Genomic DNA, 144,179 nt, shown 5'->3' with positions numbered 1-144,179 from the left:
CCATGGAGGGAGTGCAGCGAAGATTCACCAGACTGATACCTGGGATGGCAGGAATGACGTATGGAGAGAGATTGGGTCGATTGGGCTTGTATTCACTAGAGTTTAGAAGAATGAGAGGGGATCTCATTGAAACTTACAAAATTCTAACAGAACTAGACAGACTAGATGCAGGATGGTTGTTCCCGATGGCAGGGGAGTCTAGAACCAGGGGTCACAGTCTAAAGATAAGGGGTAAGCCATTTAGGACAGAGATGAGGAGGAATTTCTTCACCCAGAGAGTGGTGAACCTGTGGAATTCTCTACCACAGAAGGCAGTTGAGGCCAATTCATTAAATATATTCAAGAAGGAGTTAGATATATTTCTTAAGGCTAAAGGAATCAAGGGATATGGGGAGAATGCAGGGACAGGGTACTGAATTTGGATGATCAGCCATGATCTCATTAAATGGCAGAACAGGCTTGAGGGGCCGAATGGCCTACTCCTGCTCCTATCTTCTATGTTTCTATGAAGAGAATTCCAGATGGTACAGGTGTAATGGCAGAAAGTTCACCCTCCAATGATGGAGTGTTGGCTGGGGGTGGGGAGCAGGATACAGGTAACAGGCAACAATTCAGAACCAGAGGAACGAGGGTGTGGATTGAGAAGGATGGTTGGAGAAGATTTTCTAAATAGAATTAGAAAATCAGGAGATCATCTACAAATTTATTCAGCAGTGTAGTGAGCCAGTAGAGCTGGAAGATAACTTAGAGGATACATGGAGCTGATGGGGGCACAGGAGAGGTATTTTGGGAATGCAAGAAGAGGACTCAAGCCACAAAGTGAGTTCTGGATTGGCATGCGAAGACTAGAAAAGCCAGCAATTGAAAAATTAACCCTCAAGGTAATGAAGGCATGGGTAAAGATTTGGGGTGAGGTAGAAACATATGCAGAAAATATTTGAGAAATTAATGTCGCAGTAGAGGAGGTGGAGTAGAGACATTGGATAGGATAAAAAGATAGAAAGCAGCTGCTAAATAGGTCAGCATCACTCAAAGTTAATAAGTTTAGCTTGTCCAGATGGGATGCATCCTAGGCTGCTGAGGGAAGCAAGGGTGCATACAGCACAAGCTCGGACCACAATCTTTCAATCCTCCTTGGATGTGGGAGTGCTGCCACAGGACTGGAGGATTGCAACTGTTACACCCCTGTTCAAAAAAGGGGAGGGGGATAAACCTGGTAACTACAGGCCATGGCAGAGATGGGGAAACTACTGGAGAGCATGGTCAAGGACAAAATTAATTCTCACATGGAGAAGCATGGGTTAACAAAGGACAGCCAGCATGGAGTTGTTAAAGGCAAATCGTGTCTGACTAACTGGATTCAGTTCTTTGATGAAGTAACAGAGGTTTGATGAAGGTAGTGCAGTAGATGTTGCATATATGGACTATCAAAAGGCATTTGATAAAGTACCACATAACGGACTTACTCAGAAAATAGAAGCACGTGATATTAAAGGGACGGTGATAACTTGGTTATGTAATTGTCTAAGGGATAGGAGGGCAGAGAGTAGTGAACGGATGTTTTCTGACTTGAGAGAAGTATGCAGTGGGGTCCCCCAGAGGTCGGTATTAGGACCATTGCTTTTCTTGTTATATATAAACAGCCTGGACTTGGGTATAAGGAGTACAATGTCACAGTTTGTGGATGATATCCAACTTGGCAACATAATAAATAGTGAGGAGAATAATAGCAGACATCAGGAGGACATAGACTGGTGAAATGGGCAGATACATGGTAGATGCAATTTAATGCAGGTAAGTATGGAGAGGAACAACATGGAGAGGCAGTATAATCTAAATGGTATTATTTTGAGGGGGCTGCAAGAGCAGGGGGACCCGAGGATGCATGTTCACAAATCCTTGAAGGTGGCAGGGCAAGTTGATAAGGCAGTTAAGAAAGCATATTGGATAATTGGCTTCATAAATAGTGGCATTGAATACAAAACAAGGAAGTCATGCTAAACCTTTACCAATCACTAGTTAGGCCTCAGCTGGAGTATTGTGTACAATTCTGGGCTCCACACTTAAGAAGGATGTCAAGGCCTTGGAGAGGGTAGAGGAGGTTTACCAGATTGATAACAGGGATGAAGATCTACAGTTATGTGGAGAGATTGGAGAAACTGGGATTGTTCTCCTTAGAGCAGAGAAGGTTGAGGGGAGACCTAATAGAAGTATTCAAAATTATGAGGAGTTTTGATAGAGAAAGTAGGGAGAAACGGTTTCTTCTGGCAAGTGGGTTGGTAACCAGGATTTCAAATAATTGGCTAAAGAACTAGAGGGGAAATTAAGAGAATTTTTTCCCCCACACAGAGTTGTTAAGATCTGAAAGGGTGATGGAATCAGATTCCGTAGGAACTTTCAAAAGACAATTGGGCATGTATTTGAAGAGAGCTAATTTTCAGGATTATAGGGAAAAAGCTGGGGTGTAGGACTAAATTGGGCAAGCCAGCACAGGCACGACAGGACGAATGGCCCCCTTCTGTGCTGTAAGATCCTATGAAATGCAAGAGAATAATTTTATTGCCAGTCAGATATGGTCTTGATATCAGTTCAGTGCTGAAGAGTGCCAAGGGTGCACTTCATGGGGTTCAATGTGAGCATACATCCAAGGCAATTGGTAGAGTTGGAGACATAGGTAATTAAAGCTGCTGAGAGCCAAACAGAATGGCTTTGTTTTTGTTGAAATTACAGTAAATTTTGATTCATCCTGGACGATGCCAGTTAATAATGGTAAAAACATTTAAAGGCTCTTTATCTGAATGCACAAAGCATTCATAACAAGATAGATGAACTAGTGTCACAACTAGAGATAAATGAGTTTGATCTAATAGCAGAGACGTGGTTACAAGGTGACCAAGGTTGGGAACTAAATGTCCCAGGGTACTTGACGTTTCGAAAAGACAGGCAGAATGGAAAAGGAGGTGGGATAGCCCTGATAATAAGGATGACATAAGGGCAGTAGAGAGAAAGGATCTCGGCTCAGAAGATCAGGAAGTAGAATCAGTATGGGTGGAGATTATGAATAACAAGGGGCAGAAAACACTGGTAGGAGTAGTATATAGGCCCTCTAACAGTAGCTATACCATTGGACAGAATATTAATCAAGAAATAGTAGGAGCTTGTAACAAAGGTAATGCAATAATCGTGGGGGACTCAGACTGGACAAATCAAATTGGCAAAGGTAATCTGGAGGACGAGTTCATGGAATGCATTTGGGACAGTTTCCTTGAACAATACGCCATGGAACCAACCAGGGAACAAACTATTTTAGATCTTGTATTGTGTAATGAAACAGGGTTAATTAGCAATCTCATAGTAAAGAATCCTTAGGGGCAGAGTGATCATAATATGATAGGCATGTCACTCTCAAACTTAATGTGAAATTCTAAGTCCGAAACTAGAGTCTTAAACTTAAATAAAGCCAATTACATAGGTATAAGGGGCAAGTTGGCTAAGGTAGATGGAAAAATAGATTGAAAGGTATGGTGGTAGATAAGCAGTGGCTAGTATTTAATGAAATATTTCATAATTGTCAACAAAAATACATTCCATTGAGAAACAAGAACTGCACAGGAAAAGTGATCCATCCGTGGCTAACCAAAGGAGTTAAGAATAGCATTAGATTGAAAGAAGCTTATAATGTTGTTAAGAATAGTTGTAAGCCTGAGGATTGGGAGAATTTGAGAAACCAGCAAAGGATGACCAAAAAATTGATAAAAAGGGAAAAAATAGAATGAGAGAAAACTAGCAAGAAATATAAAAACAGATTGTAAGAGCTTCTACAAGTATGTAAAAAGGAAGAGAGTAGCAAAAGTAAATGTTGGTCTCAGAGGCGGAGACAGGAGAAATTGCAGAAACGTTAAACAAATATTTTGTAATGTCTTCACAGTAGAAGACACAAAAAGCATACCAAAAATGATGGGTAACCAAGGGTCCAATGAGGGTGAGAAACGTAACATAATTAATATAAGCAGAGAAAAAGTACTGGAGAAACTAATGGGACTAAAAGCCACAAATCCCCTGGCCCGGACAGCCTACATCCTAGGGTTCTAAAAGAGGTGGCTGCAGAGATAGTGGATGCATTGGTTTTGATCTTCCAAAATTCCCTAGATTTTAGAACGGTCCCAGCAGATTGGAAGGTAGCAAATATAACCCTGGTATTCAAGAAAGGAGGGGGAGAGAAAACAGGGAATTACCGGCCAGTTAACCTGACATGTCGTTGGAAAAATGCTGGAATCCATTGTTAAGGAAGTGGTATCAGGGCACTTGAGAAAATCATAACATGATTAGGCAGAGTCAACCTGGTTTTATGAAAGGGAAATAGTGTTTGACAAATTTATTAGAGTTTTTGAGGATGTAACTAGCAGGGTAGATAAAGGAGATCCAGTGGATGTAGTATATTTGGATTTCAAAAAGGCATTCGATAAGGTGCCACATAAAAGGTTATTACACAAGATAAGGGCTCATGGGGTTGGGGGTAATTTAATAGCACACGGACTGCAGCGGTTCAAGGCGGCGGCTCACCACCACCTTCTCAATGGCAATTAGGGATGGGCAATAAATGCTGGCCTTACCAGCAATGCCCACATCCCATAAAAACAAATTAAACATTTTTTTTAAAAATAGCATGGAAAGAGGATTGGTTAACGGACAGAAAAGAGAGTAGGGATAAACGGGTCTTTTTCAGGTTGGCAAGCTGTATCTAGTGGGGTACCACAAGGATCAGCTATTTACAATCTATATTAATGACCTAGATGAAGGGACCGAGTGTAATGTATCCAAGTTTGCTGACGATACAAAGCTAGGTGGGACAGTAAACTGTGAGGAGAACACAAGAGTCTGCAAAGGGATATAGATAGACTAAGTGAGTGGGCAGTAAGGTGGCAGATGGAGTATAATGTGAGGAAATGTGAGGTTATTCACTTTGGTAGGAAGAATAGAAACACAGAATATTTTTTAACTGGTGAGAAACTTTTAAATGTTGGGCTTCAGAGAGATTTGAATGTCCTCGTGCAAGAAACACAGAAAGCTAGCATGCAGGTAAAGCAAGCAATAAGGAAGGCAAATGGCGTGTTGGCCTTTATTGCAAGGGGGTTGGAGTATAAGAGTAAGGAAGTCTTGTTACAATTGTACAGGGCCTTGGTGAGGTCACACCTGGAGTACTGTGCACAGTTTTGGTCTCCTTATCTAAGGAAGGATATACTTGCCTTGGAGGTGGTGCAACGAAGGTTCACTAGATTGATTCTTGGCATGAGATGGCTGTCCAATGATGAGAGATTGTGTAGAATGGGCCTATACTCTCTGGCGTTTAGAAGAATGAGAGGTGATCTCATTGAAACATACAAGATTATGAAAGCAATTGACAGGGTAGATGCTAGGAGATTGTTTCCCCTGGCTGGAGTGTCTAGAACTAGGGGGCATAGTCTCAGGATAAGGGGTAGGCCATTTAAGGCCAAGATGAGGAGGAATTTCTTCACTCAGAGGGTTGTGAATCTTTGGAATTCTCTGCCCCAGATGGCTGTGGATGCTGAGTCATTGAGTATATTCAAGGCAGAGATAGATAGAATTTTGAACACTAGGGGAAATCAAGAGATATGGAGATCAGGTGGGAAAGTGGAGCTGAGGTCGATGATCAGCTGTGATCTTATTGAATTGCGGAGCAGGCTCGAGGGGCTACATGGCCTACTCCTGCTCCTATTTCTTATGTTCTTATGTAGATCACTGAGGCGCAGCACGTAAAAAATAAATAACAGGGCACCAAAAAGGTTCCCTGAGGAACAACAATAACTGTATGTAATACCATTAACACTACAGAGGACATGCACTGTTCCTCCATCATTCCTGGGTCAATTTTCCAGAATTCCCTACCTACCACCATTGTGGGAGCATCATCACCACAAGGACTGCAATGATGCAAAAAAATCCACCACCACCTTCCAGAGGCAATTAGCGATGGACAATAAATGCAGCCCATATTCTGAGAACAAATAATTTTAAAAAAAAGATACTATGCATGGTGGTAAAATAGTTAAGGGAAGTGATTGAAGCTTTTGAGGAAGGAAAGATATACAGAGACTATTCTAGAGCATGGGATCAAGTTGGTTAAAGGCTCTGCCATTGAATATGGAAGAGAGAGAGGGAGAATGTCAATGAGGCCAGAGTTGGACAACCAGAGAGCACATAGGGCTGAAGGGGGATGCAGAGGTAGGGAGGAGTGAAGCCACACAGAGATTGGTAAATAAGGACAAAGATTTTGAATTCAATAAATTGGGAGGCAATGGAGTTTGGCTAGGACAGGGATGATAGGGAAAATGGATGTTACCATAGTCATTAGCAACAATCTTCAGTTTTTTTTACATTTCATACATTACTTTGGAAAAACATCTGGTGGATATTAACAAATTGCATATAGAAAAAAATGACTAATGGGAAAAAAGACAAATAATCTGTTCACAAAATTGCAAGTTCAGTTCAGTCAAAATACTCATTTACACAATAGAAAAGCGCAGATCAAACTCAGTCTAAATTAATTGACTCCACTTCCATTTCTGCCTGTCCTGCAGCAGACAACTCATTTGAAAGTGTGTGTTTGTCAGGACATGGTATTTGCTTTTATGTTGCGCATATCACCGATGTAGGGAATCTTAGCTATATACAAGGTGTATTATGGGATGCCAATTCCTATGATCCAGATGGAGCGGAGAACTATCTGCAAGTATTTTAGATACAGATTCCTGTGTCTTTATTTATGAAGTTTGTGATTTTAAAAAAAATGCATAACTGTTAGTGCAAGTTCATGTACCATCAAATAAGGTGTAGGGAAACCGAACATTTCTAGCAGTAAAACTGAACAAGTACGTAGTATGTATTGTCCCAGAAATGACAGTTGTAATGATGGCGAAACGGTCAGCTTCACCTTCATTACTGTGAATCTAACTGCAACTTCTGGCGTACACACACGCGCAGTTAAAAACGGAATTCCCGAAGTTGCTGTCAGCCAATCCCTGCTCCTCCCCGAATCAATTGAAATCACTGAACGAACGAAAACTTCCCTTTTTTACGCTGAAATATCGCTGTTATAAACCCCCGAAAAAGTTAAGCCTTGTTGAATAAAGTGTAACTGGGTTTTTAAATGGCGTACTGAGTCATAATTGCTGAACAACCGTTCTGGCCCTGAAAAACTAATTTTGTATTTGTGGAATGCCAAAGAATGTAATAATTTTTTTTCAAAGTTTGTGCTATTTCAGCTTCTACCTTAATCCCATGTGTATGTCTCAATCTTTATTTTGCTCTCGGTAAAATGATTAAAAAGTGGACGAAAATCAGTGCACTTTACTTCCTGGTTTGCTGTCTGTGAGAATTCTTCAATCTGATGGATCACTGTTGCTGGACGCTGGAGATCCCCCTAGACTTGGCATCAGATTCACATGTCGGGAGAGGTGAAATCAATGCTAGAGATCACTAGATCTTTGTGGGCAGCTTTCTTTGAGGTCAGCGGCAAGCACTGTCACTTCACTGCTGACTGCAAAATCCAGGCCTTTAAATAATAGGTGGCAATGGAATTATATGGCATAAAATATAATCAAGGTGTGCAGAAGCTAACCTAACCTTGGAATAATTACAAGGTGATTGGCAAAAGAACCAAAGACGACATGAGGAAAAACTTTTTATTTTTTTACGCAGTGCGCGGTTAGGATCTGGAATGCACTGCCTGAAAGGGTGATGGAGGCAGACTCAATCGTGGCTTTCAAAAGGGAATTAGATAAGTACCTGAAGGAAAAAAAATTGCAGGGCTACGGGGAAAGGGCGGGGGAGTGAGACTAGCTGAAGTGCTTTTGCAGAGAGCCGGCACGGGCTTAATGAGCCGAATGGCCTCCTTCTGTGCTGTAACCATTCTATGATAAATATAATCTAGAGATTCCACTGCCTTTAAAGAGGCACAGCGTCTTGCTGGGAAGATGGGAGCTGAAGTGATTAGAGTAACAGCTTCGTTATGAAGGACCAATCTATATATTAAAAATCTTACATAGGGCACACACTTCTTGTCCACAAACTTTACTTCCAGTTGTCTCAATTTTTAGTTATACTTTTGTGTCAACATTTATTGTTGTAAATTTTATATCAACATTTTCTACTCAATTTTGTTGTCAACTATCATAATTTAGTTGTAGGAGGTTCTGTGGAGTAATAGAGTCAGAGTTATACAGCACAGAAAGAGGCCCTTCGGCCCATCGTGTCCGCGCCGGCCATCAAGCCCCGTCTATTCTAATCCCATTTTCCAGCACTTGGCCCGTAGCCTTGTATGCTATGGCATTTCAAGTGCTCATCTAAATGCTTCTTGAATGTTGTGAGGGTTCCCGCCTCTACCACCCTTTCAGGCAGTGAGTTCCAGATTTCAACCACCCTCTGGGTGAAAAAGTTTTTCCTCAAATCCTCGCTTAATCTGCCAATTTAGTCACCACCTTGCATATAAAATCTGGTATTCATCATTGAGCACAGGCAATTTACTACCATTTATTCAAAAATCAGCATTGTTGAAAAGATTACTGCAGATTAGCAACCACCCACATGGATACTGAGTACTTTTTGTTTTGCAGTTTTATGGAATCTGTAAATTTTTGCTAGTTTAGCAGTATTAGAAGTGCTGTAGATCTTCATGGAATGTTACCAGTCAAAGCTCTTGTGACATTGCCACATGCATACAGATCATGTGATTGATTGAAAAGTATTACATTACAGTGACAATCAGTTCACAGGCTTACCTTACATAAGACAAGTGATTTGTTCAACAAGTGATTTATCGTGCAGATCCACTCAGAAACCGACATTTTCACCGCCTCTGCATTTTTCAAACAAAATTGTGGGACACTGGCAGCAAGTTGCAGTATACGTGGCAAGTGCTCAAATATGCGGGATTCTGTGCAGGATATTGCGCTGTACCAAGATCATTTGCCCTGCTTTAACACATTACACTATTAACCACACCATTTTCACCCTGTGAAAAAGCCAGCTGAGAATATGTCTACAGAAAGTTGATGGACCAAATTACCTTTTCTCATTCTACACCAAAAACCCCAAAATACAAGTCTAATGGGGGGGATGTAAATATAATTTGTGATGCACTGCTTCATTTGAAGAGTTATGATGAAGTGGCAGGAATCTACCTTCTTTCTTTATTGATCATGCTGCATGTACCATTTGGACCTCTCCCATGAGTAATTTTTGAGAATGAGCTAGGGTATAATTGCTCCAAGAATGTTCCTTTTAAAAGAAACTTCTAAGCAAAGGCGTCAACAAAAAATGACAACTTTGCTGAGGGTTCTGATAAAGCAGAGTTCACAACCCGAGCCTGATGCTAGAGGGAGTGATTGAGAAATTTGACACGGTCCTATATAAAAAAAAGTTTCACATCTCGCATGAAGATGATGGCTTTCTTCAATAGCAGGGCCTGCAACAGTCTGCAACTTTGCTGCCTATTCTGAAGACATTTAGTTGATCCTGGATGCCTAGAAACCTGTCCTCCGACAGGAGAATCCTAGTCAGCATCATTTGCAATCTAATCCTGTAGAAATGATGCCCTGAAGGGCTGGAATTGCTAAATTTGATCTGCACTAGAGCAGCTAACTGAAAACTCAGCACCATCTAAATAATGGCTTCCAGTTCGAGACGGAGCCTAAATTAGGTACTCAAAGTAGGGATACATGTGTAACCTTGAAGTGTAGGTGTGCAGCTGGAAGCATAAGTATTATCTATAGCATACCATGATTGCAATGTAACAGCACTCATTCTCAAGGTCAGTGGCTTGGAGGCAAACTGCTTGGCAGTGCTCAGGATGTTCAGCGCCATAGGTAAGAAACAAAACACTCTAATACACGAAGGACATAAATAATTAATGTATTGAGTCTGACAAGCAGAAGTCATGTATTGATGAGTTTGCGTTGGTTGAATAGACTACAGAAAAGATGATAACAGGTTGAATGGGTTGGGCAGATTTGGTTTTTGCTGGCTCGAATACAAATTTGTATTTTCATATTTTTAATTAAAAAAACAAAAAATGGAGTTGTACCTCATTGGATTCTATCCATACAAAAGAAAAGGCTGCATTTACATAGCACCTTTCACGTCCTTAGGACATCCCAAAGCACATTACAGCCAATTAAGTACTTTTGAAGTGTAGTCGCTGTTGTAATACAGGAAACATGGCAGCCAATTTGCACACAGCAAGGTCTCAAACAGCAATGTAATACCACTGAGCCATATGTCCTGAAATTGACATGGGTCAACGGAACAGTAAGAGTTTTGCACCTCAAGGCTACAAATTACTGGCATAAGACATAAAGATGATCGCATACAGCGACTATTTAACATGGGTCACTATTGATTCATGTTAAGTAGCCCGTTTGTGATCTTTTTCATGTTTATGCCAGATAATTTATAGCCTTAAGGTGTAAAGGTATTACTGTCACATTGACCCACATGTCAATTTGTGAACAGTTCCATGAATTTAGACTCAACCATCCAGGTAGCTCAGTCATGTAGTAGGTAAAACACTTGCTTTATATCATTGTGATTACAGGTTGAAATCCTCAAACTACTTGATAACTTAAACCACTTCTGCAACAGATTTCACCTACTCTTAGTCAAACTACTAAGTTGACCATCTGACAGAGCTGCAACGTTTCGCATCACAGGAACATGCCATCTTAGATTTAATAATGAGTAATGCGCCTGAATTAGTCAACAATCTAACAATAAGGGAACACCGAGCTAACTGACCATAATATGATAGAATTCGATGTTAGGTTTGAAAGAAGTGTGAGTCACGAACCAAGGTTTTAAATTTAAGTGAGGCTGACTTTGGAGGGATGAGGCAGAAATTGATGACAATACACTGGGCAGAACCACAAACTGATAAAACTACGGATGAACAGTGGGAAGTGTTCAAAAAAAGTATTTAGTAGAATACAAGACCGAAAAGGGCAAGAGCTGTACTTGTGTAATTAAACAACCTTGGTCAACAAGGAAAGGGAGAGAGATTGTATAAAACTAAAAGAAAGGGCTTTTACGCAGGCAAAGAACAGCAGAGATCCCGTGGACTGGGAGAGATATAAAGAACAGCAAAGGAAGTGTTAAGTGCTGGAAAAAGGACAAATGAAAAAAGTTTGCATGTGATATCAAGGCCAACACTGAAGGTTTTTACAAATATATTGAGAGAGGGTGGCCAAGAGTGATGTGGGCCCTTAATGACAGACGCTGGTGATTACATAGGATATAGGGCACCGAAACAGGCCATTCGGCCCAACCAGTCCATGCCGATGTTTATGCTCCACTCGAGCCTCCTCCAGTCTTTCCTCATCTAAATCTATCAGCATAACCCTCTATTCCCTTCTCCCTCAATGCTTGTCTAGCCTCCCCTTAAATGCATCTTTGCTTTTCGCTTCAACCACTCCCTGTGGTAGCGAGTTCCACATTCTCACCACTCTTTGGGTAAAGAAGTTTCTTCTGAATTCCCTATTGGATTTCTTGGTGACAATCTTATATTGATGGCCTCTAGTTATGCTCTTCCCCACAAGTGGAAACATTCTGCATCCACTCTATCAAAACCTTTCATAATTTGAAAGACCTTTATTAGGTCACCCCTCAGCCTTCTTTTTTCCAAGAGATGAGACCCAGCCTGTTCATCCTTTCCTGATATGTATACCCTTGTTGAGATACCGTGGCAAATGTGGGAGTCGAGACCAGAGTTGATGGAACACAACTGCTTTAAATTTACATCATGGCAAAACAAGTGAAGTTAAAAAGCCCGCGCAACCACTTAAATACTCCCCAGACAGGAAGTGCTCCCGGCAGCCTGTCCCTGCGGGAAACAAGTTGCCGGAGGAAAGGGCCCACGGCTGGGGGCGGCTGCTGCCGGCAGTGCGCCTGCGTAAACTATCCGTGCCGCCGTGAGCGGATTATGTCCAATGGTGGCGTGTCGCCACAGAGCTCCCCCCAGAATCCGCTTAGGAGGAGTGGACGAGTCGTGACGGTGGTCTAATGGTTCTGCCGGAGCGGCTCTGAGTGGCCACCGGTCTAGTTGGTGGGGCCGGGCGGTTCACCGCCGGCTGTGCTGGCGGGACGGCCTCTAGTTGGAGGTCAGGCCACGGGGACCTGTTCCCCTGGTTCTGTGTGTGCTGGTTTGAGTCGGTCGATGGAGACCATTTCGACCCTGTCGCCGAGTCGCAGCTTGAAGACCTTGTCCCCGGTTTGTAGTACCGCGTACGGTCCGTCGTACGGGGGTCGCAGGGGTCCGCGGTGTGCGTCGTGTCACACGAAGACGAAGCGTGCCTGCTGTAAGTTTGGCGGGACGTGAGGTGCGTGTTCGCCGTGTCAGTTAACCGGAAGTGGGGCGAACTGTTGAGCGGAAGAGAAAGAGTTGAGTCGCTGCTGTTCGGCCGACCAAGGCGTGGTAGCCTCCGGGAGGAATTCGCCTGGTACGCGCAGCGGTTGTCCGTAGACTAACTCCGCTGCTGAGGACTGGAGGTCTTCCTTGACCGCGGTGCGTAGGCCTAGTAGCACCAATGGTAGGCGGTCAGTCCAGGTACTGTCCTGCAGGCTGGCGCGGAGTGAGGCCTTGAGTGACCTGTGGAAGCGTTCACACAGCCCATTGGCCTGCGGGTGGTACGCCGTGGTTCGGTGGAGCGTCACCCCGAGGTTGCGTGCTGTGGCCATCCAGAGTTCGGAGGTGAACTGGGCGCCTCTGTCGGAGGTTATGTCGGCCGGTACACCGAACCTCGCGACCCAGGTGTTAACGAACGCCCTGGCGATGTCGGCTGTGGTGGTGGAGGTCAGCGGCACTGCCTCAGGCCAGCGTGTGTAGCGGTCGACCATCGTGAGGAGATAAGTTTGGCCTTGCGATGGCGGCAGAGGACCGACGATGTCGACATGTACATGGTCGAAGCGGCGGCTGGGTACCTCGAAGTCTCCCAGGGGTGCTTTTGTGTGCCGCTGCACCTTAGCCCATTGGCAGGCGAGGCAGGAGTTGGCCCAAGTCCGAACATCTTTGCTGAGGCCGCGCCAGACGAAGCGCTGGGAGCGGAGTTTGACGGATGCGCGGGAACCCGGATGGAAGAGCCCGTGGAGCGCGTCGAAGATGCGGCGGTGCCAGGTTGCAGGGACAACCGGCCTGGGTTGGCCGAGTGAGACGTCGCAAGTGACTGCCGTGGCTTCGGGCCCGTGCGCGACCTTGGCTAGGCGTAGCCCTAGCAGGCTGGTAGCCGCCGAGAGGAGGTCTGGGTCCGTGAGCTGGGCCGCTGCTAGTTGCGCGTAGTCGACCGCTAGGTGATTCGCGCAGATGCCGGGACGGGAAAGGCAGTCGGCGACAACGTTGTCTCTACCGGAGACGTGCTGGATGTCCGTAGTAAACTCAGACACGGCCGCGAGCTGGCGTTGCTGCCTAGCGGACCAGGGGTCGGTGTTCTTGGCCATCGCGTATGTGAGCGGCTTGTGGTCCACGTACGCGGTAAAGGGGCGGCCCTCCAGGAGGAACCTGAAATGGCGGACCGACAGGTGGAGCGCGAGGAGCTCGCGGTCGAAAGTAGAGTATTTGACCTCCGGGGGGGTGCAGTTGGCGGTTGTAGAAGGCAAGTGGCTGCCACGCGCCATTGACCCACCGCTCGAACACGGCTCCGACCGCATGGTCGGAGGCGTCGGTGGTGAGCGCGACCCGGGCATCGGCCCTCGGGTGCGCGAGCAGGGTGGCGTCGGCGAGCGCGTTTCTGGTGGCGTCGAAGGCGGCTGACGTGTCAGCGGTCCAGGCTACGGCCATCTTGCCGGATTTACCTCGGAGGGAGTCGTATAGGGGCTTCATGAGGGCTGCAGCTCTGGGGATGAACCTGTTGTAGAAGTTCACCATCCTGAGGAACTCCTGGAGGCCCTTGATGGTTTTAGGGCGGGGGAATTGCTGGACAGCCTGCACCTTGTTGGGCAGGGGGACGGCCCCAGCAGGGGTGGTGTGGTGGCCGAGAAAGTCGATCTCGGCTAGGCCGAATTGGCACTTCGCCGGGCTGAGGATGAGCCCGTGTTGGGCTCGGCACCCGAACAGGATGCGAAGGTGTTCGAGGTGTTCCTGTTTGGAGGAGCTGGCCACGAGAATGTCGTCTAAATAGACGAATAGGAAGTTCAGGTCCCGGAGGACTGAGTCCATAAAGCGCTGGAAAGCCTGGGCTGCATTCTTGAGGCCGAAAGGCAAGCTCAGGAACTCGAACAGGCCGAATGGGGTGATGACGGCCGTTTTGGGGATGTCCGCGGGGTGTACGGGGACTTGGTGGTAACCGCGCACCAGGTCGACCTTGGAGAAGACGGTTCGTCCGGCCAGTCGGGCCGAGAAGTCCTGGATGTGCGGCACCGGGTATCGGTCGGGGGTGGTGGCATCGTCGTTGAGGCGGCGGTAGTCCCCGCAGGGGCGCCAGCCTCCGCCGGGCTTGGGGGCGATGTAGAGGGGCGAGGCCCAAGGGCTGCTGGAGCGGCGGATGATGCCGAGTTGCTCCATGGTGGTGAACTCGGCCCGCGCGATTTCCAGCTTGGCCGGGTCGAGTCTGCGGGTGTGGGCAGAGACCGGGGGGCCGGTGGTGAGGATATAGTGCTCCACACCGTGTTTGGCGGCTTTGGCCGAAACGGTCGGGTTAGTGAGGGCGGGAAACTTGGCTAGTAGTGCCGAGTAGTCGTCCGTGGCTCTGGTGAGGCAGTAGGTCGTCAGGCCGGCCGAATGGGCCGGGGTGAATGCGCCAGGGATGGGGGCCATAGTGTTGATGTCGACGAGGCGGTGCCTCGGAATGTCGACAAGGAGGCCGTGGGCGCGTAGGAAGTCGGCGCCGATGAGTGGGCAGAGGACCTTGGCTGTGAGGAACTCCCAGCGGTAGCGGCGGCCTGCGAGGTCGAGCGTGACCATGCGGGTGCCGTATGTGCGGATGTCAGAGCCATTGGCTGTGGCCAGTGTGATACCCCATGCGCCGCGTTGGATTTCGAGGGCGGAAGCGGGGGTGATGCTGTGCTGGGCTCCTGTGTCGCACAGAAATCGGCGGTTGGTGCTGTCGTCGGTGACGTACAGTAGGGGCCCCTTTTGCCCCGCGGCCATCATGGGGGCCGGTGCCGGGGGGGGGGGGGTTTGAAAGTGCACGGCGGCGTGCAGCGTTGGGCCCTAGTGCCAAAACGGGTGTGGTAGTAGCAGTGACCCGGAGTGGAAGGGTGGTCGGGCCTAGTGGGCCGGGGGGACCGCGTGGTCGTTGCCGTGAGGTCGGGTGCGACGTCGCGGGCGGTCTGTGCGGAGAGCAGCCGGTCGGCCTTTTCGGTTATCTCGTTCAGGTCCATGGAGCCAGACTCCACAATGAGCGGGCGGATGCTGGCGGGGAGCTGCCGAATGAAAAGCGTGCAAAAGAGGGCGCCGGGTTTTTTGTCGTCCGAGAGGGACAGCATGTGGGAAAGCAGGTCTGATGGTGATGCGTCAGCAAGGCCTGGGAGGTCGAGGAGTTGGCAGTTGCGCTGGTAGGACGCCTGAAATTTTTTAAGGAGTGCGGCCTTCAGATGTTCGTACTTGCCTTCCTCTGGTGGATCCTGCAGCGCTGCCCAAACCTTGGGGACTGTGGCGCAGGTGAGAGAGGCGACGAGGTAGTCGTACTTCGTGGCGTCGACTGTAATGCTTCTCAGCCGGAATCTGGACTCGGCTTGAACGAACCAGGCCTCGGCCAGGTTCTCCCAAAAGTCCGGTAGTTTAACCGTGACTGCGTTTGTATCCGCCATGCTAGCTTAGGATTCGTCCTGAGCGTCGGGGTCACCAGTGTTGAGATACTGCGGCAAACGTGGGAGTCGAGACCAGAGTTGATGGAACACAACTGCTTTAATTTACATCATGGCAAAACAAGTGAAGTTAAAAAGCCCGCGCAACCACTTAAATACTCCCCAGACAGGAAGTGCTCCCGGCAGCCTGTCCCTGCGGGAAACAAGTTGCCGGAGGAAAGGGCCCACGGCTGGGGGCGGCTGCTGCCGGCAGTGCGCCTGCGTAAACTGTCCGTGCCGCCGTGAGCGGATTATGTCCAATGGTGGCGTGTCGCCACACCCTCACATTTCTGGTATCATCCTTGTAAATCTTCTCTGCACCCTCTCCAGTTCCCCTATATCCTTTTTATAATATGGCGACCAGAACTGTGCACAGTACTCGAAGTGTGGTCTAACTAAAGTTCGATACAAGTTTAGTATAACTTCCCAACTTTTCAATTCTATACCTCTAGAAATAAACCCTAGTGCTTGGTTTGCTTTTTTATGGCCTTGTTAACCTGTGTCGCAGCTTTATGATTTGTGTATTTGTACTCCAAGATCCCTTTGTTCCTCTACCCCACCTAGACTCACACCCTCCAAGAAATAAGTGACCTCCCTATTCTTCCTACCAAAATGTAATACTTCACATTTATCTGTGTTGAACTTCATTTGCCAATTATATGCCCATTCTGCTAGTTTATTAATGTCCTCTTATAATTTGTTGCAGTCCTCCTCAGTATTGACTATCCCCAATTTGGTGTCATCCGCAAATTTAGAAATTTGAGGTAAAAATTGGTAGCGCCCCGAAAAAGTTAGCGCCCCCACGGCTGATTTTCCCAGGTAGTGCCCCGAGAGGGAGGAGGGGCGCTACTTTAAGCGCCCCACATCCCACTTGGGGCACTGCGAGCCAATATTGCGGCGCTACGTGCCACGGTACTGCAGGCCTTTCTCCCCTTATTAAAGGGGAGGGGCCTGGCGCAGCGCTTCCCGGCACCCAGCTCGGCCACCAGGGATCGGGAGTGCCGGCAAACGAGCCCGGCACTCAAGAGGAATGCCGGGTTCACGGAGAGCAGCCGGCACCCCGCGGGGCTTCACGGGGACCAAGGACAGCAAATGGCCGCCCGCCACCTCCCCTTTAACTAGCACTGCCCCGGCCGCAGGTAGGCCCCCCCTGACCCCGGCGGACATAGCGTCCAGCGGCAAGTCGGAGGGCGCCACCCAATATTACAGCCGGGGCACGAGCAGGGCGCTGCACATGGCGATGACGTCATCGCGGTACTAACGGTTAGCACCGCCACTAATCTCCCGCTGAATTTCGCGGGAGAATTTCTTAGGGTGCTAACGGGAGGCACAAATCAACCAAATTTATCCCCGTGTTTTTGATTCCAAAGTCTAAATCGTTAATGTAAATTGTGAACAACACTGGTCCCAGCACTGACCCTTGTGGAGTACCACTACCCACCTTCTGCCACAGTGAATAGCTACCTTTTTCCCCCTACTCTCTGCATTCTGTCTTGAATGCCAGCTAGCTATCCATTCTGCAACTTGTCCCGACTCCACATTCACTTGTTCAGCAGTCTATTATGGGGTACCTTATCGAAGGCCTTTTGAAAATCTAGATAAATTACATCTACTGCATTATCATTGTCTACTCTCTGTTACCTCTTCAGAAAATTCAGTAAGGTTGGTCAAGCAAGACTTTCCCTTTTGAAATCCATGCTGACTATTCATTACTATGTTTTTGGTTTCTAGATGTTCTTCTATTTTCTCCTTTAGTAGGGATTCCATTATTTTTCCTACCACCGATGTTAAGCTGACTGGTCTATAATTCCCTGGACATGTTCTATCCCCCTTCTTAAATATAGGTATTATACATTAGCTATCCACCAGTCCTCTGGCACAATACCTTTTTCTAATGAATTATTAAATATGTGTAGTAATGCCTCTGCTATCTCTTTTTTAGATTCTTTTAAAATGCGGGGATGTAATCCATCCAGACCAGGGGTTTTATCCTCTTTGAGTTTGATTAGTTTAATATATCCCCTCTTTTTATTTTAAATGCACTTATCTCATTACTAATCTCATCATCCAATGTCATGTCCACCTGTTCTATCTCCCTGGTAAATACTGAAGCAAATAATTATTTAATATTTCTGCCATCTCTCTATCGCTGCCTGTGGTATTATCCTATCTATCCCTTAATGGCCCTATTCCCATCCCAACCTTCCTTTTTTTATTGATGTGCCTGTAAAATATTTTACTATTTTGTTTTATGTTCCTTGATAATTTAGTTTCATAGTTCCTCTTTGCCTTCCTAATTTTTTTTACGTTTCGCCTAATCTCTTTGTATTCTCCCTTATCATGCACTCCCTTGCTGTCTATGTACTTAATGTATGCCTCTTGCCTTACCCTCAATTGTTTCCTTATGGTTTTATTCATCCATGGCGTTTCATTCGTGTTTAGTTTGTTCTTTCCTTTTAGCGGAATATATTGTTCCTGCTCTCTGTTGAACACCGTTTTAAATGTTTCCCGTTGCTGTTCTACGTCGTTGTTTGCCAATATTGTTGCCCATTTTATTTTCCCCAAGTTATATTCTCAGCCCCTCAAAATCAGCTTTTCTCCAATCTGTTACCCTGGTTTTCATCATAGTTATGTCCTTCTCAATTATCATCTTAAAAGCGTATATTATGGTCACTATCGCCTAGATGGTCCCCTACTTTTACTTCTCTTATCTGCTTTGGTTCATTCTCCATTACTAGATCCAATAATGAATCCTCCCTTGTTGGGCTTAGAAAGGAGTCCTGTACACATTGTAGGAACTCCATTCCCTTATCCCCTTTACCTACCTCTTCTGTCCAATTAATATCAGGGTAGTTGAAATCCCCCATGATTATTTTCTATGTTTTTACTCATTTCCCTAATTTGTCTGCATATTTCTTCCTCCACCTCCCTTCCACTATTAGGTGGTCTGTAGACTACACCTACTAGTGTGATGAATCTTTTATTATCTTTACCATATGGATTCTATTTTTGTCTTGCTGATAGCTGCGTCACTTTTTTCTACTGCCCTTATGTTATCCCTAATAATTACGATTACTCTACCGCCCCTTTTTCCCTCTCTATCTTTTCTAAATATGTTATACCCTGCAATGTTTAATTCCTAGTCCTGATTTTTCTGTAGCCATGTCTCAGTAATCCCTATGTCTGGTTCCTTGGAAAGCACTATTGCCTCCAGCTCCCCTGTTTTATTACGGACACTGTGTGCATTGCTGTACAGACAGTTTAACTCATTTTTAATAGGATTTCCTCTCACTTTATGTTTAACCATCTTTTTAGACTCCTGTTCTATAACTCTATTTATTCCCTTGCCATCAATGTCCTCCCTTACTTTATTCTTTACAATGCTCTTTTCCTGTTTTGTTTATAATTAGGCTGGTTACGTTTCTTGTAGATCCTTCCCCCATCTTACTAGTTTAAAGCCTTTGCCACCTCCCTATTTATCCTTTCCGCTAGAACATGGGTCCCATCCCGGTTCAGGTGGAGCCCGTCCCATTGGTAAAGCTCTTTCCTGTCCCAGAACTGGTGCCAGTGTCCCATGAAAAGGAACCCCTCTTTCCCACACCTGCCCTTTAGCCACGTGTTAATTCTCCTGATTTGTCTGCTTCTATGCCAATTTGCACATGGCTCAGGCAATAATCCAGAGATTATTACCCTCGAGGTCCTGCTTTTTAATTTAGAGTCGAACTCCTGATACTCTCTCAGCGGGACCTCCTCACTGTTCCTACCTATGTCATTTGTTCCAACATTGACCACGACAACTGGATTTACCCCCTCCCTTTCCAAGTTTTTCTCCGGCCGCCGTGAGATATCCCTTACCCTGGCAACACACCCTTTGGGATTCTCGTTCTTGGCTGCAGAGGTCGCTATCTATCCCCCTAATTATAGAGTCCCCTATCACTACCACATTTCTATTCTGCTCTTTCCTCTCCTCCCTCCGCCCCCCCTCCCCTTGGACAGCCTTCTGAGCCACGGTGCCTTTGGCTGCATTGTGGCTGTCCTCCCTGCAGTCTTTCTCCTTGTCCTCACAGGTAGCGAGTACTTTGTACCTGTTGGACAGGACTAGTGTCTGCGGGACCTCCTTCTCAACCTCTCCTAAATCCCCGCTACCTGGCTCCCTAACAGTCACACAGAGTAATGTGGGCCCCTTAATGACAGACGCTGGTGATACGGTAATTGGAAATCAGGAAAAGGCAGACTTACAAAATAGCTACTTTGTATCGGTCTTCATGGATAAAATACCGGAGATACAAGGAAAACTAAAAACGAATCAAGGGGAGCAACTAATTCGATTAAATATAAGAAAAAACATGGTGATGGAGAAAGTAATGTTATTAAAGATATGAAAAAACTCCAGGACCCAATGGTTTCCACCCCAGGGTATTAAAAGAAGTAGGTGAGGAAATTGTTGATGCGTTAGTCATGATCTTCCAAAATTCTCTCGATTCAGGAATTTTCTCCTTGGATTGGAAAACTGCCAATGTCACTCCACTATGTAAGAAAGTTAGAAGAGATAAACTAGGAAATTATAGGCCTATTAGGACAAATATGAACTGATCAGAGAGAGCCAGCATGGATTTGTAAAGGGCAAGTCATGTCCAATGAACCTAGTTAAATTTTTGGAGGAAGTAACTAACGTGGTAGATAAGGGAATGTCTATGGATGTTATTTATATGGACTTTCAGAAGGCATTTGACAAGGTTCCACATAAGAGTGCGTGGAATTGGAGGCGAATCTATTGGGTTCGATAAGGAATTGGTTAGGAGGTAGGAGACAAAAGAGTAGGGATAATGGGTACCAATGTTCCCTTTAAGTTGCGCAGCTCTCTGGACCTTCTGCACAGTCAGCTTTGGTAAAAACCACGCATGCACGGTAATTTAAATGGGCTACGCACGCCCAAGAAAAATTAACGGGAACATTGATGGGTATGTACTCAAATTGGCAGGGTGTGACTAGTGGTGTCCCCAGTGGCACAGTAAATAGTGTAGATGGGAGAAGAATATTGCAATGGGACATTCATAGATTAAGTAAGTGGGGAAAAACTGCAGCAGATGGAGTTCAATGTGGGAAATTGCGAGGTCAACCATTTTGGACCCAAGAAAGATAGATCAGAGTATTTTCTAAATGGTGAGAAGCTAGGAACTGTGGGCAAGCAGAGAGATTTAGGGATCCAAGTACAAAAATCACTGAAAGCTAGTGGACAGGTACAAAAAATTATTTAAAAAGCTAATGAAATGTTGGCCTTTATCTCAAGAGGGCTGGAATACAAAGGGGTGGAAGTTATGTTACAGCTATACAGAGCTCTGATGAGACACCATCTGGAGTATTGCATTCAGTTCCGGGCACTGCATTCAGTTCCGGGCACCGCATTCCGTTCCGGGCACCGCATTCCGTTCCGGGCACCGCACCTCAGGAAGGATATACTGGCCTTGCAGAGTGTGCAGTACAGATTCACCAAAAAGGTTAAATGAGGACAATTTGCATAGACTAGGATTGCATTCCCTTGAATATAGAAGATTAAGGGGTTATGTAATTGAAGTGTTTAAATGATGAAAGAATTTGATAGGAAATCATTTCTCTCTATCTACCCTATGGTGGGGGGGGGGGGGGGGAGTCCAAAACAAAGGGGCATAACCTTAAAATTAGAGCTGAGCCATTCAAGGGGGGGGGGGGGGGGGGATGTCAGAACGCACTTCTTCACACAAAGGATATTGGAAATCTGGAACACTTGGCCCCCAAAAAGCTGTTGAGGCTAGGTCAATTGAAAATTTCAAAACTGAGACTGAAAAGATTTGTGTTAGGCAAGGGTATTAAGGATTACAGAATCAAGGTGGTTAGATGGAGTTAAGATACAGATCAGCCATGATCTAATTGAATGGCAGAACAGGCTCGAGGGGCTGAATGGCCTACTCCTGTTTCCAGAAGAAAAACCACACTACTTAGCTTCACTTCATAGCAAGCATCCAGCCCTATTTAATAACCTCGGACCATCACAGACCATTGACAGCTCCGTGTAACCTTCACCACTACCGAAGTCACCTGCGTAAACATAGGAATGAGTGCAAATCCAGGCTCAATATTTGAAGCAACTAAACTTTGATGGCTTAGTCGAGAAAGATTTATCCTTAGATAAGCTCAGATTTCTTTCTCTCAACTGTAAAATAAAAACTCCCGAGCTCAGACAAGCTTTCAATTTTGCTACCGAGCTGGAGGAGTGAACCATGGCTTTAGTGATCTAAGTCCACCTTAAATTTAACATGGATTAGCTTAGACTCGGAAGTAAATATCACTTGAAAAGAACAAGCAAACTCGGACAATGGTAGAAAGGGGGGGGGGGGGTGGGTGAACAGCCAATTGTCGTGGTGCACATAGGTACCAACGATATAGGTAAAAAAACGGGATGAGGTCCTAAAAGCTGAATATAGGGAGTTAGGAGGTAAATTTAAAAAATAGGACCTCAAAAGTAGAAATCTCAGGATTGCTACCAGTGCCTCGTGCTAGTCAGAGCAGAAATAGAAGGATATTTCAGATGAATACGTGGCTAGAGGAATGGTGCAAGGGGGTAGTCAATATTCAGGAAGGACAGGAAGGACAGGAAAAAAGGAAAAGGCGGTGGGGTAGCATTGCTGGTTAAAGAGGAGATTAACACAATAGTAAGGAAGGATATTAGTTCTGATGATGTGGAATCTGTATGGGCAGAGCTGAGAAATACCAAGGGGCAGAAAATGTTAGTGGGAGTTGTATACAGACCCCCAAACAGTAATGCTGAGGTTGGGGATAGCATTAAATGAGAAATTAGAGACGCTTGCAATAAGGGCACAGCAGTTATCATGGGTGATTTTAATCTACATATAAATTGGTCTAACCAAATTAGTAACAATACCGTGGAGGAGGAATTCCTAGAGTGCATACAGGATGGTTTCCTGGACCAATATGTCGAGGAACCAACTAGAGATCAGGCCATCTTAGACTGGGTATTATGTAATGAGAAAGGATTCATTAGCAATCTTGATGTGCGAGGCCCCTTGGGGAGGAGCGATCATAATATGATAGAATTCTTCATTAAAATGGAGTGTGAAGTAGTTGACTCAGAGACTAGGGCCTTGAATTTAAATAAAGGAAACTACGATGGTATAAGGCACGAGTTGGCTAGGACGGATTGGGGAACGTTACTTAAAGGGTTGACGGTGGATAGACAATGGCAAACATTTAAAGATCGCATGGACGAACTACAGAATTTGTTCATCCCTATTTGGCATAAGAATAAAACAAAAAAGGTGACTCAACCGTGGCTAACAAGGGAAATTAGGGATAGCATAAGATCCAAGGAGAGGACATATAATTTGGCCAGAAAAAGTAGCAAACCTGAGGATTGGGAGCAGTTTAGGATTCAGCAAAGGAGGACAAAGGGATTAATTAAGAGGGGGGAAATAGATTATGAGAGTAAGCTTGCAGGGAACATAAAAACTGACTGTAAAAGCTTCGAGAGATATGTGAAGAGAAAAAGACTGGTGAAGTCAAGCGTAGGTCCCTTGCAATCAGAATCAGGGGAATTTATAATGGGGAACAAAGAAATGGCAGACCAATTAAATACATACTTTGGTTCTGTCTTCACAAAGGAGGACACAAATAACCACCCAGAGATGTCGGGGAGCATAGGGTAAATGAGAAGGAGGAATTGAATGAAATCAATATTTGTAGGGAAATGGTGTTAGGGAAATTGACGGGATTGAAGGCCGATAAATCCCCAGGGCCTGATAATCTACATCCTAGGGTACTTAAGGAAGTGGCCCTAGAAATAGTAGATGCATTGCTGGTCATCTTCCAAAATTCCATAGACTCTGGAACAGTTCCCATGGATTGGAGGATAGCTAATGTAACCCCACTATTTAAAAAGGGTGGTTGAGAGAAAACAGGGAATTATAAACCAGTAAGCCTGACATCAGTAGTGGGGAAAATGCTAAAGTCAATTATAAAAGATGTAATAGCAGAGCACTTGGAAAACAGTGACAGGATCGGACAAAGTCAACCTGGATTTACAAAAAGTAAATCATGCTTGACTAATCTACTGGAATTTTTTGAGGATGTAACTGGTAGAATAGATAAGGGAGAACCAGTGGATGTGGTGTATTTGGACTTTCAAAAGGCCTTCGATAAGGTCCCACATAAGAGATTAGCATGTAAAGTTAAAGCACATGGGATTGGGGGTAAGGTACTGTCTTGGATAGAGAACTGGTTGGCAGACAGGAAGCAAAAAGTTGGAATAAACGGGTCTTTTTCCGAGTGGCAGGCAGTGACTAGTGGGGTACCGCAGAGATCGGTGCTAGGACCCCAGTTATTCACAATATATATATTAATGATCTGGACGAGGGAACTAGATGTAATATCTCCAAGTTTGCAGATGACACAAAGCTGGGTGGGCGTGTGTGCTGTGAGGAGGATGCAGAGAAACTCCAGTACGATTTGGACAGGTTGGGTGATTATACTGCATTTGCCATGCATCTGCCCAATGTGGATAAATGCGAGGTTATCCACTTCGGTGGCAAAAACAGGAAGACAGATTATTATCTTAACGGCAATAGATTGGGAAAAGGGGAAGTGCAACAAGACCTGGGTGTCCTTCTGCACCAGTCGCTGAAGGTAAGCATGCAGGTGCAGCAGGCGGTTAAGGCGGCAAATGGTATGTCGGCCTTCATAGCGAGGAGGATTTGAGTACAGGAGCAAGGATGTCTTGCTGCAGTTGTACAAGGCCTTGGTGAGACCACACCTTGAGTATTGTATGCAGTTTTGGTCACCTTATCTGAGGAAGGATGTTCTTGCCATGGAGAGAGTGCAGTGAAGATTCACCAGACTGATACCTGGGATGGCAGGAATGACTTATGAGGAGAGATTGGGTCGATTAGGCTTAAATTCGCTAGAGTTTAGAAGAATGAGAGGGGATCTCATTGAAACTTATAAAATTCTAACAGGACTAGACAGACTAGATGCAGGATGTTCCCGATGGCGGGGGAGTCCAGAACCAGGGATCACAGTATAAGGGTAAGGGGTAAGCCATTTAGGACTGAGATGAGGAGGAATTTCTTCACCCAGAGAGTGGTGAACCTGTGGAATTCTCTGCCACAGAGGGCAGTTGAGGCCAATTCATTAAATATATTCAAGAAGGAGTTGGATATATTTCTTGAGGCTAAAGGGATATGGGGAGAAAGCATGGACAGGGTACTAAATTTGGATAATCAGCCATGATCTCATTAAATGGCGGAGCGGGCTCGAGGGGCCGAATGGCCTACTCCTGCTCCTATCTCCTATGTTTCTATGTAAATGGACTATCAGGGCTGCCCTGAAAGGGAAAAGGACAAGGTTAATGACTGTGGTAGATTAACCAACCAATGTGGCATTAAGGGAATCAGGTGACACATCAGTCAAGTTGTAATATAAATGCACAGTAGAAAGCACTGCAACAGAATTTAAACAACTTTTAAAAACAAGCAACAGGGTTGAAATAACTTGCAGCAATTAAAAAATTAAAACAAACATATCATACGTACAAAAGCAAAACACTGCAGATGCTGGAAATCTGAAATAGATACAGAAAATGCTGGGAATACCCAGCTGGTCAGGCAGCATCTGTCTAGAGGGAAACAGAACGTTAACCTTTCGTCATACCTACAAGATGACTTTAAATTGCAAATTTATACTGCAGATGCACACAAGAGCAGATCTTATTCTATAAAACCTGAATGATAAGAATTGACCATCACAAAAAGGTCAAAGTGCATAATTACAAATTAACAAAACAGCATACTACTCTACCAACAGTTTCCTTAGGAACCGCATGGAAAGAACATTACCATGAGGGGCATGTTCCTAAACAGGGTAGATACATAGAATATACAGCACAGAAACAGGCCATTCAGTCCAACCAGTGTATGCCGGTGTAAATGCTCCACACGGGCCTCCTCTCATCCTTCCTCATCTAACTATCAGCATAACCCTCTATTCCCTTCTCCCTCATTTTTAAAAAATTTGTTTATGGGATGTGGGCGTCGCTGGCAAGGCCAGCATTTATTGCCCATCCCTAATTGCTCTCGAGGTGGTGGTGGTGAGCCGCTTTCTTGAACCACTGCAGTCCGTGTGGTGAAGGTACTCCCAGTGCTGTTAGGGAGGGAGTTCCAGGATTTTGACCCAGAGACGATGAAAGAACGTCAATATACTTCTAAGTCAGGATGGTGTGTGACTTGGAGGGGAATTTGGAGGTGTGGTGTTCCCATGCGCCTGCTGCTCTTGTCCTTCCAGGTGGAAGAGGTCGCGAGTTTGAGAGGTGCTGCCGATGAAACCTTGGCAAGTTGCTGCAGTGCATCTTGTAGATGGTACACACTGCAGCCACGCTACGCCAGTGGTGGAGGGAGTGAATGTTTAAGGTGGTAGATGGGGTGCCAATCAAGCGTGCCTGGATGGTGTCGAGCTTCTTGAGTGTTGTTGGAGCTGCACTCATCCAGGCAAGTGGAAAGTATTCCATCACACTCCTTACTTGTGCCTTGTAGATGGTAGAAAGTCTTTGGGGAGTCAGGAGGCGAGACTCTCACCCCAGAATACCTAGCCTCTGACCTACTCTTGTTGCCACAGTATTTATGTGGCTGGTCCAGTTAAGTTTCCGGTCAATGGCGACCCCCAGGATGTTGATGGTGGGGATTCGGCGAGGTCATACCATTGAATGTCAAGGGGCGGTGGTTAGACTCTCACTTGTTGGAGATAGTCATTGCCTGGCACTTGTGTGGCACGAATGTTACCCGTCACTTATCAGCCCAAGCCTGAATGTTGTCCTGGTCTTGTTGCCTGCGGGCATGGACTGCTTCATTATCTAAGGAGTTGTGAATGGCACCGAACACTGTGCAGTCATCAGCGAACAGCCCCATTTCTGACCTTATGTTGGAGGGAAGGTAATTGATGAAGCAGCTGAAGATGGTTGGGCCTAGGACACTGCCCTGAGGAACTCCTGCAGCGATGTCCTGGGGCTGTGATGATTGACCTTCAATCACAACAACCATCTTCCTTTGTGCTAGGTATGACTCCAGCCAGCGTTTCCCCCCACCCCCCGAGTTCCCATTGACTTCAGTTTTACCAGGGCTCCTTGATGCCACACACGGTCAAATGCTGCCTTGATGTCAAGGGCAGTCACACTCACTTCTCCTCTGGAATTCAGCTCCTTTGTCCATGTTTAGCCCAAGGCTGTAATGAGGTCGGGAGCCGATTGGTCTTGGCGAAACCCAAACTGGGCATCAGTGAGCAGGTTATTGGTGAGTAAGTGCCGCTTGATAGCACTGTCGATAGCACCTTTCATCACCTTGCTGATGATTGAGAGTAGACTGATGGGACAGTAATTGGCTGGATTGGATTTGTCCTGCTTTTTGTGGACAGGACATACCTGGGCAGTTTTCCACATTGTCGGATAGATGCCAGTGTTGTAGCTGTACTGGAACAGCTTGGCTAGAGGCACGGCTAGTTCTGGAGCACAAGTCTTCAGCACGCTAGCCGGGATATTGTCAGGGCCCATAGCCTTTGCTGTATCCAGTGCGCTCAGCCGTTTCTTGATATCACGTGGAGTGAATTGAATTGGCTGAAGACTGGCTTCTGTGATGGTGGGGACCTCAGAAGGAGGCCGATATGGATCATCCACTCGGCACTTCTGGCTGAAGATGATTGCAAATGCTTCAGCCTTGTCTTTTGCACTCACATGCTGGGCTCCACCATCATTGATGGGAATATTCACAGAGCCTCCTCCTCCCGTTAGTTGCTGAATGGTCCACCACCATTCACGACTGGACGTGGCAGGACTGCAGAACTTTGATCTGATCCATTGATTGTGGGATCGCTTAGCCCTGTCTATAGCATGCTGCTTCCACTTTTTAGCATGCATGTAGTCCTGTGTTGCAGCTTCCCCAGGTTGGCACCTCATTTTTAGGTACGCCTGGTACTGCTCCTGGCATGCTCTTCTACACTCATTGAACCAGGGTTGATCCCCTGGCTTGATGGTAATGGTAGTGAGGGATATGCTGGGCCATGAGATTAGAGATTGTGGTGGAATACAATTCTGCAGCTGCTGATGGCCCCCAGCGCCTCATGGATGCCCAGTTTTAAGCTGCGAGATCTGTTCTGAATCTATGCCATTTAGCACGGTGGTAGTGCCACACAAGATGATGGTGTCCTCAGTGTGAAGACAGGACTTCATCTCCACAATGACTGTGCGGTGGTCACTGCTATCAATGCCGTCATGAACAGATGCATCTGCGACAGGTAGATTGGTGAGGACGAGGTCAAGTAGGTTGTTCCCTCGTGTTGGTTCTCTCACCACCTGTCGCAGGCCCAGACTGGCAGCGATGTCCTTCAGGACTCGGCCAGTAGTGGTGCTACCGAGCCACTCTTGGTGATGGACATTGAAGTCCCCCACCCAGAGTAAATTCTGTGCCCCTGCTACTCTCAGTGCTTTTTCCAAGTGGTGTTCAACATGGAGGAGTACTGATTCATCAGCTGAGGGAAGGCGGTAGGTGGTAATCAGCAGGAGGTTTCCTTGTCTATGCTTAACCTGATGAGACTTCATGGGGTCCGGAGTCAACTCCTTCCTGACTGTATACCACTGTACCACCACTCCTGGTGGGTCTGTCCTACCCGTGGGACAGGACATACCCAAGGATAGTGATGAAGGACTTTGGGACATTGGCTGAAAGGTATGATTCTGTATGACTATGTCAGGCTGTTGCTTGACTACCCTGTGGGACAGCTCTCCCAATTTTGGCACAAGTCCCCAGATGTTGGTGAGGGGAACTTTGCAGGGTTGACTGGGCTGGGTGCTTTGCAGGGTTGACTGGGCTGGGTGCTTTGCAGGGTTGACTGGGCTGGGTGCTTTGCAGGGTTGACTGGGCTGGGTGCTTTGCAGGGTTGACTGGGCTGGGTGCTTTGCAGGGTTGACTGGGCTGGGTGCTTTGCAGGGTTGACTGGGCTGGGTGCTTTGCAGGGTTGACTGGGCTGGGTACTTTGCAGGGTTGACTGGGCTGGGTACTGCAGGGTTGACTGGGCTGGGTACTTTGCAGGGTTGACTGGGCTGGGTACTTTGCAGGGTTGACTGGGCTGGGTACTTTGCAGGGTTGACTGGGCTGGGTACTTTGCAGGGTTGACTGGGCTGGGTACTTTGCAGGGTTGACTGGGCTGGGTACTTTGCAGGGTTGACTGGGCTGGGTACTTTGCAGGGTTGACTGGGCTGGGTGATTTGCAGGGTTGACTGGGCTGGGTGCTTTGCAGGGTTGACTGGGCTGGGTACTTTGCAGGGTTGACTGGGCTGGGTACTTTGCAGGGTTGACTGGGCTGGGTACTTTGCAGGGTTGACTGGGCTGGGTGCTTTGCAGGGTTGACTGGGCTGGGTGCTTTGCAGGGTTGACTGGGCTGGGTGCTTTGCTGGGTTGACTGGGCTGGGTGCTTTGCAGGGTTGACTGGGCTGGGTGCTTTGCAGGGTTGACTGGGCTGGGTACTTTGCAGGGTTGGCTGGGCTGGGTACTTTGCAGGGTTGGCTGGGCTGGGTACTTTGCAGGGTTGACTGGGCTGGGTACTTTGCAGGGTTGACTGGGCTGGGTACTTTGCAGGGTTGACTGGGCTGGGTACTTTGCAGGGTTGACTGGGCAGGGTACTTTGCAGGGTTGACTGGGCTGGGTACTGCAGGGTTGACTGGGCTGGGTACTTGGCAGGGTTGACTGGGCTGGGTGCTTTGCTGGGTTGACTGGGCTGGGTGCTTTGCAGGGTTGACTGGGCTGGGTGCTTTGCAGGGTTGACTGGGCTGGGTGCTTTGCAGGGTTGACTGGGCTGGGTGCTTTGCAGGGTTGACTGGGCTGGGTGTGCCATTGCTGGGTTGACTGGGCTGGGTACTTTGCTGGGTTGACTGGGCTGGGTGTGCCATTGCAGGGTTGACTGGGCTGGGTACTTTGCAGGGTTGACTGGGCTGGGTGTGCCATTGCAGGGTTGACTGGGCTGGGTACTTTGCAGGGTTGACTGGGCTGGGTGTGCCATTGCAGGGTTGACTGGGCTGGGTACTTTGCAGGGTTGACTGGGCTGGGTACTTTGCAGGGTTGACTGGGCTGGGTACTTTGCAGGGGTGACTGGGCTGGGTACTTTGCAGGGTTGACTGGGCTGGGTGTGCCATTGCTGGGTCTGTAGCTGATGCGGTTGATCCGTCCGGTTTCATCTTTATTATTTTGTTTCGTAGCCGTTTGTTACAACTGAGTGGCTTGCTAGGCCTGAGGGCAATTAAGAATCAACCACATTGCTGTGGGTCTGGAGTCACATATGGCATATATGGTAAGGACGGCAGATTTCCTTTCCTGAAGGACATTAGTGAACCAGATGGGGTTTTACGACAATCCGATAGTTTCATGGTTACCATTACTGATACCAGCTTTTTAATTCCAGCTGGATTTGAACTCACATCTTTGGATCATTAGTCCAGGCATCTGGATTAGTAGCCCAGTGACATTAGCACTATGCTACCATTCCACTTATCTTGCTTCCCCTTAAATGCATCTATACTATTTGCCTCAACTACTCCTTGTGGTACCAAGTTCCACATTATCACCACTCTCTGGGTAAAGAAGTTTCTTCTGATTTCTCGATTTGGTTTCTTGGTGATTATCTTATATTAATGGCCTCGAGTTTTGCTCTTCCCCACAAATGGAAACACTCTGGCCTAGAAATTGGGTATAGCCCCGCTTGAGGCGTTAGACCTGGCGATGCGCAAAGTTTATAGCCAGACGAAACTTATCGCCGCCTGGCGCGATATTGGGTTGTATCGCCCCCAAAGGGGATAGAGGCGCTAAATCAGCCGTTGCACGGTGCTCTTAAGGCGCAAAAGGTCAGGCGCTACTCAATTTTGCCGCGGACAGGCGCAGCGCAGGTGAACTCAATTACGGGAAAGCACGAGACCTCCAGGCGCCGGCCGGCTCTTAAAGGGGTGGGTCAGTCAGCCTGAGCTTCAACACCAAACGCCCTGTAGGCCTCAGATTCGGCGCTCGCCCTTGTCTGGCGGTACAAACTTGTTCATCATGGAGAAGGTTAGGCAGAGAGCAGAGTGCTTCAGCACTGAGGCTCTGGACCACTTGGTTGCTGCAGTTGAACACAGTCGAGAGGTCCTGTATCCGGATAATGGCAAGAGGCCGAATCAGAAGGCTTATCGACGATCTTGGAGGGAGGTTGCTGTGAGGGTCAACTCCAGCAGCATGGCGACCAGGACCCCTGTTCAGTGCAGGAAGAAATTCAACGACCTCACACGGATCGTTAGGGTAAGTGATGCTTTACCAAACTTGTGCTTCCCTCCATCTGCAGCTGACTTCGGGCACCCTGCTGCAATGATGCGCCAATGGCCATCTGTCAGTATGCACCCATGGCCCTTTCTGGGCACACACATGGACTGATGTCTCAAGGCCTGATGTAAGGGCTCTTGCACCATGGGGGGCATGCGATGAGGTCTCAAGGCATCGTCTAACAGAACCTCCCCTTCTTTCCCCTGCAGGCCAAGCTGGCGATGATTCGAAAGGAGCAGCGTCGAACCGGTGGCGGACCTGCACAAGTGGTCACTCTCACGGATCTGGAGGAGAGAGTGCACCAGATACTTGGAGGACGTCTGTCTGGTCCTGTGACCACTGCATCTGCCGACCCCATTACCGACAGCGAGGGTAAGACTCTCAGCTTTTTCACCTGTTGCCTTCCACTTGGTCCCCCCGCCAGCATGCATCCTCAGTGTGCAGCCATGTCAGAGCCTTGCCGCAATCTGGCATGCCTTTCAGCAAAGCTGTCCTTTTGCTAAAGCCACTCTTCCACCTCCCACTTTCAGATGAAGCAGCACCAACTCGGGCTCAACGCGCTGAAGCTGCCAGTGCCACCGGAGGCGAGGACCAGGAGGATTCTGGACCAGCCGCTGCAGAATCCGGGGAGCTGAGGCATCTGCAGACTGGGGATAGTAGTCCCCTGGAGGGGAGGGGGGGGGGGGGGGGTGTGGCTCTGAGGATGAACCAGTTGCCGGACCAAGCGGCATGCAGCAGCGCATGGGGGATAGGCAAGTTCGGCCACAGTCTCCCCGGAGGGCAAGGCAGGTCATCATGACTGCTGCACAGAGTGCAGATGAGGTCCGTCGCCTGGCTGAGATGAGCAAACAGGCCCGGGTCAGACACACAGAGCTGATGGCTGCAGTGGAGAAGATGCCCGAGTCAATAGATTCATTGGCTAGGAGTATGTTGGACTTCGGGGCAACAATGGAGAGGACTCTGCAGTGCTTTGGGGCCACAATGGAGAGGACTCTCCAGGTGTTCGGGGAAACTATGGACAGGTCTATCCAGGGCTTCGGGGCCACAATGGACAGGACTATCCAGGGCTCCAGCCCAACAATGGAGAGGACTGTCCACGGCTTTGAGTCGGCAATGGAAAGGACTGTTCAGGGCTTCGGACAATCCCTGGAAAGGTCTGTGCAGGGCTTGTCCGAGGCAGTGGAGCGGTCGGCACCTGCCTTGTCCGAAGCCATGGGAAGAACTGTCCAGGCCTTCTCCGAAGCACTGGCACCTGGCACACAGGTCCTCACTGTTGCCACGCAGTCACTTGCTGGGCTCCTCCACAGCCAGATTGACGCAACGCGATCTCTCACTGCAGCCACCCTCTCTGCATCAGATAGGATCACCCCGGGCCCTTCCACTCCCGTACAAGGCCAGGAATCAGTGGAGCATGCGATTGTGGCGGATGAGCCGAGCCGCTCCCCTCAGATAGCCAGTGTGTCGTCCGACCATGGTGCAGGTGTCCTCTCTCGGCAGGAGAGCATTGCATATGCCAGCGCTGGGACGCCTGCATTGCAGCTGCCACCACCTGCAGGCCACACTGCTCCCAGCCATGGTCACAGCAATCATCCTGCGTCCGCACCCTCCAAGCCCAGAGGTCGGCCAGGCCGTCCCTCAGGGACTTCCGCGCTTCCAGACAGTCAGGAGGCGTCCCCCAGCCTTGAGCCCGCCACTGGGGTCCAATTACGTAGGAGCAGCAGGGAGGGAAGGGGCCGGGCGCAGAAGAGAAGTCGTTCTCCCTGAAGGGGTCAGTTGTACAGGGAGGTGGTGAGACGTTTGTTTGTCCAAATTCAAGGACACCCTCACCTGCTGTTATATTTGCTGAGGGTTGTTGAGTTTTGCGGCTTGGCCGAACAGTTAACAGTTATTTTGAAAGTTATGGTTTGTGCTCACATTACGTTGTTTAGCTGTAATGAAAGACTTTTGTGTCAATAAACAGAAGTTTCAATGTTGCATGGTGCATGTGACTACTTTCAGTGATGCTGGCATTCAGAGGCCCTGAAACATCCAAAGTGCGCATGAGTTAAGACTCTCATCATTCCGCCACAGGGGTGTCGACACGAGTCCAGAGGAGCCTCTGACGAATGGACCTTCCACTTTCAGCAGCCCTTCCATCTTCCTCCTCCTCCTCCGCCTGCTTGTGCAGGGTCCGAGGGAAGGTAATGAATTGACGCGTTCGCCTATAAAGGGCATCTGTCACTTGCTGGATGCAACAGCGGACTGCAGCCTGAGCGACAGTCGCATTGTCCCCAATGGCTGACTGAAAGGATCCGTTGCCATAAAAATGGAGGGCATCAGTCAGTTTAGCCATAACGGACAGAGAGGTTCTGCAGCGTTCACGCGGCTGCAGATGCTGACCAAGCAGGTGGCACAGATCAGTAACAATGTCCCTCCAGTTTCGGAGCCTTCGCAAACACTGCTCCTCCGACATGTCAAGGCTTGTCACCTGCTGCCTAAAGACCCTCGCAGCATCCCGTCGGATTGGGCGACCTCCATTGCCCCTCCTCATTCTGGCCAATCCTGGCCCTCTCTCCCGCCGTCTCTCTGCCCCTTCACAGTGTTGGGCGATGAGGCCGTCGCCCTCCAAACAAGCTCCCATTCCGATGTCAGTTGGTCAAAAGGCTTTTAGGTGTAGTGGTGCAAGTGGTTCGGACAGGGTTGAAGGTCCCAAGTACTGTAAAGCTAAATTCCCAGAACTCCGCTCCACATTGTGATCGCTGCTAGAGAGTTGGCGAGCTAATGAGCAGGCCAAGTGGCAGAAGATTCTGCACTAGAGCTGTCCCCTTTAAATAGCGCCGCCCTACTCCGAGAAGGGCCTGTTAGCCCTCCCTTGAACTATCACTAATAGCGCTGGGCGCTAAGGCTCCGGGCGCCGCCCAATATGCGCTCAGGCGCTCCTAAAAGGCGTTGCACACTGAAATGATGTCATGAGCTGCTTGCGCTCACGGGCGCACGCAAACACTTAGCGCAGGCGCTAAATGTAGAGTCAATATCTGAGTTGGCGCTATCTTCATAGCGCTCGCTCCAACATAGGGCTTCGCCCCAATTCTAGGTCTCTTTAGGCGCTCAGCGCCGGCGCTACCAACCCAATTTCTAGGCCTCTGTCTACTCCTTCATATGTCGTATTTTAAAGACCTCTATTAGGTCACTCCTCAGCCTTCTCTTGTCAAGAGAAAGAGACCCAGCCAGTTCATCCTTTCCTGATAGTTTCCACATTAATTCTGATTTTTCCACCTTAATGAGGAAGTTAGAAACAATGCATTTTTGTGCTATAAAAAGTGTGTGAACGGTGTTGGTTTTTCTGGTGAGGGGGTTACCACGTTTTTATTTTGTTATGGATTGGGTTCGTAATTTGTTACTCTGCATGAATGAAGATGGACAGAGATGAGAACTGGAGCTGGCTATGCAGACAAAGACTAAGTCAATGAATAAACAGTCATGAAAAAAGCAAGTGAACCATGACCTAGATCAGTGAATTAAATTCATTATGTAAATAAATGTGTTTGAGTTATAAATATGTTAATTAATTGAGGAATCAGGGGTTGATGAATGAAGACATAAATTAGGACTGAGTCCAGAAATATATTCTTCAAAAAAAGTATTAAAAATTAACCTTCAGATAAATATCTCAGTTAATGAAACGAAGCAGAGAATTACAGAAACAATAAAAACAACTGTGAATAATATGCACAAAGGATTTAGTTCCTATTTTAAAGCTACCAAGAACGCCACAGATGGCGACATATTTGTGTACAGCATCCTGATGAGGATTGCAGAAGGATATAATCACAGAAATTAAAGCTTATTTATTAATAATCAGTTACAGTAGACTAAAGTACTAAAAAGTGATGGTAAATAAGCACAGATTACCACCACAAACATTGTTAAAGTCATCAGTGAAATCACTGGGTACTAAAGGAAGCACAAGGCTTCAGTGGATCTCTTGTAACTGGAGAGACGCTTTCAGGGATTGACTTGTATACTGTGTGTTGCACACTTATGAAACAATGTTCCTGATAACCAGTTCCACAGTAAGGACTCGGAGTGAGAGAGTGGTAGCTGCCTATCTAGTGACTCATGGTCTGGTATTGAATATAGTAAATTCTGTCAGATGTTGAGATATATAGGATAAGTCACTCTCTGATTACCAGCTCCTCTTCTTGCAACATTTGATTTTCATTAGTCAACTCTCTTCCACACCCTGGGCGAGACTATGAATTTGCCATGCGAGATGCATTCGCCTACTCTGTGGGACAGTGAAGGACACCATTATGCAGTATTACCCAAGTCACTCCATTATTGATTTCTGCATCACTTTTTAATTCAGATGTCAGTGTTTTGTCATTTTAGAATAAAGCACCTCCAGTCAAATTGTGAAAAAGCAGATTTGTTAAGCAAAAAGCTCAAGGAGGTGGTGCCTTTGGAGGTGAACAACTTGGACTGCATCTCAAACAGGCTACAACTTAAGATTTTTTCATAATATTTAATTCTTTCTCTTACTGTGATTTTCCAATTTACCCTCCAGCTTCCCTAGCTTATTGTGGTGTTGCCGCCGCACCCCCCCCCCACCCCCCACCCTGTCATCACTGCAAACATTAAACATATAAAGTTCCAATGTTGATGGCACCAACAAAGTTATACTTTAAAAAGATATATGGCCTGGAATTTTCTGTAAAGTTTCAGCGTAACTGTGGCATAAGCGCGCTGTTTTTCAATGGCAGAGGTTATGCTCTACATGGCATTAATCCCCCAATGTCACAAGAGTAGCGTATCCTCTGACTTTCCACAACGTCACAGGAGACCTAGGCCTAGAAATTCACTGGCGCCCCATTTGGGGCGCCAGCCTCGCCAGGGCGCCGGAAGTAGCGCCCCGGAAGAAGTCGTGGCCGCCCGCCGCAAATTCAGTTTCAGCACCCCAGAGGGAAGCGTGGCGCTACTCGAGGCGCCCCGTATCCCTCTTGGGGCACTGCAACTGAAGTTCGCAGCGTAACGCACACGCTGCGGCACGGCGCGCTGCAGTACTGCAGACCTTCCTCCCCTTCTTAAAGGGGAGGGGCCTGCTGCAGCGCGCTCAAAGAGCGCGAGTGCCAGCAAAAGAGCCCGGCATCGAGGAGAAGTGCCGGGCTCTCGGGACACAGCCGGCACTCCACGGGGGGGGGGGGGGGGGGGTTTAAGGAGGCCGGGGACGGCAGCGCGGAGAGGTGCTGGCCGCCCCGCACTCAGCGCCTCTACCGCCGCAGGTAGGCCCCCCTGAACCAGTCGCAAAAGCAGGGGGCGCTACCAAATTTTGCGATCGGGGCGCTGCGCACACCGATGAAGTCATCGGTAGCGGCGCAGCGCTAACGGCTACCGCCGCCATTAGCGTCCCGCTAAATTTAGCGGGAGGCGTGGCCAGTGGCGCAAAACCCACTAAGTGCCCTCTTTGGGCGCTAACGGGTGGCGCAGCCCACTGAATTTCTAGGCCCTAGTATTTAATTAAGTCTTACATCTAGCATGTGTATGTAATGTGTGGGAAAGTCTCTACAGGGCAAAAAAATTCTGATTTGATTTTTTTTTTTTTTAAATCAAACGCAAACCTCTAGCTGTAAAACAAACTATAGTGACATTTGAACCAACCAAAGAAAAAAAAACACAAACACACCCAATAATCATAAAAGCCACCAAATGGATGAAAGGAAAGTAATTTCAGTTGCCATGTTGATTTCCCACTTGCCACTATATAGCCCCAATATAATAAATATGGAAAATTAAACAGTACTGAAAACCCCCACAAAACTTACTTATTAATTCATCCATCTGACCTTGCAAAGACTAACCCAACTTTTGCTTGCGTGGGCAACCCCTCTCTTAGGGCTTTAAGTCTGGCTTCTACCCCATTGCTGGAGCTCCAATCACTAAACTTTGAACCCTCCCTAAATCACAGCAATTCAGGAACCAAAGCTCCCACAGCGTCCCAGTAGACAGAGACCGTGAAGTGTGACAAGAAGTGACATAACTACTGTTATTTGTGTGAAATTATGAGCCCCACCCCCATTTCTCACACCTCACCTTCCTGTTTCACTAACTGGTGCATAGCTCCAGTACTGCAGGATGGCCCAAGAAATGCTGCCAGGTTTCAATTTCCCTGTCTGCCCTGGCTCCGGTTTTGACTGCAATAACTTCTCTTCGGCTTTTGTTTGGTTTTGCTGATGGTGGCCAGAATCCGACAGCAGAGAAGCAAATCATATAGTCACATCAAAAGCCCTCAATAAATAGAGTATGGCCAACAACTCTCAACTCACTCAAAGAAACCTGCTTTTGCCAATTTCAACCTGCTACCCCAATAAACAAGCTCCCAGGCAACTTCCCTCCCAAAGCGGCCCAGGCCCCAGCCCCCAACTGCTGGCAAGCTCTAGGCACCAACCTCCTCCACAAATACTGGCAGACACCAGCACTCTGTCACAGTTAGTCTGCTTCCCTCAGACACAGCACCCCAGGTTCTCCCCACCTTACATTACAACAGTGACTACACTCCAAAAGTACTTCATTGGCTGTAAAGCGCTTCGAGACGTCCGGTGGTCGTGAAAAGCGCTGTATAAATGCAAGTCTTTCTTTTCTTTCACCCTTCCTTCATACCATTCGGCCCCAGACCACCAACTGTGTTCCCAAACACTGGCCCAAGCTTCTGGATGTGCACAACCTCGCACTTCCAGAAACCAGAATGAGAACAAAGTTGCACAGGAACAGAAAGATAAACACTGCAATGAGAATATAGAGAATTGTAGAACATTCAGATATGTAATCCTATGTAAAATACAGAGAGAGGGTCACAAAGACTGAAAAAAGCACAGGTACAGGAAGAGTTAAAAAAAGTGGTCCATTAGCAATGTCATGAGATAAATGTTTAAATATCACACAGTTTGTTACGGACCTAATGCATATATACACACTTCATGAATGTTCAACTTTTCAAAGCAGTGACGTACAACCAGTGAATGAGTCACTGAATTAAAATCTTTTGAGAGCGACACAATTCTGATTAAACACCATGTCCAACACAATTACTTTTGTTTCCAATAAAACAAGTTCACATTTATTGGACAAACATTCTCACGCATTTTCACAATCTCAGTTTTGGATACAAGATCTGGGGTTTATATTACAACAGAACATTTTTACATTTATTGAAGAGCCATTTCTTGCAGACACCCATATGCAAAAATCCAGTTAACCAAATGCACAAACTGAAACTCCTATACAAAACTTGGCTGCCTACCTGGTGCTCCCCACTATCTATATCCTTGCTGCAGTTAGCGCTCTCCACTACCGGAATTGGTGATGTCTACTTCACCACTTAATTGTTGTCGTCCATGGGCCAACCTGCGCTACTGCCTTCCGCTCTGCTCACGGTCACTGTCACTGTCATTTCCACCACACACTGTTTTTCTCCTCTTCCACCATCCATTCTCTAAAGTTGGTATTTCTTCCACAATTGGTTTCAGCTTAGAAAACTTCCATGCCTGGAGAATCGTTAAAGGTATCGTTAAAAACTGGTCCTAACAGGTCTAAATCACCAATGAGGGAGTAGCAATTTCCAATCCTTGAGGCTTGAAGCCAATAGCAGAACAAACATACTGATGCACACAAGTAGAAACTAATTGAAATGGGGCTTCAAGGCTGGATAATAGGAGTTTGTGGAACAAGTTTGGCCAGGGGCTATGTCTTGGACACCCCTACAGTACCCGATATGAGACTCCCATCATAAAAGACAGCACATTTTCTTACTCCTCATCATAGCCAACATCACAGGCAATCGGCTAGTATTTAAAAAATTCAAGTTGGGTGAAACAGCTGTGAAGTATGAAGGGACCTCAGCTGAAGAATTAAGGAGATGTGAAGCAAACCTCATTTTCTCTCAAGGATAACTGTGGCATTTAGGACCCTAGTTTATGAAGAGGTTCAGAGAAATGAGCATGTTGGAGGAGGCTGGAACACCGTAAGATTTAAACTGTGCAATAAATATTGAAATACAATAATGTATTAATCCCAGGTTGAAAATTGTGAAAGAGTTAAACCTACATTTGCATTTGTGGAAGGCACAGCACTGCATCAAATTAGAGGTTGATAAGGAAACAAAATATCTCAAGACACTTATTTTACTACATGTAGCTTCATGAATATGTAAATAGATTCAAATGCAGCTACACTTAGTCAACAAAAAGTGTCCGAGATGTTGGCCATGTGTCATTTTTGCAGGTCGAGAGGTATGGGTTCCACTGTGTCACAAGCTTCTACCAGAAAAGTTTCCCTTATGATGCAGACTTTATAATTGGGCACAATTGCTGTTTACGCCCTCGAAGTTACAAACAGAAAACCAGCTCCATTTTGTCATGATAGCAAAAAGCAGTCTTTCTCTGGCAGAATATATCCATGGGGGCCTCTCGCCAAACACTAGCACACAAACGCCTGGCTAGCTGGACTTTTAAGGGCAGGAAAGAAAAAGAAATTACAATGCAAGTAGATTTTGCCTAATTAAACAAACGGCCCTGAAACAGCAAGGAACAGTGTATCCAATAGATCTTGCTTTCTATACAACATGCTTCGACTATAGGTCCTTGGAGAATACCATTTACTCAGCACTTTAAGCATGTCAGCCTGGTCAGACGATCTCCCTTGTGGCAAGGTACCTTACCAGGAAGTTCTAAGGTGTAGGGGATTGCATATTTTCCTCCCTGCTGTCCTCTCTTTCATGGTGTCTGCTCTATTAACTCCCCAAAACCTTTGAAGACAGTTATGCTTATTGTTGATAAGAGGTGGCGCTATTGTAGCTGAAGATGGATTAAAAATGCAGTTGAGCTAAAATTCTCTTGCACATTTATTCCTCTTAAATAAAGGTGACAGTTTAAATCCTTAAGTTTGAAAATGTTTTCCCAAGGAGTAAATTCACACATCAATGTAAAACTAGAAGAAACAGAATTTCAAGGATTTAAAAAAAACCAGAAAACCTAAATACAGTAGTGTGAAAATGTGTAACATTGGAACAGTGAAACAATTCCAGCATAAAAATTAATTAACTGTAAGATATCCATTGGAATGCACAGGTTACCCGTACATATTGCAAACATACACAGTTAGCTGGCCCCATGCTGAGGACGCATGGATCTACTGCCCAACGTGCAAAACTGGTGATGACAGCAAAAAAACTGCCGTCACACGTACCTGTACGCATTCCATGGTGATGATAAACTTGAATTTTTCCAATCACTAGCACTGGACTATGATGAAATGAAAAACCCACACACTACATCATAACCACAATTACTGTTATTCTGAGGCACTAGAAAAATGTAGATTAGTTTTTTTTTACTTGTAATATACAAATATAAATTTGAAGCCATGAATATTTAGACAATCTTTGTACAAAAATTAAAAAAACATAAAACAAAATTGGATAGCAATCAAAGTCCAAAGCGTGCTGGGGTATGTCGTGGTGTCATTGGTGTTCCTGGCTCCCTGCGTCCAGGGGTATAAATCTTGACTGACCTATAAAACAAATACAAATATTATAAGGGCTATTTCTTCATTTCAAATCAAAGAGAGGGAGGGGGGAAAAGAGTGTGAATTAGACACAGCAAATCCTCTTAATTACTGCCTTCAAAGAGTTTATAACAATAGCCATTTATATGAATAGCTGCACAAGGCAATTTTCTTTTCTAGTTTGCACCTCCTGTTCAGAACACAAATTCGGCTTCTCTGTTCATCTATATTAAATTAATCTTGTCCATCAAATGTCTGCAGCTGTTTTTATTTTCCTTTTCAATTTCTATATGAGTAACTGGCAATAAATAAATGGCTAAAATACCAAAAATAAAAACAGATGGTCAGTAAATATTGTTCAGTCACCAAACTGTTTATAGGTTCATATTGATGCAAGGATAAAAACAGAAACTATTAAGGGGGAAGATTTTCCTCGGTGCATTATCTATAGTGCAATCACAAACCCATTCTTTATAAATGAGCTTACAGTTTTGTTACAGCTAACGTGCACAGAAAATTTTCTCTCCATCTGATGCATAATGAGAACCAAAAATATTCTTACAACAGAAAACATTTTTAAAAATTCAGCACAGGATCCATGCAGAAAATCCATAATAGAATTATTGTCTCAAAAGGAGTTTCTGGCCAAGGAGTCAGAAAATGCAAAATTGAGGTGTTACAGCAGCATCATTGGAAGGAGGGTGTAATTATAACGTGGCAAGTTTACATAGCCAGTTTCCATTATCAATGTGGACATAGGAATTTATAATGGAAAAGTCAGCATAGGAAATGCATGCTGACAAGATTTTTTTAATATATTGTATATTAATAAAAAAGCATTTGAAGACATTGTTCAAACAATAATCATTATAAACTTGTATTGCACCACAATCTAATTAGTGCTTGTATTGCACTAGAATCAAGCCACAAATTAATGTAGTGAACAACTTTTTCCCCCCTCTATCAAAGCTGCTTATAACCTTTAGTACACACCATGGCCTGTGGAGTAGGTCCCACTTGTGACGCTGATGGTAACTCAGGTCAGCAAGTCAATGGGGATATGAATTATTTCCATGAGTCTTAATACTGTACTCTTAAATTCACTTAAGATTTTAAGATTCATTACCTTTTATCTATATACCACTACACATAATAAATATATGGTCATTTCACATCATGTTTGGCAACCTACCCAACTAGAAACTCCGTTTAACTCTGTCTAAATAATTCTTTTCACTGGCATAAGGAAAATTCCTCAGGGTTGCATTCTCTGTACTCACAAAGATAAAAACAGATGGGAGAGCCCATTCAGCTGATCTAGCTCATCTTTCTATAGAAATGCACGATGTCCCAACACAGGATCTAACTGCCTCTTGAATAACTCAAGAATTTTTGTCTTCACTACTCTACCCAGGCGACCATTGCCGGTCCTGACATCAATCCTGAACTTGCTATTTATCAGTTTGTACCTATTCCCCTTACCCTGTGTCGTGATTTAAAGTGAAACAGTGCTGCTATGGGCAATCTGACACATTTCTGTGTAGGTTGCATGATTTTCACTTCTCGGTGTGAATTCATAATCTTACCACATCCTTTGAAAATACAGCCAAAAATCTTAATAGTCTCACTGTAAAAGTGACTACACAAAGTTGTGATATTTTCAAATTACTTATTTTGCAATGCTGTTGTGCTTCAATGTTGTTACTGGGCAATAGAACATTTTTCCACTCTGGATAACATTTTATTTTTATTGTTCTACCAAAGCGTAGAAAATCCAGTTGGTGAAGTTCACGTACAAACACGCCACATCGCATTCCTGTGTGTGTTATTCTTATGTAGGCATTAACCCATTTAAAATAAACAAGTATATATAGGTGTGAAAATGTAGTACACAAGCGTGAAGTGTACATTTCAGATTGGAAAGTTCTACCCTACATTGTCACCATCAAGCACTCCCAGATCTGGTGGGGCATGTGTCAGATGGAATTAAAAGCAATCTCTATTCTGCCTAAGCAATAGAAGTGCAAATAACCTACAGTTGCACCTGAGTAAGATGGCCAATTTAGTGATAAACTATAGCTGTTTCCTGCTGAGTACTCATCCACCTCGGACTCTTTGAGCAAGAAGTCTTGCATTCCATCAGTCAAGGGTGAATGTAGACACAGTTGACAAGGTGAAAAGAATTGTGTTAACCAACTCTGCCACATGATCCCTCCAATTAAGACTATTAAATACATTTTATAAAGCCCATTAGCACCAGCACCATGTTTCACTATATTCCCAGTCTGGCGTTTGCAAGTTGTTCCATTTGAAGGAAGTATCCAGGAACTTTAATAAAGTGTAATTGGGTGTGGCTGTAATTAGAAATGAGACTATTCAACCACTTTTTCGGATTGGTTATAATTTTTAATGTTAATATTTGGTAGTATGCAAATAGATTGCAAAGGTTTTGCAATCAATATCGTTCCCATTGTACCAAATACTGCCCCAATTTATAATCATGAGAGTAGAATTTTATCTAGGTTTATTCATGAACCTTATTTTGTTAAAGTTGCTAGGTACTTTCCGCAAATGGCACAATAGCTCAAATAATAGATACAAATTGCTGTCTCAGCGCAAATGGAAATTGTTTAATGAACCTGGCGTGTTAAACAGAACCTCTTCCAACTTACTTCAGTGCCAGTGGCAAAAACAAAACTGAACAGATCATAATCAGGTGTGTTTTTTCTTGTTGATGCCATCATTTCATCAGCATGCTTCTAGTACTTTCTCCAGCTGAATTCAGGACAAGTCAGATTTCAGTAAGGCAGAACAAAAATAAATTAACGAAAGTCAGAACCTCATGCTAAAGATTGCTGATTATAAAAGGTCCTCTTGCTTTCTGATGGCTTAATGTATAAATTCACTGTGTGGCGTGGTCCTTAGCCATGACAACCAGAAAGGTACAATCCCCATTCTGTGATGAGTTAACTGATTTTAGTAAGGCTGGCAGTAAGGATGCTACAATTGGCTTCAGCTGCTTTGTGCTAGGCAAGGAACAAAGTTGAAAAGAAAATAGCCAGCGATTCTATTCCTGGTCACTATTAAAGACTACCCCACCCCTCCTGGAAAGTCCATGTATGTGGATGTTGAGCAACAACAGGATCAAACTCACTTGTGATGACTCTGCCGGTCAACACAGATTCTGATCTCACACATGAAGTAAAGTCACTTGGCTGACGTACCAAAGGGCTGGCGCGACCCATGGAACTAGACCAGAGGGCAAGTAACTGATTTCAAGGAGGACAGAGGGAAAGGGAAGAACATTTGTGGTTGGACTCTTGACTCTAGAAATGGTAATATCCACAACAAATCTTCCACCCTAGGCACCCAATTTATGCCCATTGTCAAATAAGGTAGGAGAAATAAGCGATACTGAGGTAGATGTTCACAACTTCCACAAGCAACAGAAAATAGCGGGTCAAGCTTTGTGTCACTTTGCTGCCAGGCGCTGGATGTTTTTATTTTTAGGCTTTCCATGGTCTTAAACAGATTGAAAGCAACCATTTTACTTTTTGTGTGCTTAAATAAAATGAACTGTATGAAGAAGGAATTGTGGAACAATATGACTAAATGTAATATGAAACTTCACAAGTTATAGGTTCAAAAAAAAATTATTTAGAAAAAAAATCTCATGTTGAGATTCCAAGGCCTCAGTGGCCTTAATTATTTTTCAAGAGCATGTTAAATGAAAGTTGTTGAAGATCACCCCACCCAACATTTGCTCAGTGAATTATGTGCCCTGTGTGAGCTGGCATTGAGTCATACAGATTAGAAGGATTCTAGGTTTGATTCCTGGTTGTGCAAAATTGAGGATGTCACAATTCCCCACAACATCTTAAAACTAAGAAAGGGGGAGAGGGATGTGTTATCAAACAGGATTTACACTTTTGATGACTGGGTGGCTCAAGCATGTGTTGTCTTTCTCCATCATCATTTATTTTCTCCAGGTTGCCACTAGTCCATAAAAAGTAAAATGTCTAATGACTGCTCTGGGGTTCTGCATCATGAAACCCAACATTCATTTTATACATCACACACACACACAACACACAAACTATTTTAACGCTACTTTACATTTTCCTACAAATGGAAAATAGGAGGTAGTTAATAAAATGAAAATAAGGCAGCAAACAAAATGTTTCAAGGAAAACAGCAATGTCTCTCTAGCAAAGTCAAAAATAGGTCCAAATTAAACAATATTCCTTTAAAAATAAATTCCCACAAAGAAAGCCCATCAAGGCTTTATTTTTCTCTGAGCTGAATGTCAGTCACAGATCATAAAAAGAATGACATCTAACCAGGCAGTGTAATCTCCTTTTTAATATCTTGAACATGAAAGCCCTGGATACCTCACAAATTATCAGCCACTACCGTATTCTCTGAATTACTGCTAAGTGAATGAAAAGTGAAAAACTGAAACAGATTTCTTATCTAATTCCCAACTGTTTACTTTTATTAACTGATGAATTGAAATAATTTGCCTTGCAGTTTACTACCATTGCAAATCACATATTGTCACCACTTGCATGATGTCCTGCAAATGCATTTTGTTTGATTTTCCATTTTAGTACCTCTGATAGACTTATAAGGGAATATCTCATCATTCATTTCAAACATACAGGTGAAATATTTCTGCAAAACACAGATACTGTATTAATGTTTGTGAGAATTTCCTGTTAGCTGAATGTTCTTGATAAATGAATAAATTTAGCAGCAAATCGGTTATTCCTTTAACATGCACTGACTGCACATTTTTAATCTATCATAATTTGATATTGCATCAGTGACCCCTACGGTGACCTTGCCAGTCCCTGCTCTGAAAACCAGCTCAAATAGGGACTGCAGTGTTTTATATTCCATATTTGGTGACTACAGGAACAGAGAATATTGCTCTTATCTCTCTTGCCCAGAAATGGCAGGGTATTATTTCATTCACTTGAGAGAAGAGAGAGAGAGAGAGAGAGGAAAGAGGGGAGGGGGTATTGCATTAAAGAATCTGTCAGAACCAAGATGAAAGTCACTGGAACAATTGTCTTCTCCTGGAAAAAGCCAGACAAATCCCCCAGCAATCTACGTGCTAGATAGTTATTGTTTCTATTCAATTTTGTAAATCTGAAAGGCTGCTGCTCTCTCTCTCTCTCTCTCTCTCTCTGTTATATTAGGGACAGCTACTACTGATGGCTGCTTGATAACTGAAGACAGCCACAATATTACATGAAAAATGTTCTCAAAATCCCTGATGTATTTTTGGTCAGTAAATTAACAACAGCTCTGTCTGAAGGACGACACAAAGTATAATTACAATCGTTAAAGGATGACATTTGAGCAAATGTATAGATGAACATTATTTAAAATATTTACATTAAATTGTGTCAAAACCATACTTCAAACATTAACTCTGCATGCATAATTAATTACATTTTATTTTACGTTTTGCATTCTGAATAATGTTTTTCATAAGGGTCATAACTGGGGTGCTCAGAACAGATGTGCATAAAATGTGAGTCTGAATCAAAACATTAATATATTTATAACAAATTCAGCTATTTCTATTTTTATTTTGCCTCCTCAATTTTTTATATATCTTCACAGCTACAAAATTACTAAGTCATCTTCTTCTAGACTATTCTGGGGTTTTTTTAAGCAGCACTATCACATTCATAAGGGGAGGAAGCAATACAGTATTTCACAGCGGCAGGAAGCAATACAATATTCCACAGTACCTGCCTACCAGAGAATTGAAAAACGCACAATATGCTCATGGCTAACAGGTTGGCTGTTTGTCTCCAATGTAACTCAATTCTACTGCCATGGTGAAGTATCTCAACACTATTACCTTGCTCATAGATGTAACATAAGAACATAAGAAATAGGAGCAGGAGTAGGCCATTCGGCCCCTCGAGCCTGCTCCACCATTCAAGAAGATCATGGCTGATCTTCTACCTCAACTCCACTTTCCTGCACTATCCCCATATCCCTTGATTCCCTTAATATCCAAAAATCTATCGATCTCTGTCTTGAATATACTCGATGACTGAGCATCCACAGCCCTCAGGGGTAGAGAATTCCAAAGATTCACCACCCTCCCGAGTGAAGAAATTTCTCCTCATCTCAGTCCTAAATGGTCGACCCCTTATTCTGAGACTGTGACCCCTGGTTCTAGACTCCCCAGCCAGGGGAAACATCCTCCCTGCATCTACACTGTCAAGCCCTGTAAGAATTTTGCATGTTTCAATGAGATCACCTCTCATTCTTCTAAACTCCAGAGAATATAGATCTAGTCTACTCAATCTCTCCTCATAGGACAATCCCCCATCCCAGGGATCAGTCTGGTGAACCTTTGTTGCACTCCCTCTATAGCAAGTATATACTTCCTTAGGTAAGGAGACCAAAACTGTACACAATACTCCAGCTGTGGTCTCACCAGGGCCCTATATAATTGCAATAAGCCGTCTTTACTCTTATACTCAAATCCTCTTGCAATAAAGGCATAACATACCATTTGCTTTCCTAATTGCTTGCTGTACCTGCACGTTAACTTTCAGTGATTTGTGTACAAGGACACCCAGGTCCCTCTGAATACCAACATTTCCCAATCTCTCACCACTTAAAAAATACTCTGCTTTTCTATTTTTCCTACCAAAGTGGATAACTTCACATTTCTCCATATTATATTCCATTTGCCATGTTCTTGCCCACTCATTTAGCCTGTCTATATCCCCGTGAAGCCTCTTTGCATCCTCCTCACAACTTGCATTCCCACCCAGCTTTGTATTATCAGCAAACTTGGATATATTACATTTGGTCCCCTCATCCAAATCATTGATATAGATTGTGAATAGCTGAGGCCCAAGCACTGATCCTTGCAGTACCCCACTAGTTACAGCCTGCCAGCCCAAAAATGACCCATTTATTTCTACTCTCTATTTTCTGTCTGTTAACCAACCCGCAATCCATGCTAGTATATTACTCCCAATCCCACGAGCCCTAAATTTGTTTAATAACCTCTTGTGTGGCACCTTATCGAATGCCTTCTGAAAATCCAAATACACCACATCCACTGGTTCCCCCTTATCTATTCTGCTAGTTACAACCTCAAAAAACAGATTTGTCAAACACGATTTCCCTTTCATAAATCCGTATTGACTCTGCCCAATCCTATTATTATTTTCTAAGCGCCCTGTTACCACATCCTTAATAATAAATTCTAGCATTTTCCCTACTACTGATGTCAGGCCAACTGGTCTGTAGTTCCCCATTTTCTCTCTCCCTCCTTTCTTAAATAGTGGGGTTACATTTGCTACCTTCCAATCTGCGGGAACCATTCTAGAATCTATGGAATTTTGGAAAATGACAACCAATGCATCCACTATCTCTGTAGCCACCTCTTTCAAAACCCTAGGATGTAGGCCATCAAGTCCAGGCGATTTATCAGCTTTCAGTCCCATTAATTTCTCCAGTACTATTTTTTACTAATACTAATTTTTTTCAGTTCCTCATTCTCGCTAGATCCTTGGTTCTCCACTATTTCCGGGTAGCTTTTTGCGTCTTCTTCTGTAAAGACAGAAACAAAGGTCGGAATTTTGACGGTGCTCAGAGTGTGGGTTTGGAGGCGGGACCGCGGTCAAAATCGCAAAGATTGACAGCAGGTAGGAAACCCGCTGTCAACCCGCCTCCAATCAATCTTCCCAAGTGTCGGGTCCCCGATCTGCGCATGGACCCGACACCTAGCGGCGGGAAGAGGATTAAAGCCACTTACCTTCTTGTTAACAGGTACTTGATATTAGTTAAGAGGCTCTTTTTCAATTTTGCCGCTTCTGCCTCAGGTTTCCTGACATCTGGACACCACGCCAGGTAAGTGTGGCGTATTGCGAGTCTGCTGTGATGTTTCTGCATTGAGGACAGCTGCAGAAGTAGTGTGAAAGATCCAATGATGCACTGGTGAGTTTCAGAGGTAAGAAAATGTTGGAAAAATCATTTTTAATGCATTTACACTTTTCTGTAGGTAACAAGTTTTGAATTGGATGTCTAGTCCCACCTCATTGGGAGAACCTCTCTCACCAGTGACAGATCGCTTCTGTAACCTCACCTGCAGCTGCCATCTGTTCTCTCCTAAGGAGGGAGTAACGGGAGAGCCTGGATGCAAGAGCTCACCATTGTACAGTGATTGTCAGTGTTTGCAGCACCTCAATGCTGTCAAACACTGAGAAATGAGCTGTCAGAAAAAAATTGTGCGTGGTCCCTTTAAGAAAACCGTCAGATGACGCGTCATCAAACAACATCATCTGATCGGCTTCCTCTTAATTGGCGGGCTTAACAAAGTCAATCAAGGGAAAATCACGTCCATGGGCCGGATGCAGTTGGGGGCAGGACTGGAGCCCGGAAACCAGCTGACCCGCTCCCAAGCCGCATCCATTTGCAAAATCGCGGTCAAAGTATTTGTTTAATTTCTCTGCCATTTCCTTATTCCCCATTATAATTGCTTCTGCCTCAGCCTGTAAGAGACCCACATTTACTTTCGCTAATCTTTTCCTTTTTACATACCTATAGAAGCTTTTACAGTCTGTTTTTATGTCTCTCACTAGTTTACTCTCATTCTATTTTCCCTTTCTTTATCAATTTCATGATCCACCTTTGCTGAATTCTAAAATCCTCAGGCTTATTACTCTTTTTGGCAACATTATAAGTCTCTTCCTTTGATCTAATACTATCTATAACTTCTCTTGTTAGCCACAGTTGGACCACTTTTCCTGTGGGTTTTTGTAAACAGGCACCAAACTGCCAGAAGGAAAAGCAAGAAAACAAATGGTTGAGTCAGCTTCTGTTCGCAATCATAAAACTTTATGCTTTTTTTGTGCAATTTATTTGTTTGGATTGTTCTAAATGTATGGAATGTACTGCAGTGAATCAAAATTGTAGAGGTGAAAAATTAATGTTACAAGCCCGCCTACAAGTGCTTTCAACAGGAGTTGTTGGGTTTGACGGGGCTCCTCCCAATTTAAAAAAAAAGCTGGACTTTCTAATTTTATTTTAAAATCTGTATAAATATCCCAAGTATAAACAATGTGATTTCATAAACAGGAGGCAGTGCCTCGGATTACAATATTACCGATTCTCTGGCACTTAGAAGAATGAGAGGTGGTCTCATTGAAATATAAAATTCTTAAGGAGCTTGACAGGGTAGATGCTGGAGTATTTTTCCCCTGGCTAGGGGTCACAGTTTCAGAATAAGGGGTCGGCCATTTACAGATCACAGAATCACAGAATCTACAGTGCAGATAGAGGCCATTTCGGCCCATCGAGCCTGCACCGACACATATCCCACCCTATCCCCGTAACCCCACGTATTTAATCCCCTAACACTAAGGGTCAATTTATCATAGCCAAATCAACCTAACCTGCACATCTTTGGACTGTGGGAGGAAACCGGAGCACCCGGAGGAAACCCACGCAGACACAGGGAGAATGTGCAAACTCCACACAGACAGTCGCCCGAGGCCAGATTTGAACCCGGGTCCCTGGCGCTGTGAGGCAACAGTGCTAACCACTATGCCACTGAAACAAGGAGAAATTTCTTCACTCAAAGTGTTGTGTATCTTTGGAATTCTCTACCCCAGAGGGCTGTGGATGCTCAGTCGTTGAGTATATTCAAGACAAAGATCGATAGAATTTAGGATACCAAGGGAATCAAGCGGGAAGGTGGAGTTGAGGTAGAAGATCAGCCATGATCTTATTGAATGGTAGAGCAGGCTCGAAGGGTCTACTCTTGCTCCTATTTCTTATGTTCTTATGTGTAGATTTATATATATATATATATGGATGTAAAACAGGAATATATCAAAAGTTGATCAGTGGAAAATATTTATGCAATTATTTGCCATTTTAAAATGATGTGTATGTAATTCTTCAGCCACATTACAAATGCCATTGCACTGATTACTCAATTAGCAAATAGTCACTTGCAACTACTTCCAAGTCACTAAGGAGCTCAAAGAAATAATCAAACAACAAAGTTAAAATCCAATGGTAAGGCAGAATTGGGGTAACCAAATGTAATGCACAACTAATTACAATACAGAACCAAAAGAGAAAGGACTGTTGGTAACCAACTTGCTGAGCTTAACAAGAACAATATTCAACTCTATCCCTCAGCTCCCCAAGGGACTGACGCTGTAATTGTGTGTTTATTGTCACACGCATACCCGGGTGAATTTCTTTGTATGGCTGCCTGGATTAAGTTCCAAACTTGACTAAATAATTTTGTTTCATGATATTATTTAATGTGACCAAATACATTTTCCCCAACTTTTCCTAAACCTGTGCATCATTCTCTCTCCCAGTTAATCCAGACAAATGTAACTTTTATCTGTTATTTTAAAGGAACCAATGATCAGGATGTTGAAAAGTATAAAATTACAATTTATTAATTTTGAATTTCCAAATACTGTAACCTACTACCACCCCCCACACCCCCTCAACAAAGCTGTCTTTAGAAACCACAAAAATGCTACAGGAAACTTTGGTTTATCCGGAGGTTGTTTGTCCGGAATACTCGATCTAACGGCAAAAATCAGGAGCCGTTTTCTGTAAGTTTTTTTTTAGATCTTGTTCTTTTTTTCCCCCCCCCAGTCAGGCACTGCAAGGTCTGTAGCTATAGCAACAGCTTCAGCTAGAGACGCTTGCAGCTGCAGCCGACTCTTTAGAAGCTGTTGCTAAGCAACAGTGTTTGTCGTCAGATACGGAGATGAAAACCTCCGTATGCTTCAACATTAACTTTGTATGTCCGGCAGTTTTGATAGATCGGCAACACGCCGGTCCCGTTGGTGCCGGATATCACAAAGTTTCCTGTACTTATAAGGGAGGGCAAGGTAACTTGCACGTTATGGCATATAAGAATGCCATGTAAAGGAATTTCCAATATATCATATGCATACTGTAGTGCATTTCTGATGTCAAAATGAAGAATAGCTTTTCTCTTCCCTCCCAAGAATATGGGGATTCAGAATCCTGCATGTAGACAATACTATTACAATTTTTGTATGAATTGGGAAGGCAGTTTTGTGTTCTGGATTCAACCCCACTGCTCTAACTCATTTCATTTAAGCCATCAGTCACAACAGTAAAATTCAGTTGGATTCAAATCCAGATTCAGGTGATTGGACAATACTGTAATAGATACAATAAGTTATCCATAAATGTGTTGGAAGTGAGTGAAGTCAACAAAACCTCCCCCTAAAGCAGAAAATCAACAAGAAAACAAATACTGCACAACACAATTAAATTTGGTTTGGTGAATTGTTTAGAACATTTACAGAATCCCCTTACAATGTATACTTTGACAATACTGAAACTCAGCAATGATTAAATAATTAGTTTCATTGTTAGATTCATATTATAGACTGCATAATTTAAATTAATGAGGATACTGTCATATTAAATGCAGGGAAATGAAATCTGCTCACCTGACAATTACATTATTTGCATTTGAATGTGGGATCACTGGGAAACAACAGAAGGCACCAGATTTTAATTATTTTTATTATAAATGAAGAAATTCCAATCAACATTTGTGTCATTACTGAAATGTCTGAAATATTTTGGCTCACTGAGATACGGTTCTAAAATGCAGATAAATTATTCGATTAATTAGTCTGTACACTGAACTACTAATATTGATTTAGTGTCTTTTTTAATCAGAAATATATTATACAAATCCCTGTATTTAGTTGCCATATTAGGGTCACAGCCAGTTCACATACACATTAAAGAGGATTAATATCTGTCCTTAATTTCAAAACAAGGGCATAATGTACACAACACTTTAACTACTTTTGCTTCAAGTGCAAGGACAGATTAATGATAGATTAATGTCATTTAAGTCTTTATTCAATGCTCGTTAAAAAATTAATTTAATTCCATATCAATGCAAGACATTAGTGTCAAAGAATTGGAAAACCCATTGTGCTGAATTCAGGCACATACCTTACACAGATCAAGGGCCACAAAGTAGGGTTACATGACCTCAATTTGATTAGCAATGCGTTAAGTATACGAAAAAATTCTCAGTGCAGCACAGTGCTGAAGTGTTCCAACGTGCTGTACCATAGTGTTACCCTGCAGAGGATGTGGTGCTTCTCCAGAGGAATGAGGAAAAGTTTGGATGGGTCAATTGCTATGTACTCATGCACATACCAGTGGGTCAGTTTAAGAGTGTTGGTTTGTCTGCCCACTCTCCTAATGGAAAATGATGGTGAGGCACCAAAGGCTTTTTTTTTATAAAAAGGGGAAAGGGGAATAAAAAAAACTTTAAAATGGGAACCAAAGATTAACAAATGCATAATTGCTGACAAGCGTCCATTTTCAAATGGCAGAACTAGTTGCTCATTTACACTACCTGCATAAAATAATAATTCCCCAATAAGTAATGATAAAAATAAGCTACTGCATGTAAATTACTTAGTTATTCCATTAGTTTGGTTACTACAATTCCTACTCTTTTGATTCTAGTCACACATTTAAATACCAATTTCTGTTCCAGCAGACTCTGATTTTATTAATTCTTTAACCCATTGGTTTTCCAACTGGATTTCCCCATCCATTGGAGTTTGGGAAAGTGTTCCACAGGGTGTGCAAGATCATCAGATTTCTATTCATTTGTCATGACATTTCTGTATTTGTTGACTTTAGCATTTTATTTCTGTAGCTGTGTACTAATAAAAAACACATTTTCTGAAATAATAGCACTTCCTCAGAGTGCGAGAATATTTGCGGGGGGTTCAGAAGAAATTCTCTCTCATTCAGTGTCTCAATTTTGTTTGCACATTTTTAGAAAGATAATAAACCAAAAACTTGTATTATTTGCAGTATTTCCTGAATAAACCACAAGATTATTGTAATTCTACAGGAGTGATAGATATTTCATTGCCCATGAGTGGAAACAAAAATGACAATTGAATTATGTGAAACATCATTTAATGGCTAGCAAACCGTGCACAGCGTACTAGAATTATTTAAAGGCTGCACCAAGGCTCGAGGTATCATTCACTCCTACAGAATAAACAGAATATCTCACCAGTGACAGTAAGCTCTAGACATTCTTTCACTCATATGAAAGACTGTCATAACTCACGTGTGCTGCCAGCATGTGAAAGAAAACAAAGAGCTCATTGTCAACGATGTGATTCTCTCTATGCAAATTTATTTTTCTATAAAATGTTACATCGCTCAACAGGTTAACACTATGATAAACTGTTAATTGTAACATCTTTCTTTCAACTGTATGGAATTCATCAAACACCGTACCAATGCAAAACTGTAGAGAGACAATGGGCCGTATTTTCCGATCGGAGGCTTCCTGCGTGCGGAGGCCTCCGATCTGGAAAAAATCTACGCCCTTACCCGAGGTCTCCCGAGGTGCATATAGTTCCGATCCTGGGCCTCTCCAACTCCAAGTGAGCAGGGCCCATGCATCCCAGAGGTGCATGCGGTTCGCAAGCGTCCCTGGGATCACGTGGACCATGGGGAGCCAATCAAAGAAGGGAATCCCCCTTCATACACTTGACAGATAGACCTGTCAAATATATGAATGGGGATCACCCCCAAAAACACAGTAAAACATTAAATAAATTTTGAAAAAAATCACATTTTTAAATGAGTTGAAATTACAATAAATTAAATATTTTAAACAAAAAGTTAATTTTTTGAAAAAAATAATTCAATTTTTTATGGGGCTAAAAAATAAACTTCCTTTTTTTTTTAAAAAAGTATTTTTAAATGATAAATGAGTGAAAACATTTTTTTTAATACATTTTTCAAATTTTATGCTGGTAAAAGCAGGCCTTACGCCTGCTTTTACCAGGCGTAAGATTTCTATGGGTTTTCTGCGGGCGGAGGTGCTCCAGAAAGCGGAACTATCCGCCCACAGAAGCCCTTCTCTAGGGCAGGCGTCCGATCTGTCAAGAGCATTCTTGACATCGGAAATGTTGGTTTTCAGCACATGCCTGAAACCGGCATTTCCGATGTCCCTACGGGTGTGTACACAGCTCGTACACACCCGTAGGCATCGGAATATCCGGTCCATTATTTTCATTCTTTTTCTCTAAATTATCTTCCCCTGCCCAAAATGCTGTATTGTGTTGATCACTGATTTGTGCATTCAATTTCCTATACGTCAGAAGAAGGTGCTAAGCAGAAACAGGTGCTTTCTCCCCAAGGAGTCACCCTGGACCACTTGCATGTTTCCCAGTGGCTGGATCAAGAACAGCAGCAGACTCTGGGATACACCAACTGTTCATTATTTGAGCTGCAGAACAGGTGCATCAAAGCACGGCCCAAAATGGAGAGAATTTTTAATTTTCTTCCTGTTGTTTTTCCATCTGAAAGAGTAGGCAAGAAACATGCTCTCAGGGCTCTTGCGAATGTTAACAGATGTTCCAGAGGGACACCAAGGTGCTTGGATTTTCCCTTCCCTATGGTGCAAGCAACTGATTTCTCACTGAAACTCAATAGTACAGTTGAGATCAGAAACTTTGCAGACATAACTTCTCAGAACCCATGTGCAGGAAACTTTCGATTTACCGGCACCTAAATAACCGGAAATCTCGGTTAACCGGCAAAATTCAGGAGTAGGTTCAGGTAAGTTTTACTTCATATTCTACTTGCCTTCCTCGATCTGTTGCTGTGCAAGGGTGTGGCTGCAGCTGTTGCTAAGCTACAGAGACGCTTGGAACTTGTGGCCATTGTTTTGAACCTGTTGCTAAGCAACAGGGTTTGTTGCTTTATACGGAGCTCTCAGCTCTCCGTATCTTTTACTACAGCTTTCAGTTATCTGGAATTTTTGATGAACCGGCACCACGTCGGTCCTGTCAGTGCCGGATAAAAAAAAGTTTCCTGTAATTTGCCTTTAATACTTTGAAAGATTGCTTTGGACTTCTGGAGTTTTGATTTAAATTACGTGCATTACATTTAAAAAAGGAATTGTTTTTTTTTTTAATGTATTTTCTCATTAATTTCCCCCTCTTGTAGTCTCTCTATGCCACACCCCTTCCCAGTAAAGATAGACTTGCTCCTAGAATCTACTGATACCATTCTATAGCCAGTCACTACGATGCATGCAAAACTAGTCTAGATCAACTACAGTGGGGAAGAATGTACCTCTACTCAGCACCTCATTATGTTAAGATGGTCAAGACTGCAAATCTGCCACATCCCACCACGTTGTTTTAGAGCTCCAACGTGCTGTGCCACCATGCAACCCAACTGGTGTGTATTTTAGCAGTTTAAAATATTTTGTCACTACTTTATTAACTTTCATTTCATTTTTATGTTTGCAATCTTCCTAGTTCTCCACTAATTTGTTGAGGATTTCAGCTATATACAGAGATAACAAAGTTTACTTTAACTAAAATCTCAGTTACAAAAGTTAATTGCCAATTCCTTCAAACTGCATAAATGGAGACATAGCCACACAGTCTTTGACACAACTCCTATAAATATTGTAAATCCTTTTCATATTGAAATGAATATTACCCTTACTGAGTTAAGTGATAAATTAACACAAATTAAAATAAAATTCCTCTTCAAATGCCATTTTGGCTATGTATGGCAAGTTACCCAAGAATGATTAAATTTAATTATTTAGTATTTTGCAACTGTCTTTTACAAAAATAAATTGGCACTTATGAATTCCCAATTATCTTTTGCATTCCTGAGTTCAAAACCTTTAATCAGAAGTGGTCACCTACCCTCCCATAGATCTTTAAAAGACTTATTTAAAAATTTAGAAACTAACTCATAGTTGTTATGACCCTTCGCCTTCCCCAAGTACACACAAAATATATTCCAATTAAAGTTGAAATGCGAAGTGAGGACATCCTTCATTTCTCCTCCTCCCCCTTCCAATTTTGGTTTGCTCTCCTTTATAGCCACTCGCTCCCCCATTGTGGCTGTGCAACTCCACATTTCACTCGGGCAGAAAGAATCGCAAGCTTGTTTGAATACAAACTCTTCCACAACTGCCAACTTTGCCGGAAGCCACCTTGGCCAATGCTGATTCATTTAATTGCACATCTGAGTACATCATTTCTAACACTGGGTGGCACGGTGACAGAAACAGAACATGGTAATAATAGTTTCTGCTAATGCAAGTTTCAGTCTTCAGTGAGATTATTTTGAATTGGTTATTTACTATTCAGGCTGTGGCACTACAGTTATTGGATTAGGTTGGGACCTCACACTGGTACTGTGGTATATGAAAGCTGAAAATATGTAGAAAATGAATTGCAAAGGAACTAGAAGATATAATCACTCTTAACAGGCAATTAAAAATAAAAATACAAAACAAAAAAGAAATCAGATAAATGAAATTGTTTTATCCATCAGTATTTAAGAATAAAATAAAATAAATGGACAGCAAATTGGGAATACAGGAGTATTACCAGATGAGTCGTTTTGACTGAACAAATAAGACTGTAGGCTATTAAAGATGCACAGAATAAAATGCAGAATGGTGTAGTGTAACAAGGCAAAATGTCCACAAACAGCAAAAGGATAAAGGAATGCAAAAGCAGATCCAAAACTTAGAAAACAAATAGACGAAATGTGGGGAAATGGAGCATGGTATAAGAAGGGCAATATTGAAACAATAACAATTAAAATACAGGACAATACTGAAACTATAAAAATTAAAATACAAAATTTAAAAAAATCTATTTTTAAAGAGGAGCCAACAGAACTACTGTTTTATTTAAATAGAATACAGAGAAAATAAGGAGTGAGAATAAAGAATTAAATGGAAAAAGTGGAACAGCGAAAAGGATGGAAATTAAAAGTTTATTCAAATTAAAAGTTTATTCAAATTACTTGGGCTGGTAAGTTTGGATGAGGACCAGTGACTTCGTTCATAGTAGTCCGAGTGCAGCATTTAACTTCACTACATTTCAGGCCATATTACTAAATAAGACTGATTTTTGTTCTGTGGGTTGTTCTATAAAAAATGTAATCTACAGGAAACTTTCTGATATCCGGCACGGACGGGACCGAGCTGGTGCCGTAACATCAAAAGTGCCGGACATATCAGAGTTAATGTTTAAACATACGGAACTGAGAAGCTCCGTGTGAATCAACAAACCCTGCAGCTTCAAAACAGTCGGCTGCAGCTGCAAGCGTCTGTAGCTGAAGCTGTTGCTATAGCTACAGACCTTGCAGTGCTTGACTGGGGGGGAAAAAAAGCAACGAGAACTAAAAAAACATATAGAAAACGGCTCCTGATTTTTGCCGTTAGATCGAGTATTCCGGACATATAACCTCCGGATAAACCAAAGTTTCCTGTATTTGTAAAATCAAAGTTCTTGTTTCAAAGCAAATCAGCCCTGATGTCCCATTGTGGCTCCCAATTTATAAATGAAAAGCTGATGTGATTTTGAAACTCACAGTATGTTTCTTGCTCAACATTCTATTTAAAGTTGCAAAATGATAGCTGTGGTATTTTGAAAAATACTGGGTTAGAAGTATGTGACATATTGCATCATGGAAATCTAGTACGCACATTTTTGTTAAATTTCCATCGTTCCTATTATCCAGATAACCAATAGCAGTTGGTTGAAAGGTTAAAGAATAACCAATATACAAACAGCTCACCACTAGGCCAAATGCATTTACTAAGAAAGGAGAACGTGGGAGAGTAGTAGCTGCAAGAATCAAAACAGTCATCCAAGTTGAAGCACAAGCCAGACACAAGCCTCAATAGTCAGCTTAGTTTAGGATCATGTAGTTTATATAAACAGCTGCAGGACCCAAGGTAAAAGTTTAGAATGAATCCATATGAAGTGCTGTGTCACGAATACCTGAAATGTATAGGTCAGAATTAAGTGTCCATTCCAAAAAATGGGGCGCAAGAGGGAATTAAGCATATTTATACAATTTATTTTGCATTCATTTTGAAAATGCTATCGCTGAGCTAAATTAGTATTCTTGTCTCAGAGTAAAAAATCTAGATTCAAATTTGAGCAAATAATCTAGACCGACACTTCAGTGCAATACTGAGGGTGTACTGCATTGTTGGAAGAGCCATCTCAGATGCGTTGTTAAACCGAAACCCTGTCTGTTCAAATGGAAGATCCCATGAAACTAGTCAGAGGAACAGATACTTTCTCCCAATGCCCTGGCCAACATTTATCCCTCAAGCAACGCCATCAAAAACAGATAAGCCAGTCACTGCTCACTTGCTGTTTGTGGGATCTTGCTCTGCACAAATTGGCTGGCGTGTTTACACTTAACTGCACTTAAAAAGCATCTCATTGGTGAAGTACTTTGGGGTGTACTGAACACATGAAAGGCCCTACATAAATGTAAGTTCTTTCTTTCTATATCCTATGTTTAGAAGCACATTTAAGAACTGTATTTTTCAGCACAAATACAAAAACATGTTTCTTACAGATCCTTTACTTAGAATATTCCAACTATAAGTGCTTGGGATTTTGAAAATACATATGCAGTAAGAAGAAAGATTTGCGTTTATATAGCGCTTTTCACGACCACCAGACGTCTCAAAGCACTTTACAGCCAAATAGCACACAGCAAGCTCCCACAAACAGCAATGTGTTAATGATCAGATAATCTGTTTAGTGATGCTGACTGAGGGATAAATATTGGCTAGGACACCAGGGATAACCCCCCTGCTCGTCTTCAAAATAGTGCCATAGGATCTTTTATGTCCACCTGAGTGGGCAGACAGGGCCTCGGTTTAACGTCTCATCCAAAAGACGGCACCTCCGACAGTGCAGCACTCCCTCAGTACTGCACTGGAGTGTCAGCCTAGATTTTTGTGCTCAAGTCTCTGGTACCCACAGCCTTCTGACTCAGAGGTGAGGGGCTACCAACTGAGCCACAGCTGACACAGTAATGAAACTGTGGCGCCCTCTGTCGATCACACAGCTAAAAGCCAAGGGATAACAATGTAATGCACTTCATTTTCCAGCGAGTTGCATTAAAATCAAAAATAAAATTCAAGGAAAAATTTAGCTTTTCAAAAATCAAGAAAAACTGCACAATATTTGATGGCAAACAAAAAAATGCTATTGCATTTTTTTATCGTGAGTGAATTCTCATACTTGTCAAAATTCTGAAGCCTGCATATAAATTCTACTAGTCTCGCCATTTCTTTTCGTGGTCCTTTTCCAAACCTATTCTGAAAATTTTGACAAATAAATATAGCATTTAAGTCACACCAGCAATTTTATGCCGACAGGTCAGAGTGAAAGAGGATTACTCAAACTGGTGTATAAAATCACACCCCAGGCCATTGAAAAACCTTGCATGAAGGTTTAACCTACAGTACACAGTTCTCTATTTGAATGTTTCTGCTACCATATTCAAATAGATTTTGAAAGCAAAATTATCAAATTCAGTTTGATTGCACGAAGGTCACCTGTGGGATTATTTCAAATACAAAATGATGTTGAATTAATAAACAGATTATGGGTAAATGAGACATACAAAGCAAAGGCAGTACTGCAGTGCGCATTAATAGGTGAATTCACCTATAGGTGACTATAATGAATTTCCCATGGATAGCTTGTCCTTTTAAGCTTACGGTCATGTTAAGTCTTTTAAAAACTACAAAGTGATGCAACATCGAACAGCATATTATAGGGATTACGACAAAATGATCCATACCTCACACTGTTCAGAATATTTTTTCTTTCCTGTTCTTCCTTTCGTGCCCGAAGCTGTTCCTGTGCCATGGCCATTTCTTCCTCCATGGAAGACAATTCCTCTTTAGCACGACGACGATTCTCCTATTGAAGATCATTACATTGCATAATAATTCAAGAGCCATATTAAAGTACAACCCCAGCCAACGTAGTATCTTTTACTGGTCTCTAGGGAATAAACATTCAGTATCACCCATTTCAAAACCTTGCTGACTACAGTACGACTTGTGTACCATAACAGGAACCAGATTACAATTTTTAAAATTTATTTTGGAGATATAATGAATCAATGTTGCATAGTTCTCTAATTTCCCCAATCTTACTTTATCAAATTTGTTGTTTCTGGTATATTGGCCTATTACTAAAGCTCCAAATCTTTCCATTATTCAAAGTTACACATATTGCTCCATTCACAGAACTATTAAAAAAAAGCGATCATAACAATTCATAATAACACTGCAATAGCAGGTGCGTAATTAATTCCTGGTTTTGTTCCTTTGACTTGGTTCCAATCCTACCTATCCCAATGCTCCTAGCACATATCCTACAATAGCTTCTGTCCTGCCTGGCAGTCACCTTAAGAGTAACCCATGTAACAGTGCGCAACCTCCACTCTTCTAACTCTGGCCTTCTTTTCAACCCCTTCTGTACTGGGATTGGACACCTGGCTTAAACTTCCTATGAACTGACATCAAGTAGGAGTGGGTAGGCTGTGATGATGAGACATTAAGGGCAGTCGCAAACAAAATGTAAAATACACTTCCACTTAACTAAAATGGGATTAAATTTTAATATTGGCATAACAGATGAACAAAAAGTTAAAATGTTGTATCACATTTTTAAGCAGGCAGATTGAACCAGGTTAAAATTATATTGGGCATTTACAAATTTTCTCTAAGTGAATAACCATCACACTTCCAATAGATATTTCAGGAATAGCGTGCACAAACCTGCAATCAACACTCCATGGTACAGGAATACTACAGCTCATATGAAATTATTCTCGTTTAGTCTTGTATGTTTTGTAAGGTTTTCCCACATTCTTTTTATAACTTCCTTTCCACCTTGAGGGATGGAGACAAGACTGAGTGTAGGTGATTTATGGAACAGGAGTGGGACAGAGTACAGGCAAGCCAGGGAGAGAGAGAATCACGCTTTCAGAAGTGAAGTTGCTGTTTACCACTCTTATTTGATGTCAGACCACAGGAAGCTTGAAGCCACGTGCCCACTGCCAGTACAGAAGGGGTTGAAAAGGAGGCCAGAGTTAGAAGAGTGGAGGTTGCACGCTGTTACATGGGGCACTCTTAAGGTGACTGCCAGGCAGGACAGAAACTATTGTAGGATACGTGCTAGGTGCATTGGGATAGGTAGGATTGGAACCAAGTCAAAGGAACAAAACCAGGAATTAATTACATGCCAGCTATTGCAGTGTTTTTACGAATTGCTATGATCACTTTTGTTTTGAAGAGATTCTGTGATTAGAGCACCTAGAACAGGAGTGGAAGGCCTGAAAGTAGGGACAGGAGGCCAGGGGGAACGTCAGCGGCCCAAATTGTAAAAAAAAATTAAATGATCTGAATGTGGTGCAAGCAGGCCAGGGAAAATCAGCAAGCCAAAATCCAAAAGTTTAAAAATTGCACAATGTAAAAATCCAGTAAAAAGCTAAATACAAAGCAGAGCTGGGCAACTTGTGCCAAAAAAGCACCACCAGCGTTGGGAGGCTTGTAACTGCAGCTTCGCCATACCACCACCTAGTGGCCAGAAGCCCTGCCAGTACAGTGCAACAAATGTTAATATGTTTTTTCAATTATAAAATATTGGCATGTTCCTATGGTTTCTCCCCCCCCACCCCCATTATAAATGTTGAAATATGTGGAAAAATGTGACATATAGATTGGTCTAACCAAATTAGTAACAATACTGTGGAAGGGGAATTCCTAGAGTGTATACGGGATGGTTTCCTGGACCAATATGTCGAGGAACCAACTAGCGATCAGGCCATCTTAGACTGGGTATTATGTAATGAGAAATGATTAATTAGCAATCTTGTTGTGAGAGGCCCCTTGGGGAGGAGCGATCATAATATGATAGAATTCTTCATTAAAATGGAGAGTGAAGTAGTTGACTCAGAGACTTGGGTACTGAATTTAAATAAAGGAAACTACGATGGTATGAGGTGCGAGTTGGCTACGATGGATTGGGGAATATTACTTAAAGGGTTGATGGTGAATAGGCAATGGCAAACATTTAAAGATTGCATGGATGAACTACAGAATTTGTTCATCCCTGTTTGGCATAAAAATAAAACAAAAAAGGTGACTCAACATTGGCTAACAAGGGAAATTAGGGATAGCATAAGATCCAAGGAGAGGACATATAAATTGGCCAGAAAAAGCAGCAAACCAGAGGATTGGGAGCAGTTTAGGATTCAGCAAAGGAGGACAAAGGGATTCATTAAGAGGGGGGGAAATAGAGTATGAGAGTAAGCTTTCAGGGAACATAAAAACTGACTGTAAAAGCTTCGATAGATATGTGAAGAGAAAAAGATTGGTAAAGTCAAGCGTAGGTCCCTTGCAGTCAGAATCAGGGGAATTTATAATGGGGAACAAAGACATGGCAGACCAATTAAATACATACTTTGGTTCTGTCTTCACAAAGGAGAACACAAATAAACTCCCAGAGATGTCGGGGAACATAGGGTCTAATGAGAGGGAGGAACTGAATGAAATCAGTATTTGTAGGGAAATACAAAAGGTAAATCATGCTTGACTAATCTACTGGAATTTTTTGAGGATGTAACTGGTAGAATAAATAAGGGAGAACCAGTGGATGTGGTGTATTTGGACTTTCAGAAGTCTTTCGATAAGGGCCCGCATAAGAGACTAGCGTGCAAAGTTAAAGCAAATGGGAATGGGGTAAGCTACTAACTTGGATAGAGAACTGGTTGGCAGACAGGAAGCAAAGAGTTGGAATAAACACGTCTTTTTCCGAATGGAAGACAGTGACTAGTGGGGTACCGCAAGGATCGGTGTAAGGACCCCAGTTATTCACAATATATATTAATGATCTAGATGAGGGAACTAGATGTAATATCTCCAAGTTGCAGATGACACAAAGCTGGGTGGGTATGTGTGCTGTGAGGAGGATGCAGAGAAATTCCAGTACGATTTGGACAGGTTGGGCGATTGGGCAGATGCAGTATGTGGATAAATGCGAGGTTATCCACTTTGGTGGCAAAAACAGGAAGGCAGATTATTATATGAACGGCAATAGATTGGGAAAAGGGGAAGTGCAACGAGACCTGGGTGTCCTTATGCACCAGTCGATGAAGGTAAGCATGCAGGTGCAGCAGGCGGTTAAGAAGGCAAATGGTATGCTGGCCTTCATAATGAGAGGATTCAAGTACAGGAGCAAGGATGTCTTGCTGCAGTTGTACAGGGCCTTGGTGAGACCACACCTTGAGTAGTGTGTGCAGTTTTGGTCGCCTTATCTGAGCAAGGATGTTCTTGCCATGGAGAGAGTGTAGTGAAGATTCACCAGACTGATACCTGGGATGGCAGGAATGACGTATGAAGAGAGATTGGGTCGATTAGGCTTAAATTCACTAGAGTTTAGAAGAATGAGAGGGGATCTCATTGAAACCTATAAAATTCTAACAGGACTAGACAGACTAGATGTAGGAAGGATGTTCCCGATGGCAGGGGAGTCCAGAACCAGGGGCCACAGTCTAAGGATAAGGGGTAAGCCATTTAGGACTGAGATGAGGAGGAATTTCTTCACCCAGAGAGTGGTGAACCTGTGGAATTCTCCACCACAGAAGACAGTTGAGGCCAATTCATTAAATATATTCAAGAAGGAGTTAGATATATTTCTTAAGGCTAAGGGGAATCAAGGGATATGGGGAGAAAGCAGGGACAGGGTACTGAATTTGGATGATCAGCCATGATCGCATTGAATGGTGGAGCAGGCTCGAGGGGCCGAATGGCCTACTCCTGCTCCTATCTTTCTATGTTTCTATGACAACAGGAAATAAGGTTTGTGGAAAAGCCTTACAAAAGATAAAGATTTACTTGCCACACGCAAGACTTTTAATACACACACATCCTGCCATGTGTCTGCCCATTTCACCAGTCTATGTCGTCCTGAAGACTGTTACTATCCTCCTCACTGTTCACTACATTATAGAGTTTCATATCATCTACAAACTTTGAAATGATGTCCTGTCTATCCAAGTCCAAGTCATTAATATATATTAAAACGAGCAGTGGTCCCAATACCGACTCCTGGGGAACACCACTGTGTACCTCCCTCCAGTCTGAAAAACAACCGTTCACCACTACTCTATTTTTCTGTCCCTTAGCCAATTTTGTAACCACACTGCCAGTGTCCCTTTAATCCCACGGGCTTTAATTTTGCTAACAAGTCTATTATTTGGTACTTTGTCAAATGCCTTTTAAAAGTCCATATACACAACATCAAATGCACTATTCTCATCAAAGAATTTGATCAAGTTAGTCAAACACAGTTCGCCTTTAACAAATCTGTGCTGGCTTTCATTTATTAGCCCATACTTTTCCAAATGCCGATTAATTTTGTCCATAGGCTGACTGGCCTGTAGTTGCCGGGTTTAAGCCTCTCACCTTTTTAAACAAGGGTGTAACATTTGCAATCCTCCAGTTCTCTGGCACCACCCCCATATCCAAGGAGGACTGGAAGATTGTGGCCAGAGTCCCTGCAATTTCCACCCTTACTTACCGGGTGACTTTTCTACTTTGAGGACTGCCAACCTCTTATGTATCTCCTCTTGATCTATTTTTATCCTATCCAATATTACTACTGCCTCCTTCTTTACTGCTACGTTCGCTAGTGAAGACAGATGCAAAGTACCTCAGCCATGCCCTCTGCCTCCACAAGATGATCTTCTTTTGGTCCCTAATCGGCCCCACCCTTACTTTGACTACCCTTTTACTATTTGTGTGTTTATAAAAGACTTTTGGATTCCCTTTTAGCCGCTAATGTATTCTCATACTCTCTCTTTCAATTCAATTACTTTGTGAAAATAGCATCTATTTATAATCAAAACACGAGCATTTTTTAAAATTCGCTCATGGGATGTGGGCGTCGCTGGCATTTATTGCCCATCCCCAATTGCCCCCGAGAAGGTGCTGCTCTTATTAGCGGTTGGGTACAACTGAGTGGCTTGCTAGGTCTTTACAGAGGGCAGGTAAGAGTCAACCACATTGCTGTGGAGTCACATAGGCCAGACCGGGTCACATAGTCACCATTAATGATACTAGCCTTTTATTCCAGATTTATTTAATGAACTGAATTTAAATTCCCCAGCTGCCGTGGTGGGATTTGAACTCATTTCTCTGGATTAGTCCAAGCCTCTGGATTACTAGTCCAGTAACATAACCACTATGCTACCATTCCCAGTTACCACCATCCTGTGGTTCAGTTTACAGAACATTAGCACGGCTTGCACAAATTTCTGTTTTACCAAACAGAATGGTTACATTTTTACATTAAAGGGACGGTATGTTTTACCTGTCGAGTTTTACCAGCTTGCTTGACACTGTAAAACATTGGTCCAAGTTCAGCTAGCCACTCCCCATCCACTGCAGTAACACACTGCATGTACTCCTGGAAAACACAATTGAATTCATCATGCAGCAGGTCAAAAATCAAGTACTTCAGGTCAAAAATTAAGTACTTCCAGGCAACATCTCCCTTCTGGTGACAAATAAGGATTATTTACCCTGCAGATTCACCATTCAATGTTGCTGTTTCAACAAAGAATACCGTTCTAATAATGCTACCCCTTCATTTTCATGTGGTACTAAAATAAGTAAAATTGAGGACACTAAATTGGTGACGACATCAGATAAAGATACCTGGTCAAAGTAGAAACTTAATACACCAAATTATTTACCACACTCTCCCACTATAAATAGCTATTAATCTGGGAAAAGACTTAAATGTAGAATTCTGATCCGACCATAAATTATTTATCAGTATGCAGCAGCAGGATGGCATAACCTACAATATTCAATTTTTTTTTTTTTTTTAAAGTTCCAAGATTTTCCTATCTAAACCACCAGATATGTAACATATGGTTGAGATCACAAGACAATGCCAATGTCAAAACTCCTCAAACATACCTATTTCTTTAAGAGACACATTTTCATATGAATCCATATTTACTATTAGGTTCTGTGCAGCTTTTCAAATCTTCAGTTTAGCCACTAGGGTGCATTGTTAAGCACATACAAATATTTTCTGATAAACATTTTCTTATTGAAATTCTATTCAGTATCTACAAAGTTTAAATTAAACCAAATTTTCCACTAAGATTCCCCCAAACCCTGCAGTAAACAGTATGCGATATATAGTTTGCAGTATTTTAAAATTATTTTTGTTTTTGTTCAACAAAAACTAGTATCCTAGCTCAGTTTTCAGCTCTGAGTCTTACCTTTGAAGTCATCACTAGTTCATGGTAGACAATATAATCTGGTGTGTATCCCATACCGAAAAGTGAACTGGTCGGGTGCAAGTGGCAAGGCATGCCTGTTCTCACATTCACATACTCTCCTATACCCTGCAAAACATTTTTTAAAACGTTAAGAGCTACTCATCTCTTACAGATAAAAAGCTGAAGGTTGCAAAGCTAAGGTACGCAAACTTTGAAGAATTCCTATCACGATGAGTCACCACTTCAAAAGAAAGTTATAGGAATCATTAATACTTTATAGGATTGGAACGTTCAGGGGGTGGGCTGTAGGGCTGGAGAAGGTTACAGAGGCAAAGCTATGGAGAAATTCAAACAAGAGGATGAGAATTTTAATTTGGAGGTGTTGGTGGACCAGCAGCCAATATAGGTCAGCAAGGACAGGTGTGTTAGGCGAGTGGCACCTGGTATGGGATATATGATACATTATAGCAGACTTAAGATTGGAGCAAGCAAAAACGTAACATTGGACAAAAAGTTGCTTTAATGATGATGAGTGTTGCACAGAATTTTGCAGTGAATAAAAGTGATAAACAATTAACTTTAGAGCCTGGCCGTAGGCAGATATATTCGGTGTGATCTTTTCATGTCAAAACATCTCAAAGTACTTCACACAGTAAATTATTTTTGGAGCGCAGTGACTATGTATGGCAAACACTGCAGCCATTCCACAACAGCAATAATGCACAAAAAAGTTGCTACACAGAGTCCTCTCCCCAAGTACCATCAATATGATTGGTCATTTCTGCACTTCATCCTTAGATGGAACACGGAGTTAGTGACACAGCAGGTTGAAGTACCATGGCAGTGAAGGCCAAAGGCAATGGAGTTGGAAATTTCAGGCACTGCACTTTAGGAAGTGAAATAAAGCAAGGGGTGGGGACTGGGAGTCATCCCTAAAACTACAAAATTAAGAATATGTACCTATTTAAATAGTTTTCTTACCTTGAGTTTTGCAGCCTGGTGAAAGTACGCTGCACAGATGCATTTTCTGATGACATCCCAGTCAGTACCACAGGATACAATATTCATGCGTTGTTGCACCATTATATCTTTTAACTGGGAACGAACTTCTCGGACCTTTGACAACAAAGGCAGACAAGTCAATAAACCCACTGCAACTTCTTTCTCGCACTTCCTTCAAATTTTCAGTATTTCTTCTCATACCTCTTTGGATTGTGTTCCTTCCTTGACAACCTATCTTACACAAAATTTCTATTCCTCAAGAGGGAATGTTTAGGAGCTATGCCCAGGCATTTGTTGGCCTGACCGGGAGCCACTAGTCTAATCACACTCTTCTGCGCACTCTAATTCCTTTTAAAAAGAATTTATGGACTCTGCTTCAACAGTTTGTGGCACAGAATGCTACATTCCACAAAGATTATTTTTTCTAATCTTTTTTAATTCTTTTTGTTATCTCCGAGCATTGCACAAATCAATAAATGACCCACCAGCTCACTGGTGGGAGGATAATTATTCGACGCTTCCCATTCAGATTTTTCATCCTCACACTAGTCGTACAAGACACACGACCTCTATCAGTCCATTCAGTATATATGTAACTGCCTTTTTTATTAAGGTTGTTTTGTGTCCGTAGCAAAGTGTGACATCTGCAGTGTAAGAGGGCCAATAGATGGGAAAACTAAGAGGAGGAAAGTGGTTAATCGAATAACATGCCTTTATATCAATGGCAAGAGTATTACTAATATAGGAACTAGAAACATGAAGCCCATTAAGGGGATAGATGCCATAGCAATTAGAGACCTGGTTGCATTCTGGGCACGGTTGGGAGTTAAATGAATCAGGATGTAGGAAATTTAGGAAGAATGGATAAAATATAAAAGGGGGAGCAGTATTAATAATACACCATCATGGCACTGGAAAGGAGGGATCTAAATGAATGCAATCACTATCAGTAGAGTTAAGGAACAGGAAAGAATGCAAAACACTTGTGGGTGTATTTGATAGACCTCCTGATTGTGATGATTTAACAGAAGAATCTATGTATATGCACTTTAGGGAGGCCTGCAAGAAGAAAAGTGTGATAACAATGGGAAATTTTAGCCTGAATATAGGCTGGAAGGAAAATGGCAGCACAATTAGGAAAGGGAATACATTTATTGAATACATTCAAGATAGCCTCCTAAGGCAACTTGCCTTCAATTAACAAGGATTCATACAATACATGATTAGCTTTTGAGCAATGGACCAGAAACAGTGATCAGATAGGAAAACGCTTTATGGTTTCTGTAATACGATTGAATTAACGATTATAGCCTACATGCATGATTAAGATCAGTATTAAACATATAATCAAGGAATGGCAAATATTCCTAATTAATTCTTTGTGTTGGTGTTCATGGAGGAAACCTTAAGTCTAAATGGTATTATTCTTCAGGATATAACACAGAAGATGGGTTTAGGGATACTAGTGGATAGATTCCTGAAGCACTGTTCATCAACAGTAAAGGGAGCAGATAGGAACTTGGGCTGAAAAGCCAGAGGAATTGAGCACAAATCTCAGGACATTTTTCTACCTTTGTACAGCGTACTGGTGCAGTCCCACCTGGATTACGGTGTACATTTCTGGTCACCGTGGATAATAGGACCATATCTTTTGCAGATCTAGTCTCTCACTCATTGAATTTATCTGGTTACTGAAACAACAAGCACTTAAATCCGAACACCTATTAATACGCACACCAATGGAAAAGTTAATACCGCAGGGACTTAACTGCTACATTACCTTTCTCATAGCCTTGGCATGAATAAAGTGTTCATTAGACCAGATGGTAGAGTAGTTGTTATTCTTCCACTGCAGGTAAACATTAAGGTATGTCAAATGGTCACTTTCTGGCACCGCAAACTTCTCTCTCATTTGATCACTCTCTTCCTCTCGACCCTGTAATTTTAACACACATACCATAATGAGCACGTTTGGTGACCTAGGTAGCTTAAGATATTAGCTTTACACACTGACTTTCGCCTTTCAGAAAGCAGGAATTTCACCTACAAAAGAAAAAGAGAACAAAAATCTCATCCATTCCAGTCTATGTTGAACATAAGACATTAGTGCAAAAATGCATCAAAATTCTGACGCTAATGAGACTGGTTAAAAGAATACCGCAGAGAACCACTCTGATGTCTGGATCGGAGCGAGAAGAAAAACTGATCCGAGCAAAAAATCTGACTTTTTTTCTGGTATTTACTGAACTTGTCCTAGTGGAAATCTGAGTTTTCTGGAGTCACCACAAAGTTCACCATTTTTTGGTCCTCCTGCCAGTTGCTAGCATTCACAGATGTCTACTGACACACCATTTCTGGGATAACATGGAGCACTTAGCTCCTCTCACTTCATGTTTCCATATGATGCAGAAAATGTCAGTATCCATAAGGTATTTTGCAAATGGCTTTATAGTTCAGTAACTAACTCAAAAACTCAAATTTGTACAATTTTCTACTCTTTTGGTAAAAAATGTATTTATATCAACATTAGAGTGCAATAGAGCAATGAATTTTCATCTAAACTGACAGAAAATATGGTGTGATATGGCACATCAATGTCAGTCATATTTTAAAATGTTTTAACAAAATGGTAGCCCTATTTATTCAACGAAGGAATCATATGGGGAGTTAGATAAGATCAGATTTCTATTAGAACAAAATCAATATTTCTTAAATATAAAATATCCAGGCATCTGACTTTCAAACCCTTAAGCAGGTCCATAGATATTTCCTTAAGGTAGTATTACCCCCAACATTTTGTTCAGTGCCACAATCCTAACTAACGTCTTGCTAAAGGTTTACTTTAAGGAATTCTGAAATCTGCAGCACCATAGAAAGATACAAAATAGGACGACACCCACACAGTGAGCTCCTGATTACAATCTTAACATTGTGGAGTATTGTTATATAGAGTCCACGCACTTTATCTACGAGAAGATGGAGAGAATAACACGACAGGGCCAACAATAATTCTATCAAATAATTCTATTTTAATAAAATATATATTAGAAATGTTAATACTGTAGTGTTAAACAATACAGTGATACTTGCAATCCCCATCATCACTGTCCATCACAGTACAAATAAAATCACGGCAACAGAACCTCCCACATACCTTTGGTCGATAGAAGATGGCAGGCACCGAAAGCATTGAGACAATGATGAGGACATCAGCACTGCAGCTCATGTCACATGACACTATCAACATCTTTGAGAGAGCAGGATCTAGTGGGAACTCCACCATCATCCTTCCAGTTGGAGTCAGGCTGCCTATCAGGACAACAAATATCATTGAGTAATAAAATTGGTGACTTTCATTTGTTCCTACTGGTCTAAAATAAATGGATCAATCAAAAGATTGACTACACAACCTCTTTAGTTAAGACACTTTGGCCTAGAAATTCAGTGGGCTGCGCCACTCGTTAGCGCCCAAAGAGGGCACTTAGTGGGTTTTGCGCCATTGGCCACGCCTCCCGCTAAATTTAGCGGGGCGCTAATGGCGGCGCTAGCCGTTAGCGCTGCGCCGCCACCGATGACGTCATCAGTGTGCGCAGCGCCCCGATCGGCAAATTTGGTAGCGCCCCCTGCTTTAACGCCGGTCGCAATTTGTGACCGGTTCAGGGGGGGCCTACCTGCGGCGGTAGAGGCGCTGAGGTGCGGGGCGGCCATTTTTTTTGCTGGCCACCTGCCAGCACCTCTTCGCGCCGCCGTCCCCAGCCTCCTGAGCCCCCCCCCACCCCGTTATGCCGGCTGTGTCCCAAGAGCCCGGCACTTCTCCTCGGTGCCGGGCTCTTTTGCCGGCACTCGCGATCTCCGATGGCGCTGCAGCAGGCCCCTCCCCTTTAAGAAGGGGAGGAAGGCCTGCAGTACCGCAGCGCGCCGTGCCGCAGCATGTGGCGCTGCGGCACATTGCGCTGCGATTTTCAGTTGCAGCACCCAAAGAGGGATGCGGGGCGCCTCGAGTAGCGCCGTGCTTCCATTTGGGGTGCTGAAACTGAATTTCCGGCGGGCGTTCGCGACTCCTTCCGGGGCGGTACTTCCGGCACCCTGGCGGGACGCCAGTGAATTTCTAGACCTTACTTTTCAATATTTTGATTATTAGAAAAGTAATTTTGACTGGGCAATGCAGTGGCACGCACTGTTGGCATGTGAATACTCTCTACCACAGAGCAGGAATAGATGCAGCCTTGAGCTCGCTTTTGCTCAGTTCCTGATTGAGGCAGGGGTACCCCAAGCACCACCCTATAGGTCAAAAGCTGGCCAATCTGTGTTGAGTGGCTTCACCTAACCCCTCAAATCTTCTCCACCAAGCTAGTGCGCTCAGGTCAGGCGTGCGATGGAATACTCACCATTCGACTGGATGGACGCAACCGCGATGGAACTCAAGAAGTTTGACACACTTGATTTGTGCCCCTTGGCACTGGACTTAATATCCATCTCCTTTGTCACTGTGGCTGCAGTATGTATTATCTACACGATGCACTGCAATAACTCACTAAACTTATTTCGACAGCACTTTCCAGCGTCCATCACCAATAAGGACAAGAGCAGCAAGATCAAGGGAATATATCACCGCCGAGGTCCCTTCTAAATCACACACTATCCTATCCTGAACATGTATTTTCTTTCCTTCATCATCCCTGGGTCAAACCCCTGTAATTCCCTACCATGACCACAGGACTACAGCAACTAAAAAGGCAGTATAACACCACCTTCTCTGAGTAATTGGGATGGGCAATAAATGTAACCTTGCCAGCATCAGCTGTTAAAAAATTAAACTACTGGGATCCCCTTGGCTGTTTGCAGATCATCCCCATCGCAACCCATTTGCAACTACAGGAAACTTTTTTATCCAGCACCGACGGGACCGGTGTGGTGCCGGTTTATCAAAAAGTCCGGATTACAGAGAGGTATAGTAAAAGGTATGAGAGCCCCATACACAGCAACATAGCCAGGCTTCCCTGTTGCTTAGCAACAGGTGCAGGAACCCCGGCCACAAGATCCAGGCGTCCCTGTTGCTTAGCAACAGGTGCAGGAACCCCGGTTACGTCACCACAGATCCAGGAACGGCCACTAATATGAAGTAAAACTTACCTGAACCTACTCCTGAATTTTGCCGGTTAAGAGATTTCCGGTTATTTAGGTGCCGGTAAATCCAGAGTTTCCTGTATCTGACTTTGGACCTTTGGCTGAGGCCTATGCTTGCGGTTTGTTGCCTTCGGTAGTACAGTGGTTGATCTCAAGTCTGGAGCTTGAGACTGTCTACCCAACCCAATATATAATATACACACACATATACACTGGTTTACTCAAAGGGCGATAACCATTTGGGATTGTGTACCAGGTAAGGTTGACAAATCAGTGACATTAGGGGCATTCAAAATGCATTTTTTTTTAATGATGTAGAGCCTGAAGGATATTTGAAATGCTGCAATTTGATTGGCGGTATTTCTTTTCCCAAAGTAGAAAGCACTATATACAGAAAAAACTGCTACATACACTCCTCTAATTACCTGTGTTGTCAAGAGCACCCAGGATCCAGAGTTGGTACATCGAATTCAGCATGTTATCTTCAGGTGGTGGGTCCATAAAGTGGAACTGGAGTAAGTCCTGAACACCAAGCGATTTAAGCAGCAGGACCACATTAGCCAAGTTTGTCCGCTGAATCTCAGGAACAGTGGTGGTCAGCATCTCATTTTTATATGCACTTTGCGTGTACAACCTGTAGAGTTTAATAAATAAATCTATTATTTTGAGGAAAGTGATTGTACATCTCTTTATTCATACCTTGAAATGCTATTTTACAGATAACTTAGCTTTATTTATAGCTGCATGACCCCCCCCACAATTCTTTTTGGTCAAATGTATTGCTGCTCACAAAAATAAATAGATCCACATAAAATTTTGTTTTGAGTCCATTTAGTTTGAGATATATATATTAATACTGAAAGTTTTAAGTAAATGTAAAACGACTGCTTTCTATTTCTGTGATGTTCACAGTGCAATTTGTCAATTATGAAATTATTCTGCACGTTGGTAAATCAGAACAAACTTCTTTTCAAACTTCAGTACTAAGCAGGTCAGACCTTGTGGGCAGGTCAAGTGGCTTCAAGAAAATGTTAATTTTGGAGAGCGAAAAACTAGTGCAACATTTTTGGGAATAGTTTTCCATTTTCTTTAGTTTAGGCAATCAACTACTTTTGTCATTGGTAAATAATTTTAACTAAGTTGTTGGTTTTAATTATACCTTTGTTGTATTAAAAAAACTTCTTTGAAATTAAAGAGAGGAACTTGAAAAGCTTTGCTGCCCCTGCCTCACCAATTTTCTTCTATTCTGAAGAGGTTCATTTCTACCTACAGTAGTTCCACACAGACTCTGGTACCTAACCCAAGCTCCACTATTCACGTGTGGATGTTGGCATCATCCAACATCCACAAGTGTGCACATTCCAGTAGTAGTCACTGGATATCATTCGAGGAGGAGCTGGAAAGGCACTTAACAGAAATGCAGCAAATCTGTAATATCATTTCGAGAATCAACTCCAGCTGTAATTACTTGTAGTTACCTAAAACACTGGCCTGGACCGGTTCTCCCAGCTCGACCTGCACGCTGATTGGCATTCGCCTGGCTGATTGGATAAATCTGAAGAGCATCCATACCCATTCTAGGGTTAAAAACCTGGTCAAGAGGTCAAACAAGAGGCAATAAACATTAAAGCAGTGCAAAAATCATGGCAGGCAATGTGTATTTGAGCAGCAAGAAATGTATGTTCTTGCTTTGTTTTAGTACTTCTTGTTCTAACTGGTTGAGAGACAAGAACATACCATCTGAAATTTTGAGCTGTCAGAGTAATGTTCTAATTAAATCAATTGTGCACAACACCATCACATGCAATCGGCATTCATTTAAAAATTTTTGAAGCCATTTTCTTTCCTCACCATACTCCATTCCCGAGCCAAGAAACTGATTGTGGTTTTCTGCTAATGCCACGTCATGAGCGACTGCTGGTATATGGAAAACGGTCATGGGAATGGGGTTTCCATTTTACTTCCCTCCCTTTAGGGAGGTAACTGGACTCCACCTAGCATTTCCCACAGTTAATATGACCAATATTGGAACTTACCTTAAGGAATCACAAGCCTACGTCCTACTATTCTGTGAAACAAAACATATACTGCATTTCATACATCAGCCCAAACAGACATGCCCTCAGCAACACCAAATTACAGGGGTCTGTAACCTATGTGAGATTTGCTTTTTTATTTGTAAGAGAATGCCATAAATCACAATATTGTAAACTCAAAACAAAACATTGGCAATTATTAAAAATTAGTAGGGGTTACCCTTTGAATAGTATTTTTCAGGAATGCAATGATAGGAACAAATAATTCCTTTTTGTTAAAACAATGTTGTGCTCCTTTAAATCGTACATAAATGTTTCTTTTAGTCAAATCTGTACCATATTAACATGTTCTTACTTTTAGCTTGCAGTATCCTGAATCAACAACAAACATGATGCCGTCCACAGTCAGTGATGTCTCTGCAATGTTTGTAGCCACAATGCACTTTCGGATTCCATCTGGAGCCTTGACATGAAGAGAAATACAGGACAGAAATGAGCAGGAGCAAGTGTCCTCTCCACTGGTTCCAGCCTCTAAATGTACCATCAGTGAGTTGTCCACAGTCTAAACCTTCCAACATCAGCAAACAGTTTGCACATGCTATTTAATCTTTAACTATCACAACCACTGTCACTCTTCTGTGAACTGAGTTATGGACAGAATCCTCCCTCTTCTTTAGCCTCCTCCTTATTTCTGAATCAAAACGGCTTAAAAATAAATTTAAATTAAAATCTAGGCAAGAACTTCCTTTTCAGCTGTCAAGATTAAAAACCACTCAGAAGTAACTTTCCAGCAAGTTACACACTGTCTAGAAATCATAATGAAAAGAATTAAAATCTTGATTATATTTCCTAAACAGTAGAAGTGGCATCCAAATTTAGTGTACTGTTGAATTTGAAAAGATGTTTTTCCCCCCAAAATGAGTGCTGAATTTAGGAGTTCTCCTTTGCATGTTTAGAAAATGTATTTATTTTGGTGGAAAATGTAACTGCAAGACAAAATCAACATTTTTAAAATAAAGCTTCACCACAGCAGGAAGCATAAATGCCACATTCTAAACCTCTGCACAAGAACAAGTGGCTGACGAGAGCTTTAAGCCAAGCGGTTGACAATAATGGAACACTAATCAATGTTTAGGGTTGTTCAGTGTAATGAAAGCAATTAAAATAACACAGATGACCTTTTTATAAAAACTGTGATGTCACCACAATATCCTGAGGCATCTCATTGGGTACATTTTTAGGATTATTTCTTTTTAACCTTTGATTTCATATTATATAGAAATAACTCTCAGTCCAACTATAAGAAATATAACAACTTGCAATCAGCAAAAAATAACAGGATGTGTGCAGAATCCCCACCACCACACCAAAAAAAACATTGAGCATAATTTATCTTCTAGTTTTTTTTTGGGGGGGGGTGTTAACATTCGTTCTAGTGGGCTGAAATTTATAACTTCAAGAGTTACCTAAATTTAGATTTTGTATTATGCAAATGTATACATTTTATGAATGAAAACACTTGGGTATACCTTTTGAAAAATCTTGGCCTGCAGATCAGAGGGCAACTGGGAATATATTGGTAACACAGCAAGTTGGGGAGCATTTTCCAGCTCTTCTAATCTTTCCACTATCTGATCACAAGTCACCTAGATGGAGAGGGCACAACTTCATTAGAACAAAACAGCAGCTCTGGGCATTAATAAATAATAATCCTCACACGCATTACTCAAATATCAATAATTGTAGTTCAGAGGTAGATCCAGATCCTCATCCTACTTGTTCATGCAGTTGGGAGGTGAATTTCTAGAGGGAAGTTACAACAATCCAATTTGCCTATTTTAAGTGCGAGGGATTTGTTGGTTCACCTCAGTCTGTCATTTAGGATGCTGTTAGACATCAGTTTCAGACCAATACCTCCTTCGGGTAACAAGGGGCCAACAGGCACATGTCACTTTGTTGTTTTTATATTGCTCTATGGCCAGAGAAAATTGAGCTTTGGACATGCATGATAAGACCCAGGCACAGAGTTCCAATCTCAAACAGCAAAACAAAAAGATGTTTTAATATGAGCTGGCTCATTAGCAACATTAAAAAATATTAATTAAAATGAAGTTGAAATACAGCCCATTATTATTGACCAGAAAATGAGTCCTGGCCCCCAAATGCCACATAGGCCCCGGACAATACACCCTTCAGTTTGACCCCAGACCCCGGACTGCCACCCCCAAGCCTCTACACAAGGAGTCCCTAGCCATTTCCTCTGCAGTGTATTTATCTAATCTAATAAAGCCATTACTTGTGTGACCACTCAAGTGCATACTAGCTACTGCTAATGCTCCAGACCTGAGCTCTTCCACCCTCCACCATGTCAAGCAATACCACATCTACATGGTCAAATCCTCCTACTTGAAGCTCATCCTCAAGAGCAAGGACTCCTTTTCTCAACACCATCTGCCTCATCTAACCTCATGCTCACCTGTAACACCAAGTGTGAGGGATATGGATTTCTTTGCCTCAATTTTAAAATCCTCATCCTTGTTTTGAAATCCCTCCATGGCCTCGCCCCTCCCTATCTCTGTAACCTCCTCCAGCCCTACAATCCTCAGATCTCTGCACTCCTCAAATTCTGGCCTCTCGTGTATCCTCGATTTAATTGCTCCACCCAATCTGTTATTAGGGGCAGAGATGAGCTGATCAGAGAGCCGGCATTGATTTGTAAAGGGCAAGTCATGTCTAACGAACCTAGTTGAATTTTTTGAGGAGGTAACTAATGTGGTAGATGAGGGAGTGTTTACATAGATTTCCAGAGGCATACAAGCCACTTTTAACGAAAATGAGAGCGCATGGAATTGGAGTTGTCTTGGATAGGGAATTGGTTCGGAGGTAAGAGACAGAGACTAGGGATAATGGGCATGTACTCAAATTGGCAGAATGTGACTAGTGGTGTCCTCTAGGGATCTGCACTGGGGCTGCAGCTTTTCACTATATTTATAAATGACTTGGATGAAGCAGTGCTACTCAGGTCACCTCCGTCACCTCTTTTTCCGGTACATTGATGACTGTATCAATGCCACTTCCTGCTCTCGCCCTGAACTGGAAAATTTCATCAACTTTGCTTCAAATTTCCACCCCTCCCTCGCCTTCACATGGCCCAGTTCTGACTCTTCCCTTCCCTGACTTCTCTATTTCTATTTCTGGGGATAGGCTGTCAACCAATATCTACCATAAGCCCACAGACTCCGACAGCTACCTTGATTACACTTCCTCCCACCCCACTTCCTATAAAAGGACTTTATTCCATTTTCCCAGTTTCACCGTCGCATCTGTTCTGATGATGCCACCTTCAACACCAGTACTTCAGATATGTCTTCCTTTTCCCTCAACCGAAGGAGTCCCCTCCACCGTGGATGACAGGGCCCTCAACAGTGTCTGTTCCATTTCCTGCACTTCTGCTCTCGCCCCTTCCCCTCCCTCCCAGAACCACAATAAGGTTCACCCCACCAGCCTCCACATTCAATGGATTTCTGCCACCTGCAAACACATCTTCCTCTCCCCTTTCAGCATTCCGAAGGGACTTCCCTCCACGACACCCTGATCCACTCTTCAATCACCGCCAACACTCCCTCCCCTTCCCATGGCACCTTTCTGTGCAAGCGCAGGAGCTGCAACCCCTGCCTTTTGCTTCCTCCCTTCCCACCATCCAGGTTCCCAAACACTCCTTCCAGGTGATACAGCGATTTACTTGTACTTCTTTCAAGTTAGTATACTGTATTCGCTGCTCACAATGCGGTCTCCTCTACATTGGGGAGACCAAACGCAGACTGGGTGACTGCTTTGCAGAACACCTTCGTTCAGTCTGCAAGCGTGACCCTGAGCTTCCGGTTGCCTGTCATTTTACATCTCCGCCCCACTCCCACTCGGAGATGTCTGTCCTCGGCCTCCCACACTGTTCCAATGAAGCTCAACATGAGTTAGAGGAACAGCACCTCATCTTTCGATTAGGCACTTTACAGCCTTCTAGACTCAACAGTGAGTTCAACAATTTCAGATCATAACCTCAGCCCCCATTTTTTTTGGACAGCAGCTGTTGGTGATGATTCTGTTATTCCCATTTACACCTCCTCTAGACCCATCTTTTGTTTCTTTACCTGTCCCATTACCATCTCCTTTTGCCTTGGACCATCATCCCTTTTGTCATTTAATCTCGCCTGCCTCCCACCCTATCACAGACCTTCCCTTTTGTTCTTTCCTCCCCTCCCCACTTTCCCAGCCTCTGTACTTGCTTAAAACCTGTTACATCTCCAACTTTTTCCAGTTCTGACGAAAGGCCTGAAACGTTAACTCTGCCTGACTTGCTGAGTATTTCCAGCATTTTCTGTTTTTATTTCAGATTTCCAGCATCCGCAGGATTTTGCTTTTGTGTGACAAATTTCTTCATTTCTCATTCTGCTTGCGGAGTAAAATTCCATACAATAGCAAAGCACTTAAAGTGAAGCGAATTAGGGATAGGGAGGAGAGGGAATCAAAAGACAAAGAGACAGACACAAAGGAACAGATAGCAAGAAAGGCAGACAGATGGAATAGAGACATATATTTATATTCATATTCATATTTAGTCACCCATGACCTATCAAGCTGTATAGGACAAGGGTGACCTAATAAACATGCCACATTCCTACATCAAAATGGCAAACATGTTTATCTGCTTTTATTCAATTATGAATTAAGCCATATTTCTGCAACATTATTAGAAAAGTGGACTTACAGTTATCAGTTTTCCACAATAATTTCAGTGAAAGTCCATGTCTAGCACTACCAAAACCATTATTTTTAAAGAAAAAAATTAGAGTATGAGTTGCCTTTTTAAACACAAAAGGGCAGATTTTCACTTGGTCATTTATTTGGTTTATTGAAAAAAGAAAGCAATTTTCCTCTGCTGACTGCCAAATGACCATGACAATAAGTCAACATTCAATCCAGTCAATTTGGCAATTATTGAGTGCTGCTCTCCACAGACTACCTTTCTAGTCATGTCTTCCTATTGATTCTGAGAGGCACTTACTTGGATTAAAATGTACCGCTTTATGATTTGCCTTGTAGTCTGAGTTTTATAAGAGAATGCAGGTAATGAGTAAAGGTGAAAAGATTGTATTTTTAAACTTCATCAACTGCTCACTCACCTCAATGTCTTCCTGGCCTGGCATAAATATCAATATATCACCTGGAATAGTTGACAGGTGAATTTGAAGAGCCTGTTTAACTCCTCCTTCCACATAATCCTCTGTGGGAGTCTGTAAAAATATATAGAAAAAAGTACTCAATAAGTAGCACATAACACAAGAACAGTCAAAGTCAAGATTTAAACAATCTGAACTCAACTCTGAGCTATCCTGACCAGCTAAACCAACAGTTTGGAAACAGATTTCTTTTGAAATTTTGATTCTTTGGCTAGTGGGCAGCTAAAACATAGAACAGCAAAAGTGGTTAATTTTACTAATTTAGTAACTACTAGTTGATCTACCATGGCATCTCACACAGACAAAATGGGCAGGTTTACGATAAAAGACAAAGTCAAACATTAATTATTAATTTTATTGGTAATTAAACTTATTATGTAGATTTTGTAAAATGTGATTACAGCTAATAAATTAATAATGAAATTGAACAAGTTAAATTTAGTGACTAATTTATGAATCTAAAATTTAGTGAATAAGTAATTAGAAAAGGGAGTAAGAAACTAACTGAATGGCAAAACAGTGGTTGAAGTGCTGTTGGGTTTGGTTTTTGGGATCAGTGGTGGACGTCCTAATGGGCTGTGCTGCTGGAGTCAGTATTGGGCTTGCTGCTAATTTCCATTGACTGATGAATGCGCAGAAATACAAAAACATACAGAAAGGGTGAGAACAGACCCAGGTCCATCAATCCAGCCCACCCAATCAATGTGCAAACACGTACACACTGACCCACCCCCTACCCACGCAAGCAACTCGAAAAGGCAAAAAAGAAAAGTACCTGCAGGGAAACCTCTGGTAATTTTCTCTTCGAGTCCCAATGGCAGTCAAGCAAGGCTCCAGACCATAGTAACCCATTACTCCTCATAGTTGTAGCTAACCATTAACTAGCAATAGTTTTCCTTCAGGAACTTGTTAGGTTCCTTTTTATAAAAATGTAGTGAATTCATACTCTCCACAAGTTTCAATAGTCTGTTCCAGAGGGCAATGCATCTCTGTGAAAAGAAACACTTTGTGGATTCTAACTCTGCCTACGGATTTTATATGCATGCACTCTGGTCCTACCATCCCTATCCATCTCAACCATTTGAGTCCAATCTTATCATGTTAAAAACCTCAATGATATCTTCACCAAAGCTCAATTTCTCCAAAGTAAATAGTTTTAACTCAGAATCTATCCATAACTAAGGTCCCTAATGCTAGACCTTGTCTGCACCTTCACCATATGTGGGGACCAAAGCTGAATATAACACTTCAAGTACAGTCATACCAAAGCCTTATATAACTGAAAGTATGGTATTCCTAGTTTTATATTTGATGGTTCTTGCAATATAACCTAATGCCCTTTCCTTACAGCCACCTCATTGCTCTTTCTTGATCTGTTACATTTAACAGGTACCCCTGCATGGCATAAATATGCCTGGAGTTTCCCAACCCACTGTCCACTTATTGGACATCTGCCACGCATGGGCCTAGTCCTCTCATTTGTCTGAGTCTGCCTACAACATATCAATTTGGTCTAAATTACTAATTCTTATACCCATTTTCATGTTATTAGCAAATTTAAGAAGTCACCTAAATCATTGATGAAAATGATGAATAGGAACAGTCTCAACAGAGTCCTGTGGAACTCATGACCAGCTTTCATTCTGATCCACTCCCATTAATAATAACCCTCTGCTTAAGAGAGTTCATTAGTTACCTATCCACCATAATATCTGTTCTATAATGCCATGTGATCTAATTTTTTTCCATGAGCCATCTATGTGATACTTAAATTTCCAAAAGGCCGTCAATAAAGTAACTTCCTCAAAGCACTTCAAGTTTGTGATGCAGACCCTATGTTTCCTGAAGCCATGCTGGGATTCCTTAATGGTGCATGTTTGCTGAGTGAACCAAGGAAGGACAAAGATTGTAAATTGTCAGTGCGACTGAATAGCAAAACTGGCTGGCAAGGACTCAAAGGCAGGCAGAGAGAGCCTATTGCCTGTGATCGGAGAAAAAGGGAATCTGGGGCATAGTTGCTTGGAAAATCAGTTGGGGTACTGAAAAAATAATTAGGTAGGAGGTAGAGAAATTGGAACAGCCAAAAATTCAGATTGAGGCTCCTGACCTCCTGGAGTAGGCATTAAGGAGAAAAGGTTTTCCAGGGAATTAGGACAGGGTATGGGTAACTGTATGGGTAATAATAAGGTTGTAATCTGGAATTGATTCATATTAATGGACTTATGTAATGCTATATATGTTAATTTTCAGAATTAGCAGATAAAATTAAGAAAGTATGACACAAGAAGTGTTGCATGATTTACATGTGGAATTATAATAAAAGTGAATGTCTGTAGATGATATGCTGTTTTATAATGACAGAAATGTTATAATCATATCATGCACAATGCATTATTTTGCTGCTACGGTAGAGCTGTGTCTCTTTAAAATTAGAAAAATCTAACAACTGTTAAGTAAACAGAGCCTCTGGTCAATCACAGTTTAACTGTTTGAAATCAGTTAGATTTTAATTGCTTTTCAACCTGCAAGTCAGAAGCTGACTTGCAATGACTGACTTTCATTTTTTTTTTTTTAAATGGACACAAAAAATTTCAAAGAAATGTGCGTATGTACCAAGAAATTTGCAGGGAATAAATTTGCCTACAGTTAAGTGTAACACAAGAAGTGTCACACAGGAAATGCACGCACAAGTACAACTGCGGTGGCAATCTGCAGCCCATGGTTGCTTCTAAAAGTGAATATTGTAAGAAAAAAAATGAAAGCTCATCTATTAACTAATGGCTTAAAAAATCAATCGCTACCTCAGGATAAGTGTGTCAGCCAGTGGCTCAGTTGGTAGCACCCTTGCCTCTGAGTCAGAAGGTTGTGGGCTCACGTCCCACTCCAGAGACTTGAGCACTAGGCTGACACTCCAGTGTGGTACTGAGGAAGTACATTATAACAGTGACTACACTGCAAAAAGTACTTAATTGGCTGTAAAGCGCTTTGGGACGTCTGGTGGTCGTAAAAGGCGCTATATAAATGCAAGTCTTTCTTTCATAAGTTGCCTTTGGAATTTCACAGTGAAATTCCCTAAACACTATACCTCAAGCATTCTTAATACATCTTTAAGAGGCGGAGGCACTGGTTTTATAGCTTTTATTAACTGCACGTTCACAAGTAGCTGTATATATGGTCAATAAGTATCTAAAGCTATCATACACTACCCAATACTCAATATTATAATTTTTCAGTTTTTGTTAAGCTATGATTAAGTGTTTGCTAGTGCTGCTGGGGAGGGTTTACACTAAAATGACAGGGGGTTGGGAACCTGTGCAGGGAGACAGAGGAAAGGGAAGCAAGGATAGAAGCAAAAGACAAGGAGAAAAGCAAAAATGGAAGGCAGAGAAATCAAGGGTGTAAATCAAACCGGGCCACAGTAAATAATAATTCGAAAAGGACTAAGAGTGTTAAAAACACAAGCCTGAAGGCTTGTGTCTTAATGCGAGGAGCATTTGTAATAAGGTGGATGAATCAGCTGCGAAAATAGATGTAAACGGATATGATATAATTGGGATTACGGAGACATGGCTCCAGGGTGACCAAGGCTGGGAATTCAACATCCAGGGGTATTCAATATTCAGGAAGGACAGGCAAAAAGGAAAGGAGGTGGGGTAGCATTGCTGGTTAAAGAGATTAACACAATAGTAAGGAAGGATATTAGCTCTGATGATGTGGAATCTGTATGGGTAGAGCTGAGAAATACCATGGGGCAGAAAACGTTAGTGGGAGTTGTATACAGACCCCCCAAACAGTAATGCGGAGGTTGGGGATGGCATTAAATGGGAAATTAGAGACGCGCGCAATAAGGGCACAGCAGTTATCATGGGTGACTTTAATCTACATATAGATTGGGCTAACCAAATTAGTAACAATACTGTGGAGGAGGAATTCCTAGAGTGCATACAGCATGATTTCCTGCATCAATATGCCGAGGAACCAACTAGAGATCAGGCCATCTTAGACTGGGTATTATGTAATGAGAAAAGATTGATTAGCAATCTTGTTGTGCGAGGGCCCTTGGGGAGGAGCGATCATATGATCGAATTCTTCAGTAAGAGAGTGAAGTAGTTGACTCAGAGACTAGGGTCCTGAATTTAAATAAAGGAAACTACGATGGTATATGGCGCGAGTTGGCTAGGATGGATTGGGGAACATTACTTAAAGGGTTGACGGTGGATAGGTAATGGCAAACATTTAAAGATCGCATGGATGAACTACAGAATTTGTTCATCCCTGTTTGGCATAAAAATAAAACAAAAAAGGTGGCTCAACCGTGGCTAACAAGGGGAATTAGGGATAGCATAAGATCCAAGGAGAGGACATATAAATTGGCCAGAAAAAGCAGCAAATTTGAGGATTGGGAGCAGTTTAGGATTCAGCAAAGGAAGACAAAGGGATTAATTAAGAGGGGGAAAATAGAGTATGAGAGTAAGCTTGCAGGGAACATAAAAACTGACTGTAAAAGCTTCTATAGATATGGGAAGAGAAAAAGATTGGTGAAGTCAAGCGTAGGTCCCTTGCAGTCAGAATCAGGGGAATTTATAATGGGGAACAAAGAAATGGCACAAAGGAGGACACAAATAACCTTCCAGAGATGTCTGGAACATAGGGTCTAATGACAGGGAGGAATTGAATGAAATCAGTATTTGTAGGGATATGGTGTTAGGGAAATTGACGGGATTGAAGGCCGATAAATCCCCAGGGCCTGATAATCTACATCCTAGGGTACCTAAGGAAGTGGCCCTAGAAATAGTAGATGCATTGCTGGTCATCTTCCAAAATTCTATAGACTCTGGAACAGTTCCCATGGATTGGAGGGTAGCTAATGTAACCCTACTACTTAAAAAAGGTGGCAGAGGAAAAACGGGGAATTATAGACCGGTAAGCCTGACATTGGTAGTGGGGAAAATGCTAGAGTCCATTATAAAAGATGTAATAGCAGAGCACTTGGAAAACAGTGACAGGATCGGACAAAGTCAACATGGATTTACAAAAGGTAAATCGTGTTTGACTAATCTGGAATTTTTTGAGGATGTAACTGGTAAAATAGATAAGAGAGAACCAGTGGATGTGGTGTATTTGGACTTTCAGAAGGCTTTCGATAAGGTCCCGCATAAGAGATTAGCGTGTAAAGTTAAGGCACATGGGATTGGGGGCAAGGTACTGACTTGGATAGGGAACTGGCTGGCAGACAGGAAGCAAAGAGTTGGAATAAATGGGTCTTTTTCCGAGTGGCAGGCAGTGACTAGTGAGGTACCGCAGGGATCGGTGCTAGGACCCCAGATATTCACAATATATATTAATAATTTAGACGAGGGAACTAGATATAATGGGCCGGATTTTCATTCAGGTGCGGGTTGGTGTCGTGTAATCCACATTTCGTGTTATCCACACAAATCTAATTCGATGTGGGAGATTGATGCAATTTTAACTTAATTGCCCAATTGAGTTCCAGCGTGTGGGAACCCATGTCAAATGAGTATTTCCAGTCATAAAGGAGCATAATATGTCGTCATTATTGCTGCTGCATTCAAGGTCTGCAACAAGCCTTGCTTCTTCTGCAGGCTGCCAACCTTTTGGCATTTACTGTTAGAGGAACCTGGAGTCACAATGGCCAGCGACAGACCTAGGGCTGCTCCCAGGTTCGACAACGTTGCCCTGCAGGCTTTAGTGGAGGGAGCAAGGGCTCACAAGGAGGTGCTCTTCCCTTCATCAGGGAGGAAGAAGCCTCCCCAGCAGACAAAGGCTGTGTGACAGCAAGTGGCAGAGGAGGTCAACTCCTTATCGTCTACCCGCAGAACCTGGATACAGTGCAGGAAGAGATTTCATGACCTTCAGCGCACTGGAAAAGTGAGTATGAATTTCCCATCACTCTCAATCTGATCCCCATTGCCTTTCCTCACCAGCACTCAGCTTTAGCAATCTCTTACTCCATATCCCACTTGACACTGACATCCATGCACCCTTACCCATTCCCTCTCTCTCTCTGGTCACATTCACCTAACTATTCGACTATGCAGCCCTCACACTCCTTATCACTCTGATGCGATGAAAACAACTGACAACACACAGGGAGGGTCCTTGGTCTTGTCACCTCACTCCATCTTTGTCTCCTTCTAAGCATCTATGCTATGGATTCTCTACACTCACTCCTTCATTCTCACTCAACCTCCACTTGTCTCCCTCATTGCAGGAAAAGAGAGCTCACAATAAAAAAAAAAAGAACGAGCGAGGACAGGAGCAGGGCCACCATCAGTAGCCCATCTCGCCCCCTGGGAGGAGGCGGTCCTGGAGATCGTAGGACTGGAGGATGACGCGCATATGGGGGACGACAGACGGGCGCATCACACCAAGCTGGTGACAGAATAGTTTTCCATCTCTCTCATTGACATTGCATGAGTCGCTGATAATGTTTCGGAAGCTCTAACAGATGGACTAATGATCATCTGCAATATGCAATGTGCATGTAACCTTGGCATCACATCTCTGACTCTTTCCTTTACTCCCCCACAGGACCATCGCAAGCATCCGTCCCCACTAGCCAGGAGGAACAGGCTGAGCCTCCAGACTCCTCAGAGGAAGCTGCAACCTCTGAGGGCGCAGCGTCAGCAGAATTCAGCGCACCCAGCACCAGCGCAGACACTCACACCTCGGTGGGACCTTCGGGACATAGAGTAGTGTTGTCACCTGGTGTATCACAGCTCACAAGTGAGCATCAGCAGATTGTGGAGACAGGGACAGCAGTGGAGAGTCCTAGTCGGAGGGCGCAGGACTCTGCCAGCTCGGCTCCATGTCGACCCTCTGCCTCTGGGTCCATCCACAGTGTCAGCGGTGATGGCACTCCCAGGAAAAGATGCAGGAGTCTCTGGCGGGTTTTGTCTCCAGGATTGCTGCGAGTGTGGAGCGAATGGAGGAGTCCATAGCGAACATGAGCAGAGCCTTTGTGGAGTCATTGGGACATGAACGCATCACCACGGAAAGGATGGCAACCTCCGTGGAAAGGATGGCTATAGTAGACGAGAGGATGGCTACGGCCATGGAGGAGCTAAGTCTCCAGTGTTGAAAACATGGTGAGTGTTCAGAATAGACTGACATCTCTGGAGGAGCGATGTTCAGCTATTAAACAGAGAAACCAGACCTTCATGGCAGTCCCTGAGTAGGACTGCCAGTGCAGATATGGGTCCCCATGGCCCCCCTGATGTGCAGCAAGGTGCTCTCAAGCCACTTGCAAGCGCTGAGGGGGACCTGACCCATAAGAGGGAAGTTGGTGGCAGACAGCAAGGAAGTGGGGGCTCCTCTCCAAATGCTCACACTTCCATGCCACTGCAGAGCCCTCGGTCAGAGCCCCACCAGAATACACACCCAAGTGAGATAGGCGTCTCAACCCCTGCACAGCCGCAGGAGCAGCAGACTGCTGACGAGCCCTCACAGGTTCGCCACCCCAGAAGACGCCCGCCAAAGGTGTCGAGACAGGAGCAGCAAGAAAGTGAGCAAGGGGCCTCCACATCTGCTGAAGCCACAGGGGAAGCACCACGTAGGAGCACGCGTAAGAGAAAGATACTGCACAAATAGTCACAAGGGTAGTCACTTGGGTGAAATTTGATGTTTTATTTGTAAAAGCCATCATATGAATCATGTACATAAAAAATCTGATGGCTACTGCTGTAGTTGTGGCGTGTGTCATTTCGCAAATGGGACTTCCACATTGATAGCTTAGGATTACTTGCAATTTTCAGTATGGTGGTCAATTTGCTAGGAATCAGCTGGTTCGCGGCATTGTCGATGCTCAAGTAAGAAGATGCGAGGCAAAAGTGCTCGAGTGGCTAGGCTAAGCTAAACTGGCCAAGATGAGTGCGGTCCTTGCATCCCGGGCAGCTATTTTCTCCAAGGAGGAGGAGGATATGCGAGGAGCCACTTGGTCCTCAGGAATCTGCAAGCCACGACGCTGTGCCATGTTGTGAAGTGCACAGCAAACCACGACGATTCTGGAGACCCTGGCTGCTAAGTACTGCAGGGCTCCACCTGATCTATCCAGGCATCTAAAGCGCATCTTCAGCAAACCGATGGTTTGCTCGATTATGGCTCTGGTGGAAATGTGGCTGTAGTTGTAGCTCTCCTCAGCTTCGTTGGATGGACTCAACGGCGTCATTAGCCACGTCCTCAGGGGATAGCCCTTGTCTCCAAGTAGCCATCCGTGAAGTTGGTCTGGCGGACTGAATAGCGGAGGCACACTAGACTGGCGCAGTATGAAGGAGTCATGGCAACTGCCAGGGTACTTGGCACAAACATGCAAAATTTCCTTCTTGTGGTCACACACCAGCTGAACATTAAGGGAGTGGAAGCCCTTGCGATTGACAAAAATACCTGGATTGCGATGGGATACCTTAAGGGCCACATGTGTGCAGTCAATGACGTCCTGCACCCTTGGAAAGCCTGCCAGATGAGCTAATCCAACCGCAAGCGCCGTGACACTTGCTCGGTCCTTGGTGAAATGGATGTGATTGTGCGCGAGGGCAAAGAGGGCATCCGTTACCTGCGTGATGCAAGTGTGCGCGGCCGCCTGGGAGATGCCGCTGATCCCTGGAATGAACCGGAGGCAAAAAAGTTGAGTGCGGTGGTGACTTTGACGGCTATTGGTAAGGGTTATCTACCTGGCCCTCTGGCCTGCAGGTCTTGTTGCAGCATTGCGCAGATGTCACCCACTACCTCTCGCGAAAGTCGGAGCCGCCTTTGGCACTGCTGCTCAGACGTGTTGAGATAGCTGACCCGGTGTCTGTAGACCCTGTTTGGGGGGTATCTCCTGCAGCGACAGGCTTCCAAGCGCTGGCCCCTTCTGGCATGTGCATCTTCAGGTGGGTGAGCAGTAGCCTGGTGCTGCTGTTGGGGCTGCTGCTGTTGTTCGGCCTCATCTAATATCCAGAAGGGAAGGAAATAAATGGCTCCCATGCTTCTGGTAGATGCCTCAGTTGAGGAAGCGCTCAGTGAAGATGGCGAGAGGGGTTTCCCAGGAGGTCACACTGAAGATGGGTGTCAGGCTCCAAACCTCCACAGCTGTGGTTATGCCTTCTAAAAGTTCCCCCAGACTTGAGACTACAAAGTCCTGCCACCTGCAAATGATGGCTGATCAAATCTCCTCTTTAATGGCTGACCTGCAGCTGACAGTCAGCAATCCAATTGTGCTCCCGCCAGGTTTCACCGTCGTGTTTCCCACCAGGCGTGTTTCACGTGGGGAAAGGGTTAAAATCGCAATGGCCATTCAAAATGGCAATATAGAGGCAATTTAGAGCTTGTTAAGGGCCTTAACGGCCTATCTTGCCTGTTGGAGGCGGGACGGAGTCGGGACCATTAGACACGAATTTTTGAAAATTGTGCGGAGGCAGGATGGAGGCGGGGTCAGGCCCGCCCACCAGTTTTTGCAATTTCAATCACCCGCACGCCTCCAATCCCGCCTCCACGGCCCAATGAAAATCCTGCCCAATATCTCCAAGTTTGCAGATGACAAAAAGCTGGGTGGGCGTGTGTGCTGTGAGGAGGATGCAGAGAAACTCCAGTATGATTTGGACAGGTTGGGTGATTATATTGCATCTGCCATGCATCTACCCAATGTGGATAAATGTGAGGTTATCTACTTTGGTGGCAAAAACAGGAAGACAGATTATTATCTGAACGGCAATAGATTGGAAAAAGGGGAAGTGCAAAGAGACCTGGGTGTCCTTGTGAACCAGTCACTGTACGTAAGCATGCAGGTGCAGCAGGCGGTTAAGAAGGCAAATGGTATGTTGGCCTTCATAGCGAGAGGATTAGAGTACAGGAGCAAGGATGTCTTGCTGCAGTTGTACAGGGCCTTAGTGAGACCACACCTTGAATATTGTGTGCAGTTTTGGTCGCCTTATCTGAGGAAGGATGTTCTTGCCATGGAAGGAGTTCAGCAAAGATTCACCAGGCTGATACCTGGGATGGCAGGAATGACGTATGAGAGGAGATTGGGTCGATTGGGCTTATACTCGCTGGAGTTTAGAAGAATGAGAGGGGATCTCATTGAAACTTATAAAATTCTAACAGGACTAGACAGACTAGATGCAGGAAGGATATTCCCAATGGCGGGGGAGTCCAGAACCAGGGGTCACAGTCTAAGGATAAGGGGAAAGCCATTTAGGACTGAGATAAGGAGGAATTTCTTCACCCAGAGAGTGGTGAACCTGTGGAATTCTCTACCACAGAAGGCAGTGGAGGCCAATTCATTAAATATATTCAAGAAAGAGTTAGATATATTTCTTAAAGGCTAAAGGGATCAAGGGATATGGGGAGAAAGCAGGGACAGGGTACTGAATTTGGATGATCAGCCATGATTGCATTAAACGGCGGAGCAGGCTCGAGGGGCCGAATGGCCTACTCCTGCTCCTATCTTCTATGTTTCTATTAAGCTTCTACATAGCTCAAGTCAATCCTTGTCTAAGTTTACTTTTTGCCCAGATAACAACTCACTATTTCCACAGAGCGACTGATTTGGGCACAATGCTATTGTTCTCCATACAAATCTTCTATCCATTGTAAAACATTGCTACAGAAGCACCTCAGAAAGATCTGGCATTTCTGTGACTGCAATGCATCTGACAAAAAAGTGCAAATTATGTACCAGGAAACTTCCCAGTTGTCAAATCAACCCAGACTTCAAAAATTGAATTACAATATAGGTTTCAAATTTGAATCATTCATTTATTGGGACAGATGCTTAGCTTACTTTTCTGTTCAGGTGATTTGACAGTTTTCATGCAGTTTAAAAATTTGTAGAGGCAATTAACTATTAATGGTTATTGATGATGCATATAGATTTTAAATAATATTATTTATAAAGCTAGAACTGTGACAATATGAATAAAGCACACCTTACTTCTGTTTCATGTCCCCATTTCTTAACTCAGTTACTCCAGAGTTGCTGGTTATACATAGGGGGAAAAATTCGTCCCCTTAGCGCCACCCTTTAGTGCCAGTAGATGGCACTAATGCGACGTTGAGACCAGTACTGACAGGGCCAGGCAAATCCAGCACCGCACGCCAAATCGAAACCCCCCGTAGCGCTGCCGATAACAGCTATCGCTGGCGACCTCAACACCAGGGATATTGTGATGTCAGCGAATGTGTAATGCTTACTGAACGCCAGATTTCCCAAATTGCTTTTAGCCACTTACCTCACCGCCTGCAGTAAACACGGACAGGGAGAGCTGGCATACAGCACCAGGAAGCCGGCTGCAGTGAGGTTATTTAAAGGGATCATCAGTAATCACTCACACCTGTCAGGTTAGTGCAGTTTCAGTGGCTTTTTCTTAAGTTTCAGCTACTGCAACAGTTTCATTGAGTAATTTCAAGATTCTTTTGTATCAGGAGTCTTGTGGCAAGTACAAACTAACTACATTTATTCTTCAAAGATTCAAACTGCAACACTTGGTAAGATTAATGGGGGGGGGCTGTACTGGCATGCCACCTCGCCCTCCAGGATCTACAGCGGAGGGGCATAGGCAGCGAGAAAGATGGGAACATGTGCGCAGAGGGAGGACAAGAACGAGAAGGAGGAAGAAGACGAGGAACAGGAGGGAGGGAGGAGGCAGCCGGACAATCGGGCTTCCAGGCTGGCGGTCCGTGATGTGGTGTGCCACCTCCCTCCAATGCCTCTAAAGCTTCATGGGAAAACCTGCGGGCTCTCTCCCTGGGGCGGCGATCTGCCATGAGGAGTTGTAAATAAGTGCTCCTTCTCATTGTCCTTCTTCTTTTGGTTGTTGAGGCAGGCTGCACAGCCTACAATGCTGAGAATGAGGTGCTGCAGCATCAATGAACCTCCCCTTTAAGTAGTGAAAAAAGCCTGTGGCAATCATGAGTTGCGATTAGACTGCACCCGATTTTGGTCCAGTCTTTAAGTGTAATGCCAATGAGCTTGGGTGTTCAGATTTAATTTAAGACTCCAATCATTTTATTGAGCAGTAAGGACGAATTTTGCGTCCAGTCTAGAGCACTTTCCCCTGGCGCTAATTCACCATCTTTTGTCCTAACACCGCCCATTCCTTGGCCAAAAGCGAATTTCTAGCCCATTGTGTCTTACACTACACTTACATTACAGAACTACTACTGCCAGCAGCCCCAACCTACACATATTTGCAGGTGTTTGTTCCCACCCCACTGGAGGCATGGTGCCACTAACAGCAAAAGTAAACATTGCTGCATGCACTGGGTATTGTAGTGCACTATTTTGTTCTAGCCATGGACGGGTTCAGCATTCAGCCTCAAATTGCTGGCCTCCACCCATCTTCCCTAGCCACTGGGAAAATCCAGTCAGAAAATAAAACTCGGAAGAATGACTTTTAACTAATTCTACCTGTGCAGTTGTTTTAGTGTTGCCACCAGTACTCGGAAATCTGCCCTTGCATTCTAAATATAGTGGATTCCAGAGCACCAGAAGCCAACAAATATAGAAACACTTGTAGTTTAAGAAGTCCTGTATAACAGAAAGGAATCGTTAAATGGTAACTACCGACACACAAGTAAAATTCTCCAACTGGTATCGTACCTTACTGAAGAAAATATCCACAGGAAATGTCCGGCCTGGGATACAAAAAACAGGAACATTCCCAAAAAATGCTGCAAACTTGCCTGCGTCCATGGTTGCTGATGTAACAATTAGTTTTAGGTCAGCACGACGAGCTACAACCTAGAAAAAGATAGATGCAAGTTGAACAAATGAAAAAGTTAATTACTCTTCAACTCATGCATTACAAGGAAAGTATTTATTTAATATCATTGGACTTTTAAGGAGATATTTCATAACGCTCAAGATATATTCCAGTGAGAAAGAAAGACTCTACGAGAAGGATGAACCATCCGTGGCTGACTAAGGAAGTTAAGGAGGGTATCAAATTGAAAGAAACGGCATACAATGTTGCGAAGATTAGCGGTAGGCCAGAAGATTGGGAAATTTTTATAAACTTGCAAATGAGGATTTAAAAAAAAGAGAAAATAGATTGAGAGAGTAAACTAGCAAGAAATATAATAACGGACAGTAAGAGCTTCTACAAGTATATAAAAAGGAAGCGAGTAGCTAAAGTAAACGTTGGTCCCTTAGAGGATGAGATTAGGGAATTAATAATGGGAAACAAGGAAATGGCAGAGACTTTGAACAAATATTTTGTAGCTGTCTTCACGGTAGAAGACACTAAAGCATCCCAATAATAGTGGAAAATCAAGGGGCAAAAGGGAGGGAGGAACTTAAAATAATCACTATCACTAGAGAAAAAGTACTAGGCAAACTAATGGGACTAAAGGCTGACAAGTCCCCTGGACCTGATGGCCTGCATCCTAGGGTCTTAAAAGAAGTGGCTGCAGAGATAGTGGATGCATTGGTTGTAATCTTCCAAAATTTCCTAGACTCTGGAAAGGTCCCAGCAGATTGGAAAAATGCAAATATAACCACGCTATTCAAGAAAGGAGGGAGACAGAAAGCAGGAAACTATAGGCCAGTTAGCCTAACATCTGTCGTTGGGAAAATGATGGAATCTATTACTGAGGAAGTAGTAGCAGAACATTTAGAAAATCATAATAGTCAACATGGTTTTATGAAAGGGAAATAGTGTTTGACAAATTTATTGGAGTTCTTTGAGGATGTAACGAGCAGCGTGGATAAAGAGGAACCAGTAGATGTAGTATATTTGGATTTCCAAAAGGCATTCGATAAGGTGCCACATAAAAGGTTACTGCACAAGAGCTCATGGTGTTGGGAATATATTAGCATGGATAGAGGATTGGCTAACTAACAGAAAAGAGAGTCAGGATAAATGGGTCACTTTCAGGTTGGCAAACTGTAACTAGTGGGATGCCACAGGAATCAGTGCTGGGGCCTCAACTATTTACAATCTATATTAATGACTTGGATGAAGGGACCGAGTGTATTGTAGCCAAATTTGATGACGATATAAAGATAGGTGGGAAAGCAAGTTGTGAGGAGGACACAAAGAATCTGCAAAGGGATATCGATAGGTTAAGTGAGTGGGCAAAATTTGGCAGATGGAGTATAATGTGGGAAAATGTGAGGTTATCCACTTTGGTAGGAAGAATAGAAAAGCAAAATATTATTTAAATGAGGAGAGGTTACAGCGGGATCTGGGAGCCCTTGTACATGAAACACAAAAAATTAGCATGCAGGTATAGCAAATAATTAGGAAGGCAAATGGGGGGAAAAATTCAGTTGATTGCGCCTCCCGTTAGCGCCTTAAGAGGGCACCAATTGGGGCGCAAAGCAACTAGAGGCCGGGCGCGGCGGTTTGTGCCGCTCGCGAAATTAACTAGACATTTTGCGGCGGCGCTAAACACTGCCGCCACGATCTCCTGCGCCGGCAGATTGTGACGTCAGTCGAGTTCGCAACGCCCGTTAGCGCCCCGGACCGGATATTGAGTGGCGCCCCCTCCCTTACCGCCTGCCGCTAGCAATGACAGGTTGAAGGGAGCGTTATGCTGTCAGAAAAGGACTAGGGGAGCGCTATTTAAAGGCAACCGCTTCCTGCCTTTTTTTGTCAGTGACATTTTTGCACCACGCATTCTGAGCGAGAGAGACACTTCTGGAGAGATTCAACGCTGTGTGAAGGAGTTTTGGGTACTGAGCAGCACTTTGCAGGTTGATTTTGATTTGCCCTTCCTTGCTTCGCCAGCACTCTGATGTAGCGCCTCACTCCTCGGCCTTTGCGCCTTAAGGCAGGTGTGAAGCGCCTGATTTAGCGCTCCAATCACCTCCAGGGGCGATAAAAGCCAAGTTTGCTGTCGGAGACGATAATTAGCGCCAGGCGCTAAACTTTGCGCTCGGCCGATACCGAATTTTTCCCCCATGGAATGTTGGCCTTTATTGCAAGGAGGATGGAGTATAAAAATAGGGAAGTCTTGCAACAAATGTACAGGGTGTTGTTTAGACCACATCTAGAGTACTGCGTACAGTTTTGGTCTCCTTATTTAAGGAGGGATATACTTGCATTGGAGGCAGTTCAGAGAAGGTTCACTAGGTTGATTCCTGGGATGAAGGGGTTGTTTTATGAGGAACGGTTGAGCAGGTTGGGCCTATACTCATTGGAGTTTAGAAGAATGAGAGGTGATCTTATTGAAACATAAAAGATTCTGAGGGGGCTTGACAGGGTAGATGCAGAGAGGATGTTTCTCCTCGTGGGGGAATCTAGAACTAGGGGGCATAGTTTCAGAATAAGGGGTCACCCATTTAAGACGGAGACGAGGAGGAATTTCTTCTCTTAGAGGGTTGTGAATTTTTGGAATTCTCTACCCCAGAGAGCTGTGAAGACTAAGTCATTGAATATATTCAAGGCTGAGATGGACAGGTTTTTGAACTACAGGGGAGTCGAGGGTTATGGGGAACAGGCAGAAAAGTGGAGTTGAGGCCAAGATCAGATCAGCCATGATCTTATTGAATGGCAGAGCAGGCGCGAGGGGCCGAATGGCCTACTCCTGCTCCTATTTCTTATGTTCTTATGTAAAGTTATAATACACCCAGTGAAAACAATTTCAAAATTATTAAAATAGCACATCTGGTTACGTAGCATAATGGCACTGTAACATATTGTACAACAAGGTGGAAGGATATGGCATCCTGTACAGATTCTCCTCACAGCAATTTCCGAATCTCAGCCAGAGGGAGCTGAGGCAATTTTCTGTAAGTGTAGCGGAAGAAATGGAAGCTCAGCCACCTCATGTCATTCTCATACATCAGACAGCCATTCCGAGAACAATTCCACGCCATATTGGTATTGAAATTACGTATAGTATAGAAAGTGCAGTGGGATGGAAAATCTGATGTAAAAAATGAGAATACATTACAAAAAGGGTGTAAAATATATTACGGACTTATTTTTTAATTTGCTGCTCAATGTCTTTGCTTTGTGCACTACATACACACCTCTCGAAGTAAGCCAAACAGTACATCAGTGTTCAGTGATCGCTCATGGGCTTCATCCATGATGACAGCACTATAATGATCCAAGTCTGCTTCTCTCAGGGATTCCCGAAGCAGAATACCATCTGTCATGTATTTAATGACAGTTTGTTCAGAGGTACAGTCTTCAAATCGAATAGCATAACCCACCTAGCAAAGTAATAAGATAATAAAATTAACCTTCTTATAATAACAACAATGGACAAATATGGGACCTCAAAAGAGGCGTATCTGCAGTAATGGGCTAACTTTCTGACCATGTAAATTGAAGCCATTTTATATCAGAGTTCATGACATTTCAATTTTGTCTAAACTGACTCCTCGTTACTTCCTTTGTACTAGGATTCTAGATACAAGGTATGAAAACTCGGGTGGGGAAGATATAAAAGATTAGAACGGTGGCATAGTGGTTAGCACTGTTGCCTCACAGCGCCAGGAACCCGGGTTCGAATCCGGCCTCGGGTGACTGTCTGTGTGGAGTTTGCACATTCTCCCCGTGTTTGCGTGGGTTTCCTCCGGGTGCTCCGGTTTCCTCCCACAGTCCAAAGATGTGCGGGTTAGGTTGATTGGCTATGATAAATTGACCCTTAGTGTTAGGGGGATTAAATACGCGGGGTTACGGGGATAGGGTGGGATATGTGTTGGTGCAGGCTCAATGGGCCGAAATGGCCTCTATCTGCACTGTGGGGTTTCTGTGATTTCTGTGAATAGGCTATACACTTCATATCTTACGTAAACATCAAATAGCAACAAAGGAACAGTGGAGAATTTGGGATACAGAATTACCCCTACAGTTTCAGAATTTAAATCCACTGTCCCATGTTTAGATTGTTAATAGGAAGAAAGTCTATTCAGCAGGACTTCTGATATTGTTGTATAGCTACTCGAGCTCCAAAAAATACCAAATGTGGCAAGAGTGAACTTTATAAAAGGTTTTACAGACGAAGAAATTCACCAGTCAACAGGCCTAAACAATGAACTAGAATACAGCAATGCACACCATGACTTAGTGGAACATTTTTCTGAACAGGCGTTGCCTCATCGCTCTTTCAAACAGAAAATCCCTTACTGCCGAATAATGCCATGGATGGGAATAGTCATAAGCATGGAATACTGGGGGCTTATTTGAAGAAGTTAAGATCTTTTAAATTTAAAAAAATCTGTCGCAATTATTTCAGCTTTATTAAAAGTGATATTTATTTGCAATTTTAACTTTAAGAAACTTGGTATTTAATTTTAGGATATGGCAAGTCCCAGTTAGTGTTCATTGATTTCTCTGTGTGCTGAGACATTTATCTCTGAAGGTAGTTTTTCCAATAAGAATGCAATCTACATCCAAATGGTTTGAAATTGGTACACAGATCAATCAAAGTGGTGTGTTTTCGTCCAATTTTCCACAGCCAGCTCATTATGCATAGCCTCATCTGCCAATTTGGACATGTGTAAGGAGTATATTGGTGGTGGGACCAAAAAATTGTGCAGTGAAATTTAAAAGGATGCCAACAATTAAAGGGAAGTGTCAAAATAGGGCGATAGACTTATCTGGCCTTCATTGCGGGAGGTGGTTGCAAGTAAGGTGCCACCCCATGGCACCATTTCCATAATTCAGCATTGCAATATGGCTGTAAGAAGATCAAGGTAAGCTTGCTGTCACAGCTAAGTGGCACGGTCACTGACTGTGCCAACCCTATGCTGCAAGGTAGTTGCAGGTGTCCTAGCTGCAGATGGCATAGCTCTGCATCTGACTATCTGATGACCTGGACCCTGTGAGGACAGTTTCCCAGTCATTGCCATGTAAGTGAGACAGTACCTACGTATGTGGTTGGTGGCATCTTGGAAGGTACAGTCAATCTGACTACGATAGCTGTTGATTGACCTAGCATGCTTTGTTTCATGCAATACCATTGAATGCATGACATACTGTGATTGGGATGCTACTGAGGACGCATCCAGCATTATCACTAGTCAGGCATTCACATTTTTTATTTGCGCCTTCTGGCCTGCTGTTGCGGGTTCCTTTGGGAATAGGAGCCTCCACATCCACTAACCCTCTGCCAAAGTGAGGTATGTGCATCTCAGTTTGTAGATGTGGGTATGCAACTACCAGTAGGTGGATTCTCACCGGTGGCAGTAATGAAGCTGTAGAAGAGGACAAGCAGAATAGAAGTTTATGAAACGATTCCACTAAACCCAAGTGATAGCAGGGAAAAAAGAATAAAATGGTCCAGAAATGGCTTTAAAGCTGTATAACCAAGTTGCTGTGCCCTTCAAACAAAACCTGTTTCAGACCGTCAGGCTGTCAATGTTTTCCTGCCCCAGAAATGCTGTGATGCACTAGGAAGGCAGGGATCCACCCAATTTTCCAATTGGATTCACCTAGTTTGTGCCTGCAAATAGCAAACTCAATCGGAAAATACACACTCGTGTCTACTGTGCAAATTGATTGGCTGAAGCCATGTTCAATTTATCGATGTGCCTTTTCTTAGGGTGAAAGGTTCGTGTTAGTTAGAGAATCCTCTTTTCTGAATGCAGCAGAGATAACATAGTGAAAGTTGCCATCCTTTTAGAGCAAAATTCCTCCTACAAATAATTATAGCACAAAAAGTTCATGAGCACAAAACCTGCTTCAGGAAGAATTTTACCTCCTTTATTAGTTGTATTTTAAAACCACAAATCATTTAAACATTTTGTGTTTATTCAAAGCTAGATGCCAACATTATCAAATTCTCCCTCGAGTTTTTTTGATATTGCTATCACATTTCTAATAAAGACGTACAACCGTTATCAAAAAAACAAATCCTCACAAATCTGAAAAGGGCATTGTACATAATTAATTTATTTTCAATTAGCTGAGTATGCGAAAGATAATTCCCGGTTTCTCACTATTAATCTTCAAAGAGTGATGTTAGCAGGCAATTGAATAATGAATACTGCCCAATAAATACAAAGCTCAGGGTGCAGGGCGCATAAAATGGATGAAGAGATTTCAAGGTATTTTAACTTGGTGCATAGCAATCTATTGAGCACATGCCACCAGTGATTATTTACACGCATCAATATTGGAGTGCATTCTTGCTTTCGGTTGCTGCAGAATATATAAAACATATATTCTTTTTAAAGTCACTTTTCCCAAGTTCTTGTTCTATGCTAGTTATAAAATAAATGTAAGCCCAAGGATACCAATGCTCAACTGTAGGGCTTCTTCACTGCACCCCTCAGCTGCTGTGAGCGTAAACACAAGGTTCACATTTTAAAAAATAACACAAATTAAAGATTTTTTTCAAGCTCATTCAAAATACGTTGAATATACTGTTTCAGAATAGATACTTTAAAAAAATGGACAAAGAAAAGTTAGTGCCACATATCCCTGGTGAGCATAATTAATTGAACTCACTATTGCACTAAAGTCCAGACCAGAACTACTTCATTACCTCGTCTCCAAGATTCACATTCATTTCCTCGCTAACACGTTTTGCCACGGACATGGCGGCCACGCGTCTGGGCTGAGTACATCCAATCATGCCATAGTTTGAATAACCATCTTCACTAAGATATTGCGTTAGTTGAGTAGTCTTTCCACTACCAGTCTCTCCAACAACAATGACCACATTGTTATCACTGTACAGAATGAAGGGGAAAAAAGGGATTATTTAAATGAAGCTCCTTATTTCTTTCACCTTCCCCAACTTACACAAATGTCTTTCCTCTTATGTCCTTACAAAATATTATCTTTTAATGTAGCCCAAGATGAGAAAAATTGATATTTCATCAGTCTCTCCTCCCTACGCTGGCTCAGTTCCAATTTTTTATTTGGTGACAGGGCATTATTGAAGTTCACAAAGGGTTTAAATTCACATCCAAAAGACAGCTGAAAGGCAGGAATGTTCCAGCATTTGCACCATAGAGAGGCAAACCACTACGTTCATTGATCCTGCAATGTTGCACATGGTATCTTCCCAATCTGAAGAGGACTGCCAAGGAGACTATTAGGCACTGCCTTGTGTGGGGAGTTAAGACAAAGGAAAATCCTCCTCAGCCAAATTCATGTTTACAAAGCAGCATTAGCAGAAGCAAGGCACTAGATCAAAATAAACCAAAATATTGCAGATGGTAGAAATCTGAAACAAAAACAGAGAATGCTGGAAACACTCAGCAAGTCAGGCACAGTATCTGCAGAGAGATACAAGAAGTCAATGTTTCAGACAGTGACCTTCATCAGAACCAGAAAATATTAGATGTACAGTTTACAAGAAGGAACAGAGCAAGGAACGGGTGTGGGGGGGGGGGGGGGGGGGAAGACATATACACAAGAGAAGGGAATTGGTTAGGTAGAGAACAGGAGATGGTTACCTGGTAGATGTGATAATAGTGTGCAACAAAAGGAGGCATGATGAGAGAAATTAGAGAAATGAGTCAGTCGCGAATGGTGGTGGACAATTAAACAACTTAATGGGAGGAGGAAGCTCTATGAACATCCTCACCCTCAACGATGCTGGAGCCCAGCAATCGAGTGCAAAAGACAAGGCTGAAGCATTTGTAACCACCTTCAGCCAGAAGTGCCTCTTGAGGTGCTCACCATCACAGATGCCAGTCTTCAGCCAATTCGATTCACTGCACGTGATATCAAGAAACAGCAGAGTGTACTGGATACTGCAAAGGCTATGGGCCCCGACAAAACCCCGGCTGTAGTGCTGAAGACCTGTGCTCCAGAACTAGCCGCGCCTCTAGCCAAGCTGTTCCAGGACAGCTACCCGACAAAGTGGAAAATTGCCCAGGTATGACTTGTCCACAAAAAGCAGGACAAATCCAATCCGGCCAATTACTGCCCCATCAGCCTACTCTCAATCACCAGAAAAGTGACGGATGGTGTCGTCAACAGTGCTATCAAGCAGCACTTACTCACCAATAACCTGCTCACTGATGCTCATTTTGGATTCCAGCAGGACCACTCGGCTCCCGACCTCATTACAGCCTTGGTACAAACATGGACAAAAGAGCTGAATTCCAGAGGTGAGAGTGACGGCCCTTGACATCAAGGCAGCATTTGACCGAGTGTGGCATCAAGGAGCCCTAGTAAAATTGAAGTCAATGGGGATCATGGGGAAAACACGCCACTGGCTGAGTCATAACTCGCACTAAGGAAGATGATTGTGGTTGTTGGAGGCCAATCATCTCAGCTCCAGGTCATCACTGCAGGAGTTCCTCAGGGCAATGTCCTCGGCCCAACCATCTTCAGCTGCTTCATCAATGACCTTCCCTCCATCATAAGGTCAGAAGTGGGGATGTTTGCTAATGATTGCACAGTGTTCAGTTCCATTCACAATTCCTCAGAGAATGAAGCAGCCCATACCTGCATGCAGCAAGTCCTGGACAATATCCAGGCTGGGCTGATAAGTAGCAAGTAACATCCACACCACACAAGTGCCAGGCAATGACCATCTCCAACAAGAGAGTGTCTAACCACCTCCCCGTGACATTCAACGGTATTACCACCGTCAAATCCCCCACCATCAACATCCTGGGGGTCACCATTGACCAGAAACTTAACTGGACCAGCCACATAAATACTGTGGCTACAAGAGCAGGTCAGAGGCTGGGTATTCTACGGCGAGTGACTCACCTCCTGACTCCCCAAAGCCTTTCCACCATCTATAAAGGCACAAGTAAGGAGTGTGATGGGTGAGTGCAGCTCCAACAACACTCAAGAAACTCGACACCATCCAGGACAAAGCAGCCCACTTGATTGGCACCCCATCCACCACCTTAAACATTCACTCCCTTCACCACTGGTGCAACGTGGCTGCAGTGTGTACCATCTACAAGATGCACCACAGCAGCTCACTAAGGCTTCTTCGACAGCACCTCCCAAACCCGCGACCTCTTCGATCTAGAAGGACAAGGGCAGCAGGCTCATGGGAACACCAAGTTTCCCTCCAAGTCACACATATTCCGGACTTGGAAATATACCGCCATTCCTTAGTCGTCGCTGGGTCAAAATCCTGGAACTCCCTCCCTAACAGCACTGTGCCTTCACCACATGAACTGCAGTGGTTCAAGAAGGTGGTTCACCACCACCACCTTCTCAAGGGCAATTAGGGATGGGCAATAAATGCTGGCCTTGCCAGCAACACCCACATCCCAAGAATGAATACAAAAAAAAGAGAAAACCTGGGAAGCTCCAGTGGCCCAGGAGTAAGGTGGAAGAAAAAGACTAGTCAATGCCAGAGTACATGTCACCATACTGGCGGTGTACCTGTAAGAAAAGGATTAAACAGACTGACTGGAAGTGTGCTAATGTAATATTGCTATTGATTGATTTTTCTTTATATTGTAGTAATGTTAGCTTTTAGCCTATGTTAAGTGGGAAAGTATAATTCAATTTTGAAGTAGTGACCCTGGAACATTTGAGCCAAGACTAACCCCACAGGCACTGGCTAGTTTCATTATGAGGTAATCACCTCGAATCATAGAATGACACAGCACAGAGGGAGGCCAATCAGCCCATCGAGGGGTGGTGGAGACCATAGATGTCCAGCTCTTTGAAAGAGCTATCCAATTCGTTCCACTCTCCTGCCAGTTGCCCATAGCCCTGCAAGTTTTTCAGCTTCAGGTATTTATCAAATTCCTTTTTGGAAGTTATTATTCAATCTGCTTCCACCACCCTTTCAGGCAGTGCATTCCAGATCATAACGACTCATTGCATAAAAAAAATTCTCATCACGCCTCTGGTTCTTTTGCCAATGACCACAGGGCCATTCTGAACTTCAGCTGCCCATAACCATCAACAATGTGCTACTTAAATGTGAAATCTCTACTTACCGTATTATATTGAGTAACTGCTCTCGAACAGCGAATATGGGTAGGTACTGTCTCTGTTCAAGAATGGATTTCTTCTTCGCAAATTCACTGCTTGCCACATTCCTGTCCTTCATATGGTCAGCAAATTTCTGATCAACCCTACATAGTAAGAACATCGGAAAATATATTTTAGACACATTACAATCGCATTTCTGTTATCCACTTACTCTATGGTAGTCCATAGTAGAGACAATATACAGCCACTTAATCCGTTATTTATTGAGGGGTGGTGGAGACCATAGATGTCCGGCGTGAACTTATTTTGTTACTGTTTTATTTAACTTGCATGCATGAAGGGACATTGGAGAAAGTAGACAACTGGTGGGCAGAGTGTATTAGGATACTGTTTTACTTTTGGGACCTGCTTCAAACAGGTCAGACTGTTTCTTCTCTTTGACAGTCGAAAGGGTGAGAAACAAAATCTGTGAGCAGTCTCCTTGCAGTTCCTAACTAGACAGTCAGACCACAAGGATGGAAGCTGCAAGAAAAGGTATGCAATTATAGCACTTATTTTCCAACCAATCTGTAATACTTTACAATATTCAGTATTAATTTCCATTCGCTCTTTGTTTGACCAATTGTGTAATGATCTAAAACTTTCTAAAAAAAAAGCAATGACTGCATCCGCCATCCCTACTGCTTTCCTTTCTGCAAATTTGTCTTTCACAAATTGAACAAGCTTACAATTGTTTGTTCTTTTTCCAAATCCTTTATACAAGAAACAAGTACTGACCACAGTGGTATTCTTATGAACACATCATCCCCCCCTTTCTCATTCTTTACTACAACTCCTACAAGTGCATGCTGTTTCCTATATTTTAATCTAACTTTTTGCCCAGTCCCACATTCTGCACCATCCTTATGTCAGCTTTTACAGTCTGTTAGGACTGAGTTGTTCCAACATGGGCTCCCCAAGCTCTGACGACAACAATCTCTTCCATTCCAAGCACAGAGCTAGATTTAAAAAGCTGTGGATTGCAATCTACTGCTGAAAAATAAAGCAGACAGTTCTGTTCTCTCAGCTGGAACACATACAGCTGTCCCTAGAGTGTTGGTGGGGGGGGGCCGGGGCGGGTGGGAAGAGAGAGAAAGCCATAATTCTCACCCCCAATCTCTTCAGGAAGCCCTGCTGAAGGTGCTCATGTTTGGATATTCAGTGACAACAGGACTTTGATGCCTTCCATTGTCAAATAGCCCGCTAACACTCCCAGTCGGACCTCACATGAATAATAAAAAATAGAAAAGCAGGGTATTTTTTTTTAAATAGTGAGAGATTGGGAAATGTTCGTGTTCAGAGGGACCTGGGTGTCCTTGTACACAAATCACTGAAAGTTAACATGCAGGTACAGCAAGCAATTAGGAAAGCAAATGGTATGTTGGCCTTTATTACAGGATTTGAGAATAAGAGTAAAGATGTCTTACTGCAATTATATACGGCCCTGACGAGACCACACCTGGAGTATCGTGTACAGTTTTTGTCTCCTTACCTAAGGAAGGATATACTTGCCATAGAGGGAGTGCAATGAAGGTTCACCAGACTGGTTCCTGGGATGGGGGGATTGTCCAATGAGGAGAGATTGTGTAGACTAGGCCTACATTCTCTAGGGTTTAGAAGAATGAGAGGTGAGCTCATTGAAACATACAGAATTCTTACAGGGCTTGACAGGGTAGATGTTGGGAGGATGTTTTCTCCTGGCTGGGGAGTCTAGAACCAGGGGTCACACTCTCAGAATAAGGGGTCAGCCATTTAGGATGGAGATGAGGAGAAATTTCTTCACTCAAGAGGATGGTGAATCTTTGGAATTCTCTACCACAGAGGGCTGTGGAGGCTCAGACATTGAGTATATTCAAGATAGAGATTGATAGATTTTTGAATATTAAGGGTATCAAGGAATATGGGGATAGTGCGGGAAAGTGAAGATGAGGTAGAAGATCAGCCATGATCTTGTTGAATGGCAGAGCAGGCTCGAAGGGCCAAATGGCCTACTCCTGCTCCTATTTCTTATGTTCTTATGTTCATAGTCACGAGCAAGGAACTGGCAGCCAACCAGCACCATTAAAACATACTGAGCAAAGACTCAATACTTGAACTCTGACTCCTTCCAGCCCTGTCAGCATGAGCCCTTAAATCTTGGCTTTGACCGTCTTTTGCATTAACATCCTCTGCTCCAGAGACAATGCCTTCAGCTGCTTTGGTTTAACACTGTGGAACTCTTCCCCCACCTTGCTACCTCTCTGCCTACCTTCAAAATCCTAATTCTTCAAACATGTCTTCATGTAACCTGTCCTAACCTTTCTCCTGCTACCAGTCGGTATCCATTTTTCACCTCTGTGAAGTGCCGTGGAATGCTTTACTAAGTTAAAAATGCTATATAAATGAAAACTGTCACTGTTGTTGAATAAAGGGGAGAATAAACAAGATTTTTTTTAAACCAATAGAAATAAACGTACCTGTAATCCACTTTCCCATCTTCTCCTACGTCTTTATCCTTCTCTTCCACCTGTTTTATGCCCATAATATCGCCCAGTTTGGTCCCAGCCAGTTCCCAGTGTTTATGCTGAGCCTGTCACAGAAACATTTGCACTTAAAAATGATGTAAATGTAAATACTTCATCCTAAAGGCACAATAGCCTTTCATGGGGAACTTTGGCAAATGCTCATTTAAGTACTTCCGATAAAGTCAACTCATGTTTAAGATTAACTCTATGATATATCCACAAGCCAGCAACATTCACTTCACTGTAACTAACTGCAAATAAGAACATTAAAGGGACACCTAAGATAATACCAAAGATAAAACGTGAAGTACCCTTTTACTAAAACTGTTTGACAGCTGATAAGCTGCATCATTCCAGAATACCATATTTAAAACAATATTATAAGTACAGTGTGGAAAGAATTTTTTTTTTATTTTTTTTTAAGATTTTCATTTCTCTATGCAATGAAATAAATAAGCATACAATTCATTTTAACAAATATCTTAAGCTTTAACTTTATTGAGCACCAAACTATTTTCTTCTGGCAAAATGAAATTGATCATGGACAGCTCAAATATAGTCATTTATTATATTATCTCTCTTCCTCCACAATATGCTAGATAGCATTTGGCCTGAACTGACCACTATTTAATCAAATGAATCAGTGAAGTGAGTCCTTAATATAAACAATTCAGTTTACAAAAGAAATGGTGCTTCGTTAGTGGAAATTGACATAAGCATGGATGAAAATGCACTTAAAACAAAAAAACTATGATGTCAGAGCAATAATCTTAAATAACTTGGACTTTTTTTAATTCAATAAAATAACCATTTGGGGTGACTTTCACTTTATACATCAACTAGACTATTACATTGATTGATTTTATTACACTAAAAGAAAGTTAGGTCACACTGGGTACTGTAATACTGCAACACGGCACATGTTTTTCAGTGGGCACTTCGAAATTTATACAGATTACTGCTCATTTGAATTTTTTTTTAAATTTAAACAGAGGTTTCAAACCTTGGACCAGTGGAAATTCGTGCCACTGAAATTAAAGGCTCTGTTAATTATAAACCTTTTGCTCATACTCAAATTTCACATCTTAAAGAGAGTCCAGTCCTTTCATCTTATGTTGAACTCTTCCCAATAATTCAAAACAGCAGGACCTTTTTTCCCCATCCATTTACCTTTTTGCGCTCTTTCTGCTCACGGTGCTTGCGGACTAGTTGGCTTCCTTTTCGTGAGATGATTGCCATGTCGGATGTGGCATCTTTCACTGGGATCACTGGTTCTGGCTGTCAGAGCAAAAATTAAAACAAAGTGAGTAATGTAGATCAGTTAGGAAAGAGCTTACTACCACAGAATCATACAACACTGAAGGAGGCCATTCGGCCCATCATGTGCCTGTACCGGCTGTTTGAAAGAGCTATCCAATTAGTCCCATTCCCCTGCCCTTTCCCCATAGCCCTGCAAATGTTTCCCCTTGCCAAGTATTTATCCAATTCCCTTTTGAAAGTTATTACTGAATCTGCTTCCACCACCTTTTCAGGCAGTGCATTCTAGGTCGTAACAACTCGCTGCTTATCACCTCTAGTTCTTTTGCCAATTACCTTAAATCTGTTATCTTCTAGTTTCCGATGTTTCTGCCACTAAAAAGTTTCTCCTTATTTACTCAATCAAAAACCCTTCATGATGTTGAACACCTCTATTAACTCTCCCCTTAATCTTCTCTGCTCTAAGGAGAACAAGCCCAGCTTTTTTAGTCTCTCCATGTAACTGAAGTCCCGCATTTCCTGATACCATTCTAGTAAATCTCCTCTCCACCCTCTCTCAGGCCTTGACATCCTTCCTAAAGTGTGGTGTCCAGAATTGGACACAGTACTCCATCTGGGGCCTAACCAATGATTTATAAAAGGTTTAGCATAACTTCCTTGCTTTCTTTTGTACTCCATGCCTGTTTTTAAAGCCAAGGATCCCATATGCTTTTTTAAACAGCCTTCTCAACTTGTCTTCCACCTTCAAAGATTTGTGTACATACACCCCCAGGTCTCTTTGTTCGTGCAGCCCCATTAAAATTGTACCACAGCAACTAATATTAGCAAACATTCCTGTGTGTGCACCCATTGAGAAATAACAAAACTGATGAACAGATCTATTGAAACAGAATAATTGTGACTGCACAACACAGAAGAACAACTCCTCCACTAAAACCAAAGAGATAGACTAATTACATAAAACAGGATACTCAAAACTCTGAAGATATTAAACTAAGACAACTATGAACAAATATCTACTGATATGAACACAGCACTAACAGCTACTCTTTGTCTATGAACCAATTACAATACTACGGTTGTACAAATCTGAAGCAGGTGCAAAAGTGGCAGTGTACACTGGCAGCTAAGTCACCAAACTAACTGCAACCACAGTGAAGCTGTAAAACAACTTTTTTCCCCCCAATATTAGCAGAAAGCGGTCTTCAAACATTAAAAATGTTACTGCCATTGGAAAATAGTTATCACCCAGCAGAGAGCAAAGCAGGAGGTGGCAACATAACCTAGATCTGTTGGCTCCCATATTACACTATGCTGGCACTGATTTCAAAAGGAGTTGATTTTGGTCTATCCAAAAAAAAAACTTAAATGTGTTCACTTTGTTTAAAAGTATGGCTGGCTGTTGGTTAGTTTCAAATCAAACCTACCTGTTTGGTAAACACAATTCGTCCATCCAAGAATGGTGGGACTAAGTTGTGCACCAATAAATGAACTCGAGTTGCATTGTCCTCCTCAAAATCTTCATCCACTTCCAGACGCTGGACCACACCACTGGTTAGCATTCGATTCGTTTCCCATCGTTCATTATCCTACAAAACAACCATTTGACAAACATAATCAACTATTTCTCTGAAGTGCTCTTTAATCAAAAGTATCAGTAACTGGTAACAATTTGTAAAGGTGCAGAAGGACTAGACTACTATTCATTTTAAACAAATGATACCACTGCAGAAACCAGAATCTTAGATGATTCTTCCCTACCTAACCCAGGAGCTCCAAGACCAAATGCAGTGCCCCATCACTGCCCTGGCTCAGCTAATTCAACCAAACTCAAGGATCAAACCGAGGACCTACCAGCTCTGTATGATTCCGCTACTCCCTAATTAAACCTGCTGAACCATCGGGGACCCAGAATTATTATTTTTCTTTAATAAGTTAAGTAACAAGGCTTTACATTAAACAAAATTTTGAACAGATGGAGAGCTACCAAGAAAATCATATTTGTATCAAATAACACTATTGTATTTGAACTTAGCACACATGAATATAAAAATAGGGAGGTATTGCTTCAGTTGTACAAGGTATTGGTGAGACCGCACCTGGAATACTGCGTACAGTTTTGGTGTCCATACTTAAGAAAGGACATACTTGCTCTCGAGTCAGTACAAAGAAGGTTCACTCGGTTAATCCCGGGGATGAGCATATGAGGAGAGGTTGAGTAGATTGGGACTCTACTCATTGGAGTTCAGAAGAATGAGAGGCGATCTTATTGAAACATATAAGATTGTGAAGGGGTTGGATCGAGTGGATGCGGGGAGGATGTTCCCGATGATGGGTGAAACTAGAACTAGGGGGCATAGTCTTAGAATAAGGGGCTGCTCTTTCAAAACTGAGATGAGGAGGAACTACTTCACTCAGAGGGTGGTAGGTCCATGGAATATGCTGCCCCAAAAAGCTGTAGAAGCTACATCATTACATAAAATTAAAACAGAAATAGACAGTTTCCTAGAAGTAAAGGGAATTAAGGGTTACGGGGAGCGGGCAGGAATTTGGACATGAGTCTAGGTTCGGATCGGTCATGGCCCTGTGGGTAGCGGAGCGGGCCCAGGAGCCGTGTAGCCTGATCCTGCTCCTATTTCGTGTGTCTAATTCTGTTAGATTCAGGAGATGGTTCTGTGATAGTGGATTGGCGGTTAGGATCAGGTCAGCCATGATCTTATTGAATGGCGGAGCAGGCTCGAGGGGCCGATTGGCCTACTCCTGCTTCTATTTCTTATGTTCTTATGCTGTGTGTCAGTTGAACCAACAAATCAGTAATTTCTGTCATTATTCCCTATAAGAAGTATTTCTACTGCGTTTGGCAGAAATTTGTCTGGCCTATTTCAATGGAAAGGGTTGAACAATAAATATTTTTTCCACTTTTTTTTTTTTTTAAACTTTCAGGTATCCATTACAAGAAGCCAGGAATAAATCAATTTTGAAGTTTGAGTACAATTTACAGTAATGTAATGTCACTGGAATCAACAAAGGAAAGAGAATTTCTTTGAACAATCTAATTTTGCAATCTCTCGTTTTCTGGGCAAAATAATTTCATATTATATAGCTGTTGCTATACTTATTAGATTATTGTACTGTTTGCTTTACCAGGAATGCCATTCATAGAATGGATATAAAGCTTGTCCTTCCTGTTGGCACTAGTTGGCCATATTGAACATGGAGGAACTCCTACAATTTGTGCCTGTAAGCAGCACAGCAGCTACCCAATCAGGAAATAATATAGCAAGGATTGCCAAAGATTTAAGCTCATTTTCATAATGGAAGCATAACACACAGTGGTTGCCACAATCCAGAACCATCTTGTCCTAGAGGCGAGTTAAGGCAGATTTCTGCCTGATACCCCAGACTCGCTGTGACCGCAACCCATTTCCCTGAATTGGGGCTTATTAAACATGCAAGGCAGGCTCGTGGCGATAATTGCACCACACAGAGGGACTCTGCCATTGCTAAGCAGCAACATTTGGCAGCACTGCAGTGGGACACCAACAACAGCACCAGAAGGATGAATAGTTACTAGTAAAGATTGGCAGATGCACTCCAAAGAGTTTCTTCACAATTTTTACGAATGTCTTAATGAGCCACCATCCATTTTTCTGCAGTCATGGGGGCAGAGGTGAAGGAGAAGTAGCTAACTATCAGGCCAAGTCTCTCCATTATGGCCTTCAACGGCCTTTCAGCTGCCGTCACAGCAAGTATCACCACCTCCAAGTCACACACCACCCTGACTTGGAAATATATTGACGTTTCTTCATCGTCACTGGGTCAAAATCCTGGAACTGCTTACCTAACAGCACTGTGGGAGTACCTTTACCACACAGACTGCAATGGTTCAGGAAGGCAGCTACCACCCCCTTCTCAAGTATAACTAGGGATGGGCAATAAATGCTGGCCATCGACCAGCTTCCTTAATCTCAACTCCTTCTGTCATTTAAGGCTTCCTTGCGCCACTTTTCCATCTCCATCACTATACAGTCTGATTTCAGGTAGAGGAAAATGCAGCCTCTATCTCCAGCATAAAATTTCATTTCCCAAAACATAACTGTAATCAGTTAAATCTACTCCCAGGCATTTAGCAAAGGTGCTCCTGAACCAATCATTATGAAGTCTGCAAGTTGATTCTGGGTCTAAACAATGAAATGAAGATCTCAGGCAGACAGTGCTCAGATTTTTTTTTAAATAACTTGGGCACAACAGATACAGGGACCAAAAAGGTGTATCAAAGGACCCATGGGCGAATTATATTGTTCCCTTATACTACGTATTCCCCACTCAAAGCAAGAATATGGGGTTGTTAATTTAATTTTTTTGAGGCAGAATCCAGAGACTAAAAAGAGCTACTGCGCTCTATCTTTGAGAAAATGTCCAGTACCAGGCTTTAAAACAAAGAGAGAAGCTATCTTCTGATGACTACCAATAGTTTACTGACAAACACAAGTTCAACAGTAAATCTTACCTGAGATACAGCAAGAAAGCAGCAGACAGTAATACTTGAGGGACCCTTAAAATTTAATTTTAGATATCTGAGCTTTTGGTGTACCATGTTTGGCAGGCTTAATATTGCATATCCTGGAATTGCTCGCCAGTATATTTATCTTAACTTAGAGACTAAATATTTTTTTCTAGGATGCCTTCATCAAATTCAGAGGGGGAAGGAAGAAAAATTAAAACATAGAAGATAGGAGCAGGAGTAGGTCATTCGGCCCCTCGAGCCTGCTCCGCCATTCAATGCGATCATCCAAATTCAGTACCCGGTCCCTGCTTTCTCCCCATACCCCTTGATCCCTTTAGCCTCAAGAAATATATCCAACTCCTTCTTGAATATATTTAATGAATTGGCCTCTACTGCCTTCTGTGGCAGAGAATTCCACAGGTTCACCGCTCTCTGGGTGAAGAAATTCCTCCTCATTTCTGTCCTAAATGGCTTACCCCTTATCCTTAGACTGTAACCCCTGGTTCTGAACTCCCCGACCATCGGGAACATCCTTCCTGCATCTAGTCTGTCTAGTCCTGTTAGAATTTTGTAAGTTTCAATGAGATCCCCTCTCATTCTTTTAAACTCCAGCGAGTACAAGCCCAATCGACCCAATCTCTCCTAATGCGTCATTCCTGCCATCCCAGGTATCAGTCTGGTGAATCTTCGCTGCACTCCCTCCATGGCAAGAACATCCTTCCTCAGATAAGGCGACCAAAACTGCACACAATACTCAAGGTGTGGTCTCACCAAGGCCCTGTACAACTGCAGCAAGACATCCTTGTTCCTGTACTCAAACCCAAAATTTATCACACATGCCTCATTAATTTGCCTCTTCTGTGCAGAAATCCTCTTCTGCGTCTGTTTCTGCAACAGTTGTTCGCGTTTCTTCACGTATTCCTCTGAGGTGTATGCCAGAGGATTGTGGAACTCATCGTGTCCTTCATCCATCATGTACCAGTCTCTATCTGCTTGCTACAAGAATGAGAGATGCACAACAGAACAAGTGAAAATAAACAAAGTTATGGCAGTTTTTCCAGAGAGAAATAGCACATCATTTTCAGTTTTATCTATTGCAAAGCAGCCCAAGTATTCTGAAAACGGTTCTGACTTTAATTTAACTTGTGATGCCACAAACCTGGAATGGCCTTCAGAAACATATTTAGACCTCCATCAAAACTAAATGTGCAGAATCACAAATAGAACATGATGTCTACTATGCCTCTGCAGCAACATTCATCAGCTCACCACACACCAGAAATTAAAAGTGCACTTACAGTACACAATGTTAAATTAACTTTGTATTTTGGCCCCACCACTTCTTTTCTGAGCCTCCCAGCCCCAAACCCATGCCAAGATAGCAAGCATGTGCTGGCTAAAACTGGAATATTCCGAACATGAATTTTTTTTCTTCGTTACCTTGTTTCTTACTTTAAAATATTTCAAATGCCAACTGATGGCAAGAGAAAACACTTTGAAGGACAAGGCATCCTTAATATGCTAATATTTTAATTGCAAAGCAGTGAAGACTTTTTTCTGGTGTCCTACACATGCTGATTATTACTCAAATCATTGCTAATTGCTCTAGCCGTTACGTTATTGGACAGTTGTGAAGTGTGGAGACAGAACGTGACTCTACAGGTAAGGTATTAGGTTGCTATCTCTCTCTGAAAAATATCCATTTTACCCCAGATTCTGCAGGGAAACATTCAAAGGATCTCATCTGACTAATCTGTCTGATTGTCCCTTTGTTACCTGGTCCCGAACTGCTGAACCAATTCAATATATTCTATAAAATAAAAACAGAAAATGCTGCAAATACTCAACAGGTCAGGCAGTATCTGTGGAGAGAGAAACAGAGTTAACGTTTCAGGTCGATGACCTTTCGTCGGACGGCGCTCTGACGAAAGGTCATCAACCTGAAACGTTAACTCTGTTTCTCTCTCCACAGATGCTGCCTGACCTGCTGAGTATTTCCAGCATTTTCTGTTTTAATATCTGGTCATTTATTTCACTGCTGTTTTGTGGGATCCAGCTGTGCACAAATTGTTTGCCTACATTACAACAGTGATGATACTTCAATGGCTATGAAGCGCTTTAGGACATCCTGAGGATGTGAAAGGTGCAAGTTCTTTCTTTCTTCAATCCACAATAAAATAATTTACATTATGGAATTGTATGTGAAGTGTTTTGCGACATTTCAGAGAGCTGCGATAATGTTCTATATAAAGTTCCTTTCTTCCTGTTGAAAAACAATTTATGGCATATGTATGTATCGTTTCTATTATACACCAAACAAAAGTGGGAATTCAAATGCTGGCAGTTTTAAGCATGATGCAAAAATTCTAACAGTTCTCAAAAGATAAATAGAAATGTTATATTCGTTTTCCAACTGTACTTTAAAATCGAGGAAGTTCCTTACCCTTTGATCTTCTTCCCACTGCTGTTGCTCATCTTTATTCTCAAAATAAATGCCATCTTTACCTTCCTCCCTCCTACCTGAATAGGTTGGAGATGGTTACATTTTAGTCTAAGGCAGCAATTGATCACTGTTACAGTATTAAAATTGTATTATAGCTACACTTATGTTCTTTAAGGCAAAAGTCTCAAATCCTATCACAAGTTGAATAGCTTAAACTTTCACTTAAAACTCAAATGCATTTTCTATACACTCGTTACACAAAACTTTGTATTATTTTGATACCCAAACGTTTCAGATTACTAATTCGCATGCGTTTCTAAATTAACAGTATGTTGGGCTATATTTTTCCATCCATTTCCTATGAATGGGGGAAAATCCAACCTCTAGAATGAATGGTCAGTTGTGAGTCTCTACGTTGTAAAGGTAAAGTCACTGATTACTGGAGACCGAGATACAACAAATCTGCATTTTTGAGTGTCACATTAAATAAAACATTTTAAAATTCTATTTCAGTAGCAAGAAAAATCCCCAACAAAACATGTACCTTTGCCTTTTGAAAGTCGAGGTGTTGCCCCCAAATGCCTTCTGTCATCAGCCCACTCATTGTATTTGTACGATGGTGTTGGAAGAGGTGTATCCTCTTCAAAATGGTTCCTTCTAGACCTGAAAAAAGCAAAATCCTACTTGAAAAACCAGGGATGATGACAACTAAAATCTCAGAACAATCAACAAAACAACTATCTTTTAATCATAAAGCACTTAACTGTCACAGGGAAATGTGATCTACACCCTTGCTAAATACATGAACCTGAATTGAATAAAACAAAACAAAAATTGTATGGAAATATTGGGCCGGATATTCCAATCCCTATGGGTGAGTACGCGCTGTGTACTCACCCGTAGGGACATCGGAAATGCCGGTTTCAGGCATGCACAGTGCATGCGCTGGAAACCAGCATTTCCGACCTGTTCAGATCTTCCGGCTGGAGAAGGGCCTCTGCGGGCGGAGTGTTCCGCTTTTTGGAGACCCTCCGTCTGCAGAAAACCCTTATAATTCTTGCGCCTGTAAAAGCAGACGTAAGGCCTGCTTTTACCAGGATAAGAGTTGAAAAAAAGTTTTTTTTTTGTTTTTTTTTTAAAGTTTTCACTGATTTATCATTTAAAAATACTTTTACAAAAGGTAAGTTTATTTTTAGCCCCGTAAAAAACTTTAATTAATTATTTTTTCAAAAATTTAAATTTTTGTTTAAAATTAACAGTTAACTTATTGTAATTTCAAGTCATTTTTAAAATGTGATTAAAAAAAAAATTATTTGAAGTTTTACTATGTTTTGGGGTGATCTCCATTCATATATTTGACAGGTCTTCCTGTCAAGTGTATGAAGGGAGATTCCCTTCTGTGATTGGCTCCCCATGGCCCACGTGATCCCAGGGACGCTGCAAACTGCCTGCGCCTCTGGGATACGTGGGCCCTGCGCACTTGCAGTTTGGAGAGGCCCAGGATCGGAATTGTGCGCGTCAGTAAGGGCGCAGATTTTTGCAGATCGCAGTCCTCCACTCGCGAGAGGCCTGCGATCGGAATATCTGGACCATTATATTGAGAATAAGCTGCTGCAGCAACGTTCAAAAACCATCACCTAACATTGAGCTACTTAAAACAGGGCAACTCAGGTTGCTTTATATTTTCTTTTCTCACCAACCTTCTCCCCTTCAGGCTCTACTACAGTTCCATATTCACTCTCCGGTATCTCACGCAATTGGCCATTGTTCACGAATCTGCCTCGACAAGTTCTTGAACAGTGGGGAGCATCCTTTCAGAGACACTGAAGAATCCCTACCTATACCCCGCCTGAGATCAGCTAGCTCAGCACAGTTTGGAGCATGAACCTGGGACCTACCTGCTCTATGTGCCTCAGCTACTCATTGAGCCATCATGGGGAAGTGTCGGAGTTGATTAATTTAACTATCAAGATGTTTAAATTGCTGGCTCTTGAAAAGTTATCTCCTGCCCCAAGTGGATAGCTTTAGTCAATAATCATTGCCATGGTCACTGGATGTGCCGGATGCTTCATCAACACTGCAACCCTTAACAGTAATTTTTTTTTTTAAACCCAAGAGGTCGCTCCAGGTTAGTTGGAAGAGATGCCACAATTATACTATTCTATCCATCTATTTTTAAACAGAACTCGTATTTTCTGTTCTACATTGATTTTTCACTTACCTTTCTTTATCACGCCTCTCACTGTCACGACCCGAAGAGCGATAACTTCTTTCACTCTTATCCGAATCCCTTTGCGAGGGAGGAGATGGAGACTCCCACTGAGATCGATGAGAATACTGACTTCCAATCCCACTGTCATCATCATCCCAGCTAGATCGAGAAGGAGTAAGAGCATCTATAAAACAAGGTGATTTCAACAGTGATACAACAAATTAAAATCAGGCCCCAGTCTTTCCATTCCCATTATTCTAAGCCATTACTACACCTACACACACACCTACACACACACACCTACACACACACACCTACACACACACCCTCTCTCTCTCTCTCTCTCTCTCTCTCTCTCAAGGCCTCCTATGCTGCATATATTTCCATAGGAAAGGGCTGCAGCCAAATGACTTGATCCTCGGCCTCAAACTATGCTGCTAATAAATGTGCAAGTGTGCTCCATGTGATCATGCTCTACAATTTTCACCTCCTCCTCTTTTTTTTTTTTTTTAAAAAGTAAGAGGAGAAATATTAAATAAACTAATCATAAGGCCACAAAAAGGCAAACCAAGAACTAGGGTTTATTTCTAGAAGGATAGAATTGAAAAGTAGAGAAGTTATGCTAAACTTGTATCGAACCTTGACCACACTTGGAGTACTGTGCACAGTTCTGGTCACCATATTATAATAAAAAGGATATAGAGGCACTGGAGAGGGTGCAAAAAGATTTACAAGGATACCAGAAATGTGATGTTATACCCATCAGGAAAGGATGAACAGGCTTGGTCTCTTTTCTTTTGAAAAGAGAAGGCTGAGGGGTGAACTAAATAGAGGTCTTTAAAATTATGAAAGGTTTTGATAGAGTAGATACAGCAAAACTAGAGGTCATCAATATAAGATAGTCACCAAGAAATCAAATAGGCAATTCCGTAGAACCTTCTTTACCCAGAGAGTGGAACTCGCTACCACAGGGAGTGGTTGAGGCAAATAGTATAGATGCATTTAAAGGGAAGCTGGACAAGCTTATGAGGGAGAAGGGAATAGAGGGTTATGTTGATAGAGTTAGATGAGGAAAGATGGGAGGAGGCTCGAGTGGAGCATAAATGCCGGCATGGGCTGGTTGGGCTGAACGGCCTGTTTCTGTGCTGTATATTCTATGAACCACTCCTAATGCCTTTTTCCAACCACCCTCAGGTGTGCGACACTGAATGTGGAAGTTCAGACACTAGGTTAGCTATTCAGTTATAATCAAGCTGTATGAAAATTGTACTTCCATGTACAGCAGCTATAACTGAGATGCATTTTCATTCATTCAGGATGGAGAAGAACTAAAAACAGAAAATGCTGGAAATACTCAGCAGGTCAGGCAGCATCTGTAGAGAGAGAAACAGAGTTAACGTTTCAGGTCGATGGCCCTTCGTCAGAACTGGAAAAAGTTGGAGATGGAACAGGTTTTTAAGCAAGTGTAGGGGCAGGGAGAGGGGGGAGGGGAGGAAAGAACAAAAGGGAAGGTCTGTGATAGGATGGAAGGCAGGAGAGATTAAGAGACAAAGGGGATGATAGTGCAAGGCAAAAGGAGATGGTAATGGGACAAGTTAAGAAACAAAAGATGACTCTAGATGAAGAGTAAATGGCAATGACAGAATGATCGACAGCTGCCATGTGAGAGAGAAAAAAAGATAGGGGCCGAGGTTATGGTCTGAAATTGTTGAACTCGATGTCAAGTCCAGAAGGCTGTAAAGTGCCTAATCAAAAGATGAGGTGCTGTTCCTCGAGCTTACATTGAGCTTCACTGGAACAGTGTAATAGGCCGAGGACGGAGAGGTCAGAGTGGGAGTGGAGTGGAGAATTAAAGTGACAGGCGGCCGGAAGCTCGGGGTCACGCTTACGGACTGGACAGAGGTGTTCCGCAAAGCTATCACCCAATCTGCGCTTGGTCTCCCCAATGTAGAGGAGGTTGCACCGTGAGCAGCGAATACAGTATACTAAATTGCAAGAAGTACAAGTAAATCGCTGTTTCACCTGGAAGGGGTGTTTGGGGCCCTGGACAGTGGGAAGGGAGGAGGTAAAAGGGCATGTGTTGCATCTCCTGCGTTTGCACGGGAAGGTGCCAGGTGAAGGGGAAGGGGTGTTGGGGGTGATAGAGCAGTGGACCAGGGTGTCGCGGAGGGAGTGGTCCCTTCAGAATGCTGAAAGTGGAGGCGAGGGGAAGATGTGTTTGGTGGTGGGATCACGCCAGAGGTGGTGGAGGATGATTCACTGAATGTGGAGGCTGGTGGGGTGAAAGGTGAGGACAAGGGGAACCCTATCGTGGTTCCAGGAGGGAGGGGAAGGAGTGAGAGCAGAAGTGCGGGAAATAGAACGGACACGGTCAAGGGCCATGTCAACCGCGGTAGAGGGGAATCCTTGGTTAAGGAAAAAGGAAGACATGTCGGAAGCACTAGTATGGAAGGTGGCATCGTCAGAGCAGATGCACCGGAGGCTGAGAAATTGGGAGAATGGAATAGAGTCCTTACAGGAAGCGGGGTGGGAGGAAGTGTAGTCCAGGTGGCTGTGGGAATCAGTGGGCTTATAGGGAATGTTTGTCAATAGCCTATCCCAGAGATACTTGTACTTCTTGCAATTTAGTATACTATATTCGCTGCTCACGATGCAGTCTCCTCTACATTGGGGAGGCCAAACGCAGATTGGGTGACGGCTTTGCAGAACACCTCCATTCAGTCCGGAAGGGTGACGCCGAGCTTCCAGTCGCCTGTCACTTTAATTCTCTGCTCCACTCCCACTCTGATCTCCATCCTCGGCCTCTTACACAGTTCCAATGAAGCTCAATGTAAGCTCGAGGAACAGCGCCTCATCTTTCGATTAGGCACTTTACAGCCTTCTGGACTCAACATCGAGTTCAACAATTTCAGACCATAACCTCGGCCCCTATCTTTTTTTTTCTCTCTCACATGGCAGCTGTCGATCATTCTGCCATCGCCATTTACACTTCATCTAGAGTCATATTTTGTTTCTTAACTTGTCCCATTACCATTTCTTCTTGCCTTGCACCATCATCCCTTTTGTCTCTTAATCTTTCCTGCCTTCCATCCTATCACAGACCTTCCTTTTGCTCTTTCCTCCCCACCCCCCTCTCCCTGCCCTACACTTGCTTAAAAACCTGTTATAGCTCCAACTTTTTCCAGTTCTGACGAAGGGTCATCGACCTGAAACGTTAACTCTGTTGCTCTCACTACAGATGCTGCCTGACCTGTTGAGTATTTCCAGCATTTTCTGTTTTTATTTCAGATTTCCAGCATCCGCAGTATTTTGCTTTTGGAGAAGAACTAACTTGTGCTCACCTTTTAATCTGTGCCTGGGCGTATCTGGTTCATCTTTTCTGTTGCTTCTGCTTCGATCTGAGCAATTGTCTCTGTACCCTCTCTCACTTCGCTCAGACCTGTCTCTGTCCTTGCTCCTGGAGGAACTGGACCTACTCCACTCTCGATCATCTATAAAGAACAAAGCAAATGATCTACACTGCAAGAAAGGAGTTACTTTACAATAACCAGCTATCCAACCAAGCTACAGTACATTTCTTATGTCAAGGTATATTAATCACAATTTCTACTTTATTCAGGAAGTACTGAAGATGCTCTGTGATTCTTTATTTTTGTGTATTTCTCCTTTAATGCAGCAGTAACAAGGTAGTAAAGGTGCGAAAGAGCATTAACAAGTTGAAGTAGAGAGAGGATATAGTCTACTTTTGATTTTCAAAATCATTGATTGCACTAAAAAGTGGATTATCCAATAATTAGAATTAAACAATATGAATCAGTAAAGTGAGAATTTAGTTCTCATGATTTATCAGATAATTTGAATGATGAAACTTTGAAAGAGGAATAGAATGTATATCACAATATAATGGATTTCAGATAATAAAATGGCATGTGCTACCTACCTCTCAAGCATTTCATGTTCAATCCTTAACAACCTGAAGTGTATACCATCTACACTGCATACACACCCTCAGTTATACAATTAATAGTAAAATCCGGCATTTTTCTTAATTTATGTATTTTGGTTTATTGGTCATATAGAATGTTGAAGATCTGTTGAAGACTGGGGTTTTAGCTTAAGTTCAATTTGAAGGCGAGGGTAATTTTTCTTAAGATCTTTAGTGAATAAAGATAAATGAAGGCAGGAAAAGCTGAGTGTAAGAGCAAATACAGCTGGTGGAAAAGCAGCCGTCTACAACGAGGAGGCAAACATAAAATAAAGAAGGAAAGCAACTAAAAAAAAAAAAGGAAAACAAATGAAGAAAAGCTGCTAAGTAAGGTTTGACAAACTGACCTTTGCCAATGGGGAGCTAGGGAGAAAGAGAAAGAAAGCTAATGGTGTACAAGCCGTCTAGAGGAATTCTAGCATTGCTGTCCATAAACCTCCAGTTATAAACCATTGTTGGAAAACACCATATGGACCCTACAGTAACTATATGAATCTTTATGGTATTTGAAGTCATAGCTTCTCTCTGTGCTCATATCTTTGAAGCTGTTGATGAGCAATATAACATTGTTCCAATTACATGCAGAATTGGAAAGGGTATACATGCTAAACTAAAAACTGCAATTCCAAAGAAAGCTTTGAGTGGTGAGTTCTGTAAAGATTTAAATGCCCCTTGAAAAATAATTTGTACTCTTAATAATTATATGAACTATCCAGTTACAAATAATAGTGGGCTGGGTTTTGCGGTAGAAATAACGGTGAGGCTAACAGTACTCACTGTTATTTACATGGAAATCGGACAGCAACCTCCGCACATGCGCAGTTAAATGCGGAAATCTAGAGGTTGCTGTCCAAGATGCGACGTTCCTCCAAAAGCTTCCCGAAAACGGCATCTCACCGTCTGGCTCTCCATTCAAATACATTGAACGCCGAAGTTGCTGTACTTACCTCACAGATACACACTAAACTCGCCAGAAAAAGTTAGCACTTGTCCATTCCAGTGCAAGTACCCTTTTAATGGCGTGCTAAGTCTTAATTACTGCCAAACAACCTCTCTGGCACTGAAAATTAACTTTAACAAGTGTGAAGTCTCATTCCATCAGATTTTAATTATTGTTGGAGATTTTAAAAATCATTTAAGTAAAATGATTTTTTTTTACTTTTTCTTTCTGTCTCTTATCTTTCTCTCCCTCTATTTTGCTTTCTGTACCTGATTTGACAATGAACTCAATATGTTAACTTTCACTTCCTGGTTCAGACTCTGCGCTGCTCATTAATAAATCTTCAATCTGCTTGGTTAAGGAGATACACAGTTGCTTGTATGTCCTGTAGAGGGCTCTGCGGTTTTTGGCTCTAATTTAGAGCAACTTCCAGTGCAAAACCCCATAGAAAGTATACATATGAACATACGAATTAGGAGCAGGAGTAGGCCACTTGGCCTTCGAACCTGCTCCGCCATTCAGTAAGATCATGGCTGATCTGATTACTCCACATTCCCGCCTACCCCCAACAACTTTTCACCCCCTTGCTTACCAAGAATCTATGTACCTCTGCCTTAAAAATATTCAAAGACTCTGCTTCCACCGCCCTCTGAGGAAGAGAGTTCCAAAGACTCACGACCCTCTGTGGGGAAAAAAAAATTCTCATCTCTGTCTTAAATGGGCGACCCCTTATTTTTAAACAGTGACCCCTAAGTTCTAGATTCTCCCACAAGAGGAAACATCCTCTCCACATCTACCCTGTCCAGACCCCTCAGGATCTTCTATGTTTCAATCAAGTCACCTCTTACTCTTCTAAACTCCAGCGGATACAAGCCTAGCCTATCCAACCTTTCCTCATAAGACAACCCGCCCATTCCAGGTATTAGTCTAGTAAACCTTCTCTGAACTGCTTCCAGCGCATTTACATCCTTCCTTAAATAAGGAGACCAATACTGTACACAGTACTCCAGATGTGGTCTCACCAATGCCCTGTATAGCTGAAGCATAACCTCCCTACTTTTGTATTCAATTCCCCTTGCAATAAACAATAACATTCTATTAGCTTTCCTAATTACTTGCTGTACCTGCATAGTAACCTTTTGATTCATGCACTAGGACACCCAGATCCCTCTGCATCTCAGAGCTCTGCAATCTCTCACCATTTAGATAATATGCTTTTTTATTCTTCCTGCCAAAATGGACAGTTTCACGTTTTCCCACATTATACTCCATTTGCCAGATCTTTGCCCACTCACTTAACCTATCTACATCCCTTTGTAGCCTCCTTATGTCCTCTTCACAATTTACTTTCCTACCTATCTTTGTGTCATCCGCAAATTTAGCAACCATACCTTCGGTCCCTTCATCCAAGTCATTTATATAAATTGTAAAAAGTTGAGGCCCCAGCACTGATCCCTGTGGCACACCACTCGTTACATCTTGCCAATCAAAAAATGACCCATTTATGCCTACTCTCTGTTTCCTGTTAGCTAGCTAATCTTCTATCCATGCCAATATGTTACCCCCTACACCATGAGCTTTTATTTTCCGCAATAACCTTTGATGTGGCACCTTATCAAATGCCTTTATATGGGCTAGCGTAACAAACACGCAGCAAAACCTGGCCCATTAACATCTTTTAAGATTTGATTTCAAAAATAGATTTTTCACCTCTTGTTCTATAGTTTTTATTGACATAACAGCATTATTTCAGATTAATAAAAGTTCTCAGTGAACTAGATTAGCAAATAGATAGCAGATAGCCAATGGAAAACTTTAATTGAATTTTTCTTCACTTGGAAAAATTTTACTTAGAAGTAACAAGCTATTATGGAATTTTGATTTGTTTTCTTTGAAGTGAAATCCCTCCACCTGTACAAACAGTAAAAAAATTATATACCTTACATTCCTATCATAAATAAATATTTTTTATAAGCAGTTCCAATTTAGTACCCAGTGTAACTATTACAAACTCGTGTCGACCATAGATACCTTCTTGGATTCAGTGGCATTATTCACTCCCTTAAGCAGTATGCCAGCCCTGCGAGTTTAACCCCTTGAGAGCCAAGTTTAGCTCAATAGTAGCTTTTGTAATATATATTATATCAAAGTTCCTAAGTGGCGGCATAGTCTGGAATCCCAAAATATGACAGTAATATTAGAGAAAATAATACAGAAAATCTGATGCTCCACTGTAGCTACATTTAAAGACCAATAAAAACATTAGATTTACCACGGTCCCTCTTTGACTCACGATCGCGGTCCCTGCTTCGATCCCTTTTCTTTTCCTTGTCATTGTCCTTTGAAGATGCATAAACTCCGTGTTCTCGACGATCCCGTTCTCTTTGTCGATGCCGTTCCTTAAATTCTTCGCTAACACCGCCTGTGTGCGAAGGTGTCTCTGCACCAGAAGTACGATAGTATCTGCAACATAACAGCCACTTTTTAGCAATGCACACAATTGATTGCAACATCATCTTTTGTTTAAAATTGGTAACTTAAATACTAGTCATTCAATTGTAAATTATAGAATTTTGAAATTCAAACAAGCAAAATTTAATACAAAGACTAATTTACAGTAGCCCCCTCCATATATAGAAAAATTTATATAGTCTACTTGTTAGTTTAGCTATTTTTTGTTTCAATTTTGTTTTAATTATCCAGTAGTTTGAATTATGCCATTTAAATAAAACAGAACAGCAGGCATATTTCATACAATTTCAATCAACAGCAATAATCAACTTTTGAATTAAGAGTAGATAGCATCATGCATTTCACAGTAAGATGTTAAGTACCCACCAAAGTTCACAATTTCAAATGTAGTCAATCTGAATTTGTACATATTTGTAATCACAGTACATGGGAAAAGTGGTAAGAAGCAAACAACCTATTTCTATTATACCATGTCAATCAGAAGTACAGTAAGCTATTCAAAACATCTGTAATACTCAGGTTTTACATTTGTCCACTTCTGGTAATTCAAAAAACAAAAAACTGGGAAGGTTTTTAAATGTTTCAAGAAAACCTCTTAAGATTGTGTTGTTTTAATGAATCTTCTTACTGTGGACACAACAACTTCAACAGTTTAACTTCCTCAAAAAAAGGTGCGACATTGACCTTCATTAATATCTCACAAATGATGGATTTCATAGAGGTTTCCTTGCATTCCTAATATAGGTTGAGTTGTTCAAGTTTAAGTGATTTGACCAGTAGATGACGAGAGGCTGAAAAGCCGTACTTGTTTGATGAAGTCACTTTGAAAGGAAAACTGCTTCTATCTGTCACAGTTGCTAACTTCGCAGATATGGGACACAAACATGTTTTTTGTCAAAGGTTTCAAATGAAAAAAATGAATTTTGCCCATCAGGATAAATATAGTAGAATGCAATATCAGAACATGTAATGCATCCTACAAAAACTTCCCATTGACTAACAAAAGGAATGCAAGAGCACGCGACTTTCAGAGAAGTACCCACTCAAGTCACCACTGTTACCGGATTTCTTGAATACATTTTTTAAAAATCCCATCTTCAAAATATTAAACCTAATTAGCAACTAAAGGTAGGTGACCTAAATGCTGCCTTAGTATCCCTGACCCATAATCCAATGCACTATCCCAAAATTATAACTTAGCTTGGATAGTAAATGATTATCTAGATACAGATCTTACTTTTCCATAAGGAAATATTTTTTAAAAATTCAAAAAAAAATCTCAGCTTCATCTCTCAACTTCAACAGTTAAAGGTTATCTTGCATTGCTATGGTGAATGCACTTCAAAGTAATTCATTCAATGTGAAGGACTTTGAGATGCCCTGGAAAATGTGACACGGTTCTATGTAAATACAAGTTCTTTCCTTTCTTAAAAAGAGTGGAGCAGAATATGTACAGGAAGAGCCTGGAGCAACTGATCCGTTAATGTTTCCTCTTTCTGGAAAAGTGCCTACTCTATACATTCTACAAGGTATAGCTGACATTGGTTACTCTCCATGTGGGAGAAATGATAGATGCAAACCCTCACATCCTACTCATTCCAATTCACCATGCCATTCAGAGCTAACCACTGCTTGCAAATACAGGAAACTTTCTTTTATCCGGCACGGACGGGACCGACGTGGTGCCGGTTCATCAAAAATTCCGGATAACCGAACGCTATAGTAAAAGATACGGAGAGCTGAGAGCTCCGTATAAAGCAACAAACCCTGTTGCTTAGCAACAGCTTCAGAACAATGGGCACAAGTTGCAAGCGTCTCTGTAGCTTAGCAACAGCTGCAGCCACACCCTTGCACAGCAACAAATGGAGTAAAAAAAGTAATAAAAGTTACCTGAACCTACTCCTGAACTTTGCCGGTTAACCGAGATTTCCGGTTATTTAGGTGCCGGTTAATCGAAAGTTTCCTGTACAGAGTTTATACACTTGGCTGTGCAGATACTTATAGAATCTCAGTGCCAAAATTGACATCAGCAGCAAAATCGTTTCTTTAAGTTTTCTAGCCCTTTAGTATACATTGGCCCCTATTTTGCCGCGCAAGTTCCAGGTTTTCGCATGCGAAGCACATGCGTGAAAACCCGGAACTTACAATCTGTCAAGGATCTTCTTGGCAGATCCAATGCATTCCTGGGAAAAAGGCGTCAGTGGACGGAGAGTTGGGCTATTTGCCCAACTTCTGCCCAGCGAACGCCCGTGAAATTCTTCTGCCTGGTAAAAGCAGGCGTAACCTGGTTAAAATTTATACATTAAAAACCCTGTCCAATAAAGTAAGTTTATTTTTAGTCCGCTTAAAGCATTAAAATTTATTTTTCAAAAAATTAAATTTTTGTTTTAAAATTTTAAATATGTATTTTGTTAAATTTATTTGCTGTGTAGATGTATTTTTTGGGGTAGTCCCACTCATGCTTATGGGGTTTCCGTACAAACAGAATCCCCATAAGCATGAATGGGGATTCTCTTCTTTTATTGGTTGGGCCGGCCCACGTGGTCCCAGGGGCGCTTGTGAACTGCATGTGCCCCTGGGATACGCGGGCCTCTACCCGCGGGTACCTGGAGAAGCCCAGGGCCGCGAATCTCTACACCTCCCGGACCACCAACTAGGCGGGCATTTTATTTGTGGATCGGAGGCATTTCCCCACGGCAAGCCTCCGACCGCAAATTCAGGGCCATTATCTCGACTCTACCAATCAAATCTACAACTTTATATAAATGTACATTTATCTTTCTATATTTTGGGATTTGGAGTGATTTAATGAATAACTCATCCATGGATTTATTGAGAAAAATGAAAAGGTTTTCTACTGAAAACAGTCCCTGAATACATTAACCGATATAACTTCACAAAGTTCAAGAGTTCAGTCTAGGATTCTATCAACATAGCTCTCTGCAACAATACAATGTACTTCACAAGTATCGCACATTAGCAGCAGGCTCAAAGTCAACATCCGAATGATTCCATTTAAAATCTTCTGGCAAAGAGCAGATCTTTAATTGCTCATTAAACTTTTATTTAAAATTATACTCTGTCCCCACTTCTAAAATACAACAAAAGCTACTGCAATGTCAGTAACAAAACAGGGAGATTTGTTAAATGCACTTAATGTCATAAAAATATTACCAATACTGAAGAATATTTTTGAATTTAAATGTTTAACTAGCAAGCTCACTACAATTTAAAAAATGTTTTGAATATCGAGTTAGATACAAATAAAATGTTTAGACCCTCACAGATATGTACTTTATAGAATTGGACAAATATCATCAGTTGCAACTACATATTTGCAACTACCATTTCACAATGTCAGAGTTATACAGCACAGAAAGAGGCCCTTCAGCCCATTGTGTTCGTGCCAGCCATCAAGCCTCGTCTATTCTAATCCCATTTTCCAGCACTTGGTCCGTAGCCTTGAATGCTATGGCGTTTCAAGCGCTCATCTAAATGCTTCTTGAATGTTGTGAGGGTTCCTGCCTCTACCACCCTTTCAGGCAGTGAGTTCCAGATTCCAACCACCCTCTGGGTGAAAAAGTTTTTCCTCAAATCCCCTCTAAATCTCCCGCCCCTTATCTTGAAACTATGCCCCTGGTTATTGACCCCTCTACTAAGGGGAAAAGTTCCTTTCTATTTACCCTATCTATGCCCCTCAATTTTGTACACCTCAATCAGGTCCCCCCTCCGCCTTCTCTGCTCTAAGGAAAACAACCCCAGCCTGTCCAGTCTCTCTTCATAGCTGAAACGCTCCAGCCCAGGTAACATCCTGGTGAATCTCCTCTGTACCCTCTCTAATGCAATCACATCCTTCCTAGTGTGGCAACCAGAACTGCACACAGTATTCCAGCTGTGGCCTAACTAGCGTTTTGTACAGCTCCATCATACAGCTCCTGCTCTTATATTCTATGCCTCGGCTAATGAAGGCAGGTATCCCATATGCCTTTTTAACCACCTTATCTACCTGTCCTGCTGCCTTCAGGGATCTAGGTTAGGGTTGCGAAGGGGTGGAAAGTTTCCGGTAAATTTCCGGAAATTTTCCACGGGAAGTTTAGCTTGGGAATTTTGCTCAAAAAAGCACATGCTAGCATAATATTGTTTTTTTTTGTATTTTTCATTTTTTTTTCCCCCCACAGGTCCTCTCTTAAAATTACTAACAGAGCTGGAATCTTAATTATCAAGGAATTTCTTAATCAATATATGTTTATCTTCTTACTTGGCTTGCTTTAATAATTACAAGTTGTGTGTGTGACTGAACAAGTGTGTCCTGATTGGTTGGATGAGTGAATGAGCGATTAGCTCCCTCTATTGGTGATGTAGCGTCGTGCGTGCACAGGTCATGCTTCCATCACATGGAGCATCAGGAAAATTTTACTCACCCTGTTGCAATCATGCTGATCAACCGCAGTTCGACACAGAGACAAATGCCCTTTATTTCTCTGCATAGAACAATGCCACGTTTACCGTCGGATGTGTGGAAGCATTTTATCCCAGGCATTAAAGATGGAAAGACTGTGTACATGTGCAAATACTGTACAAAGCCATATGTAAAGAATGCCACAAAGATGCAGCAGCATTTATCCAAATGCAACAACTTCACTCAAAGCTCACAGCAGTCAGCCCAGAGTTCCTCTGCTTCCATTCAAGAAGATGATGGTTCACATTCAGCATCAGGCTCCTTATCATCAGCAACTCCTGGCCCACTTGGAAGGTTCTTTGATACAATGGATAACCATAGCCAGAAGAATGCAGATGAGTGCCTTGCTCGAGCTGTATAAGTGACAGGCTCACCCCTCATGCTCACAGCCAATGTGTACTGGAAGAGATTTTTCAATGTTATTCACCCTGCATACTGTCCTCCCACCAGACATGCTTTGTCTACTTATTTGCTAGAGGCTGAGTATAACAGAGTCCAAGGAAAGCTCAAAGAAACGATAGAGATGGCAGACGGTGTTGCAGTTATCTCAGATGGGTGGTCAAATGTACGAGGGGAGGGCATCATAAACTACATCGTCTCCACTCCTCTCCCAGTGTTCAAGAGCACAGACACGAAGGACAACAGACACACAGGCACATACATTGCTGATGAGCTGAAAGTGGTCATCAATGATCTTGGATCACAAAAGGTCTTTGCAGTAGTTACTGACAATGCTGCGAATATGAAGGCTGCTTGGGCTCAAGTGGAGGAGGCCTACCCTCATATTACGTCTATTGGGTGTGCAGCTCATGGGCTCAACCTGCTCCTCAAGGACATCATGGGTTTGAGAACCATGGAAACACTGTACAAGAGAGCCAAGCAAGTTGTTAAGTAGGTCAGGGGAAAACAGGTAGTTGCAGCAACCTACAACTCCAAGCAAATGACAAAGAACAAGAACACCACACTGAAGCTGCCCAGCAACACTAGATGGGGTGGCATTGTCATAATGTACAACAGCCTTCTGGAGGGTAAGGAGTCGCTGCAAGAAATGGCAATATCACAGTCTGGGGATATGGAAACCACCATCAAGAAAATACTGCTGGATGATGTGTTTTGGGAGAGTGGTTAGCAGCCTTAAACTACTCTCACCAGTAGCATCTGCAATTGCTCAGATTGAAGGAGATGATGCTGTCTTGTCAGATGTTCTCAGGCTTTTTGCTGATTTAAAAGAACAAATCAGCATTGCCCTACCCACATCCCTGCTGCTCAAAGCAGAGGAGAAGGCAATTGTTCAATTCATACAGACGCATCAAGAATTTTGTGTCAAGCTGATTCATGCTGCAGCATACATGCTGGACCCCAAAGCATGTTGGGAGACCAATACTTTCTGGAGAACAGATCAACAGCGCTTACAGTGTGATTTCTACCCTCTCACGCCACCTCAATCTGGACGTGGGCAAAGTTCTGGAAAGTCTGACAAAGTTCTCTACCAAGCAAGGTCTTTGGAATGGGGACGGGATATGGGAATCATGCAAGCATATCAGTGCACATACCTGGTGGAAGGCACTTTGTGCATCTGAGGCACTGTCACCCATTGCATCGGTGATACTCCAAATCCCACCTTCATCAGCGGCCTCTGAACGAAACTGGTCGCTTTTCGGGAATAGCATACAAAGGTGCGCAACAGGCTGACTAACAAGAGAGTGGAGAAACTGGTGGCTATCCAGGCGAACCTACAACTTATTGAGCCAGATACAGAAGTGTCCACCACACAGCTAGACAGTGACACAGAGGAGGAAATGGACACGTCAGAGCCAGAGAATCAGGAGGAGCAATGATGAGTAGAAGACTCACGAGTAGAAGACTCAAAGGGACAAATAAGGACAAATTGCAGGCTAAATAAGCTGACGTTCTTTTTATTTTATTTTAGATGGGTCTTTTTTGTGGGAGTTCAATAAAGTTCAAAATTATAACCTAAATAAAGTTTTGAAAGCCTGTTTTTATTTGTATGGAACAGTATGTCTATTTTGATGACAAAGATAATATAAAAGGTCAGAGACAAAAACCATCAGTGTGCAAAAAAAGCTCAAAATTCCCATAAATTCCCGAAAATTCCCATGGAAAGTTTCCTCTTAAAAATTCCTGGAATTTTGCAACCTATGTACATGCACACCAAGGTTCCTCTGATCCTCTCTGTCCTTCCTAGGGTCCTACCATTCATTGTGTATTCCCTTGCTTTGTTAGTCCTCCCAAAATGCATCACCTCACACTTTTCAGAGTTAAATTCCATTTGCCACTGTTTTGCCCATCTAACCAACCGATCTATATCATCCTGTAGCCTGAGGCTTCCCTCCTCGCTATTTACCACTCCACCAATTTTCGTGTCATCTGCGAACTTACAGATCATACCTCCTACATTCAGATCTAAATCATTAATGTACACTACAAACAGCAAAGGACCCAGCACCGATCCCTGCGGTACACCACTGGACACAGGCTTCCAGTCACAAAAACAACCTTCGACCATCACCCTCTGCCTCCTGCCACTAAGCCAATTTTGGATCCAATGTGCCAAATTGCCCTGGATCCCATGGGCTCTTACCTTCTTGACCAGTCTCCCATGCGGTACTTTGTCAAAAGCCTTACTGAAGTCCATGTAGACTACATCAACTGGACTACCCTCATCCACACACCTAGTCCCCCCCTCGAAAAATTCAATCAAATTGGTTAGACATGATCTCCCCCTGACAAAGCTATGCTTGATTAATCCTTGCCTCTCCAAGTGGAGACTAATTCTGTCCCTCAGAATTTTTTCCAATAATTTCCCTACCGCTGATGTTAGGCTCACTGGCCTGTAATTCCCTGGTTTATCCCTACTACCCTTCTTGAATAATGGTACTACATTAGCTGTTCTCCAGTCCTCTGGCACCTCCCCTGTGGCCAGAGAAGTTCTGAAAATTTGTGTCAGAGCCCCTGCAAACTCCTCCCTTGCCTCAAACAGCAGCCTGGGATACATCCCATCAGGGCCTGGGGGTTTATCCACTTTTAAGCCCGCTGAAACTGCTAGTACCTCCTCTCTCTCAAAACTAATTTGTTCAAGTATATCACAATCCCCCTGCCTGATTTCTATGCGTACATCATCCTTCTCCATAGTGAACACAAATGCAAAATATTCATTTAAAACCTCACCCACATCTTCCGGCTCTACACACAGATTGCCACTTTGGTCCCTAATGGGCCCTACTCTTTCCCTGGTTATCCTATTGCCCTTAATATACTTATAAAACACCTCATGTAATGAGCATATAAAAATAAGAATGTTGTAAAACAAACAGAGCTTTGTATATTGTTTTTATATGATCAAAAATTTGACAACGTGGTGCAACTTAAAAAGTATTAAAATTGCCCAGACTTTTTAGATGCACAAGGACAAAACAGTTAAGCAAAGCTTGAAAGTGCAGAATCATTTTTTTTTCTAATTCCACACTAAACATTGCTGCTATCCCCACTCCAGAGATTTGAGGACATAATGTTGGCTGACACTTCAGTGCAGTAATAAGGGGGTGCTACACTGTTGGAGGTGCCATCTTACAGATGAGATATTAAACTGAGGCGATTTCTGCCCTCAGGCAGACATAAAAAATCCCATGGCACTATTCAAAGGAGAGCAGGAGCTTTCTCCAGATGTCCTGGCCAAATATTTATCCCTCAAACAGATTATCAGATCATTTATCTCACTGCTGTTTGTGGGACCTGGCTGTGTGCAAATTGGCATGTCCTTATATTTACAAAGTGACTACACTTCAAAAGTACTTCATTGGATATAAAAAACTTTGGAACATCCTGGTGAAAATAGCTTTATAAATCCAAGTTCTTTCTTTGTTTTACTCTCCCATCACCATGACTGTTTTTTTAAGTGGCAGCCACACATTTTTGTCATAACTGCTTCCTTTTGTTTTTACTGTGAAATCACTCACTGTAATCTTAATCAAAAAAGTCAATTCAAAAGTAATGTTATTTATTATTGGATGTACCAACAAGAAATTCCTCTTCACAACTCCATTACAAATGTTTAAAAAAAATTAAGTAACCTCCTTCACTGATAGCCACTGTTTTTGGCAACTTACAAATGATAAATACTTGAAAGGAATTTTATCAATTTACTTTCTAGACATTGGTCTGAACATGAAAAAAACAGAAGGAGCATTCTGAACATTTGTAGCGCATGATAAAATATAAATTGCTCACAGGTACAATATTACCCACATTACACAGGAACTGTGGTTCAAACAGAGTTGTAAAACTTGGAGAAAAAAAAAAGGTAGATGGGGTGTCATCAAGCTAAATCATGATTCCTGCATGGTTTGATTTTGATAAGGGCTATGCTGTCGAGGTTCCTCCTCTCACATGAAAGACTTCCTCTTTTCTCATCCAAGGTACCATTTGCATCATGCTACCATGTTTGAAAGGCTTTGAAAAGGGACAAAGCAGCCAAAAAGAAAGTAATTCATCATCCTCTTCCTCACAGAAGGATGGATGCTTGGAGACAAATTTGGATAAATAATAAAGCAGAAAATAACAGGAACAAAAAAGTTCTATTAACATAAATTGTTTTACTATGTAACTGCAGTGTCTTACCTCTCCTTTTTCCCACCTCTGCCTACTTTGTCACCACTCTCCTCATCAGAGCCAATGTCTTCCTTTCCTTCCTCCCAGTCTTTGTATGATGACACCTTGGATTTCTTCTTTTCTTCCTCCTCTTCTTCTTCTTCTTCTTTCTCTTCCCGCTCTTTTCTCTTCTGGGCAGCCAATTTATCAAGCCCTAGCAGTGAGGTCTTTGGTGCTGGAGCTCGAAAGATATGCTGGTCATCTGTGGCACTCTTCTTTTTTATTATCAATCCCCCAATCTGATTGTCAGGGTCACAGCCCTCCAGCCTGTGAATGGAGTCATCATCATTCATGCTTGATAGCTGCAGCAGGTAATGTCCACACCAGTCCTGTTTCAACAGGATTTAAGTAAAAGCTCCTAAAAAAACAGGGCAAGCAGAACATAATTTACACACAGAATTATTTCATTAAGTTTTTGTTTTTATTCTGTTGGAACTAGTGATAATTATTAAATTCCTACACTGTGGTAATAGAGATAGCAATTGTAATGATTTATCATTTAGTAATGTATGCTCCCCCATTTTTCAGAGTGCATCTAAAAGCAGACTTATAGAACACTACACCCTTGACAGTAAGTTGTGCTTTCATCGACAGGCAAGGCCATCAAAACTCCCCTTTATTAAATCGGACTCAAATTTGATAATGCAAACGTAAAAGCCAAATAATCTTTAAAAGATAAGGCACGGGGAGGGAAGAAGTTATGTTTATTAACTCATTCTAAACTTGCGGCCCTCAAAAGTCATTAGTAGTTAAGAATGGGTATGTTTCTTAAACAACTCCCAAGTATTTTACAGCAAAGAATATTTCTTCATATAAGCACCTCCTCCTTCAAAGTTTCATGTTGCAATAAGACCTCTGGCCTATTCTTGTGCCTGTATACCTAGTGATAATACAGTACTTCGATGGTTTACCCTCAAACGAACATTAGATTTCCTCGCCTCATCTGTGAAATTAAAAATTGAGACGTTTTCAATGTAATCATACTATTTCCATAGGCAGCGCAGACACATTTAGACGAGATTTCGCAGTTCATTAGATGCGGTGCATTTCAGAATCAGACTGGACTTGATGCTCGTGAACCTGCTTCTTTAAGGGAAAGGTGCATGATTGGGACGAAGCCCCTTGAACTCTGTATGTTAAAAAGCCCAATATGAACCATTTCTCGACCCTCCCCCACCCACCCATATCATATCCCCGGGAACCAGTGGGGATCTCACCCCACGATCAGGGTAACACGCCCCGTGTGTGAAGTGAAGTCCTCCTCCTCCACCACCACCACCACACACTCCCCAAACACCGAACCAGCCCGCGTCCATCGCGACACCCGACAGAAGCTGCGACATTCAAACCACTTTTATTAGCAGCGAGTCCGAACCAAGACACTTTGGAAGCATCTGCCCGAGGCCTCGCCGCTCACCCTCCGTGTGATACACGACCCGGTGATCCCGCCGGGCGCCGCTCACACACCTTTACTCGGTTTGTTTGTCTCTCCCCCCTCCCTGCTTCACTAAAATGACCGCCATGCCGCTCACGCCGACCTCACTTCCGTTGCCGCCGGGGGGTGGGGGCTGCCGGGAAGGCCGCCGGAAGTGAGGTCCTGGGTGCTTGAACCATTTCCCGTGTGTGTGGGTTTTTTTCCTCCTCTCTCTCGCTTTCGACTGCGGCGGATCCAAACTTCAAGCCAAATTGGACACAATGCCGGATCCTGTGGTGGAGAAAGTCGTCGTTCACCCGCTAGTCTTGCTGAGCGTGGTGGATCATTTTAACAGGTGAAGCGAACCGGCCGAGCATGGGTTTGGGGTGCTGGTGCTGTGGTAGTCGGGGGGGGCTTTTGTTGTACTGGCTGCAGGGCGGGTTCAGGGCCTGCTCTCGCAGACACTGCCAGCAGTGCAGCCCGCTGCTGAGTCACATTGACAGCCCATTCTCCAAAACTGTCACCTTGAACAATTTCTATTTACATTTATCATTTTACTTTAAATGAATATAATCTTATCAGACGTCCAGTGAAGATTAGTGCTACTGACTGGTTTTAACCTTTTTAAAAAAATTTAAAAAAATTGAGTTAAAATCCCCTAGTGGCAAATTTCAATTAAAATTAGCTAGATTATTAAAATCCCACGAAGAAAATAAAATTAGTTGCCTGCTAAAATGTTGTGAATTCCTACTTTTTTTTAACAAGGATTTGCACAATATTTTGTATAATTCGTCTTTCAATCCTCATCCAGCTAATGAAATTGGTATCTCCATACAAAATTAGAACTGCTCATGTTTGCGTGACTAGAGATAATTAAAGAATTATTTTTAAATGTTAATCAGGCTGCTGAAACTTGTGATCTACTCCTTTGAACTCGGTTCCATATGGAGTAGTTGAGGCGAATAGCGTAGATGCATTTAAGGGGAAGTTAGATAAGTGCATGAGGGAGAAAGGAATAGAAGGATATATGCAGATATAGTTAGATGTGGTAGGGTGGGTGGAAGCGCATGTGGAGCATAAACACCGGCAGAGACCAGTTGGGCCGAATGGCCTGTCTCTGTGCTGTAAATTGTATGTAACCGACTCCTTTAATCATTAAGTAAGAGAAGTCTCTTTTCTTCAGCATTTGCAATGTTCAAAATAAAAACTGATTTTCTCCAAATTTACTTGGGTTTTTTGTGGTATATTTATCTTTCCTTTTTTAAAAATAAAACCCCCAAAAAACTACGGGTTTTAAAATTAAAGATACTTATGCATGTTGCTACACCTGGCATACTGAAACAGCATGTGATCCTAATAACCTCTGGTGTTTAATGGGATGTACCCAAAATTGGACACCTTCATACATTGTGTCTGTTGAAATATAAGTAACAAGTGTGTTTTGTGTCACACACTCACCCAACTTGTATTTCAGTGCTGTCACACAAGTAATAGCATGCAAATAAAACATGTATTAAAAAGCCAGCTAAATGTCTGTTTCCTCTGAGGCAAATAGCAACTTTCTTTACATTCAATTTTATCAACTGGATGACGATATATACAAATGTATTTGTACCACGTAATACTATATGCTAATTCATTCGACTCTGCTTGAAGATACAGTCTAGCTGTATACTAATTTAGCTCTGTATAGGAACTTCTGCCCTTTCACTAAAAAGTCAGCAAGCCTGGAACTTCGGTTTAATTATTGAACCAATCACTTTTTCCTTTTTGCTAATAAAGAGGGAATCCGATTCAGAGTAGTGACCAAAATGGGAAAATAAGCATCATTGTGTTATGTAAATTGTCAAATTATAACAATGATGACAACACTTTACCATGGATTAGGAAAATTGAAAAGTCCATCAACTGGAATTTACTGCCTGAAAGGATGGTGGAGGCAGACTCAATTGTGGCTTTCAAAGGGGAATTGGATAAGTACCTGAAGGAAGAAAATGTGCTGGGCTACAGGGAAAGGGTGGGGGAGTGGGACTAGCTGAAGTGCTCGTGCAGAGAGCGGGCAGGGGCTCGACAGACCGAATGGCCTCCTTCTGTGCTGTAACCATTCTATGAACTATGATAAATTACTTTTCACCCATCCTGCACACGTTTCCATTGATGATATAAATATGAGTGAGTAAAACTGCATCTTACCAGAGGCGGGGTGGCTTTAACATACACCTGTGTTTTCAATGAGTAACTGGTTCCATTGCCGCCCCCTCCCCCCAGCAACATACACTTGACCATAAAGACCAAAAGTTCCGATTTATGTTCAGTACTTGAATTTTGTACAAACAATCTGAATCGGATGTAACAGTTTTTTACTGTACATTGTTTTAGAACTGTGGGCAGATTTAAGAAGGACATGGGTAGATTTTCAGCTGTACCGCCCGGCCGTTGAGCATCACCTGGGTGAACCGCAGAAAGGTAAATCGGGCGGGAAGGATCGCACGCTGGCAACACAAACTACCTGATTTTCCTTCCATTGAAATGAATGGAAGAAAAATCCGACAGGTTCTGCAGGGGTCGATCTAACCTCCTCGCCAGACTTTTGTTTCTACACTCTGCACGGGCAATCTTAAAGATTAACCATGTTCGCCGTGACACATGTTAAAATGAAGAATTTATTGCTAATTTTCATTTTTTTTAAACAAATATTTATTTTTAAGCACAAATTTGATCTAAAGTGGTGTATAAGCCAATCCTTTGGGCTGTGCGCCTAACCCAGAGCCTTTGGCTAATAAATCAATTTGCGCACAGTAAGGTCACACAGACAGTAAATGAGGAGATAATTTACTGAATAAACTGTTTTAGGTGCTGCTGGTTGATGGAAGCATGCAGGTCAGGAGAACTCCCTGCTCTTCAAATAATGCTGAGAGATTTTTTACATTCATCTGAGCAGGCAGACTGGCTTTTGATTTAGCTGCTCATCTGAAAGCTAGATCCTCAGGCTGAACGCTGTGAGCTTAGGTGCGGAGAGTGGAATTGGAACCCTTAACCTTCTGACTCGGAGGCAGGAGTACAACCAACATAGCCAAGTTGAGACTTGTTGCTGTAGTCTGTGCTCGAGTCTTGGGGGTGGGGGGCAACAGATCAGCTTGTGTCTATATAAACTTAAAATGCTAATTACATACACAAGACTATGCAATGAAGGGCAGGTAAGTTCCTTTGTTAAAATGCATATGGGGCGGGGCATCCTTGAAACACACAAAGTGGACAATTTTGCTTGCTGAGTAATCTCTTGCCCTACCTCGCTACATATGGCGGCAAATGCAATAGTGTTCAAAATAAATGGAAACTCAAGACACGTGCTTGTTAGTTTTTATAAGTTGGCTAGGTATAATTGGTACTGTAGTATATTACAGGTCTGAATGAAAATATTCCTTTAACAAATCAGATTTAACAAGCTGGTGATCCTTCATTTTTAATACCTAACCCTGATTTTTTTTAATTGTTAACGTCATCTTTGCCACACATTTATGCTAAAATGTGTTGGACCTAGAGTTAACTACAATATTTCACTATAGTATAGGTAGCAGGGATGTTGACATTTTGAGGAAGGAAAATATTTTTTTAAAGAACCTTCTTTGGGACATTGTAGTTTTTAGGAATTTTTTAATTGGCATATTCAGTGGGATCATTGCTCGTATAAGATTATAATTGTTAACTCTTCATGATGGTAACTTCTCATTTTTAATGTTCAGAATAGGAAAAGTTGGAAATCAGAAACGCGTCGTTGGGGTGTTGCTGGGTTCTTGGCACAAAAAGGTACTCGATGTCTCCAACAGTTTTGCAGGTAAGAGCCGGAGTTACGGGTGAATTCAGTTATTACGGATCAGCAACAATTCATCACCTAACGTGAATTATTTGTAATACTGAATGATCTGTCAGAGTCCTCAGTCAAGATCTACCACTTGGGACTAAACTTCCCGTTTGGCCAGCCCCCTCGAGGAGTTTTGATGCCAATGATGTAGTTCCTTAATTGAAGCAATAAATTTTGCTGTGAAAACCGTCAGTCCTGTTTGGATACTATAAATCCAATATTAATCTCAGTTTTGAATAACAAACAATGCAAAATATATTTGTTCTTTAGCTTGTTTGTATAATTTGATAGCATTATCCAGAATACGGTAATCTGTTCTGTTTTTGAGTGAAAAACCCTTGAGTCTTTGTTTATGGACTATTATGTATTTTAGTGCATTTTACAGAACTGTGTTGGGAACCTTTTTAAAGGTGCTAGTGTAGCTGTCAATATTATGTGAGCCAACATCCTTAGTGGCCAGTTATTACACTTTCAACAAAATCAGCTTTTGTAAACTTTGATCATGATCAAGAACATTTTACGCACATTTTAAACTGGCTGCCGCTTTGCCTACATTACAACAGTGACTACATTTCAAAAGTACTTCATTGGCTGTAAAGCGCTTTGGGGCAACCTGAGGTCTTGAAAGGTGCTATATAAATGCAAGTCTGTTTTTTAAAAAAATAATCAGCATTTGTAATTTTAATTATTTTATGGGTTAAAAAAGTAAAGCATGGGTATCTTTTCAACATTGCACTTGTTAACATGGAAAGGAAATCCATGAACAGTACAATTAAAACAGTTGTTAGAGATTTTGTGGTATCTGTCTGGCATTTCAGAACATTTTATCTTTTAAATGTTCTTTTCTATCTTAGTTCCATTCGATGAAGACGAGAAAGATGATTCAGTGTGGTTCCTGGATCATGATTACTTGGAGAACATGTATGGGATGTTTAAGAAAGTAAATGGTAAGATTCCTTGTACAGTACTTCAAGTTGAGGCTAAAGCTCAGATTGTATGTGCGGGATACTGTTTTATTTTAAAGTTTACACTAAAAACAATCCTAATCAAGGTGAGTGACTTTTATATATTGGTGCACTAACATGCTGGTAGTACATGGGTTGCTCCTGAAATTCACGTGGTGAGTTTCTGATCCCTAATGAGGCAGCTTAGAGCAGGTGAGACTTATTCCCCCTAGGTGAAGGTAATTTGGAGCGATGGATAATCTGCTTTAACAAAGAAAAGCTAACCTGCTTTACAATTGTATATTTTCTTGTGGTCAGTTTGAGTAACGACGGCTGTTTTCTGAATACTTGGGTCTCAAGTTAGGAGAGAAAATGAGAAATAAAAGAAAGTTAAATGGGAATCTGCTTCTTCAAACTTGCATTTACTTGGCTTAGAAGAATATTCATTAGAACAATCTAAAATTCCTATCCAAGGACTGCTACATTCAACACACAATCTTGTAACAAGGTACATAAGTCTCATTACTTGACTTGCACAAGTATCACTTAATCAGGCTTCCTGTTTTTTTTTGGAAGGAATAGATTGTGTTGATGCATTGTCATTCCCACAGTGCTTCTTAATCAGTATGATGGGTCTAATGACTGTCTTATAGCATTTATTGAATTGCATTTTAATGGATGATTATATATCTGTCTTAGCCAGGGAAAGAATCGTTGGATGGTACCACACTGGACCCAAGTTACACAAAAACGACATTGCTATCAATGAACTAATGAAACGATACTGTCCTAATTCCGTAAGGTTTTAGATTTTCCCTCCTTTGAATAACTTTTCATAGTTGATAAATTACACTGTTTTAGTATTCACATTATGTATGTCAGCATTTATTTTGAATGGCAGAATAAATTACTAGCAGACTAAATTATTTCATTGTAAAGTAACTTTAATGGTTTAAATCTATTTGTTCTGAATACAGGTTTCCATATTTTCATTAGTTGGTGGCCCAGTTGGGTTTGATTTTTTTTAAAGACTTGCAATGACTTAATTAGATTTTGACCAAATGTGTAAATGATTTTCTCCTATCATGCTGGATTTATTGCAACCTGTACCTTTGTATGTACCTGATTCTGAATTCATTCCATTGAACAGCTGGATCTTGCAACATGCCAAAAATGTATTGCACAAACCCAATGCTTTAATATGGGGGGGGGGGGGGGGGGGGGGTGTCATTTCAGGGTTTTTTTGCACAGGTATATTGTACTTTTATTTGGGTGTTAGACCAGGTATACAATTTAGACTAAGATCAATATCTCGAGTATATGTACATAATAATAGTTCTTCTCCTGTTGAAATTTATTCAAGCATTCAAAGCCTTAAAATACAACAAATATTTAAAAGGGTGGGAGAGAATGTATGGATAGGAGAGAGAATGTAGCAGGAGCTTTTGTTTAAGGCGGTCTGAAGTGAAATAGATTAATAACCTACCAACCCTGGCAGTAACACACATAGTAAGGACAATGATGGGATCCTTTATCAAAGCTGTTGCAATTTATAAGTTTGTATTTAGGGAAGTACTGCAAATACAATATGGTTTGTTTCTTCAAATTTCATCTTACTGAAATTACTAGGCTAACATAGTAAGGGAATATAACAGACTTTGCCATTGTCCTCTTTTTACTATTCGGTCGCAACACTTGTAAATAGCAGTCAATAATTACCCAGCATAAACATAATATTGCTTTGTCTATCATTGCACTGTAATAAATGTTACATTATAGTGTCTGACTCCTAGTGTTACAGAAAGAATAATATCTTTATTTTATCAAGCTTTTATTTTAATGGAATATAAATAACTTCTTGAGAGACTAGGATAAAACAATGTGATTTTTCTTTTAAGGTTTTGGTCATCACTGATGTCAAGCCAAAAGATCTGGGGCTACCTACAGAAGCTTACATTTCAGTAGAGGAAGTTCATGATGTAAGTACTGCATTATATCTTCTGTAACATATATGTCAACCCCTAAAGTGTAGTGAATCATTTTGGTGAAATTTTCTTCAGTCACTAAAACCCACTGAAATTTGCAATCTTCCAATTAGTATGGAAATTTTCCTAAGTTGATTTCAAAAATCATTCAATTAACAACTGAACTTGAAACTCTATCCTACTCGTAAACTTAAAAGCCCCCAAACTGGCCCTTTAGTCATTCAAAGTTATTAATTCCCTGGCTTTCTCCCCTCATCGCCACAGACTGCTGTGGTGCATTCTGCTCAATCTCTCTCATCTTCTGCCCTCCTTATTGCTGGGCTATTCTTCCACATATGGAAATAGCACTGATCAGCATCCTTTCCCTTCCTAGATGATTACTAGGGGTTGTCTGAGCAATATTCAGCCATTGCCACATTTTCCAGCTCAGATACCTCCAGACAGGTGTCCAAGAAGGGAAAGGAAGCCAATTATTGCCAGATCGGGAGGCAACTCACTGACAATCCTGTTGTTTCTTTTGCCATGGCAACATTAAGGATTATACTGTTCACTTTGGTGCTCTGGACAAAGAATTATTCAGGATGTTTGCTATCCAGTGGCTTTTAGTGGAGAGTGTGAATGTCGAGAGGGTACATGATTAGGTTTGGCTCTGATGCCTTCTGTGGTAAAATAGCCTACATTTGCTATCGAGGCTTGCACATGAAGAATGTGTATTTGGGCAGGACACCAGATGGCTGCTGGTGCCCATACCACAGCAAGAGTCAGTACCTTCAGGACAAGAAGGGAAAATTATAAAGGAAAATAATTATAGGCTGGTCAGTGTCTTCACCTAAAACCTCCACAAACCCAACCCAACAACAGGTGAGCACTCTGGGTGAATGGGTGTTAAGCTCAGTATTTACTGTGTGGTATCTCTTCAGGATGGAACTCCAACCTCCAAAACCTTTGAACATGTGACGAGTGAAATAGGGGCAGAGGAAGCGGAAGAAGTTGGAGTGGAGCACTTACTACGGTAATCTGGCAGTGTCTGAGCAATTCTTTGCCCTCAGGCAAAATTAAGAGAATTACTTCCATCATTCCCTTTGATACTATAATAGTATAATTGATTTGGGGATAACTAATAAATTAATGTGCAGTTTGGACTGCAATGATGATTCTGGTAACTTTTGTAGTTTATAATTCGATATGTAACCAAACCAGATCTGTCTATCCATTGCATTGAGCTGCAGTCTGCAGGTCATGGCATGGGATCATTACAGTTTTTTAAATTTAACATGACTCTAGCTGGAAGAACTACAATCCTGCTAGAACTTTGTTAAAGACATTTGATACAAATGTCGGAGACCACAGCCTGTCATAGGGTGTTGTTGCACACAACTCTGCTTCTGATCGACTGTATGCATGCCCATCCCTGCACTACATGTGCGTGCATATAAATTCTTTAAATGAGTGGATGACTTTTAAATTGTCTGACTTTATAATTTGCTAAGATAAGACTCTAGAATAAAGTTCCTTTTCCATGCTTCTTTGTCCCCATTGCAGAGATATTAAGGACACGACAGTGGGTACGCTGTCACAGCGAATCACAAACCAAGTGCATGGCCTCAAAGGGTTAAACTCAAAAATATTAGAGATAAGGAATTACTTGGAGAAAGTGGCCACAGGGAAATTGCCCATCAACCATCAAATTATCTACCAGCTGCAGGATGTCTTCAATCTACTGCCTGACGTTAATCTGCAGGAGTTTGTGAAAGCCTTTTACCTGAAGACGAATGATCAGATGTTGGTGGTGTATCTTGCATCACTTATTCGATCAGTAGTTGCTCTGCACAACTTAATCAACAATAAAATTGCCAACAGAGATGCGGAAAAGAAGGAAGGGCAAGAAAAGGAAGAGGGGAAGAAAGAGAAGAAAGATGACAAAGAAAAAGAAAAAAGTGAATCGAAGAAGGAAGAGAAGAAAGACAGAAAATAGATTGTGTAGTGCTTTTTAAAATAGAACTTCAACTTGAACACTCAAGAGGTATCGAGTGGGAATGTTAATACTTCGGCTTTCTGCAATAAAAGGGCCAAAATATCCAGCCATTGATGTGTTTGCATGGGGCAGTTTTCTGTATCTGTACAATGTACATGTTCAAAATCTTGAAACATTATAAATATTGCTTTACTAATACGGTTATTCTAAGTCTTACTCATTTCTGTTTGCTTTAAGGTACTGAGAATAGCTAATAGCAAACTGTTTGGGGAAAAAATAAGGCTGAGGGGTGACCTAAGAGGTCTTTAAAATAATAGGTTTTGATAGAGTGGATACAGAGAGAGTGTTTCCACTTGTGGGGAAGAGCAAAACTAGAGGCCTTCAGTACAAGATAGTCACCAAGGAATTCAGAAGAAACTTCTTTACCCAGAGAGTGGTGAGAATGTGGAACATGCTACCACAGGGAGTGGTTGAAGCGAAAAGTATAGATACCTTTAAGGGGCGGTTAGACAAGCATATGAGGGAGAAGGGAATAGAGGGTTATGCTGATAGATTTAGATGAGGAAAGACAGGAGGAGGCTTGAGTGGAGCATAAACACCGGCATGGACTGGTTTGGCCGAATGGCCTGTTTCTGTGCTGTATATCCTATGTAATAACCTGCACTATTTTTTCCCTAGGTATGAGTGTGTCCGGGTAGCTACACAGTTGAGGTATGGGATAAAAGTGAATAAACTTGAATCTGAATCCCATACAATTGAGAATTGTACTCTGGCTTCCTCTGGAGAATGAATTTCACTTTCTATTTGGTAGGCTTGAGTGAGTGAATAAAAGTGAAGCCAGAAAGAAATTTGGCGCTATTAGTACACTAGCCTTTTAACTTTACAAGCCAGGCCAGACTGATGGACTGGGGGGAAAGAGTGTCTTTTCTATCAGCTGTAAAGATCTCTTTAGGTAGTCTTGCTTTAATTTTCGGTTTGCATGGATCTACTGCACAAAACTGGCCTTGACTTGAGATAAGTTAGCAACCTCACTTAGAGCGTCCATGAGAATGGCTGCTGTGGAAGGTATGACATTTCACAATAATGCAACAGAAGATGATCTATGCTTGAGATACAGTAGAAGGAAATCCACTCTGTCTACAACTCCTATAACTTAGGAATGCCTGATACCGGCTTGGGTGGTTAAAAGTGTTCATTCCTTAGCACTGAAATCCATTACTTAGGCAGAAAAATTGCAAATGAAAACCTAAAACTAAAAACTGATCTGGGTGATGACATATTTGGCACTGCTTA

At 42.6% G+C, this 144,179-nt stretch overlaps 2 protein-coding genes across 4 annotated transcripts; one reads left to right on the top strand and one right to left on the bottom strand.

Moving 5' to 3' along the window:
• Positions 1–38,291: 38,291 nt before the first annotated feature.
• dhx38 (DEAH (Asp-Glu-Ala-His) box polypeptide 38) lies at positions 38,292–134,264 on the bottom strand. 3 transcript variants are annotated; one of them, XM_085991728.1, is made up of 28 exons: positions 134,174–134,251; positions 133,527–133,649; positions 132,677–133,064; positions 123,380–123,570; positions 119,524–119,673; positions 116,192–116,366; positions 114,515–114,633; positions 113,971–114,047; positions 112,368–112,523; positions 108,448–108,609; positions 106,934–107,041; positions 105,716–105,828; positions 103,226–103,363; positions 99,838–100,024; positions 96,371–96,556; positions 92,993–93,133; positions 80,335–80,445; positions 76,684–76,800; positions 75,510–75,617; positions 74,597–74,709; positions 73,544–73,752; positions 71,146–71,300; positions 69,772–69,927; positions 67,971–68,105; positions 66,990–67,115; positions 66,065–66,160; positions 60,480–60,601; positions 38,292–40,769 (listed from the first exon to the last, which is right to left on the bottom strand). In XM_085991728.1, the coding sequence occupies exons 3-28, from the start codon at positions 132,997–132,999 to the stop codon at positions 40,685–40,687; spliced, it is 3,759 nt and encodes a 1,252-aa protein (XP_085847854.1). In that variant the 5' UTR covers positions 133,000–133,064; positions 133,527–133,649; positions 134,174–134,251; the 3' UTR covers positions 38,292–40,684. The 3 variants fall into 3 exon arrangements, with proteins under 3 accessions (XP_085847854.1, XP_085847855.1, XP_085847853.1); XM_085991729.1 differs by lacking the exon at positions 133,527–133,649 and having other exon boundaries at positions 123,401–123,570; positions 134,174–134,264; XM_085991727.1 differs by lacking the exon at positions 133,527–133,649 and having other exon boundaries at positions 134,174–134,263.
• Positions 134,265–134,295: 31 nt separating this feature from the next.
• psmd7 (proteasome 26S subunit, non-ATPase 7) lies at positions 134,296–143,084 on the top strand. Its single transcript, XM_085991730.1, has 7 exons — positions 134,296–134,475; positions 137,864–137,955; positions 138,837–138,929; positions 139,626–139,723; positions 140,825–140,905; positions 141,832–141,923; positions 142,454–143,084. The coding sequence occupies exons 1-7, from the start codon at positions 134,402–134,404 to the stop codon at positions 142,884–142,886; spliced, it is 963 nt and encodes a 320-aa protein (XP_085847856.1). The 5' UTR covers positions 134,296–134,401; the 3' UTR covers positions 142,887–143,084.
• Positions 143,085–144,179: the final 1,095 nt, after the last annotated feature.

The sequence above is a fragment of the Somniosus microcephalus genome, chromosome 6 (genome assembly GCF_052327205.1).
Source record: "Somniosus microcephalus isolate GS21.2 chromosome 6, FLI_Smic_1.0, whole genome shotgun sequence".
Lineage (NCBI taxonomy): Eukaryota > Metazoa > Chordata > Chondrichthyes > Squaliformes > Somniosidae > Somniosus > Somniosus microcephalus.
Note: the sequence above shows the minus strand (reverse complement) of the source record. Positions and strands in the feature narration are given on the sequence as shown.

What these genes read in the sequence shown, in the direction of transcription:
- dhx38 (XM_085991727.1), bottom strand. Translation starts at nt 132,999, where the DNA reads ATGAATGATGATGACTCCATTCACAGGCTGGAGGGCTGTGACCCTGAC. An exon ending in AACTAGTGATGACTTCAAAG is followed by an intron (nt 66,161 to 66,989) that starts GTAAGACTCAGA and finishes TGTGTTTTCCAG; the next exon opens with GAGTACATGCAGTGTGTTAC. An exon ending in AATATTCTGAACAGTGTGAG is followed by an intron (nt 40,770 to 60,479) that starts GTATGGATCATT and finishes TTTGTTTTATAG; the next exon opens with GTCAGTCAAGATTTATACCC.
- psmd7 (XM_085991730.1), top strand. Translation starts at nt 134,402, where the DNA reads ATGCCGGATCCTGTGGTGGAGAAAGTCGTCGTTCACCCGCTAGTCTTG. An exon ending in CAGTAGAGGAAGTTCATGAT is followed by an intron (nt 140,906 to 141,831) that starts GTAAGTACTGCA and finishes GTATCTCTTCAG; the next exon opens with GATGGAACTCCAACCTCCAA. An exon ending in GGAGTGGAGCACTTACTACG is followed by an intron (nt 141,924 to 142,453) that starts GTAATCTGGCAG and finishes TCCCCATTGCAG; the next exon opens with AGATATTAAGGACACGACAG.